This window comes from Sminthopsis crassicaudata, chromosome 4 (assembly GCF_048593235.1).
Source record: "Sminthopsis crassicaudata isolate SCR6 chromosome 4, ASM4859323v1, whole genome shotgun sequence".
Classification (NCBI taxonomy): domain Eukaryota; kingdom Metazoa; phylum Chordata; class Mammalia; order Dasyuromorphia; family Dasyuridae; genus Sminthopsis; species Sminthopsis crassicaudata.
Window position 1 is genome coordinate 434,905,052 of NC_133620.1, and position 111,754 is coordinate 435,016,805.

At 36.2% G+C, this 111,754-nt stretch overlaps 1 protein-coding gene across 4 annotated transcripts; it reads left to right on the forward strand.

The window, feature by feature from the left end:
- The first annotated feature begins 20,413 nt into the window (after positions 1-20,413).
- Positions 20,414-111,223, forward strand: SLC22A15 (solute carrier family 22 member 15). Of its 4 annotated transcripts, XR_012481394.1 has the most exons (13): positions 20,414-20,814; positions 37,565-37,777; positions 48,534-48,666; positions 50,376-50,540; positions 66,744-66,873; positions 82,737-82,952; positions 85,480-85,620; positions 91,486-91,571; positions 97,718-97,838; positions 100,736-100,808; positions 104,700-104,790; positions 105,260-105,448; positions 106,978-111,223. XR_012481394.1 is itself a non-coding variant. In XM_074263163.1 (12 exons), the coding sequence occupies exons 1-12, from the start codon at positions 20,728-20,730 to the stop codon at positions 107,062-107,064; spliced, it is 1,641 nt and encodes a 546-aa protein (XP_074119264.1). In that variant the 5' UTR covers positions 20,414-20,727; the 3' UTR covers positions 107,065-111,223. The 4 variants fall into 4 exon arrangements, 2 of the variants coding, with proteins under 2 accessions (XP_074119264.1, XP_074119265.1); XR_012481393.1 differs by lacking the exon at positions 104,700-104,790 and having other exon boundaries at positions 100,736-100,812; XM_074263163.1 differs by lacking the exon at positions 104,700-104,790.
- Positions 111,224-111,754: the final 531 nt, after the last annotated feature.

Sequence of the window (111,754 nt, forward strand, 5' to 3'; positions counted from 1 at the left end):
AAAAAAAACAAGTTGACTATATGAGCATTATAAACTGAAAATGACTCATCATTAGAAGCAAAATCATTTAACAGGCCAGACTATGAATACATCATTAACGAACTAGTCAGAAAATCATCATCCTCCATCATCATTTAAAATTAAAAAGTATCTCCAAAGGAATTGTTTACCGCTTTGTCTGCAAAAAGTACACCAAACAGTAAACCAGAGAGACAAAACAGCCTTTTGTGGGCTGTTAGAGCACTTAGGAGGTGTAAATTGTAATTAGCCATATGCTGGGCTTGCATAGTCCAATAAGAAATAAGCCTGCAACATCATGAGAGCAGCAGTCCAATTTCTCAGGTCAGAAGGAGAATTATGGTACAAGCAGGAATAACTTGCTGAGAGAAGCCTTGTGCCATATACACCATCATCAGGTTTCAAAGAGTACAGAAAAGTGATCTTTCTTATGCCTGAGTTAATAACAGGGCCTAAGTAATTATATATCTGATTAGGAAACCCTGGCATCTTGAGGGGTACAGGATGCCATATGTGATCAAAAAGGGGGAAAAAGCAAATCCTATACCTCCAATCATTGTAGATCAGAGGACATATACAATTTTGGCAGAATAGTGAGGAATTAAATACAATTAAGTTGTGGAAATATTATTGGCAAGTGGCCTGGGTTCTTATGAATTCTTAACTTGAGATCCATGATCTAATATGTGTGCATATATGTATATATACACATAGAGAGAGAGACTCAGAGACAGAAAGAAACAAAGAAAGGTGGAGAGAGAGGAGGTAAAAAAGGGAAAAAAGGGAAGGAGGCTAGAGGGAAGGAGAGAAGAAGGAGAGGGAAGGGGAAGAGAAGAAGGAAGGAAGGAAAAGAGGGAGGGAGAGGGAGAAGGAGGCAGCCAGCTGGCACAGTGGAGAGAGTCAGGACGATGTTCAAATCTGGCCTCAGAAACTTCACACTTACCTAGCTGTGTGATCCTAGGCAAGTCACTTAACCCTGATTGCCTCACAAAATAGAGAATTACATTTCAATATAATTACATTTCTTTGTAATCCCATGAAATGTTACACATTTCAAAACTATTCTGAGAAATTATGGGTTCAACAAACTGCTAAAGGTGTCCATCACGCAGAAAAACTAAGAACCTCTGATTCTAAGTGTTATACGCTGCAAATATTTTCAGATTTCTTCAATGTGTTGATTAGTCGTACTGACTTTTCCCCCTCCTTTTTGTCTTAAAACAGTATTTATTATATGGGAAAGTCTCTGGAAGGTGGAAAAAAGAGGAAGAAATTGGGGTGGGGACTTGTGGTGATTAAAAAGAGATATCAATAGTTATTTTTAAAAACAAAAAGTTTGCTAAAATAAAATCCCCAAATAAGAACCTAATATTATGGAATGAATAAGAGATTTAAAGTAAAAGATCTTGGGTCCAAATATCAATTGTCATTTTTGTTACTACCAATACAAGTCACTAAATTTCTCTAAGTCTCAGTTTTTTTGTTGTTCAGTCATTTTCATTCATGTCCTACTCTTCATGACCCCATTTGGGGTTTTCTTGGCAAAGATATTGGAGTGCTTTGCCATCTCCTTCCTTCTTGGAGAAGATGAAAAGACTGAGTCATACAGGGATAAATGACTTGATTGAGGCCACAGCTAGATTTAAAGCCAGATTTAAATTAAAGAAGATGAGTCTTGCTAATTCCATGCTCACTATTCTATCCACTATTTGCCACCCAGAGAAGACTTAGTTTGCTCCTATATAAAATGAAGGAGTTAGACTAGATGGCCTTTAAGGTCCCTTCCAAGTCTAAATTTATGATCTATTATTTCTATGCTGAGATAGGGGGAAAAGTGTTTGATGAAAACCTGAAGTTGGTCCTTCTGAGACTGAGAGTGATGGTGACCCCTTCCAGGAAAATTAGAGTCCTAACTTATAAGAATAAAAGGTAAACTCTAAGAGGAATTGGAGCTTTTTTAGAGACTGATTTTAAGAAGAAGGTAATAGGAAGGTAAAGGACAGAATTATCAGCCCATTAGGAAGGCAGGAAAAGAAAGAGAAAAAAGAAAAAAAGAACAAGAGTAGGAGCTGAGGGAGATCCCAGGACTGCAGACTTCATGGATGTTGGTTACTGGCAGCCACAATAGAGCATTTCTATAAACTATAGAAATAAACTATGAAGTTCTACAGACAAAACAATCAATTAGATTTGGGAATAATTGGTACATTAGTAACTGGAAAAATTTAGTTTCAGTCAGTGTCAGATAAACCAGATGATAGAGACATGAGCAGGTGCTGGAATGTGTAAAAAACAAGAATACATTATTTTTTTCCCAATAACTAGAATGAAGACAGCAAGGATAGGACAATAGCTTGAAGGGAAAGCAAATCACAGGAAAAAGATCCTGTTGTTTTAAACCTGAGTGTGTTTGTAGGCAGAGGGTAAACAGCCAGTTAGGTGAAAAAAAATTACATCCCTTTGCAGAGGGGATAATTGAAGATGCAAGATCTAAAAAGAGATGAAAGGGTATGGGATCAAGCTTGGCAAAGAGGAAATATGGTTCATCTTCAGAAGCAGAACAGATGGAGGACACAACATAGAAAGACAGCCTTTGAGGTGTGCAGCAAGATATGTGAAGGAGCAGCTCTCATCAAGTTACTATAGCTTGTCAATAACACCAGAGGGAAAGGTTACTATGGTCACTAAAATCAGGTGTCTAAAAGATAAAAATTAAAGGATTGTCATGTCATGGTGAGGAGCCAGTTGAGGTTTAATAACATGGATTTATCATGGCTTTAATAATTTTATTTTTATTATTATTTTTAGATTGCCTTTTTATTAAAGTTTTTATTTCTCAAACACATGCATGAACAATTCTTCAATATTAACATAGTGTTCCAATTCCCCTGCTTTCTCCATGCCCTCCCCTAGATGGCAAGTAGTCCAATATATGTTAAACATGGTAGAAATATATATTAAATCCAATATATGCATATATATTTTTACAATTATTTTGCTGCACAAGAAAAATCAAATCTAATCAGAAACCAAATGAGAAACAAAATAAAATGCAAGCAAACAACAACCAAAAAGGCTATGTTGTGAACCACCCAGTTCCCACAGTCCTCTCTCTGGGTGTAGATGGCTTTCTTTCATCACTGAACAATTGGAACTGGTTGAATTGTCTCATTTGAGGAGAGCCCCGTCCGTCAGAATTGATCATCTTATAGTCTTGCTGTTGCTGTGTACAATGATCTCCTGGTTCTGCTCATTTCACTCAGCATCAGTTCATGTAAGTCTCTCCAGGCCTCTCTGAAATTATCCTGCTGGTCGTTTCTTACAGAACAATAATATTCCATAACATTCAGATACCAAAACTTATTCAGCCATTCACCAACTAATGGGCATCCACTCAGTTTCCAAGGTTTAGTAATAAAACCAAAAATTCCTCCAGTGCTGCTCCAACACTTTTTAGCTGTGTCTGGAATATGACCACAACATGAATCAAGTTTGGATGGAAATATGGTCCAGGCATGAAGGAATTAGTATCTGCCACTGGCATCCGAATACCCACCTTACTGAGCAATTACCTCATGGTCACAACTGCACTAATTCAAGAGCAAGAGCTATAGTTATTATGTAAGTGAAACTGAAAAGTTTAACTATCGTACTTGTCACAGTCTGTTGTCTTGACCTATTGACCAATGGAGGCAGCTGGGTAGGATAGGACATGATTGAAAAATGACTGAATATCAACATAGGGCAATAAGTTAAAGATTAATCTAGATCTGAAAAAAATCATCTAATAAACTTGGTATTATGGTAAATAGATAGCAGATAGAGTGGCTGGGCTGGGACCTCAAACATTTACTAACTGAATAAGCTAGACAAATCATTTAATTTCTGATTGTCTTATTTTTCTCAACTATAAAACAAGAATTATAATAGTATCCACTTGAGAAGGTTGTGAAGATTAAATGGGATAATTTTTTAAGTGTTTAGTGCACCACCTAGTACATATTAGGCACCATGTAATTGCTTACTTCTTTCTTTTTCTTGTGTTAATTTCTTTGTACAGAACTTGAGAGTAAAGAGAAGACAGTACATTTCATGCAAAATTTAAGAAATTCTAAAAATAAGTCATGTGATTTTGTTTGTTTGCGGTTGACCTGCATGATCAAGAAATCATACCTCTAGTTCTACAATTATATGATTAGAAAGCACAATGAGACTATTCCACTTTCAGCAGCCTCTTTTTTTATCCCATTATCATCCCACATCCTCCTACCCAATGAATAGTAAAAAGTAAGAGTACAAAGTACAAAAGCAATTCAAACTTGTGCCCCCTCCCCTCTAATTGTCGGCATCTTGCTAACAATTTGTTCCAAATGCAGTCCAGGCAGAAGCTAGGGGAGAATGGCAGAGCAGAAGGCTTTGGTGATAGTGGGGGTGGAGGTGGTGGTGGCTAACAGAGCTTCCTCAGGTTGGGGGTAGCAGCTGGGTGATTCTGTGATCCAGCCAGACACAGGTGTTCTTCGAAAGGAGCATATGGGAAGTGCCTGGAATGAGGCCCTTCTCTCTCTTATACAAAAAGGTATACACAAAAAGAAGGAAAAACAAGCTTAGTGAATGTTGACTGATGATTTAAAAAAAAAAACCAGCCCTATTATTAAACCAACTTAGCCAAATCATGTCTGCATTTCCATCTGAAACTCAACAGGTCCAAAACAACTCAGTATCATTTCCCCTAAAGCCTCCCCACATGCTACCGTCCCTGTTACTATAAAGGGCAACACCCTCTATCTTCCCAGGCCCTCAGGTTCAAAACTTAGATGTCATCTTCAACTCCTTACCAGCCCCTTTCCAGTCTCTTGCCAAGACCTATCAAATTCCCCCCTTGCAATGATTTCAAATTTACCTCCTTCATTTCTTTAGCAAGGCTGGGTGCAGGTAGGTCCTCATCACCTCATCCTCATCCCAATACTCCCTCTGTTCAGCTGTCAAAGTAATTTTCCTAAAGCAAAACTCTGACTTATCACCTTTCCTATTCAATAAACCCCATTAGTTCCCTATCTCCTGTAGAGTCAAATATAAATCTTCTGTTTGACATTCAACGTTCTTTATAAACACCCCTGCCCCATTTTCCCAGTCTTCTTACACCTTAAACCCATTGCCATGTATTCTGGAATCTAACACTGCCTCTTTGCTGTTCCTCAAACCAGTTACTCCATCTCCCTATTCCCTGCCTGTTGTCAGTCTGTTCCCCATGTCTGCAATACTCTCCCTCCTATATTCTCCTTTTGATAGAAAGCCTCCTTAAATCTAGTACCTTCCTTATGGGGATTATTTCCAATAATCTGTTTGCATGTTGTCTCTTCCATTAGACTGTAAGCTCTTTGAGTACTTCTTTGTATCCCAGCACTTAGCACAGTGGCTGTCATATTGTAAGTACTTAAAAAACATTTATTGAATTGAATATAGTCTTCAAAAGAGCAGAACTTTTTCCAAGTGAACCTTGCAGTTCTTGAATGTATACAGAAACACATGCCTTTTGAGCTTATATGGAATTAATGTCCTAATTAATGTCCTATCTCCTCTGGGGTTGATGTATGGAGTAGCAGGAGCCTACTCTTCCCTATTGAAATGTACTAAAATGTAAGCTCCTTGAGGAAAGAATCAGCCTTATTCATATTTGTATCCTACATGATACCTAGTATGTTTTCTTGCACATAGTTGATCCTTAATGAATATTCATTTAATTCAACTAAATGAACTGGATGGCACTTAATCTTTGCAATCTGTCCTGTCTTCCAGTTCACCTTTTGAGCAATTCAAACCATTGTTTTTAATTTTTAAAGCCCAGCTTGGTTTTGGATCTGATCATTACAAATGTTATCACTTCCCCTTGTCTAATAGCAAAACAGTCAAAGTCATGCAGACAGTTTAATCAAAGGTATTGAGATTTTTCTTTGGAAGACAAAGATTTTTCTTGAAGATATTTGCTATTGGATGGGGAATTTTTCCTGAAAATTTCTTTCCCCATTCTTCTAAATTTGATGACCTTTTGAATATACCCCATTCATCCTGACAACCTCTTTTCCCTAGTTAATTGAATTATCAAATGAAATAATATCTGTAAAGTGTTTAGCTCAGCCCTGGCCCATAATAAGTGCTATATAACCCCATCTATTTTTCAAATCCCAACCCCATCCATTTTTTAAAAGGCAAAAATAAAATAAAATCAAGAACAGAAATCTGAGGGACTATCAGACACTCAATAAATACTTGCTAGATTAATTGGATCATGATTTGCATATTGAAATAGTGCCCAGTAATTCCAAGGCCAATGAATGCAATGGAAACATAGCAAATACAGCTAAATCCTGCCCATCTAAACCCTGTCACGACTACTCTGCTCATTCTGTCATCTCCTTATCCTGTTACAAGTCAGGTCTCTACCTTCTTCCCCTCCCTCAACCCTCCCAATCTCATCTTAACTCAACCTTCCTCTGTGCCATGGATTTTTACTCATTTTCATGTATACTATAAGTTCAGAACACTGTGACTTCAGGTCCTAGTCTATCCCAAATATGGTATTTTTTGAACATCCAGGCAATGTATATCATATATTATCCCCTGATTTCTGAATTGGTATCCCTTCTTACTAAGAGTAGACTAGGCAAATATTAATGAAGAGGGGTGCCTCTAAGCAATGAATAGAAGTAAAACCTCAGAGGATATAGCTTAAAGGTAATAAAATGTCTAGGGAGCAAGATTTTAAAGAAATTCCTTCCTGTGAAATTAAAACCCTTTCAGAGTAATCTGCTCACCAGAAGCCTATCTAACAATAACAACCATTTGGAGAAGATGTGGGTAGAAAAAGATACACATCCATCTTACTGCTAATTGCCATCTTCTCTGTTGTTTCTGCTTCTGTTTTTATTAACCACATTCCGGATAAATCTGCCAATTCTCTCCCTTAGAGTCTACTATGTAGCACAGAGGATAGATCAATGGGGATCAACAAGAACTGAATTCAAATTCAGACTTAGCCATTTACTAGTTTGTATCTCTAAATGAGTCACTTAATCCCTGTCAACTCAGAGTTCTCTACCATAAAATGGGACTAATAAATAATAGCACCTTATCTCCCAATGTTGTGAAAATCAAATGAAACAATATCTGTAAAGTGTTTAGAATAATGATTAATAAATGCTTGGTTCTTTCTTTCCTCTCTCTCTTTTTCTCTCTCCTTTCCTCCTCTCTCTCTCTCTCTCTCTCTCTCTCTCTCTCTCTCTCTCTCTCTCTCTCTCTCTCTCTCACATGTTCATTTCATACATATTAGCAATAGGATAAGAGCTGACTTCAGGAGCCATGAAAACTGAATTCAAGTCTTGTTAGAAATAGCAATCGAGTATTTATATGCTTACTATCTTTCAAGTACTATTCTAAGAGAAGGAAGTGGAGGAGGAGAAGGAGAAGGAGGAGGAGGAGGAGGAGGAAGAGGAGGCAACTATCCCCAAATATAATAAATTTATATTCTAATGAAAAACAAGTACATTTAAAAATAAGTACAGCATAAATGGGTGGTTTTGTATATAGAGTACCTAATTAAGTACATGATAGGGAGGAAGAGAACTAGCAGCTTGAGGAACAGATAATCAGGAAAGGCTTCATGCAGAAAGAAGATGGGGTCTGAACAGCATTTGAAAGGAAGAGAGAGAGATCCTATGAAGTGGAAGTAAGAAGGGAGTGTTTTCTGGCGCAAAAGCATAGAGGGCCTTGAGTGAGGAACAGAGGGAAGCCCAGTTTGACTGGATCATAGGGTGTACGTGGGGAGGAGAAATATCCAGTGATTCAGAAAGAGCAGTTGGAACCTTATTGTTTAGGGATTTAAAGTCTAATCATCATAGTTTATATTTTATTCCAGAGGTAATAGGAAGCCACTAGAATTAGTTGAGAAGAAGATTCAATTGGTAGTATCGGCACTTAAGGATGATCACTTTTGACAGAAGTGTGTATAATGGAGATGAGAGACTTGCAGCAGGGAGACCAATTAGGAAGACATTACAATAATTTAGGAGAAATGTGATGAAAGTTTGAACTAAGGTGGTAGCCTTTTAAATAGAAAAAGAGAGTCATATGTGAGCAGTAGTATGCTGGATCCAGGTTGAATCTGCTCTTGAGACAGCCTTCATTTATAGTGTGAGAAATTTCACATTGGAAATCAGCAAACATTGCAAACAAGAGTTTGATTTCTTGTTTTGTTGATTATCAAGACTTCATAAAGTGATGGAGAAAAATGTGAATAATATAGATTAAACATAAAATTGTATCCTATGTGCATTCCCCTCCCACAGAAAGCCAATTGTTCAACATTTAGTAGTTCACCACTGGATGCGAGAAGTTGTGAACACAGGAAAGGCAAGATTTGGCAATGGATTTGATGGATGGCATGAAACTGGGCAGAGCATTAACAGTGATGTCAAGATTATAAATGCAAGACATTGAAAGATGGTGATGAGCTTCACAGAAATAAGGAAGTTTAGAAGAGTAGAAGGTTTAGAAGAAAAGATGATTTTTAAATGTTTTAATTTTAGAGCTGAAGATGTCTCTAGACATTGTTTGACATGTCCAATAGGTAATTAGTGATAGGGGAGTGAAGCTAGAGAGAAAGAGGAGATGGATATCTAGATCTAGAGTCATCTGCACAGAGATAATAATTAAACCCATATGAACTACCGAGATTACTCTGAGAATGGGGGACAAAAGAAGAGTCACTTCAATCTGAACTTTTTCAAGATCCCATTTGGGGTGTTCATGGCAAAGATATTGAAATGGTTTGCCATTTCCTTCTCAGTTCATTACCCAAATGAAAAAACTGAGGCAAAGAGGATTAACTGATTTGCTCAGAGTTACACAGCTAGTAAATGTGTGAGACTAGAGTTGAAATCAGAAGATGAGTGTTCCTGACTCCAGGACTGGTACTCCACCAACTTAACCACCTAACTAGAGTATAGGACAAAATTTTGATGGGAAATCAAAAGTTAGGGGGCATGATATGAATGATGAGCCATCAAAAGATACCAAGGACCATCAGATAGATAAGAGGCAAACCACATGAGAGTAATGTCACAAAAACTTAGGGAAGAAGGAGTATCTAAGAGGAGAGGGTATTCTAGCAGTGTCAAATGTAGCAGATAGGACAAGAAGAATAATGTTCATTTTAAAATATGAGTACAGCTTAAATTGAGCAATTAGGGATAAATCCAGATTATAAAGGGTTGAAGAATGAATGAGATGAGAGGAAGTAGAGGCAGTAAATATAGATACTTTTTCAAGTAATTTGTCTGAGAAAGAGAAGTTAGAACAATAGCTTTGAGGGGATGGTAGGGGCCTCATGAAGATTTTTTTTTTAAATATAAGGCACACTGGAGAGTTTTATATGAACTGATGCTGAGTGAAATGAGCAGGACCAGGAAATCTTTGTATACTTCAACAACAATACCATATGATGATCAATTCTGATGGACGTGGCCCTCTCCAACAATGAGATGAACCAAATCAATTCCAATAGAGCAGTAATGAACTGAACCAGCTACACTCAGCGAAAGAACTCTGGGAGATGACTATGAATCACTACATAGAATTCCCAATCCCTCTATTTTTGTCCGCCTGCATTCTGGATTTCCTTCACAGGCTAATTGTACACTATTTCAAAGTCTGATTCTTTTTGTACAGCAAAATAACTGTCTGGACATGTATACATATATTGTATTTAATTTATACTTTAACATATTAACATGTATTGGTCAACCTGCCATCTCGGGGCGGGGAGGGGAAGAGGGGAAAAATTAGAACAAAAGGTTTAGCAATTGTTAATGTTATAAAATTACCCATGCATTTATCTGATAAATAAAAACTATTAAAATATAAATATATATTATATATATCAATATATATCAGACTTAGAAATGTTTGGAAGCAGTTAGAAGGAACTGGTTGGTAGAGGGGGGTTTAAGAATCATAAAGAAGAGATCATTGTGGAAACAACTGATGGAAGAAACAAGGAGAAAAGAAAGTGAACTCGGAGAAGGGTTGGCCTTGGCAAGGAGAAGGGGCACTTATTTGTCAGGAACTGGGAGAAAAAAAGGAAAGAATGAGAAATGATGGCAAGAAGTTTTGACAGAGACCTGGAGGGGGAACTCACATCAAAACACTTCAATTTTTTGATCCAAGTAACAGGCAAAGTACTCAGTTGAGAGAGAAGGGAGAGGAGGGGGTATAGGAAGCTTAAAGAGGGAAGAAAGATGATTTGGAATACCGTGCATGGTGAATAGAATAGGAAATCAATTAGAGAGAAATAAAAGGACTTCTTTGCTACTGTGAGGATCTATTTGAACTTGTATGACATAAATTCATCTAGAAAGCAAGGCTCTGAGATTTCCTCCAGTTTCATTCAGTGGCTGGTAAGTAGGCGTGGAATAGGTAGCTGTTGGAAATAATCCAGGGTAGAGATTTGGCAAGAGAAAAGCTGCAAAGCAACAAGGGGGCAAGCAATTCCAAAGATCAGAGTATAGTATGAATTAAAATGGCTAACTATTGGGTTGAAGTTGGAGAGTGGGATGTAGCAGTTTAATAAAGAAATAAGTAGTACAGGGAATGGAAGTCTCAATGAGGGTTAAAGAACAAGTATAGGAAGAATGAAGGATAGGAAGAAATGGAATACCAGAAAGTTATGTTCAGATAAGGGAAATGTGTCAGAATGGGGAAGTAGAATACTTGTGGATAATGGAAAGATCTCATTTGTGAACATTCCTCTCTCTCTCTCTCTCTCTCTCTCTCTCTCTCTCTCTCTCTCTCTCTCTCTCTCTCTCTCTCTTTATATATATATATATATATATATACATATATATATATATAGCTTATGGATAAAAGTAATGGAGAGGGAATAGAATATTCATTGCAGATGTATGAATATTAAAGAACCTTAATATAAAGGCAGGAGTTGGAGAGAACAGGGAAATAGCGAGCTAGACACTGAACTACTTGAGAAAGGAGGGAGGGTGATCTAGCTGTGTGACCCTAAGAGAGTCATTTAACCTTTAAGGATAGGCAACGCTTTAACACTACTAGTTGAAGAGAAGCTTCTAATATGCACTGATAAAAGTAATTTTTCATTTGAAGTTCCTTATGCCCATAAAATTACAGCCCCACTCACCATCCCAATCTCAATCCCAATTCAATGATTTTCCTGCTAAATACATTTTTTTTTGTCATCTCAGTCCATTACATATCTAATATACACATATACACACACCTACACATACACCAAATTGTCTTTTACTCCCACTATTCACATGTATTACAGATAAGTAAATCATTGAAATACTCTCTTAAAGCTAATAAGTAAGTACCTTAGAGATCATTATCAACCTGTCTAAAATAGAGTCCATTACTTTTCCCCTTAACATCCACCCCTTCTCAAAACTTGCCAATGTCCATGAGGAAATCTCCATTCTTTCAATTACTAAGTTTTTCAATCTAAGAATCATCCAGAATGCTTCATTCTCTCTCTCCACGCTGCTCATTCCCATGCATCCACTTAGTCTTCGAACATAGTTGATTACACCTTCACAACTCTAATTTTCCTTCCTTTTTCTTTATTCATACCACAACTATAGTATTTGGGCTTCTATCACCTTTTACTGGATGACTGTAATAGCTTTCTAATGAATGGGTACCCCTGTACCTAGCATTTTGTCTTCCCAAACCGTCCTCAACCAAGCAGCCAAACTAATATTCCTGAAATGGGTCTTACAGGTATTTGTTTCCTATCCAATAGATCTCTGAGGCTTGTTCCCCTTTGTTTTTAGAATAAATACAAATTTCTTTCATTGACACTTAGTGTCCCTTCCAATTTGGTTACTGCCTGTCTTTCCAAGATGATTACACATCATTCTTCCTGACACACTCTATGCTTCAAACTGTCCTATTTGCTACTCCTTATATATAATATTCCCTTTCCTATCTTTTTTCCTTTGTACAAGTTGTCATTTATGCCCTGAACATCCTCCTTTTTCACTCTTGCCTCTTAGTACACTTTTCTCTACTTAGCATTCAGCTCAAGAAGCATCTCTTAAAAAACAAACAAACAAACACTCTGCTGTTTCCCCTAATTGTTAAAGCCCCTTCTCCCATTACTTTGTATTAATTATATATAGATTTTATATTTATATATCTGTGAACATTTCCCTACCATTTACCCAACCAATAGAATTTAAACTCTTTGAAAGCAGGAACTTTTTTGTTTATAATCCCATTGTTTAAACTGGTGCATAGTAGTCATTTCATAAATAGTTTTTGATTGATTATTCTAGCGTAATCTCCTCCACTATGAAGGAATTCGGCTATATCCTTTTGTTTGAATGTATCCAGTGATAAGGAACACTCTACTTACCAAGGCAGTGCATTCCATTCCTGTATCTTTCTAATTGGTAAATTTCTCACTTGAATATGATGCCAAATGCCAACTTAATGATAGAGCATGACTGTATTCTGTGTTTGCTCAATAACTTTTTATGGAGTTCTCATCTATCATTTTTCTAAGCTCTTCTTGAACTGAGGTCTATTTTCATTCTTTATGTGTTTACTTCCTGTGGCATGTGGACATTTATCATGATATGTGTAGCTTGTTTTGTAATGAAAAAGAACTCTACAAACATGAGTTATTGCACTATTAGTTTTGAAACTGGAATAAACTAAAGGGTTCACCATTCAACCCTGAAATAATTTACAAAGCAGATGATCTTACTTTTGTCAACCCAATCACCAAGTTCATGCTCCACAAAAATTCTTCCCACTTTTGAGTGACTGCTTTTGAGGGAAAGGATACACACTCATCATGTGTAATAAAAGAAAGGTAAATCTACTATATAACTATTGTGGAAGACTAAAGAGGGAGAAGATGAGGAATGGGATCTGATGCTCTCTTTAAATGAACTCTTTTCTAGGAAGAGCTACAGGTGTGATACCTTGCACCATAATAGTAGTACTGCAGCCTTAGAGACATGAACTAAGCTTCTCTTGGCAGGCTATAAATTGAGAGATAAAACTAGCTCAGGGACAATAGAGATTATGATGGAAGGCAAAATATCTTCAAAGTGCAAAACCACTACATAGTTAAGGCCATTATCATCAAATAATAGCCTTTTGTTCAATTCTACACATATTTATTTAACCTTTGAGGCACTCTATTAGGTGAGTGAGGAGATACATACTTTAGCTTTATATCTAACCAAGTCAGTGGCCTAGCATATGGCAAGTATCTTACATTTGTTGATTAATTAATGAAAAAACACAGTTCTGGACACATAACAATAGCTAGCATTCATATAGTGGTTAAGGTTTACAAAATGCTTTAAAATATTATTTCAAAAATAAATAAAATATCCTAATTGATCGTTACAGCATCCAAATCCCAAACTCTCTCCATTTTACCATCTCACTTCATAGAATTTGTAGTTTATTAAGAGGATAAGATACCTAAATGGCACAGTGAAAATTGCTAGGAAGACGAGTTCAAATACAGCCTCAGGCACTTACTAGCTGTGTGACCCTGAGCAAGTCTCTTATCCACTTTCTGTCTCAGTATCCTCAACTGTAAAATGGTGGTGATAATGGCGCCTACCTCTCAGGGTTGTCATGAAGACCAAATGAGATAAGAATATAAAGTTCTTAGTACAGTGCCTGGCCAATAGTAAATGCTATATAAATATTAGTTATTGTTATGAAACAACAAAAATAATTTATTAAGTGCCTACAGGTATCCATGTTAGCTCCAGGGGAGACAAAAAGTTTAAATAAGATTCTTATCCAGCTCATAGTCTAGGAGGGAAATATGTCCTATTTTTGTATAAAAATACATATAGTAAAAATAATACATGATAAATGTCAAAACACAATAATGTTCCAGAGGAAGAAAAGTCATCACCAACTAAGAGATGAAGGCTTCCTAGAAAAAATGATCTTTGATTTGAATTTATAGGACAGTTAGAAATTTCACTGGAAGAGAGAAGCTAAAAGAGAGAAATCACAGGGTGACCAAAGGAAGAGATGAAAGAAAGTGGAGGATCTTAAGCAAGTAAGATGGCAAGTAATCTACTTCAACAGGAATGAAGTTTTTATAGAGAGTAAATCTGTGTGATTGATCTGCCTCCTAGAATTCCTAACTCCCCTTTAAGGCTCTGTTTCAGAGTTATTTCCTGATTGTCCCAGTTGACTCCATTCTCAAAATTACTTTATATTTTTTATTTTGGATGTGGTGGGGATTGAGCCAATTAATTGATTCTGCTCAATCCACTTTACCTCTGAAATCCTTATCAGATAAGAATACAGTAAAATGAGTGAATCCAAGATACTAAGAAATTAGGAACAAGGTGTGAATGAGAGTTGGACATTTCCCATTGAATCAGTTAATGACATTTTAGCTAGGTAAAACTGGAAGTCTGCTCCTTCAGTAACCTAAACTTGGTCATGCTTTATGGAGCTTGTAAAAAAAAAAAAAAAATCAAACATATAACTGATTTGGACTTGGGATTTGACAGTATGACATCCTGATATCCTCAAGCCAAGCCTTGAGAAGGAACCACTTGGGAGGGAAGAAAAAAACTTCAGCTTGGTCTTGGTCTCTTTCTTATCTATTGACTGGAGAAAACATTTAGAGAGTTGAAATCAATATCCATTGGGAATAGCTGGGTGTCGTTTCTCCATCAGGAGCTGAGAATATGTTAGATATACTGAGAAAAGGCAGTTTTGTGACCATAACAATTCAGTTTAAAATCTTCAACATTCCTAATGGAAATATCTTGAGGAATCTAGAAAAAAGACTTTGAAATCCACGTGTTACCCTTTGTCAAATGTAGTTTTTAAACTTGAACCCACTTTCCTAAGACTCTGTATTTTCTGGTAGGGGAGTGATTTACAGTTTATAAATGTTTTTAAAGTTATCAACTAATAATCATAAGGGAAAACACACAATGGGAACTTGTGAACTCTAGCATTAAAAACATACTCTATCCCTCAGGGGCTATCTTTCAGATTTCAAACCTTCAAACAAGAGCTTTCCTCTAGAGATCTAACTTTCTAGGGTGAGCAGAGGATTGGAATATTAGCCTCAGAACCTGTCCTGAATTTTATATGCAGGGTATCCCAAATGACTTAGTGCAGTCTTCTGCTATAACATGCATGAAGACTTTTGAAACAATTTGTACTTAATTATCCTTGCACATATCCTACCCTCCCAATAGGATTTAATCTCCTTGAGGGCAGAAACTCTCATTTTTGTATTATTAGCACAATGCCTAGCAAATAAATAGTAGATACTTAATAAATGTTTATTGAATTAAAATAGAAGAACATGATCAGATCTGTGTATAATGAATATTAGGGATTAAGTAAGGTGAAGTATAACTTAAAGGGAGTCAGAAAATTAAGTCTAAATTACTTTTTAAGGAGACTATCGAAGTAACTCAGACTGTGCTAGATAGGGTGATCACAGCAGGAAGTGAAAGGAGGGAGCAGATAAAAGAGCTATATATTGTGCAGTCTATCAACTGATAATTAATTGATATATAAGTTGGGTGAAGGATATGGAAGAGCTAAATAATAATAATAATTATAGTAGCATTTATATAGTGCTTTAAGGTTTGCAAAATGCTTCATAAATATTTCATTTTATCCTCACAATAACCTTGAGGGATAGGTGCTATCTTTATCCTAATTTTGCAGATAAAGGTTAAGTGATTTGCCCAGGATCACACAACTAGTTAAGTATGTGGGGCTAGATTTGGACTCAGATCTTTCTTTTGGGCTCTAGGTTCAATGTTCTCTCTACTTGCCATCCAGCAACCTATTTGGAGATTAGTGATTTATCTACTACTAAAATTGAGGAGGGAAATGAGTTGGGGTTGAGTAGGAAAAAAGTTTCAGTTTTAGATGAGTGTAGTTTGAGTCTCTAATAATGCCATCAAGTAGTTCATTATTTCCTGTAGGCAGGATGATTGTTTAAGAAGTTGGAGAAGCTAGGGAGCAAAATCAAGATGACTAATAGCAGAGATTTAGAAATTTGGAAGTCTCCCATGTAGAGGTGACAGTAAATACCAATGGAAAACATCGAGATAATCGAGAAAGGAGATGTAGAGAGTGGAATAGAAAAGAATCCAAGAGAGAATCTTAGCAAACACCCACCTCCAAAGGACAAAAGGAGGAGGATATCTACCAGCCAAACAAGCAGAAATTAAAAGAACAGGAGAACAAGGAAAACTTTTTTTTAATAGACTTTTTTTTCTTATAGCTTTTTATTTATAAGATATATGCATGGGTAATTTTTTAGCATTGACAATTGCAAAATCTTTTGTTCCAATTTTTTTCCCTCCTTCCCTCACCCCCTCCCCTAGATGGCAGGTTGACTAATACATGTTAAATATGTTAAAATATATTAACTACAACACATGTATACATATCCATAGTTATTTTTCTGTCCAAATATTGGACTTTGAAATAGTGTATAATTAGCCTGCGAAGGAAATAAAAAATGCAGGCAGAAAAAAATAGGGGGATTGGAAATTCTATGTAGTGGTTCAGTCATCTCCCAGAGTTCTTTCTCTGGGTGTAGCTGGTTCAGTTTATTACTGATCTCTTGGGATTGATTTGGCTCATCTCAATGTTGAAGATGGCCACGTCCATCAGAAATGATAATCATGTTGTATTGTTGTTGAAGTGTATAATGATCTCCTGGTCCTGCTCATTTCACTCAGCATCAGTTCATGTCAGTCTCTCCAGGCTTTTCTGAAATCATCCTGTTGGTCATTTTTTACAGAACAATAATATTCCATAACATTCATATACTACAATTTATTCAGCCATTCTCCAATTGATGGGCATTCACTCAGTTTCCAGTTTCTGGCCACTACAAAGAGGGCTGCCACAAACATTCTTGCACATACAGGTCCCTTTCCAAACTATTTGTCTTTCAAGATGGCAATATTTGGAACAGAGTCCATGGATAACCAAAGTGTCTGCGGATAGATTTCAGAGAGTCTGTGAACTTGAATTATTTTCAATAAGTTCTAATTTTTTTTTTTTTTGAGCTTGGGGTTAAGTGACTTGCCCAGGGTCACACAGCTAGGAAGTGTTAAGGGTCTGAGATCAGATTTGAACTCGGATCCTCCTGAATTCAAGGCTGGTACTCTATCCACTGCTCCATCTAGCTGCCCCTAAGTTCTAAAATTTAACAATTCCTTCAATTGTGAATCTAGACAACAAATATGATTCTGAGAAGTACATAGTCTTCACCAGATTTTCAAAGAAATTCCATGACACAAAAAGGAGAAAGTGGTAAAGAATAACACTTTTAAAGTAAAGATCAAGAAAAATGAAGATAGGGAAAACTATCATTTAACTGATGATTAAAAGGTCATGCTTTGTAAGAAGTAAAAGGGACCCTAGAGGTAAATTGACCCAATCTGCATTTGAGCAGGAACCCATCTCCAAGCTTACCAACAAATATTCATCAACCTTTCTCCACTTGAAGATGTTCAAAGATGATGGATTCACTATCTCTGGAAGTAGCCCATTCTATGTTCAAACAGCTCTGTTAGAAAGTTGTTTGTTTGTTTGTTTGTTTTTCTCTTGACATCAAATCAAAATATGCCTCTGTAACTCTAGACTGATGTCATCATTAATGACAACTCTCAAGAATTGGGGAAGGATCTTTCATCCTTGTCACCCAATCAACCAATTGTGACTGATAAGGCAAGCATATCAGCCTTGCAGCTGGCAAAGTTAACTTAAAGGACAGACAGAAAGCAGGATATTATAGGCAAGTCAAACCAACAGCACCATTGTCCTCAGACTTCAATAGAGAAAATCCTGGACCTTTTGCCTAAAATCTCAGGAATAGCAGTACCTCCCAGACCATAAACCCTGTTTGCAACATTGCTGATGGCCTGGTTCAAAGGAATGATGGAATGAAACTTGTGGAAATATGGCCTGGCAACTGAGTCTATGGGTATGGCCATATTAGGAGCCATAACTAAAACAAGAAAAGAATATTTTGACAACCAAAGTCTCTGATTTTATCATGTAATTTAATCTAGAAATGGATGTGGGTTTTTCAGTGGAAATGACACAGAATTAATTCTTTCTGCTTTGCTGCTGTATTCTAAGTTTCTAAGTCCCACTGGGCCTTTCCATCCACCTTTAGAATATAAGTTCTTTAAAAATAGGTATTCCCTTGCTTACCAATTTTTATATACTGTACAGTTCTTTGCACAGTTCCCAATACTGATTAAATGCTTGTACACTACCTGAAGAAGAATGAATTTCTAGTGAATAGTTCTAGCTACTTGATCACATTTTTTTCTAGATATCTGGTAAGTATTAAAATTAAAAATTTTGTAATTTTAGCCATGTGTTGCAGCGTAAAACATTTCCTTGCAGAATTTGCATGGGTCAATAAGTCCAGGTTTCTTAACAATGAACTTTCTGTAGCTCTTAGTTGTAATGACTTGCTCCAGTTATCAATATTCTGAACCCCCCCCTACCTCACTCCCCGCAGTGAACTCAAGACATTTATTTGAGGCTTCTTTGGTTGACATATTGTTAATTGAGTTCATGTGGAACATCTATTGCCTTTCTTGCATCTTAGCTGTTTCATAGGCTCCATCCAGTGGTAAACTACTATCATTAACATTTGCTAGGTACAATGGTATCTGTCTCTAGAAAAAAATTCTGTAAATTGTTATTTTTACCACTATTATTACTAATACTAGTTGCTATTTTCCTAAAATTGGAGAATTATCACAAAGTAGGCCGGAAAAATCTCTTTATTGTGATTGTGTTATTTCAGTCAGGTGTCACTCTCCATGATCCCATTTGAGGTTTGGCAAACTTATAGGACTGGTTTGCCATTCCTTCTCTAGTTCATTTTACAGATGAGGAACTGAAGCAAACGGAGTTAAGTGACTTCCCAGGGTCACACAGCTAGGAAATGACTGAGATCAGATGGAACTCCTGATTCCAGGCTTGTGCTCTAATCTGTCTCACCCAGCCCCTGAAGAGAGATCTCTATTTGTGCCAAATAGCTGTTGCCTGACTTCTTTCATGTTTATGCATTACTGCAGGCAGTATACTATGCTTGGAATATATTTCACCCTCATCTTTTCTTTGGTGAAATCCTTTTCTTTCTTCAAAGCCGGGCTCAACTGCTGCTCTTTCATCAATTTTTTTCTCCTATCTAGTCTCAAAGCCCAGCTCTCTCCCTTCCCATATTGGCCTGGAGCAATTTCTCCAGCTCTCTCCTTTAACCCAATCCTATTCTACCTTGTAGTACCTCGTGTAGGAGGCTGTCAAGCTTAGGAAACTATTAATTCCCATGAGTAAGGGTTGGATTCTTAAAATCATAGATGCAGAGCTAAAAGATACCTTAGAGAGGATTGAGTCCAACCCCCTTTTTACAGGGGGGAAACTGAGGCTTTGAGAAAGTTCTTTGCCATCTGTTTCTCGGCTAGGTCGGTGTTCCATCTATATATGTGTGTGTGTGTGTATGTACATATGGATGTTCCGAATGTTTGTTCAGTGTTCATCTATATGTATATGTATGTGTGTATATATGCCCCTAATATAGCAAGTGATGTTCTTTGTTCAGTGTTGTATATATGGATGTGTGTATATGTCCCGAATATAGTGATTTTGTTCAGTCTTCCATATACATATATGTATGTGTGTACATGTTCCGAATGTACTAAGTGATGTTTGTTGGATTGTTGCATTCCTTAAAAATGTGGATACAGTATCTCTCTCCGCTAGTGCCTTTCCTCTAAAATTGCCTTCCATATATATTTTGTATGTAGTTATTTTTATGTCGTCTCTCCCTTTAGGAAGTGAGCCCCTTAAAGTCAGAGACCATTTCCCCCCTTTTCTTTCTTATCTCCTGATATAGTTCATGGACGCGCACTTAGCGAGCGCTCACTGTTTGTGCCTGGACTTCTCTGACTGTCACTGCCCATCTGCGCTGCTGCCTTACTGGCATTCTGACCTGACTCTACGAAGCTGGGCCGGATGCCCGGGGAAAAGGGAGCTCCTGTGCGGTGGGATGGAAGAAAGCAGGAAGCCATTCCACTTCTTGCAGGATTCTTCAAACTATTAAGCCTTCCCAAAGGACAAAGCATCCTACCCGGAGTATCCTAAGTCCTTTCTCCTCTCCGGGCTCCAAGAACTGCAGGAACGCCCCAGCCCCAGGCCCTCGTTGGCCCCCACCCTTCACACCCAGCGCACCCCCGCCCTGCCCGAACTCCCACCCGCTCCCGCTGTGGCCCCGCCCCTGCGCACATTCCTTGTTCCGTTTTCCTCCAATGATGGTCAGCAGGCGGAACGCCGTCTGCAGCCGGGGCCCGAGTCTACGCTATCCCTCGGTCCCCGGTTCTCCGCCCCGCATCACGCAGACGCTGCACTCTCCGGCCCCGCTGGCCCCCCTCCCTCCTCGCCCGCGACCGCTTCTGAATGAGCCGAGCGCCGCGCAGGGGGTCGCGGGCCCGGGGGCACTGGCGCTGCGGCCCGGGGGGCTGCGCTGGCAAAGTTGTGCGTCCTTAAAGGCTGGGGTGCGGCCTGGGTCTGTGCCTCCGGGCCCCTCCTGGGGGCCGGACGGAGCGCGCGGGGAGCCGGACCATGGAGGTGGAGGAAGCGTTCCAGGTGGTGGGGGAGATGGGCATCTACCAGATGTACCTGTGCTTCCTGCTGGCCGTGCTGCTGCAGGTGAGTGCCAGCCCATCCCACGGCCCTCTTCTGCTGCCGAGCGGCTTGTTGGGGTTCGGGGGACCGGAGTCCCGGCCCTGCGCGATCCTCCTCTACGCGTCCGAGAGAAGGGAGACTATGGTTCCCGGAACTCCGGCCGAGTATCACCCCTCCCTCTTCTCCAGGTGGGGGGCTACGCTGAGGTTTGGGCTCAGTGCCCGAAGAATGCTAGGGCTCTGGTGGCCCGGGGCCTTGCAGCCCCAGATCCATTCATTGGTCTCACTGTATCCTTACCTTGCTTTCTACCATCTAGCTGCTCACGCTCCTTTTCATCCATCTGAAGGACGAGATGTGCCTTTCCCCGGATGCAAGGGCTGTTTTCTAGATGCTGAACGTAATTTAGTTCATCCATCCTGGCTGAACCCAGGACGGCACAGTAAATAAGTGATCTGTGTCCTTTCCAATGTAATCTGGCCCTCCGTGTATCAGAGCATCCTCTGGAGGGTTTAAGGGTTTTGTTTTCTTTTCATGTTTCAGTGCATTTTATAGAATAAGATGTTCAGACTCTTTAATCTGCGGTTAGCACTGGGGGATATACCAATAGACTGGAAGATATTCAGATAAACCCAGAGAGATTAAGTGACCCTGGAATTGAGACCTAGATGTCCATCTTCCCCACATGAAGGGAACCTGAGGCCCAGAAGGAAGCTGTGGCTTGTCCCTCAAGGAAGTTGTACATATTACCATAGAGCTGTAACTAGAATTTGAATCCTACTAACTTAAATGGCCTTCTGAAATTATCCCGAGGAGGCTCTTTTAGATTCTGATTCTTCCTACCATAGTTTTAAAATCTATCAGAAATTCTCATCAAAAGTTCTTTTATCATGACCATACTCTGCCATGATATTAAAATGTAGATATTAATTTTTATTTTATAGAAATCATTTAAAACTCAGAGAATTCTGGGAATTGAATGAATTTGAAAAGAGGAGCCTGAGCAACTTGAATTTAGGACCTAAAATTGATCCTAAAGACCAACACTGTTCCACTTTCCTAAGTGGAGGGAGTTAGGAAGGAAGTCCCAGCACACTTAAAAAAGTATGTGATACACTGTGAGACAGTGGAAAAACACAGCCATTCTCATGCATTTCAGATTTGGAAATTATTACAAGAATTTCAAAGCTGATCAAAAATGAGATTAAGTAATATGTGGTGCAGGCCTATGGGTATTCTTCAGCTTTTTAAAGTGCCACCTAACATGTTTAGGCATTGAGGTATAACCACAAGATTGTTAGACTTGCATAAGTGGATGAGGCAGCAGGAAAGTTTGAAAAAAATAGGAACTAGCTTTAATGGTTAGTTCTCTTTTCTTTTCATGTATTGTTTGAAGTGTAAACTGCTTTCAGTGCCCATCAGGAAAAAGGCAGTTTGGCAAATTCCATTTTATTTTCACATAAGGGAAATTCCCAATATTCTAATGAAGTGTTTGAAAAAGTTTCCTCTAAGTTTGTTGTTTGACTACTTTGTACACACATCTTGCTCATTAAGCAATTACTCTATGGAAAATCACTGTGCCCCAAAGCACTTTACTTGAGGCAGAAGGTTTTGGAGGAAGTTTCCCTCTAGGAGTCTGCAATGCATTCAGAAAATATCTTTTGATAATCCATGAAAATTAATTTACATGCAGGTGCCCCCTCAAAAAAAAAGACACAAAAACAATCTATAAAAACTAGTGCTATTAAAAGAGGAGTTGTCTTGCAAAGTGTGCTAAGTCTGGAGAAAAAGGAAGGTTGTAGTCACTTGGGGACTTTGGACAAGACTCAGTTTCTCTTTCAGTAAAAATGGTATATTTCTGTCATCCGATTGTAACTTCATTATTTTGCCTAATAAATTAATTCCAGAACACCAAAGTGACAAAAAATACATTCCAGACCAACTACCTCTGATTCCTGGATTTACCACCTTCTTCAGTTACCATCACTACCTAATATGAATCAGCCAAAGTTGGCAGATTTTCCATTTTCTTATTGATCAGATGACTTTTCTCCATATTTTAGCATGACTGTCGCCATCTTGTGCTTAAATAATAATAGTACTTGATATTTATATGAAACTTTTAAGATTTGCAAAGCATTTCAAATAGTGTCTCATTTGATTTTTACAATCATGAGACACGTATTGTCATTATTCCTATTAAAGAAAATACTCAAATTAATTAAATAACTTGTCAATGATCACACAGTAATAAGGCCCTGAGACAATATTTATTAAGCACCTATTATGTGCTGGGTACTATGCTAATTGTTGGGGATGCCAAGTTGGATGAAAGAAAATACGCTCAAGGAATTCCCAGTCTAAAGGAGAAATCAAACTCAGGTGTTTGGGACTTCCAGTCTAATTTAGATCAAGCTGCTTTCGTATGTATTGTAGTGAGTATAGGTTCACTGTTAAGAGTTTTGTTGTTCGCTCATGTCTAACTTTTAGCGACCTCATGGACCATGGATCTTCTCCTTCCCATCTTTCAAAGTCTGTTCAAGTTCATGTTCCCATAACATTATGTCTCCATCTCAACCTCTGCTCTGGCCTTTTCTTTTTGCCTTCAATCTTTCCCAACATCAGGGGCTTTTCCAATGACTCCTATCTTCTTATTATGTGGCCAAAATATTTAAGCTTCAGCTTCAGTATTTGACCTTCCAGTGAATAGTCTGAATTAATTTCTTTAAGTACTGGCTAGTTGATCTCCTTACTGTCCAAGGAAGTCTCAAAAGTCTTTTCCAGCACCACAGTTCAAAAGCATGGATTCTGCCAAGCCCAGACTTCCATATAGTCCACCTCTCATAGCCATGTGTTACAACTGGAAAAAAACATAGCTTTGGACCTTAGTCAACAAAGTGAAATTTCTGCTTTTTAGTGTGCTATCCAGATTTGGTATAGCTTTCCTTCCAAGGAGCAAGCATCTTTTAATTTCATGACTGCAATCATTGCAGTGATTGTTGAACCCAAGAATGTAAAATGTGACACTGCTAATAGTATCATATGCTGCTAAAGAGAGTAAGAAAGAAGCTGCCATTTTGGGAAAAACTGTATTTTTATATACAGTTTGCTACTTTGGGAACTACCTGTGATGTCAAAGTCAGTGGAAACTGGCATCAGTAAAGTATACTTAAGAATCTCCATGGGGGAGGAAAGGGAACTTATTGACTTAGAAAAACCACTTGTTAACATTATCTATGTTCTGTTACAGGACTTTTTAAACTTTTCCCACTCATGACTCCTTTTTGCTTAGAAATTTTTAGGTGACCCAAGATATACAGATGCATAAAAATAGATATACGAATCAAACATTTACTGATAACAAATCATAAAGAAATTTATTTTAAAACAATTATTTGAGATACATGTGATTTTAGCATTTATTTAAGATGGAAACAAATTTACATACTAAAGAAATGATTGTGCTTGTTTATTTTTACATAAAGAATTAAATCGTGGCAGAATATTTGATACTGCAGGAATTTTTCACTAGAGCATTCAGAAACTTTTTACTGTTGCCACATTTTTCATGACCCCATGTTCAATTATGGGACTCACAGTTAAAGAATTTTATTCTATTGTATTTTCTTCATTTGATTAAATATTTCCAATTACATTTTAATCTGGTTTCTGTTGCACTTGGGTATGTTGGGGCTGGCAAGGTACTTTTGGTATAGAGAATTTGCTTTAATGTGCCTAGAACTAACTTCTCTAGCCTCAGTTTTCTTACATGTAAAATTGGTTGGACTTCTGAAATCCATCCTTTCTCCTTCCATGTATATGATTCTGTGATCTTTTCTAATTCTCAATCTATGATCCTATGAACTGTTTCATATTTATAAATTATTTTTAAGTGGGAGCAGCATTCATATGCAAGTTGTTCCCTTTTCCTATCTATGCAATATTTATACTTTAAACAAAAACAAACTATGTATCTAAAATGAAAGGAGCTCAGCCTTGTTCATAGCCAAAACTAAAATTTGATTCAATTCAGGATACCTTCATTAAGAGCTCTTTTTTTTTAATGATGAGCTTAATGCTAAGTTTAATTGATAAGAGTTCCTTCCCCCATAAATCACACTGGGGAATATGATTGACATTCAAGAGATAATAGTAAAAACAGTATATGGAATCAGTGTATGTAACATTTTTTGGGGGAAAGTTAACTAGAGCAGAGGTGTTAATTTCATTGACTGGGTGGATCAGAATTCAGAATTTCTGAGTATGGCCTGACCCAGATTAAAATGTAATTGGGAAATGTTGAACAAAGTAGTTAAAAATATAATACAGCATTGGTAATATTAATTTGTGGTTTTCTAAGTCAATATGGGGGTCATTGGGATCTGCTTCTATTTGAATTTGACTCCTCTGAGGAATCAAGAAAAACTTCTTGGAAAAAGTGACAAAAATTGGGCTTCAAGAGTGGGAATTCAGTAGGAAAAGAGTTAGGAGGAGATAACATTCCAGGCCCAGAAACGGGCAAATCATAGGGCATGTTTGAGAACCAGAAAGGAGGCTGGTTTGGCAGGAAGCTGGTTTGCCTTTGGACCTGATGCCCAAGATAGGTATAGGATACTTTTCTGGGTGTCTTTTTAAAAACAAAACAAAACAAAGCAGGCAAATTAACTCTCAAGTGATTACTGAACCGGCTAAAAGTAGATTATAATGTTTAACGTGTGAGTCATTTTGTTTACTTTTCATTTTTTGCCTCTGTTTCCTGATAGCAATTGTGAGTTGGAATGCTAGTCAGTTAATTAGCATTTAATTAAGTGCCAACTGTGTGCCAGGCACTGTTCACACTCACAGAGGCAGGAAAATAATAAGTCTAGTTGGACTATGCACAATTCCTGCATACATGAATGTGGAAAAAAATGGAACACAGGACATACTCCTTTGTTTTAAATTCCATTAGGTAGTGGAATATTAGTGTACCCTAAGAAACGATTGACTGAAAAATATAGATACATAAAAATACTTATATAGGCTAATGCCAGAAACTAGTCACGTAGTCAGGGATGTGACATGGACAAACTGTGTTGAGTCATTGCCATTTCATATGGAGAAGAGAGTGTCGGCCAAGGTGTGTGTGTGTTTTGCAAACATTTTCTGCCCCTGGTCCTTCTGGAAGAGCCACAGTCTCAGCAAACATTTTGTGAGCATGTTGGGCTTATTCCCCAAATTTCTGGGGCTTTTATTTATTTCTTCCCACTTTGGACTTGTCAAATTAAATTCGAGGAAAAATTCAAGAAAGTGGGTGGTTAGCTATTTATGTGGCATTAGTTTGTCATCCTGGTATCCAAGTCTCACAGGTAATAAGTAACCCAGCTTCTCTGATTCAAGTGATATGGCTTCTGCTGTATCAACCTCTAATGATATCTGAGTTTTTATTAATCTATTTTATTTTCTTATGACTACAGTGTAGGAAGATCATCAGGGCAATTAGTTTTCTTTCTGTTAATGGGTTTCATTCATTTAAATTTTTTTCTTTTTAAAAATAATAATAGCTTTTTAGTTTTCAAAATACATACGAAGTTAGTTTTCAGCACTCAACCTTGCAAAATCTTGTGTTCCAATTTTTTCTCCCTTCCTCTTCTTCTCCCCCTGCTCTAGATAGCAATTAATCGAATATAGGTTAAACATGAACAGTTTTCAGAAACATATTTCCATATTTATCATGCTACACAAGAAAAATCAGATGAAAAGGAGAAAAAATGAGAATGAAAAAAACTATCAAGCAAGCAACAAAAATACTATGTTGTGATCCATATTCAGTCCCCATAGTCCTCTCTCTGGATGCAGTTGGGTCTCTCCACCATAAATCTCTTGGAATTGGTCTGACTCATCTCATTGTTGAAAAGAACCAAGTCCATCACAGTTGTTCATGTTGATGGGTATTAAAGGAAGGGCAGACCAATGGCAATCTGGAGAGAGAGGACCCAAGTTCAAATTCTGAATTTACCACTTACTATTTTTGTGATCTTCACAATTCATTTAGCTTTCCCAGGCCTCGAATTACTCAACTGTAAAATGAGAGGGTAAAGGAGATTGGACTAGATGATATTGAAAATCCTCGAAATATGTGATGTTATAGAGATGTCTGAAGACCCAGATCGCAAGTTGGTAGGGAGAAAAGTGAGGAAGGCTTCTCTTGACAGGAAGAAGATTATCAGGATTGGAATTTTGTGAAGTTTTTGATCTCAAGTTTGGAGCAATCCTCCAGATTGAGGGAGGAATCATGGTAGCTTTGTGGTGATAAACGTTGATAGGATTCAGAATTGAAAGTAGTTTTTGAGTTTATCATCTCATGTTCTTATTTTACAGCCGAGAGATTTGCCACCTAGAAAGGTAGAACTATTTGCACACACATACTCAGGTAGTAAGGTATTCAAATCATATATTTGTAGTGCTGAGAAATTTACAAAATACTTTTCTCCCTACAGGCTTGTGAGGTAGATTAAATAGATGTTATTTTCACTGTTTTGTAAATAAATGAAGTAATACCCAGAGGGGTAAAATGCTTGTTAAGTGATCAAAATGACTTAACCCATATGGCTATGGAGTGTTTTGGAGGTGGCAGCCTTTTTCTATTATTACCCACAGTCCCATTTTTCATCTGTAGAGATGGGGAGGCGACCTAACCATCTCTTAACCCATATAACTGTTCAAGATCTCTGCAAATATGAGCTAAATTAAAGATGGAGACTGTGGTTGAGTACTCATGCAGTGACCCACCATGCCCTATTTATGTCATCATTTAACCAAGATTAATTAAGATGTTGGTCCTGCTGATTAATTTTGGGTCATGCTGTACTTGGCATCCTTCATGAGTAATTTAGAAAATGTCATTAGCTGAACTGGTAAAGAAAGTAAAAAAAAAAAAATGCTGGATAATATATTTCACCAAGTTTAGAAAAAGAGAATAGTAATGTGCATGAATATTGTCTTATCTTTTGGTGGTGTTTTTAAGTTTTAAAAAAGCTTGCCTCTTGTATTCTATTACTTTTTATTTAATTTTCATGATATGTGTTGTTTTGCATGAAATCTTTAGGTGTATCTGAAGACTGGGGTTATGATCAGTAGTAATGGGTATTCTTTTAACCAAGTGTAAGTGGCAGTTAGAACAAGTAAAGAGTAAAGACACTTTTAAAAAATGTTTTTATTTATGTATTTTGTTTTTATTTGTTACAATGTCTCCCTATATCTCTCTCCCTCTTCTATCCCAAAGAACTCAACAAATATTAAAACCCTGAAGAAAATGTGATAATGTATATAACATTCCATATCCATAGGATCCCCCCTCTTCCTCCATGTACACATATCTATGCAAAGGAATTAGGGAAAGTATCTCATTTTTATTATTTTTTGTAATTTTGAAACATTAATTTTTAAGGAACAAGCATTTATTAAGTAAACAGTACTATGCTTCCATTGTCTCATGATGGTTATTTTCAGTTACATTGTTATAGTTATGTTTTCTTGATTTTCTTTACTTCATTTTACATTAGTTAATCAGTAAATTTCTCCATTGCTTTTCTGAATTCGTCATATTCTTTGTTTCTTGTAACATGGTACAATTTTATTCCACTCAAGTACCACAGTTTATTTCGTCTTTCTTCAATCAATGAGGATCCCTTTGCTATCATAAAAGGTCTACTATAAATGTTTTAGTGTACATAGAGCTATTCTTTTTATCAGCATACTCCTTAGGTAGATTCTTAGGATTATTCAGGTCCAAGAGCATGAAAATTTTAGTTATTTTATTTATATAATTACAAATTGCTTTCCAGAATGCCATAGTAATTCATAGCTCCACCAACAATACGATAGTATACCTGTCTTTCGATAACCTTTCCAATATTGATTATTCCCATTCTTTGTTATCTTTAACAATCTTCTGGATGTTAGGGAAAACCTAGGGTAGTTTTGATTTTCATTTCTTCTATAATTAATGATCTGGAGGATTCTTTCATAGAGTCATCAATAGTTTGCAGTTCTTTCAAGAACTGATTTTATTCATAGCTGTTCACTTATCTACTGTGGACACTGGCTTTAATATTGTATATTTGCTAGCTGTCTATATAATGTAGCTTAGATATTTAAACTTTATCTGAAAATCTGATATAAAATTTTCCCATATGAAATTTTTAAGTTTTAACTTTTAATAAATGATAACTTTTTATTTTTCAAAATATATGCAAAGATAGTTTTTAATATTCACACTTACAAAACCTTATGCTCCAAATTTTTTTCCCTCCCTCTCTCTTTTCCTCCTCCTCTGTACAGCAAGTGATTCAATGTAGGTTAAATATGTGCAATTATCCTAAACATATTTCCACAGTTATGCTGCATAAGAAAAATCAGGTCAAAAGGGGAAAAAGTGAGAAAAAAACAAGCAAACAACAAAGGTGAAAATATTATATTGTGATTCACATTCAGTCCTCCTGGATATAGATGGCTCTTTCCCTCACAAGTCTATCAGAATTGGCTTGAATCACTCCATTGTTGAAAAGAGCTAAGTCTATCACATCATATAATCTTGTTGCTGTGTACAATGTTTTCTTGATTCCATTCGCTTCACTTAGCATTGGTTCATGTAAGCCTTTCCAGGCCTTTCTGAAATCATTTTGCTGATTGTTTTTTATAGAACAATAATATTCCATTACATTCATGTACCATAACATTTTTGCACACCATACATACATATATATATTTTGCTGAGGCAATTGGGGTCACACAACTAAGAAGTGTTAAGTATCTAAGACCAAATTTGAACTCAGGTCCTCCTGACTTCAGGGCTGGTGCTCTATCTACTGGACCACCTAGTTGCCTCCCCGCAGAATATTTTTAATGTATATATAAAAGTAACCTAGATGTCCTGATAGTAGCAATATGCTTTATTTATTTTTTTCCTGAACCAACCAGATTTGTTATTATATTGGCATGAGGAGAAACTCCCTTTGGCAATGCAGATCAGAACCTGTTCTGTAAGATATCATTATAATCATAGAGTGTGGTCTAGGGTATTGAAACATTGAGGGCTAAAGATAGAAACTCCTGACTCTAAATTCTGCTCTCTTCTCTCTTCCCACTTCCCAGTGTTGCCTTTAATTTCTTAAAGTATTTTTTTATTTAAAATAGTAACTTTCTGATACTGGAATCTCCCTAATGTTGGCAAAATGGCAGCCTGGGCAAAACATACGAATGGTTAAGAGAGGTGAGATGGGGATATGGTCTGGTATTTTAAAACACTATGATTAACAATAGTTGCTAGAAGAGAAAGCCTAATGTTATAAAGAAAATTACTAGACTGACAGTTTAAAATCTTTTTTTTTTTTTTTTTTTTTTTTTTTTGTTGATTCGTGGCTCTGCCTTAATAGCTACAGGACTCCCATCAAGTCACTTCATCACTTTGTACTTCAGCTTAATCACTGAGAAAATGAAGGAGCTAGACTTAATAATTTCTCCTCTCTTCTGAACTAAAAAAAAAAAAAAAGAATTAGATAATTGTATGTGAATTACCCAAACAAATTCAAAAATAAGAAAGGAAAGACAGCACCATCCATATAGTATGTGCTCACAGGTCTTTCTATCCACGGGGTTTCTGAAGTTATACATTATTTTAAACCCAAAGGCTCTAGTTTCATCATCTATAAAATTAGGGAACTGGACTACATGGCTCCTTAAGTCCCTTTGTTCACTTTAAGTCTATAATATTAAAGTCAATCATTGAAGTCTTAATGGATCCCCATAGTATTCACAGGTTTGGAACTTTTCTTCTCTCTTTTCTATCCCTTACCCTCACAGGACTTCCCTCTGCTTCTGTAGTTTGGAAAGAATGGAGATACCTAAACTTCACTAAATCTATAAATGTAACTTGAGGTAGAGAACAGCAAATTAAGACTTAAGTGTGTGGGGCTTTGAGATATTCCCATTAGCCTTTTTCTGTGTCACAAGGACAAATAACCTTTTCCCTATCTAGTTAGCATTACAGAGAAAATGGGTAACTAGTAAGTAATTCATTTCCTGGGCACATGAAGTCAGACTGTAAGTTCCGTGACAACAAAGACTAACTTTTCTTTTTCTTACTATCTTCAGTGTTTGTGAGGGCTCTTAATCAATTGAACTGAATTTGAAAGAGGGAACCCCTTAAATACCCTTTTTTGGGATTCAAACCTTCCTGTCTCCTTTAAAGGAACGTGGAATTGTGGTTTTGCAGCTCAAAAGGACCTCAGAGACCATCTAGTCCAACTCTTTTGGGCTTTCTATCTCTCTCTTCCTCTGTTTCTCAAGTGTACATATCTTTCTCTGTTTCTCTGTCTCTATCTCTCTATCTTTCTCTCTCTCCACCTCTTTGCCCCTCTGTCTTTCCCCTTCTTTCCCCCTCCCTCTCTCTCTTTCCCTCTGTCTCTGTCTCTATCTCTCTGTCTCTGTCTGCCTTTGACTGTCCGGCTCTTTCTCTGTCTCTATCTCTGTCTTTCTCTCTCCCCCTTTCTCCCTCTCTGTCCCTCTGTCTTCCCCTATCTCCTACTTTCCCTCTCTCACTCCCTCTCTTTGCCCCCTTTCTCCTTTCTCCTCTTTCTGTCTCCCTCCCCCTCCTTCCCCCCCTTTCTCTGTATCCTTCCTTTTCTCTCTCCCTCCCTTTCTCTCTCCCATCTCTCTCTCCCTCTTTCCCCCCTCCCTCCCTTTTCCCCCTCCCTCTCTCTGTTCCACTACTCCCATATTGCTAGATGCCTTTGGACATTTCAAACTCAACAACAGAGTTCATTAGCTTTTCCCCTATTGTCTTTACTTCTGAACTTTCCTATTGCTGTCAAACATACCACTCTCCTTCCAGTCACCAGGTTCATGACCTCAGAGCCATATTCATCTCTTCATTCTTGCTCACTTTGCTGCTCCTCATTCCCAGTCAGTCACTAATTCCTATCAGTTCTGTTTCTATACATAGATTATTCTCTCAGATCTTTTTCTCCATTCATAGAACTGCTGGCTTGCTTAGGTCCATCTTTTAATACATCTTGCCTTGACTATCGAAATAACCTTTTAATTGGTGTCCCTTCCTCAAATTCCCTCTCTAACTGCACACATCCTACGTACAACTGCCAGAGTAATATCCTAAAGCACAGACAGAACCATGTCATTCTCCCTGTTCAGTCAACTCTAGTAGCTTCCTGTTACCAATAGGAGCAAATATTAATTCTGCTGCTGAACATTTTCAGTCCAATCCAATAAGCATTTATTAACTACCTACTACATTCCAAGTATTGTGCTACTATTCAATTAATAAAAAGATAGTCCCTTCCCCCAAGGAGCTTACAATCTAAAATCTTTTGCATTTAAAACCCTTTACTTTGGGCTCCAACTTAGATTTCTAGTCTTATGAATGTTGGTTCTTCCCCTTTATATATTATTGAACTCAATCAAACTAGCCTTGCTTTTTGCCACACACTACAGCATATCTCCTGTCTCTTTGCATTTGCAACAACATATTTTTCCTCTTGTCTAGAGTGCATTCCTGTCCCATCTTGTCTTCTAAAATCCATGATTTGGAGCCAGCTATATGGTACAATGAATAGAGTACTGGCTCTGGAGTCAGAAGGATAGCAGTTCAAATATGGCCTTAGACACTTAACATTTCCTACCTGTGTCACCCTGGGCAAGTCACTTAACCTCAAATGCCTTGAAAACAAATAAACAAATAAAATCCTTAGTTTTCTTCAAAGCTAATCTCAAGCCACTTTCTCCACGAAGTCTTTCCTGATTCCTCCAGCATCTCCCTGCCAAAAGTCACATTGCATTTATTTTGTACATCCTGATTTTGTGTCTATCTCCATATGTACATATTTCTGATTATATAATGTAATCTCTTTGAGGAAAGACATGGTCTAATTTTTAACTTTGCATCTTCAATATTGACACATAGTGGATATTTAACAAATATTTTTGAGTGATTATTTGTGATCTTGCTGTACTTGTAATTTTAAATTCTTGAATATTTCAATGAAATGGCCCCTTCCTATGTTGTAGCTTTTTATAGATTCCTGAATCAGTATGGAGAGAAGCCGTTTTCTTTTCTTTTTCCTTTGTAATAAATTGCTTCCATAGACTGACCTATATAAGCTTTTCATTCTTTTAAATTTACTGCTAAATATGAAAATACTTCTTACATTAGCCTTATGTTATGCTATTTATAACATCATGACTTTTTTCCAGTCCAGTTTCATTCTCTTTACATGACAAACAACTCTTCCTTTGCCTTAAAAAAAAAATTCACTTAACAGTTGGATCATTGCCCCATAAAATAGACTTTTTATTCTTCAGATAGCAGAACACATGGTAAATTTCAGATGTGCTCAGATCTTATCAAGGGGGCCATCTGATCAAAAAGTTATATTGTACAAGCTACATGAATTTTCATTTTATCTGTTTCATGAAAAAAAATGTCTTTTCTTAGAGCCAAGTGAACTCAAACATTGTCCAGAATTTGGTATTATTAGCTTAATAGTTCATGTGTACTGGTTAAGCTTAAAAATAAACTAAACTAAATATAGCTTATATGCCTGCTTTGTGGAAAGTATTTAGAGCAGGGGTCCTGAAGCCTCATTTTTTAATCCTGACCCTGCTACTGGCATCACTTTTCTGTACCTCTCTTCTCATCACTTAAACTGGGATAATATTTACAGTGCAGAAATCTCATTATAATTCTTTGTAAAGCAAGGATTCTTAACTTGGTTTCCCTAGATAGATTTCAGGAGGTCTGTGACCTTGGATGAGGAAAAAAAAAAAAAAAAAAAAAAAAAAATATATATATATATATATATATATATATATATATATATATATATATATATATATATATATATTTCCACTAACCTCTAATTGAAATTTAAATTTCCTTCAATTATTTAAAAATATATATTCTGAAAAAGTTAAAAGGTTTCATCAATCAATGAATATTAATCATTATTGATAATTAATATTATTAAGTATTTACCGTATGGCAGGTACTATGCTAAGTACTGGACTTTCAAAAAGTGGTGAGAAATACCCTACCCTCAAAAAGTTTACAATTACTGGGGGAGATAATATGCAAACAGTATATTCGAAATGAATTATATTTAGGATAAATAGCAAATAATTAAAAGAGGGAAGATACTGGAATTAAGAAGATTTGGAGCTTCCTATAGAAAATGGGATTTTCATTAGAATTCAAAAGGTAGCCAAGGAGGATTGTAGTCAGAGCAAAGAAAAGAATGGAGGACAGCCAGAAAAAATGCTGGAGTTAAGAGTTGGAGTGTTTTGTAGATACCCAAAGGAGTCCATGATAGAATACAGTCACTGTTTTAAAATTTCCATAGCATCACAGGATTTTTAGGTGTCAAAGACCTCAAAAATCATGTATCCCCCCCACCTCCCATTTTAAACAAGAGATAACTGAGGATCAAGGAGAAGAAGGTGTACTTATTATGGTAGCCCATTGCAGTAGTACCAGAGATACCATATTTTTTGACTCCAAATTAATTCTCCTCTAGACTGTACACTCAGTTCTTCTTCTTTTCTCTACCATGTCTCAGAAACCTCTTCTCCCTGAAAATTCACTACACCTCTGGAATTCTCACAATGAAAAATACCCTCTTTTTCTGTAGCCTCTTCCTCCAATAAGTCTTTAGCAAGCCTATCACATAGTAGGTGCTTAATAAATAATGTTCTTTTGCACATGTTTAATATATGCTGAATTACTTGCTATCTAAGGGAGAGTGTGAGGGGAAGAGAGGGAAAAATTTTGGAACATAAGATTTTGCAAGGGTGAATGTTGAAAACTACCCATTTTGAAAATAGAAAGCTTTATATTAAAAAAAGAAATAAAAATAGGGTTAAAAATAAATAAAATAAACAAATAAATTATATTCTTTTCCTATTACTTGTCCTCTGATTAACTGGTCCCTTTCCATTTGAAGAAGGATGCCCAGTTCTGCCCTGTCATCATTCTTCTCCAGGTTTCACCTCTGGTTCTCCAATATTTCTCTACCATGTGCATGTGGGTGTTTCCATCATTCTTTTGTGTTTTGTCTTCTACCAATAGAATGTAAGCTCCTTGAGGACAGGGACTATCTTTCTGCTTATATTTATATTCTCAGGTCTGCACGGGGTCTTGGCCATGTAGTAAATGCTTTATAAATGCTTTTTAATGTGTTGGTTCTACTGTGTCTCAAAATATTCAATTGTGCCATTGAAAAATGTTTGAAAAAGATAAGTTTTGTGATTAAAAACATGGCTCCATTCCCAATAGGGAAGGTTCCTTACAGTCCAAGTCTATGTGTGCTGAGAACCCTCTGATAAAACCATTGATGGCAGGAATAATTGGATGTATACTTCCAGAGAAATTATTTAAAGGCATTTCTTAGTAAGGCAGTAGCAGCAACACACCCTGTTTTGATCGGAACACTTTTTGATAGGAGTAAGGTGAACACTGTGTATTCACAATTGCTGCTTGGTAGTTTCCTTCTCTACAGCCCACAGGGAGGAAAATCCATCAACAAGCATTTATTAATGCTAAAGCACACCTGGTGTGCCAAGTACTGTGTTAGGAAAGCTTAGGTGGCACAGAAGACAAGCGTATTGGATCTAGAGTAGGGAAGACTTGAATTCAACTTCAGTTTAAGACAACAGCTGCGTGATCCTGGTCAAGTCACTTTAACTTCTGTCTGCCTCTTATCTCTCATCTGTAAATGGGAATAATAATAGCACTTACATCTCAGAATCCTTTTAAGGATCATATAGTATGATAATTGTAAAGAACTTAGCACAGTACCTGGCACAAAGTAAGTTCTATATAAATGTCATCTATTATGGTTATTATTATTATTGTTAGGGATACAAAGACAAGACCCGAGCTGTCTCTTTCTTCAGGGAACTTCCTTATAAAGAGGGAGATAAATATACATATGTAGATATATGCACAATATATACAAGGCAAATTTTGGAGGGGGATGTACTAAGAGATAGGATGATGAGCAAAATTTTCATGTAGAAGGTAGAATTGCCTTGAGTCTTAAAAGGAAGGAAGGAAAAGGGAATAGACAATTATAGACTGCATATTATATGCCAAGTACTGTGCTAAATGCTTTACAATTATTATCCCATTTGATCCTCACAATTCTGCAAAGGTAGGTGCTATTAATACCCCCCTTTTACAGTTGAAGAAACTGAGGCAGACAGATTAAGCAACTTGCCCAGAGACACATAGCTAGTAAGCATGAGAGGCGAAGTTACACTCAGATATTTCCAACTCTAGGCCCAGTGTTTTGCCTACTGTACCAAATAAGTGCTCCATTGCATAGGAAAGATAGGGAAAGAAAAATATACTTATAAGTTCATTAGTTTAATTAGCTCCTCAACAAAGAAACTCTCCCTTGATTCAGGTCAGCATTTTCACTGCCATTTCTGTCCTAGAAGGTTGTCTAAGATAGATACTAAGAAATCAAGTGACTTGCTGAGAGTCAGCATAAGTTAGGTAATATTTGAGCCTGCTTTTTCCTGCCTCCGAAGCCAGCTCTATGCCATCCTGCTTGTCTTGAAGGTAACCAGAAATTTGAAGCAAAGGCAGTAAGGTTGGCATCTCAGGTATGAGGGACAATAAAACAAAATTGGGAGATGGAGAACAGTGTTAAATTTCTGTTAGAAGCCCCAGGCAGTTGGACTATGTTGTTTGTGATGAGGAATGATGGGACCAACTTGTCAAGAATGGATAGAAAACAGAAAATTACAAGACTTTCTCCCTTGATAAAGAAGAAATAGGATCTTCCTGCTATAATGAAAAAGAAATTGGCAGCAGAAAAAAGTAGGGGTGGAATTTGGCAAAACTGACATAAGGATGTTGGAATTGAGGATAAGCTCTAGCAAGACTGAGAGAATTCAGGAAAGATCTAAGGTAAATTAACTCTTTCTGAGATAAGAGGGAAACAAGGAATACATTAAGCAGTAATTCATAACGAACAGTTAAAAGTTAAACATTTACTTAGGTATTTGAGTTTCTGAAATCTTACTGTAAATATTACACAGTTTATTTAAATATGATAATGGAGAAATCTAATAAGTGTTATATTTAGTTCTATTTAACAAAGTTATAGGGGGTTTTATTTTTTTAAGATGAACAGGAAAGTACTCTTTGAGACTTAACCATTCATACAAGAAACATAATTGTTTGAACTTTGAGACTGAAGCCCAATTGAAAGTGTCCACCTAGTGGCATTTGATTTAAATTTGGAGTGTCTTGATTTTGGGCAAAGTATCTAAAAAGAAGTAACAACCTTGGAAATGTGAACATATGTTTAGAAACATGTTTAATCTATATTGGATTACCTACTGTCTAGAGGAGAGTGAATGTTGAAAACTATCTTTGTATATATTTTGAAAAATAAAGACTTATTAAAAAAGGGAAGTGATAATTTTGCAAGTTCAGACTTCTAAAGTGATAGCTGGTATCACACCCATCTTTTTCACTTTCCTGGCCTTCTAGGAAGCTCAAATAAAGCAGTATTTCCTTGAAACCCTTTGAAAAAACTATAAAATGCAAGATCCACAAGGTGGTAATGGTGTTGGTATAATTATACAGCATCATTAACTGCAGTGACCAGAAAAATGCATCCAGTGGAAGAGTGTAAATTTGTGAGAGTGAGATTTTTAAGGTGGATGGCAATTTTCCGTGGAATGTTTTAATTTTGTGCATCTGTATTGCTAGCTTTATGTTGCCACGGAAGCGATCCTTATTGCACTGGTCGGAGCAACTCCTTCCTACCACTGGGACCTGGCAGAGCTTTTGCCTAATCAGAGCCATAGCAACCAGTCAAGGACCGAAGACCAAGCCTTTGGGGAATGGTTCCTGACAGCCAATGGAAGCGAGATGCACAAGCACGTCCATTTCAGCGGCACCTTCACCTCCATTGCTTCAGAGGTAAATGAGGAAATGAGGAAGAAATAAAGTTGTTGGGTCACTTTAATAAATTGGCTTCTTTGTCCATAGTCGGCTACTGTTTGTTATTTGCCTGATTTAGGGATACCTCAAAAGATCATCCTAATCATCATCAATAATAGTCAAAATAATAATCATCCTAATCATCATCAATAATAGTCAAAATAATAATCATCCTAATCATCATCAATAATAGTCAAAATAATAATCATCCTAATCATCATCAACAATAGTCAAAATAATAATCATCCTAATCATCATCAATAATAGTCAAAAAATACCAATAGCAGCATGGCCTTCTATAAACTGGCCCAATTCAATGAGGAATGGGAAAATACTATCTAAAAACTTGTTCTTTGATCTCCTCACTATTAAGAAAAGGGCAAACAGACAAAAGCTGAATTGTAGTTTGCCAGCCCTTTAACAAGATTAGAAGCTCCTTGACGGTGGATACTGGAAACCTTACATTGTTTATTTTGTCACTATATGCAGAATAAGGAGGTCAAGAAACATTTATTGACTGAAGAAAAATAAATAAATAAAAGGAAATACAGAAATCCTGTAGAAGAAGTTGACATGAAAAAATACTGAAGTTGCCATACGGCCTGACAGATTCTTTATTTTTAATTTGTTTTTGTCTCCTTGGATATACTTTTCATATGTAACAATTTACTCCACATATTGCTATGACAACTATTTTTCTTGCATATATTTATCATAACAACTGGCATTTATGTACCACTTTAAGATTTGCAAATTGCTTTATAAATATATTTTGATCCTCCAGAGAACCAAGGGAGGCAGGTGCTGTTATTATTTTCACTTTACAGATAGGATTGAGACAAACAAGGTTAAGTGACTTGCCAAGGAGAATACAGTTAGTAAGCATCTGAAACAGAATTTGAACTCAGGTTTTCCTGATTTGTGTTAACCTGTCTCAAATTAGAAATAGAACACAATTTTTTCAGCCTCAATTCCTTATCAACTATAGCTGTGGTCCCACAGAGCTGCTCAGCTCAATCCCCTAACATACCTATTATAAGGGATATGGCCTTCCAGCTTGGCGTGTAGCCTGGGAGGAGGATTTAACCAGCATACTGATGGTAGAACATTTGCCACATAGGCAGTGTTTGCGGTATTAGAAATGATTCGATTGTTTGAATGGCAATAGAAAGTACAGAGGAACAGTGGTCAGACTACCATGAAGCCCCAAGGAATGGGTGTCACTGTAGACTCTTCAGAAGGTTTTTGGATTTAAGTGGGTCCTATTTAAGAAAGTGGCAGCTAGAGTCCTGGACCTAGAGTTAGGAAGATTCTTCTTCCTGAATTCATATTTGGCTTCAGACACTTACTAGCTGTGTGACCCTAGGCAAATCGCTTAACTCTGTTTGCCTCCGTTTCCTCATTTGTAAAATAAGCTGTAAAAGGAAATATCAAATCACTCTAATATGTTTGCCAAGAAAACCCCAAATGGGGTCATGACGTCAGACACGATTGAACAACTCTTGAAAGTAATGAAAACCAGTAATCAGAAACTCAAAACTACCCTTCTTCACGCTATGTCTATGTCAGACCTTGAACGCATTTTTCTTAAGGAATGTTTTAGGAAGGAGCAAAGGAAAAAGGGATGCAGATGTGATTAACTTGATACTGTATGCTGGAGAGACTATAAACTGGCAGGCTTGACTATTCTGAAATGAGCTTCTAATAGCCATTGGGGTGAATTTATGTAGCAAATTGCTGTCTGCTGTATTCAAATTATTCCCTGAGCTATGACTCATTCAGAAAGTACCAAGCATCGATGAGACACACAATTATCATGCTTAATTAATGTTTGCAACCAAAAAAGAGTAAGGTTGGATTCTTTAATATCATTGTGGATAATGTGGAACTGAAATGGACTGATTATTATCTTGAGATTAATATATTTTCCCTAAGCCATACCCCAGGGTCAAAAGAGAGAGTATAAAAACTATTTGAAAAATCCACTGCAATAATTGCTTTGGAAGCTCATTTTTTTTAATGCCTTGCTTCCTTATGCCTGTGTTACTGATTGTAATAGCCTGCACACTTCACCCATTAAGTGGTAATTCAGAATGACAACTACACAGAGATGGAGCAAGTTAGTTAATCACCATGAAACTGTTCCTGAAATACCCTGTCCAACGACTCCCTCAACACAGAAGGCCCCCGATTGCCCAATTTTCTCTTTTAGCAAGATCCTCCCATAGTGAGTCGGTTTCAGATATCCTTACAGGAAGTACAGTATAGGGTGAAGGAGCCACAATTCAGCCAAGATATTCTGAATTTTTCTGTTTCTGCAACAGAGCCAGTATCCAATACACTAGTGAGAAAATGTCAGCAGGGAATAACCCAGAGTTGTTTGTGAGAAGCTACTAGTCATGTAGCTTAGCATCCTGAAGAGTTAAATAAATTCTGACTGGGTTGTGCATTTGTTGAATGTGGCACCAATTTGGGATTTCACCAGTTATTTTAAAAACAATACTTCCAGGGCCATAAGGCAGGAGGCTGAAATATTAAATGGATAACAACATCTGGGTATCCATCCTGTTCTTTACAATCAGGCTGTCCACATGTAATGCCCTAGAAGGAATTCTCTTTCTCCTTTTAAGACTTGTACTAAATAAACATCTCTCACCGGGCTTTTCCAACACTCTGGTCTTTTAGAAAAGATGGGTGGTCTAGCGCTCCATTGTCCTAACTGTCATCTGAAATCCAACAGGCTTATAAACTAGTTTTCTAGATTTCTGCTCATTTCAAATGTTAGGATGAGCTAAAGAACCAGGAAGGTTAATTTGCTTTTTTTTTTAAAAAAATCACTTTGATGTGTATTGAGAGGCTAAATATCAATAAAGTTGGGATTGTCCATAAATGAAACTATATACCACTTTCTGGTGATCCTAATTTCACTGTTATCATTCTGTACATTCTTTTAGTATTTTAAGGATTTAAGGATTTTCTCCCCTTCTGTAGTTTAATTTAATAGCCAAAACCATAAAAACCAAAACCCCAGTCATTTTCATTGCTTTGGGACCAAAACCCTCTGAAATTACCAGAGGTAATCCTTTATCACCATACCTACCATACATCACCGGACTGAATTTTGTGCCATTCTATCTTGGTCAGGTCTTATAGAAATGCCATAGGCTAGAACCCACACCATCACCCCCAGGTGAGGTGTCTAAATGATACTCCTCAGGAGATGTCTGTAATTCACCATCCTGTGATAGCAGGTAGCTGCCATAGTGGACAGAGGATTAGATTTGGAGTCAAGAAACTTTGAGTTCAAATCCTCCTGACTTAGACACTCACTAACTATGTGAATCTGGGTAATTAACCTCTCAGTCTTAGTTTCCTCATTTATAAAATGGAGTAATAATTCACAAGTTTGTTGGGAAGACCAAATAAGTTTGATAACTTAAAGTGCAGCATTATGTACAAAGAATTGTTCCAGAAGTTAGAAGACTTGTTTAGAATTTCTTCTTTCCTTCCTTCTTTTCCTCTTTTCTTTCTCCCTTCCTTCCTTCTTTCTTTTCTTTTCTTTCTCCCTTCCTTCCTTTCATCCATCCTTCTTTGCTTTTGTTCTTTTTTCATTTCTTCTTTTCTTCTTTCCTTTCTTTTCTTCATTCCTTTTTCCTTTCTTCCTTCTTCCCTCCATTCTTTTTTCCCTCCCCCTTTCTTCTCCTCCTTCTTCCCTCTCTTTTTTCTTTTCTTTTCTTTTCTTTTTTTTTCAGAGAGAGCCTTTATTTATTTATTTTCTGAGACTGGGGTTAAGTGACTTGCCCAGGATCACACAGCTAGTAAGTGTTAAGTGTCTGAGACCATATTTGAACTGGTCCTGAATTCAAGGCTGGTGCTCTATCCATTGCGCCATCTAGCTGCCCCCCTTCTCTTTTTTCATTTCCCTTTTCCCATCCCCTCCCTCTCTTCCTTCATCCTTCCTTTTTTTGTGAATTAGATAGATGGCAAATGGCTTATTAATTTATAGTCTTAGAACCTGCAACATTGAGCAATTAAGTCCAGGGTTTATACGCTTTAGAGCTGGAATAGCCTTATTGTGTAAATGAGAAAACTGAAGTTTAGAGAAGTGACTTGTCCAAAGTCACAGAGGTCTAGAGCTCAGAGATTGCCTAGTGCAATTGCCTGATTTTATGGATGAGAACATCAAAGCAAAGACAATGTAGGTGAATTGTTCAAGTTTGCACAGTTTCAGATGTCAGGGGTCAGATTTGAACTCAGATCCTATGATGTCACAGATGGAGATGTTTTCACTGTACTGCAGATCTGGGTTTCAAACATGTTTGTTCTTTCCATTCTCCCATTCTGTAATCAGAGACCCTCAATGAACACCTCTGGGTGCCTTTGACTTTCTCTAATGTCTAAGTGAAAAATAATCTATCCCTTTTCTATGGGTCTTTACTGGTTTCCATAGTTTTCCTTTCGACTTTGGGAGGTTAAGAGTACAGATATTATTTCTCCAATCTTATAAATTCAATTCATTTCAATGTAATTCAGTGCCCATTATGGATAGAGTATACTGGATTTTGATGATAGCAATAAAAGTACAGAAATGAAAGAAAATCCCTGCCTTTAAGAAGCATATATATATGTGTATATATATATATATATATATATATATATATATATAGACAAGCAAACAAAGAAATATATACAAGGGAAATTAAAGAGAGGGATTAGAAGCTTCCAATAAGAAGGAGCTCGTGCTTTTCAACGTAGGTGTTCTAGCCTGTGAGATTGGAGAAAGGAATTCTGAGTTCAGAGAACGGCAAGTGAGTCAATTTGGCTGGAACATAGTGTCCATGAAAGCATGTTCTGATGGGAATAATGAGGAAGCTAATTCTCACAGATTGATTGATTTACATAAACCAAACTGTAAATATGGAAGGTGGGATCCAATGATCGATCTCCTGACCCCACCACTGGATTGGCTACAAGGTGATGTCATTCACCTGAAGCAAACTCTCAAAAACCTCTCAAAGTACAGAGGTGCTAGAATCTGCATCAATTTGGGAATACCAATACTGATGGAATAACAGATTATTGGAATCCTCTGGTAAGAAACATGATTACACAAGGTGGGTTCGGCTCTCTAGGAACTGTTTAAGTATTTGTCAGTTGTTTGTGACTCTTTGTGATCCTTTTTGAGGTTTTCTTGGCAAAGATACTAGAGTGGTTTGCCATTTCCTTCTCCAACTCATTTTACAGATGGAGAAACTGAGGCAAATAGGGTTAAGTGACACTTGCCCAAGATCACCCAGCTAGTAAATGTCTGAGGTCAGATTTGAATCTAGGAAGATGAGTCTTCCTGACTTTGACTCCAGTGCTCTATCCAATGTCCTTAATGTCTCTAGGAATAGCCATCAAATATCATGCTTCATTTACAGTGTTGATATTGTTTCTCTGGGGAATTCCATTCTGACTTAACAAAAAGAACATTTGGAAGACAATCCATCCTTAAGTTGGAGGGTCCCTCGAGCAAAACTACTCTTAAAACCTCATTAGGATGTGAGCTCCATGCAGTGACTTTAAGGCAGCTAGATGGTGCAATGCAAAAAAGTGTTGGGCTTTGAGCCAGAGAGACGACTTCCAATTCTGCTTCAGATACATTCTAGCTGTAGAATGCCTCAGTTTCCTCATCTATTAATTAAGGATAATAATATCATCTTTCAGGATTTTTGCAAACTTTAAAGAACTATCTAAATGCTCAGTGGTGTTGTTATTGTTATTACTATTATTATTATTGTTATTGCCAAGAGGCTTGATTGGAATCCTAGCTCCAGTACTTACTGTTATTCAGTTCTTTGTCATATCTGACTCTTTCTGACCCCATTTGGGGTTTTCTTTGCACAATTATTAGTGTTTTGCCATTTCCTTCTCCAGCTACATTGACAAATGAGGAAACTGAGACTAGCAGAGTGAAATTATTTTCTTTGAATTTATATCTTCCTAACCCCAGGTCTGGTACCCTGTACATTAAATATGCTACCTTGCTGCCTGTTACTTGCCGTGTAACCACAGGCATTTCACTGACTCTCTCAGTCTTAGATAACAATTTATTCAGAGGGAAGCAACGGTAACAATATCCATGCCATCAAGATGGCAGAGTTGTTGTGAGAATAGCCTCTGCAAAACTTGTTGTTCAGTCATTCCCCACTCTTTGTGACTTCATGGACCAAACTGTCCATGGAGTGTTCTTGGTAGAGATATTGGAGTGGTTGGGGTATTTCCTTCTTCAGTAGATTAAGGCAGAGAGAGCTAAAGTGACTTGCCCAGAGTCACACAGCTAATAGTGTCTGAAGGTCTTGCTAACTCCAGCCCCAGTGCTCTATCCATTGAACTATCTAGCTGCCTCCTGCAAACTTCAGAGTGCAATAACAAAGAAGGTGGATTTCTTATATTTTAAAAGAGATAAGAGCATGAAGATTTTAATTCTAAAAAACAACTGTCAGCATCTGCCAAGCCAAGTCTTTGATTTGAGTCCAAAAGCACTAGGGGATCGTCAAACAAACATTAGGATCATTAAAAAAAAAAGTCCTGCACATTTGGTTTGGAGATCTTCAAAGGTAAAAACAACACCACCTCATTCCTCTGGCAAAGAGAACAATGATTGGTGTGTGTTTGGTTTTTTTTCAAAGTCAAAATCCATTCAGATTTTCCATACAACTGGAGTTATTCTTTCAAGGTCCATAGCTTTTAAAAAATACTAATGATTTTTATAGGTAGCTTTTCCTAAAATATATCACATACTTCCCTGCCCATAAATGTTGTCTTTCTTTTATAAACACATTGGTTTCCTTGCATCTTAAGGTCATCGTCATAACATGACCTTTTCTGATGATCCCATTATGAGCAGCATGGCTTAGTGGATAGAGACCTGGCTTTGGAGCCTGGAAAATCTGGGTTCAAATCCTCCTTGGGACACATAACTAATTGTGCCACCCTGGCAATGGTATCCTGATTTTAAAAAAAAGTTATGCAAAGTATATGCATAACACAGTTAATCTATTGTATTAATATTTTCTCCATGGCTTTCTTAATCCTAGATTACTTGTGTCAAACTCAAATCAAAAAGATCCCTCCTGGAGCATATTGATTTAGAAAACCCCAAAATAACATGATTATTTTATTTTTATTTGTTTTGTTAAACATTTCCCAATTATGTTGTAACTGTGGTTCCAGCCACAGGGAGTTTGGTGGAGCCTGTGGCACCTCTGGTCTAGAACACCAGCAAAACAAATCCTGATTTTTAGTGTTTGTTAATATCTTGGGTTTAAATTCTCATGTGGAAAATTGAACAATTGACTTTGTTAAGCTGGTTCAAGGTGGCACTGAACCTGTTAGTTTTCTATGCAATTTAAAACAATAAATTACAAAAAAGTTACAAACCTGCCCTGGGCAAAGCAGCTTCCAGAATGAAGGAGTTCTCTAAATCACTGAAATCTCAGGTCCATGCTCTCTTCCTCTTCTCTTCTGAGAAGCATCCTTTGTATTGAATCGTAATATTTTTTTTCCTTTTTACTTTCTATCCTTCTTCTCTTAAAAAGATTTCATCCTGTTTTGAGCAACATTCTCTCCATCTTTGTGTCATTTCTTATTTCTAATTTAGCAAATTAGGTAACCAATTTTTTAAAAATAGTATTTTATTTTTCCAAATACATGCAAAGATAGTTTTCAACATTAATCTTTGCAAAACCTTATGTTCCAATTTTTTCTCCCTCTCTCCTATCTCCCCCCAAGATAGAAAGCAATCTGATATAGGTTAAACATGGGCAAGGTAACAAATTTTTTTTTCCCTGAGGCAATCACATTTGAACTCAGGTCCTCCTGACTTCAGGGCTGATACACTATAACAAATCTTTTTGAGGGACCTTTTGTTAGTTCCATAAAAGAAAGAATATTGGACTGGTACCACTATGAAACATTGGACAAGTCACTTATTCTCTTTAGACCTCAGTTTACCCATATGTAGAACTGAAGACATTGAATCAAATCAGTTTTTCCTAGTAGTTGGCCCATAATCCAACACTAGTTAAAAACAAAGAAACCATTATTACCAAAGACATTTACTTTCTTAAATTTAATAAACTTAAACGAAGTTATTCCTTTTCCTTTTACCCCCCCCACTTTTTCCCTTTCTCCTGATCTTCCCATTTCCAGTTCTCCCTAATTACTTGTCTGAGATCCCAGGTTCCTGAACTCTTATACTCAGGTTATGGAGGATGAAAAAGTCCATGGTAGAAATTTTAGATATTTTCATAGTCCATAACACCAGTTGGAAAGTTCTCTACTTGGAAGGTATCCAGGTCCCTTCCAGCTTTGAAATTCTATGATCGGTGAGTTCCATTTGGGAGCCTCCATCTTGGGGATGGTGCCATCCTAGCCATGCTTCCTCTCCTTTCTGGCTGTGCATCTGACTCCCTAGACATGTCTATCAGGTATTTACTGGCTTTTTACCTTGAAATTTCCCTCAGTATTTGGGATCTTCTCATCCAAGAACAATCCTCTCTCCATCTTCTCCCAGTGATGAGTTTCACTTGGGGGATGGGCCCAAATCGAACATATTTCGTTCTCCTCCTGACTAAACTTCTCACTCTCCTCAATACCCCATAATACCTCTCTATAGATAACTTCTTTTTCCTCCTTCCCTTTCAACTCATCCACTAGACTATAAGTTCCCTGAAGGTAGGAATTGTCGTTCTTTTTGCTTATATTTACAATCCCAATGCTTAGCACAGTGCCTAGTGCAAAATAAGTATCTGATAAATATTTATTATCTTAATAAATGCCAATTTTCTCATATGAAATGTCTGAGAAGCAGCAAAGCATGGTGTTTAAAGGGGCCAGTCTTGAAATAATAGAAAACTGGGTTCATCTGTTGTCTCTGATCCATGCAGCCAGGTGGTGTAGTAGAGTGCTATATTTAGGTCTTAGATGCAGCCTCATCACATACTAGCTGTATGATCCCGAACAAGTCACTTAACCTGTCTGTATGAGTTTCTTTACCTGTAAAATGAAGGTAATAATAGCAACAAGCCTCAAAGTTCCATATAAATGTTGTTGTTATCATTGTTTTGTAACAATGGACAAGTCATTTGTTCCTAAGGAACTGCCCCAGACAACTCTCTGAAAGTTGAGTAGTTATGGTTGGGTAAATTATGGTATATGAATGTTGTGGAATATTATTGCTCTGTAAGAAATGACCAGCAGGAGGAATACAGAAAGGCTTGGAGAGACTTACATGAACTGATGCTGAGTGAAACGAGCAGAACTAGGAGATCATTATACACTTCAACAACAATACTATATGAAGACGTATTCTGATGGAAGTGGAAATCTTCAACATAGAGAAGATCCAACTCACTTCCAGCTGATAAAGTGATGGACAGAAACAACTACACCCAGAGAAGGAACACTGGGAAGTGAATGTAAATTGTTAGCACTACTGTCTGTCTACCCAGGTTACTTATACCTTCAGAATCCAATACTTAATGTGCAACAAGAAAATTGGATTTACACACAAATATTGTATCTAGGTTATACTGTAACACATGTAATATGTATGGGGATTGCCTGTCCTCTAGGGGAGGGAGTAGAGGAAGGGAGGGGATAATTTGGAAAAATGAATACAAGGGATAATGTTATAAAAAAATTACTCATGCATATATACTGTCCAAAAAAAATTATAATTATACAATTCGTTAAAAAAAAGAAAAGAAATTTGAGTAGTTAACAGATGATACGCTACTCTGCATTAGTAGAAAAAGTTTTCTTTATAGAAGAAATTGTAAATCTCTTAACTCTGCTCCAACAATTTCTTTTTTCAAATGAGCAATAAAATGTGTGGTTTTAATTAAGGGAATTTGTGACAACTGTTTCAAGAATGCAGATCTTTTCTGGCTGGAGATTGCCAGAAGTCTGACTTCCAAAAGACTGATCTCTAGTATAGAGGCACGTAACTTAAAATCTTGTTGATCTCCTTTCTTAATTTATGACAATTCAAAGTTCAGAAAAGAACCAGGGCCACAAAAATTATTGTGACAGCCCAACTGTCCATCTGTCTAGAAGGAAGTAAGGAAATAGACACTTAAGTGCCTACTGTGTGCTAAGGCTATAAGCCGATATTATAAGCCACAGAAAACACAGAGAGAGAATGCTTGCTGAGCTTCAGCCAGATGGAAAGAACTCAACTGGGAAAATAGAAGCTTTCAAAAAGAAAAGGGTCAACTTTCTCAACCAATTTGGCTGCTTTCAGGAAGGGCAATAGGAGGAATTTAACTCTCTGCTCACCCTTGAGACTACTCACCCCAGTTCTTTAGGAAGTGTAGTCTTAGATAATGATGGCTCTCTGAGAATAGGGATTTCTCTCTTCCCTTTCATTTTTTTATGGTCCAAAAGTAGATGAGAGCTGTAAAAGCCATTAGCTTACTGAAGAAATGGGCCAACCATATTATATGGGATTGAATGACTATAAAATTCTTATAATAGCTTTATTTAAAAAAAAAACTTTTGAATATTTTGTTGACTGAATCTTGAATAGCATCTGAGATGTATTCGTTATTCTACAGTCTAGTTAATTAGTAAGCTATGTATGAGGGGAAATTGGTGTATATATCACTGTACATGCAGCTTTTTAATGACTGATTCAATGCAACCATTTTTCCCTTGGCCTAAAGGCCTCTTTTTCCCCTTTTTTTAGTGGTTCTTAATTGCCAACAAGTCATACAAAGTGAGTGTAGCCAGCTCATTTTTCTTCAGTGGTGTGTTTGTGGGAGTGATAACATTTGGCCAACTTTCGGATCGTTTGGGAAGGAAAAAGGTCTACCTAACAGGTAAGTTATTGCAATCCTGATAAAACCCAAGTTTCATGGCAGTGCTATGTTGCTTTTTCATTGTGCTGCTTAAAGTTCTTTGGGTAACTGTTTAGAAAGTGTAAAATTTTGTATTGGTTGTATCTGACAAGCAAACTACAAGCAAACCCGATTTTTGCCAGATGTTTATAACTTGACTTACCAAGACCAAATATCTTAATTTTCAACATTATCTTTGTCCTCCGCCTCTAAATTCTAGTGTAAGAATCTCATATAATTTCAGAGTTGTATTGTGTCTCTCATTTCACGGATGAGGAAAATTGGGTTCAAGAAAGATGAAATGACTCTCCCAAATTAGTTTCCATAGTCCCAGTGGAATAATGAGATATTCTACATTCAGCTGGATTTCTGCCTCCTTTGTAGGTTGCCTTTGTCTAAATAGACTACAAAGAATTCTGCCAAGTTTTCTTGCTATATGGTAACCAATGGAATAAACACCAGAATTCTAAGATCATAGAATTTAGAACTGGAAAGTACCTTAGAGATCACTTACTCCACACACCTCATTTTGTAGTTAAGGCGACTGAGACCCAACAAAAGTAAGGTGACTTTCTCCCTTCTCCCTCTCCCCTCTCTTTCTCTTTTCTCTCTCTCTCTGTATGTATGTGTGTGTGTGTATATATATATAGATAGATAGATAATGTTTTCCCCCAGTTACATGTAAAATAATTTTTTATATTTGTTTTTAAAACTTTGAGTTTCACATTCTCTCCCTTACTCCTTCCCCACCCCCCTACTTTCTATGCCTTCTCAGGCATTTGTGAAGTTATAACAAAACATTTTTATACAAGTAATGCTTTGAAAGAAAACATAGATTCCTCCCCCAAAATAAAACTTTGAAAAAATAAAGTTTTTAAAAAGTATACTTCAGTCTGTATTCAAATACAAACAGTTCTTTCTCTGGGTGTGGATAGTATTTTTCATCATAAATTCTTCAGAGTAGTTTTGGATCATTGTGTTGCTGAGTATAGCAAAGTCATTCCCAGCTGATCATCCCACAACACTGCTATTAATTTGTACATAATACATTTCATTTTACACGAGCTCACAGAGGACTTCCCAGGTTTTTTTCTGAGTACATCCTGCTCATAATTTCTTATAGAACAATAGTATTCTATCATAATCATATAACACAGTTTATTCAGCCATTCTCCAATTGATGGGCACCCCCTCAATTTCTAATTCTTTGCCCTGAGAAATGAGCTGCTATAAGTATTTTTGTACTTTTTTCCTTTTTAAAAAAATTTCTTTTGGGATTCATGCCAATAGTAGTATTGTTAGGTCAAAGGATCTGCATGATTTTATAGCTGTTTGGGCATAGTTCATATCATAAAGTGGCTCACTTAAGAGATGCAGGTAATAAATGAAAGTTAAGGATTTGAATTAGGTCTCCTGATTCCAAATATAATACTCTCTTCATTATAAAGACTAAAATTAATCTGGTATAGATCATTTAGAATTTACTGGTACTACCCTCTGCTCTCTAATAGTTAAAATGTCAGTTTTTGTTCTTCCTAGGAGTATTTTCTTAGTGTATAAAAAGGATATAACTTAAAAGACTATAGCTTAATTTCAAGGACTCTTTTCATAAAGCAGCAGATAAAATAAATGATTATCATGTTTTGTTGTACCTTTTTTAGTAACTGAATATTATTCCTTGCTTTTTTTAGGTTTTGCCCTTGACATCCTGTTTGCCATTGCAAATGGATTTTCCCCCTCATATGAGTTCTTTGCCATATCTCGATTTCTCGTGGGGGTGATGAATGGAGGGATGTCGCTGGTATCTTTTGTTTTATTGAATGAATGTCTGGGCACTGCCTACTGGGCTCTAGCAGGTAAACATTTAAATTCATTTATAAACAAAATAGATTTTGATAGACACTATTATGGACACCATGAGAAGTAGTTTAACTCCAAAGTCTTTGAAAAACAAGTTCAGAAGTTCATAGTATTATGGAAACAGCACTGACCTAGATGTAAAATGCCGAAGTTTCGATCCTGGCTCGCTCTCTTTTATGAAAATGGGCAGGTCAGTTAACTTCTGAGGCTCACTTTGCTCATATTTAAGATGAGGGGATTCAATTGGATGATCTGAAAGAACTCTCACAACTCTAGTGATTTGGGAGTATAAATGTTGTTTAATAATTTTTCTCTCCTGACTTTAGTTCCAAATTTTTTTTCCATGTGACCTTGTACAGGTAATTTATTAACATGTCCTAGAATCATGGAAGACCAGGTGTGGAAAGGACCTTAGAAGTCACTGAATCCAGTTCTTGAATTTATTGTTTTTCAAGAAACTTTATTGATGCTTCTTTTCTTTACAGCCTGTTTCAAAAGCAGGTCCCTCCCTCCACTGGAACCTTTCTTCAGGACAAATCAGCCAACAAGCATTAAGCACCGATTCTCTGCCAAGTACTATACTAGTCTCTAGGGCCAGGAAGGCAGAAATAAACCAATCCCTGCTCCGAAGAAGTTCTATCAAAGAAAAAAAAAATCACACAAAATAGATAAGACAGTGAAGGCTTCTGTAGTATAGTCAATTTTCTTTCCTAATAGCCCTCTCTTTCTGCCATGGGGGTAGAAGGACATTTGTCATTTGTTCTCACAGGATCTTCATTACCTTTTCAGCTACTAAAAGCTGGCTGTTCTAGTGGGACCTTCCCTTAAATCATAGAAGTCACTATGTATGTAGATATATATATGTAGGCTATATTTAGAAGTAGCTAGGTGGTGAAGGAGTCTGGAGCCAGGAGGATTTGAGTTTAAAATTAGGCTCCTACACTTTCTCATTTAATCTCAATTTACCTCAGTTTCTTCATCTGTGAAATGAGTATAATGATATCATCCATCTCTAGTGGTTGTTCTGAGGATCAAATGAGATGAAATCTGTAAAGTATAGTATATATCTGACACATTATAGACACTGTATAATTGCTGTTATTGTTATAATTATATTTTTCTTTTAGTTCTATGTATTCATTTTGTATCAGTTCAAAAAGACCTTCCCATGTTTCTCTGAATTCCTCATAGTTATCATTTTTAGTGCATAGTAATGTTCCATTATGTTCATACATTTTTTCAGCCTTTTTCTCAATTAATGGGTATTCACTTGTTTCCATTTCTTCTCTATTCCCAATTAGTGCTTCTATTAATATTATTTCATATAGTGGACCATTGTTTCTATTTTTTACTTCCTTGGGGCATATGCTGAGTAATGGGATTGCTGGATTAAAGGATTTGGACAATTTAATCACTTCCCCCCTCTCAGGCTAAATTGTTTTTCAGAATTATTAGCATTCTGCATTTCCATTAACAATGCATTAGCCTTCCTCTCTTGTTAGTTCCTCTCAAATGCTTCCTGTTCCCATATTTTGTCACTTTTCCCAATAGGCCTGGTAGGAGGAGAAATCTCAGAATTTACTTTGTTGTTAGTGATTTGGCACATATAATCACTTAGAGTTTTCAAAATTTCTTTTGAATTTTGTTGTCATTTTCAGCCCTTTTGAGAAATAATTCTTCCTTTTATATATTTGTGTTTATTCATTCTATATTTTCAAAATTAGATTTTTATAAGTGATATATATTGCAATACTATTTCTATCCTTACTTACCTCATTGACTTTATTTGTACACAAGTTATAGAATTTTATGCAATCATAATTATCTTTTGTGATTTCTCTCTCATTTAAAATTCTCCCCATATATACATTATATACATATATTATATACATATACATATATATATTATGTCTGCATAATTTGAAGAGATTTTCTCTTGATCCCTTTAATTTTTTATGGTATATCATTTTATATTTAAATTACATACACATTTTTAGACTACTGTGGTATATAGTGTAAATTATTGCTCTACACTTAATTTCTGCCAAAATGGTTTTCAGTTTTCCATGTAGCTTTTGGGGGGTGAGGGTGGGGGCAAGAAGTTAGTCATTCCCTTACTTATTTAGGGTTTGTGTTTATTAAACATGGAGCTCCTATTTTCATTTATTTGTTTTTTAGTCATTTCACTTTTCTCGTAGTTTTGATTGAGTTTTCTTTTTTTAAGTTAATAGTATTTTATTTTCCCAAATATATGTGAAGGTAGTTTTCAACATTCACCTTCACAAAATTTTGCACTCCAGATTTTTTTTCACTCTCTCCTCCCCCCTCGTCCAGATAGCAAGCAATTTGATATAGGTTATCATGTCCAGTTCTTCTAAACATATTTCCATATTCATCATATTTTGCAAGAAATATATCAAAAGGGGGAAAAAAAGCAAACAAACAATAACCAAAAAAAAGTGAAAATACTATACTTTGATCCACATTCAGTTTCCATAGTTCTCTCTCTGGATGCAGATGGTTCTCTCCATCACAAATGTATTAGAATTCAACTCTGGTACCATGACACACTTCTCAGATTGGCTAAAATGACAGAAAAAGATAAATGATGAATGCTGGAGGGTATGTGGGAAAACTAAGACAATAATACATTGTTGTAGAGTTGTGAACTGATTCAATCATTCTGGATAGCAATTTGGAACTATGCCCAAAGGGCTATCAAACTGTGCATGTCCTTTGATCCAGCAGTGTTTCTACTGGGCTTGTGTCCTAAAGATTTTTTAAAGGAGGGAAAGGGACCCACGTGGGCAAAAATGTTTGTGGCAGCCCTCGTTGTAATGGCAAGAAAATGGAAACTGAGCAGATGCCCATCAGTTGGAGAATGGCTGAACAAGTTATGGTATATGAATGTTATGGAATATTATTGTTCTTTAAGAAATAATCATCAGGATGATTTCAGAGAGGCCTGGAGAGACTTACATGAACTGATGTTAAATGAAATGAGTAGAACCAGGAGATCATTGTACATGGCAACAGCAAGATTATGTGATGACCAGTTCTAATGGACATGGCTCTCATCAACAGTGAGTGTGACCAGTTACAGTGCTCTTGTGAGAGGACAGTGGGAACTGAATATGGACCACAACATAGAATTTTCACTCTTTTTATTGTTGTTTGCTTGCATTTTGTTTTTTTCTCATTTTTTTTTCTTTTTGATCTGACTTTTCTTGTGCAGCATAATATTTGTGGAAATATGTATAGAGGAATTACACATGTTTAACATATATTGGATCATTTGCTGACTGGGGGAGGGAATGGGGGAAAGGGAGGGAAAAAATTAGAACACAGGATTTTGTAGAGCTGAATGTCGAAAATTATCCATGGATATATATTTTGAAAATAAAAAGCTTTAATTTTTAAAAAAAGGAAAAGAAAAAAAAGAAACAAAAAAAACAAGTCTATTGGAATTGCCTTGAATTACCCCATTGTTGAAAAGAGCCAAATCCATCGCAGTTGATCATCACATATTGATCCACATTAGTGGATTATGTCTATGCCACTATTTAGTTTCACTATCAAGTGCTAGAATCAAATTCTCCTTGCCAATGTTTACATCTTTAATATTATTCTCTTTTCTCATTGCTATAGTTACTATTTCCTCTAGTGTATCTATTCAGAAAGAGAAGAAAGGACATCCTTGGTACTTTAACCTCATTTTTACTTGGGATAATTTCTGGTGTTTTTCCATTACAAACAATGCTAGCTCTTGGTTTGAAGTATATGCTTTTGACAAACTTTCATTTTACAAATGAGAATTGAGGCCCGGGAAAATGAAGTAATTAACCCCAGTTACACAGTGAATTAGTGCTATAACAAAGGTTAGAACCTAGGCATTCTATCTCCCTCTTCTTTGCTAGCACTTAAGACTCCCATACTCATACCAAAAAGATGAAAGACCTCAGCGATATCCAATCTTACCATCTTATTTACAGATGCAGATACAGGGGCTCAGAGAACAGAGATCTTTATTCTTTATTTTATTGGCATAAGATGTTGCCCTAGGAGAAAGCCTTTGCAAATCTCATTGTCCATCCAGGCACATCTTCTCATATTGCAAAAAGGAGGATTTTTCTATTGTGGAATGTGGCCCAGGAAACTTGTGATCCACCTGATGAATCCAAGTTCTAATGAATAAAAACTATCTAAGGGATGAATGCATATGTACCATGCTGATTTACTCCCATATGTAGTTTTGCACTTCTCTTTTTTGAGCCCCATAACAACTTCATGAAGTAGGTGCCATAACTCTTAATTATCTTCATTTTACAGTTAAGGAATTGAGGTCCAGAAAGGTAAAAATACTATTAATATTTATTTTCCTCATTTTACAAATGAGGAAACCGAGACCCAGGGAGAGATTAAGCGACTTGCTCATAATTGGATGGGCACGCAGGTCTTCTTGATTCCCTCTCCAACACTTTGTCTACTATTCCACCATAAGGAGTTGAGTGGAAAAGGAAAGGATTTGACAGAAATAGATCCCTGTTCCTCCCATAGACCAGCTAAATCAGCTGTCAGATGCTAGAGGAGAAATAAATTAAACTGGAAATCAGCTCTAACTTCTCTGGCCATACCTCCTGGTTTTGCTGCCTTCATGAAGAAGTGAGTTTGCTTGAGCAAAAAAATTGATGGTCCTTCCAAACTCTGCCCATTCTGCCATTTATAACTGGTAAGAGAGACATAGTTTAATCTTACACTTGGAAACAGAAGAGAACATTTTTTTCCCAAAAGGAATCAAATAGTACCTTGTTTCTGGTACTATGCTGGGCAGTGGTAATGCATCACTTTCCCTTCTTTTTTAGAGATAAGAGGCTATGGATGTGAAACATTGAATATTTCTCTACTGAAAAGTTGGTTAATTTTGTTGAATTGCTTTTTCTCCCTCTTTTGTTATTCTTTATTCCAAGGGTAGATCTCACTGTACAGTAGAAAGGTGGCTATATTAGGAAATTAAGACTACATAAAAACAAAAGTATATTAATGATTTTAAAAGAAAATCAGTAAGTGAACATTTTAAAATATATTTTCCAGTTGCAATAGTGTAATCGAACTATAATTAACAAGGAAATTAGCAACAGTTTTGTTTCTGTTATTAAATTGAAATAGAAAAGACTCTAGGACAGTTTTTAAATCACTACTAAAATCTTAACCATCATTCAATTAAGAATTTTCTATATTTTTCATGAGCTTGTCACTTTCCTACAAAATTCCACTTTTCCATAGTGATTTATATATGGATTTAATTTATCTTTGTTTACTTAATCTTTTGCAAAAAGTTAGTGAGAAGTAACTCATTCCCACTCAATTTGTAGTATCCTGTTCCTATCAAAATTTGCATTGGTCAGTAAATAAGGCCTCCTGATTTCTGTCCTTATTATTGTTCAACAGAAATAGAAAGGCCTAGGATAATACGTGTTTAAACATAAGAATTCCTCTTTCTCCTTTATCCCCTCCCTATTCATCCTTGAATCTGTTCATATCAAAGGTTAAAAATTTGGTAGTTGTAAAGCCAGTAAGATTGCTAAACTGGAAGGTTAAAACAGAGGGCTGAAAAAACTGCGATGATTCTGTTGTTGGAAGTATGGTGTAGGGCAAAAATTACTGCCTCAGGAATCAAATGATCTAAGTTCAGATTGTGACTGACACTTATTACCTGTGTAGCCATAGCCAAGACACTTGCCCTCCTTGGACCTAATTGTCCACATCTTTTAAATGAGTGGAGTAGACAAAATGACCTCTACATAATTCCAGTGGTACAGCAACTTTATCTTTTATGTCAAGGGCTGGAAAGGTGCTAGGAAGAAGTGATTCTGAAGAAGCTTTTCCTTTGTGCTCTGTATGTGTGTGTGTGTGTGGGGGGGGTATATTTGGCACTTAATCCATTTACCTTGGTATGGGTTAAAAGGAGTGCCAGAGATAATCATTCTTTCAGCTAAATTTTTTCATTTGTTATAAATAAATAGATTGATATGGAGCTAGATAAATGAATGGATAGATATATGTATAGCGATAGAGATAGATGAATGGATAGATATAGAGACAGGGAGAGAGAAACAGATGAATGGATGGATAGATATAGAGATAGACACATAGACAGGTAAAGATACAGATGGATAGATATATAGAGATAGGGATAATAGATAGATAGAAAGAAAGAAAGAAAGGATCTAGATGGATGGATAGATATAGGTATGTAGATGATAGACAGATAGATGGATGGACAAATAAATGGATGGATGGATGGACAAATGGATGGATGGGTGGACAAACAGATGGAGAGATGAATAGACAGATAGATAAACATATAGATGGATGCTTGGATAGAGACAGGCAGACAGATGGATGGATAGATAGATAGATGAATAGACAGATAAGCATATAGATGGATGCTTGGATAGAGATAGGCAGCCGGATGGATGGATGGATGGATGGATAGATAGATAGATAGATAGATGAATAGACAGATAAGCATATAGATGGATGCTTGGATAGAGATAGGCAGCCGGATGGATAGATGGATGGATGGATAGATAGATAGATGAATAGACAGATAAGCATATAGATGGATGCTTGGATAGAGATAGGCAGCCGGATGGATGGATGGATGGATGGATGGATGGATAGATAGATAGATAGATAGATAGATAGATAGATAGATAGATAGATAAGAATATAGATGGATGCTTGGATAGAGACAGGCAGACGGATGGATAGATAGATAAGAATATAGATGGTTGTTGAGAGAGAGAGAAACAAATGAATGGATGGAGAGATAAGGATATAGATGGTTGGTTGGAGAGAAAAAGGGGAGAGGGAAAGAGAAAGAGAAAGGTATGGAGATTAGTCCTCTGATTTATTAAGTTTGGGAAATTTCTTGTCTGGAAATTCCTTCCACATATACAAATTGACAATCTGTCTTAGAGAATTGACTAAGGTACTGAGAGATAATATTATTACTCCAAAAATACTTGACTAGTTTTATGCAGAGGCAAGGCTTGAACATACATCCTCTGGACTTCAAAGTCTATAGGTCATAAGCCTTAAGCAGGAAAGGGCCTGAGAGACTATTTAGTCTAACACCTGTCATTGTACAGATAAGGCTATTGCAAACCAAGCAGATTTGTCCAATGTCAGACTTGTCCAATGTTTCATACATGCTAAATATCAGAAGAAGGATTTGAACTTGGGGACTCTTAATTCTTTCCACAATATCATGCGTGCTGTCTTTCATTCTCACTATTTAAATAAAAATAAGAATTCTTTTCTGGTTGATCCAGAATGTCTTTCTATTAGCTCATGAAAATTTTATAAACTTTCAATTTAATGGGTTCTTTTTATCTCTTTAGTACTTCAAGATATGCACTTTGTCCCCATTTTAGCTTTTATTTTCCTTCCTTCAATGCTTCAGAGTATTCATTTTCTTCAGTATTCTCATCACTGATACAGATGATAACAATTCTTTGCATATATTGTTATTAAAAAAAATCTTTGCCTGGCATCCATCCTTCTGGGGATTTTGGACATCTTACAACATAGCTAGGCTGGTGGTCAGAATGTACACATACAAGCTCTGACTGGATTTTTTTTAAAGCACAGTTTTAAAAGAAAATAAAATCTATTTTTGGTGAACCAGTAGTATTCATGATCCAATTTTATTGACCAGGAGCAAGTAGAGAGGAAATTTTTAAAAAGCCAACTCGATTATCTAATTCATAGTAGCAGTGATGAGGATTAAATGTATGAATTTTATACAAGGACTACATGAATACCTAGAATAAGTGACACAAGAAATGAAAAAATGAAAAAGTCTCTGAAATAAAACAATTAAAAGAACAATAATAATCTTAGAAAACAATAAACTGTACCTAAAAAATGAACTACTTATAAACTAAAATAGACTAAAGAGAAATAAGTTATTTTATGAGACAGCAAAAAATATTGGGATAAAATCAAAATATTTAAATGTAGAAAAAAATAGAAAGTATATGATGTCAGAAACAACTGACTTTGATGATAACTCAAGGAGAAACAATGCAATACTATTCAACTCTCTGGAAATAGATTTTTTAAAAGCCAAAATATATATTTCAAAAGATCATAAATTAAAACTGACTAGATCTATTAGAACTAGAGGACAAAGCAAATCTAGAAAGAATCCACTTGATCATCAAACTAAAACTTCCACATCAAAAGAAAAAAAATTAATATATATATATATATATATATATATATATATACTGCAAATATCCTGAAAGAAGCATCTCAAGAATTGTAATCAGGATTATATAAGACCTTACAACTTTCACTTTTTTCTCAATAGTATCTTCTTTTTTCCAAATATATAAAAAGATAATTTTCACCATTTATTTTTTGTAAAACTTTGTGTTCCAAATTTTTTCTCCCTCCCCAAGACAACAGTAATCTGATATAGATTAAATCATGTACAATCTTTCTAAATGTATTTCTAAATTTATTTCTACATGTTTGTCATGTTGTGTAAGAAAAATCAGATCAAAAAGGGAAAAAATATGAAAAATAAAAAAGCATACAAACAAAAAAAAGGTGAAAATATATGCTTTGATTCATATTCAGGTTCCATAGGTCTTTCTCTGGAGGCAGATGGCATTTTCCATCCCAAGTCTGTTGGAATTGTCTTGGATCATCACATTGCTAAGAACCACCAAGTCCATTGCAGCAACTATCACTTTAAATGAGAAGATGTCTTATAAGATAATTTGATATTTTAAAAGTCAAAAGAAATAGGTTTACAAACAAAATTTACCTTTCAAAGCTGAGTGTTATCTTACAGGAAAAAATATAGACGTTTCTTAGAATAGTGGCTATATTTCTATTTTTTTTAAAAAGAATTTAATGTGAATTTGGAAATAAAAACGCATGAGTCCTGAGAAACCTAGGAAGATAAATTTACTTGACTAATTAGAAGGAGCACTTCTAACATTCTAAAAGAGAAGAAACAAGTGTCCTTTAGAACATTAATAACTTCAAAGGGAGTTGATGTTAAGGGAATCAAATAAGAAAATGGAAGTTTTGAGGCTGGGTGTACAGAGAAAATTGGTTTTTCTTTGAGGATTTAAAGAGGGGAAAAGAAGGGAGGATAAACAATACACTAATGTAGAAATGAGGAAGAAGGGACTAGAACTTTTTTTACAATAGTACATGAGAAGGATATATAGACATACAGGTGTGGGGAGAATAAGCATTAGATATATTGCACACTTATCTGAAAAAGAGGGGAATGTGGACCACATCCAATATAGTTTGATGTAGTAATATAACAAATTCAACAGGAAAACATGAGGTTGAAGAGTAAAATGGTGAGGGACGTTAATGCAGAGAGGGAATAGTCATAAGCAAAACAAAACTTCCTGGTCCTGAAGAGAGATTTAAAGGGGGAAAGGGGGAAGGGAATAGAGAGGAAGGAGAGAAGGAAGGAAGGAGGGGGACAAAAGGAACTTATAAGTGTATGGGACTTAGATTATTTCTTAGGTAACTGGCAAGTGAATGAACAAAATGAGGTATGCAAATGAAATGCGATATACTTATATTGTAAGAAATGATAAAAGAGATAATTTTAGAGGATTCTGGGTAGTATGAATTTATATCAAATGGAGTTGGCAGAACCAGGAGGCAGCATTAAACAGAGCAGCAACATTGAAAAGAAATTAAATTTTGAAAGATTTAAAAATATGTCTAATATGATTGTACATGTATAATCAATCCATATCAGATTGCATTCATCCCCATGGGAGGGAGGGGAAAATGGAAATCAAAATCTTATAAAAGTAAATGTTGAAAATTATATTTACATGTAATTGGAAAAAATAAAATGCTATTAAGTGAGGGAAGAAAAGGAAAGATTTAAGTACTTTACATTGTCTCCAGAGGACCTCTGATACAGTTTATTATCCTTCTGTTGACAGAGTAGTAATGGACACAAGGTAAAGAGAAAGACATGCATTTTTGGACATGAACACCATGTAAATTAATTGTATTAGACTGTTTGATTTTTCTTTTTTTTTCTTAGTTTTAATTTGGGGAAAGAGGTAGGGAAGTGGACAAGGTTACTACGGTGATAAAACAGAACCATTGTAATATTTTAAAAGTATACAGAAGACAGAAGGAAGTCCATTTGAACACACAGATGAAGGGGACAGTTTTGAAAATAATGTAGAATTTATCATATTTTTTTAAAAGCAGGTGATATGAAACACATATTTCCTGTTTTATATATTCACTACTTTTTCTTTTTTCTTAGTTCAGAATAAAAATAAATTTTAAAAAAAGGAACTCATTTGGCTGCTGCTAGGGGAGCAAATTTCACTAAGTACATAACCAGGTTCAAAATCCTGACATCACAACATTGATAAATATGGAAATATGTATGTTTAAGCTATATCGGATTGCTTGCTGTCTTGGCGAGGGAGGCTGCAGGGGAGGAAGAGAGGAAAAAATTTGGAAGACAAAAATCTTAAAAAAATGAATGTTGGAAACTATCTTTACATATAATTGGAAAAAGAAAATTAAGAGAGTTAAATAAGAAAATGAGAGATTCCGAGACTGGGGTGCAGAGAAAATTGGTTTTTCTTTGAGAACTTTAAAGAAGGGCAAAAGAAGGGAGGGTAAACAGAATACATTAATGTAGAAAGGAGGAAGAAAATAGAACATCAACTCTCCCATCTTTTAATCCCAGGATCATCTTAGTTTCACGTGTTTTTCTGTTTTATGCGTATCATCTATCTTTTATCTTCCTTCTTCTTTCTACTCCTACTGCTATCACCCTAAATTAGGTCATAATTACCTTTTATTTGATTTATTTTAATAAATTCCTCCTGAGTTCTCTATATTCGTTTTATGCTTTTTCCTCTGTACTCTTCATATAATTGCCTAAATTTTTTTAAATAAATGATTATTTTATTTTCCCTCTTAGAGTCTCAGTTATTTACCATTGCTTGTAGAATAAAATATTAGTTTTTCATTCTGGCATTCAAGGCCCTTTGTAATTTTTTTTCTATACTACCTTTCTAGCCTTAGTAAATTAGTAAATCAAAGCATTTATTAATTCCTTATGTGTTCCAGCCATTATTTTAAATTATAGGGATTCAAAAAGTACAAACAAGCTTTGTCCTCAAGAAACTCACTTCCTTAAAGTGGAAATAACATGCACATAATTAGTTAAATATAAAATATACAAAGTATAGATGGAAGGTAATTGAAAAAAGAAAGACATTAGCAGCTGTTGGGGAGGAAGATGGGGGCAGGAAGGGACTAGAAAAGACCTTTTGTAGTTGATTAGATTTGAACTGAGTCTTGAAGGAAGCCAAGGAGGATGGGAATAGAAATTGAGAGAAGGTGAAATCATTTCTCACATGAGGGACAGCCAGTGAGATCTAGGATCTAATGTTTAGCCTGTAGTAGAAATAACAAGTAGACCTGTGTAGCTAGACCATAGCATATATGAAGAAGAATGTTTAAGAAAAATTGGAAAGTAGGAAGAAACCAAGTTATGCAGAACTTTTTAAAAAAAACTTTTTTTCTTTTTTAAATAATAGGTTATTTTCAAACCATGCAAAGACAGCTTTCAACATTCACCCTTGCAATTTTTTCCCTCCCTTCCCCTTACCCTAAATGACAAGTAATCCAGTTTATGTTAAACATGTTCAATTCTTCTAGACATATTTCCACAATTATTTTGCATGAGAAAAATCAGATCAAAAAGGGGAAAAAAGGAAAAAGAAAATAAAATACAAGCAAACAACAAAAAAGTAAAAATGCAATGTTGTGATCCACACTCAGTCCCCATGGGCCTCTCTACATGTAGATGGCTCTCTTCATCACAAGACCATTGGAACTGGCCTGAATCCTCTCATTGTTGAAAAAACCACGTTTATGAGAAGATGTTGGGATTCTTACAAGGTACTTATGCACTTAGTTCACACCTTTAAAGGAGTTCAAACCCTTAAAGGAGTTTATACCTTTAAATGAGTTCACTCACCAGTTTCTCCTCCAACCTCCCACCCTGTTCTACAGAATGACTTGGTTATAGTCACCTAGGTGACAGTGATCTCAAAGACACCTGCTTCCATCTTACCATCACCACCAATCAGGGAGCATCTAGCTCTGGCCCAAGGTTTAGCCTCATGTCTCACACTTTATACCAGGGCACAGAGCACAGTAAACCCTGCCTAAGCTGAGCCATAGCTAGGAATATGTGTGGAAGGGCTGGAGAACATGAAGATGAATATAATACTTTATAATACTTAACGGGATTCTCAACAAAACTATTTCCTCACCTTTCCCCTCCTCAAAGCAGCACCTTCTCTGTTTTATTCTTTATCTGTTTCTTCAGTCTAGGAATCAGTGGAATCTTCCTGTTTTATGTTCTTTCATCATATAATCATCATATAATCTTGTTGTTGTGTACAATGTTCTCTTGATTCTACTCACTTCACTTAGCATCAGTTCCTGTAAGTCTCTCCAGGCTTCTCTGATATCATCCTGCTGATTGTTTCTTAGAGTACAATAATATTCCATAACATTCATATGCCATAATTTATTCAGCTCTTTCCCAACTGATGGGCAACCACTCAGTTTCCACTTTCTTGCCACTATAAAAAGGGCTGCCACAAACATTTTTGCTCAGATGAGTCCTTTCCCCTTTTTTTATGATCTCTTTATGCCAGATACTGCCAGATCAAAGGGTATGCAGTTTGATAACCCTTTGGGCATAGTTCCAATTTGCTCTCCAGAATGGTTGGATCACTTCATAACTCCACGAAGAATGTATTAATGTCCCAGTTTTCCCACATCTTCTCCAACATTTATCATTATATTTTCCTGTCATCATAGCCAATCTGAAAGATGTGTAGTGATCTCAAAGTTGTGTTAATTTACAATTCTTTGATCAATAGTAATTTAGAGCATTTTCTCGTAGGACTAGAAATAGTTTTAATTTCTTCATCTGGAAATTGTCTGTTGGCCATAAATTGGCTTATATTCTTGTAAATTTGAGTCAATTCTCTATGTATTTCAGAAATGATGACTTCATCAGAACCCTTGAATGTAAAATTTTTCCCCCAGTTATGTTTCCCTTCTAAACTTGTCTGCATTGGTTTTGTTTATACAAAGACTTTTAAACTTAATATAACCAAAATTATCCATTTTGCATTTCACAATAGTTCTTTGGCCACAAATTCCTTCTTTCCTTATTTATTTTGTAGTTCATTTTATCTAGTTGTGATAGAGCAAAGTTGAAATCTCCCACTAATACAGTTTTGCTGTCTATTTCTTCTAGCAACTCTCTTAACTTCCCCTCTAGGCAAGTTTGGATGCTATACTACTTGATGCAAATATATTTAATATTTATATTACTTCATTGTCACCTTTTAGCAAAATGCAATTTCCTTCCTTATCTCTTTTAATTAAATCTATTTTTGCTTTTGCTTGATCTGAGATCAGGATCATTTCCCTTCTTTTTTTTTTTTACTTCAACTGAAACATAATTAGTTTTGCTCTAGCAGAACCTTTACTCTTTATATCATTGTGCTTTAAATGTGTTTCTTGTCAACAACATAATGTAGGAAGGATTCTGGCTTTTAATGCAGTCTGATATACACTTCCATTTTCTGAGAAAATTCATCCAATTATGCAGAACTTTAAATGACAAACAGAAGATTTTATATTTAATCATAAATCTAATAGGGAGCCACTAGTATTTCTTGAGTAGTGGAGTGACATAGTCGGACTTATACTTTAAGGTCATTTCAGTAACTGAGTATAGGATATATTGAAGTAGGGAGAGGTTCAAGTCTATCATAATAGTGTAGGCAGGGACAACTAGGTGGTACAGTGGATAGAGCACCAGCCCTGAAGTCAGGAGAACCCGAGTTCAAATGTGGTCTCAGACACTTAACACTTCCTGGCAGGGTGACCCTGAGCAAGTTTACTTAATCCCAAATGCCTTAGCCAAAATAAAATAAAATAAAATAAAAAAATAGTGTAGGTAAGATGTAATTATTAAATAAAGCTCCCAAAATTAATAGCTCATATTTTTTATTAAATTACTTATTTCTGCTGTGGATAACCATTTATTACAATTATTGAATATATATTTTGTTAACAAATTAAATCAATAATAAAGCATGATTTATAATATTTTGGCTATGAGAAAGACTATACCTAAATTTATCTCAAAACCTCAGGATAATAGCAGTTGTCTTTTCTTTACATCTAGAAATACAATTTTGGCATTCAGTCCACTACAAATGCTAATTAAAGTCTGTCAAGTATTTTCTTCATATTTCTTAAAATGAGTTAATTCAATGTCTCAGGAAATTAATTGTTAATTCTTTTTCTTCACCCGTTCTTTAGGCATCAAAAGAAACACATTCTAAACATATCTGCATATAGCCACTTCCTGATGATACTCGTGATAGACTTCTTTTTAAAATGTTTCTTCATAATATATCAATTAAAATAGTTTCAACAAGAAAGGACTTTCTCCTTTCTTTTTCTCTGTATTCTCCACAGTTTATCTCATAATTCTTCACAGTTAAAAAAAAAAAAAAAGATAAAACACATTGCCCTTGATTCTATTAGAAGCATATTAAAGGTAGAATTACAGAAAGTACTCCCAACTATCTTTTCTGCAGTGTTCCATTTGCCCCCTAAAGGTACTATAATGATGGTTATAGTCTCTCTGGAAAAGTTTAAGAAAATAGATATCACACTATGTTTAAGAAATACCAAGCAAACCAGTTTGTCTAGAATATAAGATGCGTGAAAGGCAATATGGGACGTAATATTGGAAGGATAGGATGAGGTCTCATTGTGAAGAGTTTCAAATGCCAAACTGAAGAGTTTATATTTTTGTTACTCAAAGTTCTGTTATTTAGGGACACACAGTGAAACCTAGAGGGCAACTAGGTGACTTAGTGAATAGAGTACTAAGCCTAGAGAATTCAACTCTGGATTTGGACACTAACTAGATGTGTGACTCTGGGCAGATAATGTCATCCTGTTTGCCTCAGTTTCCTCATCTGTAAAATGAGCTGGAAAAGGAAATGGCAAACTGCTCCAATATCTCTGCCAAGAAAACTCAAATGGCATCATGAAGAGTTGAATACAACTGAAAAATGTCTCAACAACAATGAAACCTAAAAGAGCTTTGTTATAATAGAATCCATCTTTGTGAAAATACTTGTTGTCATGGGGGGAAAGGAAGGAGGCAGAGTAATGTATAGGAGATGCATATATTGTGTATTGGAAAGAATTTAATTCAGTGCCCTTCCTATTATTTCAAGTTCAGAATCCGGTTTGTGAATGATTACAGTAATATGTTTGTGCTTTGGCTTAATTTTTTTTTTTTTTTTTTGGCGGCATGGTAATTAGGGTTAATTAAGGTTAACAACTAGTAAGTGTTAAGTGTCTAAGGTGGAATTTGAACTCAGATCCTCCTGAGTCCTAGGCCGGTGTGCTATTTACTGCATTGATCTAATCTTTCAAAAGAGACATGGTATTTTAATATAGGTCAAAGCCAATATGAAAGTAAAAATAAATGAAACAAAAAACTTCCAAACATCCACTTAAGTCATTTTCCCCCTTTCTTTTCTTTTCTTTCTTTTTTTTTTTTTTTTTTTTTTTTGTTATTGGAACAATAGAGATTAAGTGCCTTGCTTAGAGTCATATAACTAGTAAGTATCTGAATCCAGATGTAAACTCAGGCTTCCCTCAGTCCCAAATGATTTCCATTGCACCACCTAGCTGCCCCCGATTTCTAAGGTCCAGCCATTGGCCTATTGATTTTCGTCATTATTCAATCCAACAATATTCTAGTATAACAAAATAATTTGGATGCTTCTTAAAAAGTCATTGTTACACTGCCTGTACTCTTATGGTTTCCATATTTACTTCTTCTATCCCAATAATTTATTCTTTTCCCCACTTTAAGTTATAGCTCTCATTGCTTGATTTTGCATATCATTCTATTTTTAAATTGTCCTTTAATTGTCAGTTTCATTGACAACTTTACAACTGTAAAGGATTTCTCACACTGTCTGCTATCTGAAATGATCTTGTGGAATGTTTTTTCTCTAGTAACAATTGTCTTCTCCATGAACTAGGATCCATCGGTGGGCTGTTTTTTGCGGTAGGAATTGCCCAGTATGCCCTGCTAGGATACTTCATTCGCTCCTGGAGAACGCTTGCAGTTGTGGTTAACCTGCAGGGAACAGTGGTCTTTCTCTTGTCATTGTAAGTTTTTTTTTCTTTATTTTTAATTTAACCATTGCAGGAGTACCTTAAGAAAATGAATAGAGGGCCCTTGCTTGCTTGATTAAGTAATTATTTATCACTTCTCTAATACTTTTTAGCTTTTGGATAGATGACTGATGTATACATTTTACAAATGTTAGTTGTTTGAAATGAGCTCTTGATATAAAGAAATTTAAAGAGGTGGATGGATAGATGGATGGATAGATACATAGCTAGAGAGATAGATGATAGAGAGTTAGATACATAGATAGATGTAAAGCTCTTGATATAAAGTTAATATTACAGGATGGTGAAAGTAGAGAACTAATTTTTTTTTTAAATATAACTTGAGACCAAAAGATGCAATATGCTATATAGTAGGCAAGGGGTTGATTGGGAATCAGGGAAGCCTGGGCTGATGTACTGCCTTAGGCACACACTAAAAAGGTCATTTAAGTGCTCGATATCCTAGGCAATTTTCCATCCTTATAAGCTTCTACAGAGCTTCCAGTCTGCATCTGTGGAGGGAGGCTTATGGGACTATTGACACTGATAAGATTCTGTTCCTCAAAAACATGTTTCACTAAAAGAAACCATAACAGCTTCTGTATACTAGGCTGTGTTTTTAATAACCTTAATAAATTTCTTGATATATTTATTTTTATTTGTAGGTAATTTTTAAATAGAAAATTAAAATATAACCCCTTAACTATTATGAAATTTTCAAGTTTTTCAGTGTATTTTTGTCTTAATCCAATTGTGGTCACCTTTGATCTTATTAAGAATTCTTAGCCTAAGAAAACTATATTTTATTGTTTTAGCTGTGGTATCTCTAAGGACCAACCTAGCACAGAAGAGCTCATCACTGTTAGGTTGACCACTAAATGGTAAATTCTTTGGCCATTGCAACCCAGAAAATAAAGAAAATAAAAATTTTCCCTGGCTGTGCTTTCAAGTTGTAGAAAAGTGCTAAGAATCACATTTTTAGATAATTTACATAATCGTTTACTTAATATAATCTTTGTTCATTGACCCAAAAAATAAACATTATTTTAAAGAAACTGAATCTTATCAATGTCAATAATCCCATAGTAGACATCATCAGAAGATAAAAGGAAGTTCCAGGTAAATGGAAGGATGGCACTTAGAGACACTTTTTGGAAAGGCAAACAAAGGAACTGGTGGAGTTGTGTTTTATCACTCATCACCTATGCAATATGGAACATAATTTCATGAAATACTTGGATATCTCATCTTGCATAGTTCATGAAGAGCAGAAGTAAAAATAATAATTAGGGTTTATATAGCACTTTAAGCTTTGCAAAGCACTTTAGATACAATATTTCATTTGGTCCTCACAACAGCCCTTTGAGGTAGATACCATAATTACTGTTAACATCCCCATTTTACAATAGAGAAATTGAAACTTAGTTTAAATCATTTGATGATGATCACATAGTAATTGTTACAAGTGTCACCCATTTCTTCTTGATTCCAATTCTGGTACCTTTTCCATTATTCCACATTAATTCAGTTCTTTTTAAAGATAATTTCTACTGATCATCTCTTACAAAGGATTAGCAATTAGAGAAATTCTAAGAACCTGATAACATTTTTTAAACTAGAAGTTCTTCATATATTTTAACATGTATAACATATATTGGATTGCTTGCTGTTTTGGGGAGGGGATAGTGAGAAGAAGGGAAAAATTTGGAACATAAGGCTATGCAAGGGTCAGTGTTGAAAAATTATCTGTGCATATATTTTGAAAATAAAAAGCTTTAATACTGTATGAAAAATAAATAAACTAGGAGTTCTTAACCTGGAGTCATGAACAACCCCATATATTTTATATTATGCATTTTCAAACTTATTTTTATTAAAGCTTTTTTATTTTCAAAACATGCATAGTTTTCAACATTAACCTTTGCAAAACCTGTGTTCCAAATTTTTTTTTTCTCCCCACCCTAGACAGCAATTAATCCAGTATATGTTAAACATGTGCAATTCTTCCATATGTATTTGCATAATTATCATGCTGAACAAGTAAAATCAGATCAAAAATAAAAAACATGGGAAAGAAAACAAAATACAAGTATACAATAGAAAAAGTGAAAATACTCTGTTGTGATCCACACTCAGTCCCATAGTCCTCTCTCTGGGTACAGATGCTCTCTCCATTACAAAAGCATGGAACTAGCCTGAATCACCTTGCTGTTGAAAAGAGCCACATCTATCAGAATTGATCATTGTAAATCTTGTTGTTGTGTACAATGTTCTCTTAGATCTATTCACTTCACTCAGCATCAGTTCATGTAAGCCTTTCCAGGCCTTTCTGAAATCATTCTGCTGATCGTTTCTGATAGAACAATAATATTCATACCAATATGCTGCATTTTTAAAGTACTCTAAGAAGGGGGTACATAGACTCCCCTAGAATTGTCAGGTCCTGACACATAAAAAGTTAAGAATTTCTAGTTCTAAACCAAGTCAGCACACACTTTGATATTCTAAGACTTCCATGGTCAGCAAAGGAGAGGAAAGTGAAAAATAAATTGGAAAATATGGCTCAGTTTTGAGAAACAAAAAATGTCAGAGTTTTTGAGACTATATAGAAGTCTCAAACCTTGAGATGATGAATAATTTCTTCTGGAAAGCAGTCAGAAGGAACAGGATACGATGAGCAGAAAACATCACCAAAAAGGAAATGTATTTTTTACCATTCTGTTACAGCCTGCTGTCTAGGCTCTAGATTGTCTTTGTTGAAATGTAGAACAGAGTTAGATTAAATGGTCTCAGAGATCTCCCCCAGTTTGGAATCTCCATCTTTGTCATTTCCTGGTCCAGTTGATTCAATGTCCCAATCCGTCAAAATCTTTTTTGAGTTTCAGTTCTGGTCTCCATTATGCTAACTGCTCCCTTTCGATTGTGCATCATTCGCAAATTTAGAAGCATCCCATCTATGTCATCATCCGTGATATTGATAAAAATATTGAGTGGCATAAAACAAGTACAGATCTATGGAATATTTTATTGGAGGTCTTTCAAGTTGATATAAAATCATTATACAGCTATCCTTGGCTCTAGCCATTCAACCACTTCTAAATCCACCATCACTTAACCCATATTTCTCTTTGGCTAAATGCTTTCCTAAAAATCTAGGTAAAGTCAAATCAGCAAGTAACTATTAAACGTCTACTATGTGGCAGGCATTGTGGTAAGCTCTAGGGATACAAAGACAAAAAATAGTATCTGCTGTCAATAGGATCTAATACGAGAGATAATATGTCAATAGCTAGGTGCAAATAAGCTATATATGGAATAATTTGAAGTTAATCTCTATAGAGACGTCATTAACATTAAGGGGATTCTACAATATCATCTGCAGCAGCTAGGTGGTGCCATAGTGTAGAAAGCACTGAGTCTGAAGCCAGGAATACTCATCTTTATGAGTTCAAATCTGACCTCAGACCTTTACTAGCTTAGCTGTATGGCCCTAGACAAGTCACTTAAGCCTATTTGCCTCAGTTTCCTCATCTGTAAAGTGAACTGGAAGAAGGAAATAGCAAACTACTCTCCATTATCTTTGCCAAGAAACCCCAAATGGGTTCATGAAGTGTCAGACATGACTGAAATAACTGAACAACAAAGAAAGGTTTCTTGCAGAAGGTAAGATTTGATCTGGATCTTAAATGGAAGCAAGGAGATTTGAGATGAAGAGTAAGAGAATTCCATGCATGAGAGACAGCCAGTAAAAATATCTGCAAATGGGAAATGGAGTATCTTGTGCCAGGAGCAACAAGGAGGCTAGTGTCCCTGGGTTCTATAGGTTAGAATCAGGTGAGGAAATATTTGAAAATTGAGGGGCCAGGTGATTAAGGACATTGAATGGCAAGAGAGGCTTGTATATCTGATCCGCAAAGTAATAGGAAACTTCTGAAGTTTGTGATCTATAAGGATAACATAGTGAGACCTATGCTTTTAAGGAGATCAGTTTGATAGCCTAGTAGAAAATAGAATGAAGTAAAGAGAGACTTCAGTCAGAAAGACCACTCAGCCAGCTGATATGGGAGGTGAGAAGGACCTACAGTAGGATAGTAATGGAGTCAGAGGAAAGAAGGAGTTATGTACTAGAGATACTATAAAAGTAGAATGATAGAACTAGCAATGATTGGAAATAGGAGGTAACCGTGAGTGGGGAGTCAAGGATGGCTGAACTGACACATTGATTGTGTTAACTTTTTATTTTTATTTTCAAAGCATATGCAAGGATAATTTTTCTTTTTTTTTTTCTTTTTTTCCCCCTGAGGCAATTGGGGTTAAGTCATACATCTAGTAAAGGTCTGAGGTTAAGTATCTAAAACCAGATTTGAACTCAGGTCCTCCTGACTTCAGGGCTGGTGCTCTATCCATTATACCACCTAGCTGCCCCCACAAGGATAATTTTTCAACATTGACCCTTGAAAAACCTTGTGTTCCAGTTTATCCCTCCTTCTCCCTACCTCCTCTCCTAGATGGCATACAACCCAATATATATTAAACATGGTAAAAAATATATATTAAATTCAATATAGGTATACATATTAACTTGTTGTGCAAGAAAAATCAGATCAAAAAAAATTTTAATGAGAAAAAATAAAATTCATGCAAAAAAAGAATGAAAATTCTATGTTGTGATCCACCCCCAGTTCCCACAGCAGAACTCTGGATATAGGTGGCTCTCTCTATCACAAGCCTATTGGAACTGCCTGAATCACCTCTTTTTTGAGAAGAGTCAAGTCCATCAGAATTGACCATCATATAATCTTGTTGCCATGTATAATGATCTCCTGGTCTTGCTCATTTCACTCAGCATCAGTTCATGTAAGTCTCTCCAGGCCTTTCTGAAATCATCCTGCTGGTCATTTCTTACAGAGCAATAATATTCCATAACATTCATATACCATAATTTATTCAGCCATTCTCCAATGGATGGACATCCACTCAGTTTCCAGTTTCTTTCCACTACAAAAATGGCTATTTTATTTAATTTTTTAAATTGGTCTAAATTGATTGATGTAGATTGTGCATCTCCATTAGATTCTAGAGCCAAAGCTACATTATTTTTTCCACTCACAACCCCTTTTTGCCCCAGAAATTTTTGTGACCCTGGTTTATAGATATATAAAATAGGTATACAAGTCAAATTTACTAATAATCACAATTTTGCGACCCTCACATTCAGTTATACAACCCTATATGGGGTTGCAAACTATAATTTAAGAAGCTGGGTTCTAGATGACTTTCCCTTTTTTTCTTCCTCAACATTGTTTCCAGAATTTTACTCTGGGACTTTCTTTCCCTGGACTTTTCCTGTAGAATTTTAGGCCATGGGAGTCTATCCTTCCTTTCTATGAACACTTTGAAATCTATTCATCTAAGATCTTGGTATATGTCATGCTTTTACCTGGCTTTCCTTTCCTTTTCTACCACAAAGTCTCTGGTGGGATGCTTACTTCCTACCAAGAATCTGATTGTTTTCACCCCAGCTAATCATCAACTTTATCCAGCAGACTGAAACTCTGAAAGACTTCTGGGTCAGACTAAATTATTTCTTTCTTAAATAGCCAAAGGGTATTTAGAACCAATGCTTTTGGATAAGGTGTATGGTACTATTTGGGGTCCAAAATAAAGACTGAATAAATTAGTAAGACCTCCTCATAAACAAAGTATGAATGCAAATACCAAGTTAAGAGCTTTTTAAAAAAATTGTAACCAGGGGTAGTATTTTTGAAATGTGTGTCGCTTCCCCAAATCACTGCAATTATACTTTGTTCTTTTTATTATTGTTATTTTAATTTTGAAACTTGGTTCCCCCATTTTGCCCAGATCAGAAATACAGCAGCCACTATGGACCAAATCCTACTTTCGATCAACTCTGTCTCTGACTTGGGCCTGTTTGCCCTCCTGTAGGCAGCATGGCAACACTCTTCCTGGAAACAGTATTTGTATGAGTTTAGATTTAGTGCAGACATCTAATTGTCTTAACTTAGTGCAACTCAGAACTCCAGAACTTAAGAAATCCACCATCCTCAGCAATCTGGTAGTAGTGATTATAGGCTATGTCACCATGCCAGCTAGTTATATGTACTTTGAAAGGAAAACCACACATTTGTTTGTGTTCTGGCTTGTTTGCTTTTTTAAAGTAACAAATTACATTCTAGTCATACTATATATGTGTGTGTGTATATATGTATATGATGTTTTTATATGTGGGTAGGTACATATGTATACTTGAATATTTATGTGTATCTGCATATAATGCATGCATATGTGCCTCTGTGTCTGTGTGCATACATACAAATGTTATAGCCTATCCAACAAACACTTATTAAGTCCTTGCTTGTGTGGAGCACTCTCCTACTCTTGTCCAAGATCAGCTCTAGAAAGAACATAATCTCTGCCTTAGTGAAGTTCAGGCAGGGACCGCATAAACCTACATATATATTCACTGACAAGAACCACATATATCCATAGAAAGCAAAGATATAAATATGGATAAATATAATGTACTCTACTTCAGGAATCTGTAATAACAAACATTTATTAAGTATTTATCAAGTACAGTCTTTCCCCTTAAATATCTCCCATCTTTTTGGGGGAAGATATATACATAAATTGGTTATTAGATAAAATATAAAATAGATAAGAATCCAGATCACCAATTCTCAGAAGAGAATTGTTTTTCATCATTCTTTACCTGGAAATGAACATCTCCAAATATAGCCAGGCCAGTCTTTGAAGAGACATAGGTGTAATTGCTGGATTTTTTGCTCTGGAGAATTGCTCCATATTTGGAGCCTTCCCATGCTTGAAAGGATCTTTTGAAGTTTATCCTCCCCTAGCACAGTATTTGAGATCCCAAGATTACCTCCAGGCCAGGAGAAGACATTAAAACTGGGTTTTAGCAGAAGTACATATGACAGGAAAGTATCGAATAATAAATGTGCATGAGCATTTCTAAAATGAAGATCTTCAAGATGCAAGGTGGAAGGTCATTAGCAACAGGAGGAAATCATTTAAGACCTTAAAGAGGAGGTTGATTTGAGCTGAACTTTAAAGGCAAAGTTGGGAGAGTGATTTGTAGTATAATGAACACCATTCATTCAGAGTATATTCAGAGAAAAAAATAGTTTTGTTTGGCTAGATTATATTATATATGGCTCTAGATGATATGAGAGTGGACTGGAAAGATAGAAAAGCCCCAGATTATAAAAGCCTTTAATGTCAGGATAAGGAATTTTCATTTCAATCAGTGGGCACTAAGGAGCCCCTGAAGATTTTTCAGCAGAGTAGTATGACTAGATTTAAGCAGAAAGGTTATCCTGGCAATAAATATGAAGTATAGATTGGAGGAAGAAGAGGATAGAAGCAGCTAGGCTTCTTAGGAACTATTATAATAGTCCAAGATGGTGGTCATTCTATAGCTAGAATGGATTTGAAACCAGGCCACTTGCATATAGGAGAATTGAGCTTTGCCCAGATATAGAAAAAAAAAACAACCCAAAAAACATTGAGGATTATGTGATTCATTTCAAATAATTAAACATTTTAAGTACCTACTTTATATAAGGCACTACCCTAAGGGTTAAGGATGCAAGTATAAAGACAATTGGTAAGCTATCTATCTACAATACCAGTCTGTTGTGCTCCTAGTTATATATCTGATCCAGAATATAAGAATTAATTAGAAGAAAGAGTATTAGAAACTGTGAGGCATTTGGAAAGGTTTCATAAAACAAATGACACCTTTACAAAGAAAGGAAGCCAAGTTTTAATGGTATTTTTACCATATAGTCATTTTACACTTCACACCCTAGGCTAACACACCTCACACTTCCTTCATGATAAAAACAAACAAAAAACAATAAAGCAAAAATATCTAATACCAAAGTTTTGTCTTCCAATTGTACAGTAGTCTATCCTCAGTCTCCTCCCTCTCTGATGAAGAAGGGGTTATGTTTTATTCTCTTCTCTAGGACTCATTGGTTTTTGGTGCCCAGTGCAAAGAGAGCTGGGCCTGGAGTCAGAAAGAATCTGAATTCAAATGTGATCTCATTTACCAGGCAAATCTCTTAACCTCTGTTTCCCTTAGTTTCCTCAATTATAAAATGGGGGATAATGCACCAACCTTCCAGGTTTGTTGTAAGCATCCAATGAGTTAATATTTATAGAGTTTTAAACACGGTGTCTAGTTCATAGCAGGTACTTAACAAATGCTTGTTTCCTTCTCTTTCCTAGGAGTAATAGAAGCCTTCTTTTATTGATCTTTTTATTTATATTGTGGCAGTTCTCAGTATATTTGTTCTTTTAGATCTGCTTACTTAGCTCTGTATCAAAAGGAAGATGATGAAAGCTCTGAAAGTTAGAGATGAAAAAGTACTTTAATGAAGGCATGAGGGATGATCTGGTCAATAATAATCAACATTTTTATAGCTCTTACAGTGCACCAGACACTGTACTAAGTGCTTTATAATTATCTTCTATTTTGATCCTCACAACAACCCTGGGAGGTCGCTGCTATTGTTATCCCCATTTCACAGATGAGGAAACTAAGGTAGACAGAGGTTAATTGACTGCTTGCCTAGTCAGTCTATAAAGCAGGATTAGAATTCGGGTTTTCCTGACTCTAGTCTGGAGCTCTATCTGCCCCCAACCTTCACTGGGCTAACTGGTAGAGATAAAAAGAAAGTAAAAAACCATCCTTGAGCGCAGCTGTTCAGAGGTAGAAGATAAGCAGTTGAAAACTGTGTGATGATCCATTATTATAGACTTAAATCTTCTCAGCAATATGATGATCCAAATCAGTTCCAATACACTTGTAATGGAAAATACCAACCATGTCCAGAGAAAGAACTGTGGAGACAATGCAGATCAAAACCTACTATTTTCACTTTGTTGTTGTTTTTTCTTTCTCATTATTTTTCTCTTTTGTTCTGATTTTTCTTTTACAATGTGACAAATATGGAATTATGTTTGACATTATTGTACATGTATAATCTACATCATTGCCTGCTGTCTTGAGGAGGGGAGAGGAGAAGAGAGAGGGGGAAAAAATTTGGAACACAAAATCATACAACAATGAATGTTGATTATCAAATTGTGCATACCCTTTGACCCAGCAGTGTTTCCACTGGGCTTTATATCCTAAAGAGATTTTAAAAGAGGGAAAGGGACCCACATGTACAAAAATGTTTGTGGCAGCCCTTTTTGTAATGGCAAGAAACTAGAAACTAAATGGCTGCCCATCAATTGGAGAATGGCTGAATAAATTGTGGTATATGAATATTATGGAATATTATTGTTCTGTAAGAAATGACCAGAAGGATGATTTCAGAGAGGCCTGGAGAGACTTACATGAACTGATGCTGAGTGAAATGAGCAGAACCAGGAGATCATTATATACTTCAACAACAATACCGTATGATGATCAATTCTGATGGACATGGCCATGAGATGATTCAAACTAGTTCTAGTTGTTTAGTAATGAAGAGAATCAGCTATACCCAAAGAGAGAACAATGGGAAATGAGTGTGGAACACAACATAGCATTACCACTCTTTCTGTTATTGTCTGCTTTTATTTTTGTTTTCCTTCTCAGGTTTTTTAATTTCTAGATCTGATTTTTCTTGTGCAGCAAGCTATGTATAAATATGTATACATACATTGGATTTAACATATACTTTAACATATTTAAATGTATTGGTCTACCTGCCATCTAGGGGAGGGGGTGAGAAGAAGGAGGAGAAAAGTTGAAACAGAAGGTTTTGCAAGGGACAATGTTGAAAAATTACCCATGCATATATCTTGTAAATGAAAATCTATAATAAAAAATGAATGTTGAAAACAGTCTTCACATGTAATTTGAAAAATAAAATACTATTGATTGAGGGGGAAAAGAAGATAATTCTGTTGAATAGAAGCCACCAAAAGTCTACTTTGTCTAGACAGGATTTCTTTTTTAAACTTTTCCCCTTTTTATCCAAGAAATTTTATGTGATCCCAGTATGTAAATATATAAAATAGGGATACAAATCTAACACTTGTAATAAATCATAATTTCACAACTCCCAAATTCAGTTGTAAGACCTTATATGGAGTCATGAACTAAGGTTTACAAAGTTGAGACTTTGTGAATGGCCGTGTCATAAGATAAGGTATGTGGAATTTATATAGAATTTAAACAAAGGCAGAGGAATTTGTATTTTACCGGAGGTGATAGGGAGCCTTGGAAGATTTTTTTTTTTTTAGCAGGAGAGTAAAATTGACTAACCTGTAATTTAGAAGGAAATTATTTTGGAAATTGTGGAGATTACATATGTGAGAAACTAGGAGTGAGACTAATTAGGGGGCTGTTTCAGTAGCTCAGAGGAGCAGATAATATGAACTTGAACTAGGGACTTAGCATGATGGCTATTTGGATGTAAATAAGGGAATGGATGTGAAATAAGCTAAGGAAGTAAACTGGAGGACAAAAAAAAGGGATGTCATAGAATAGTTTCTAATGTACTTGGTCTAGTCAGTTCTTACTGCCTCCACACTCCCATTTTCTTCTACTCACAATTCTCACATCTTGACCCCCCGAGTCCCTGTCTTGGTTGTTACCGCCACCACCTTTTCTCTAATCTTGAAATCCCTTTTCTTGACTTCTTGTGGGAGAGGACACAGATGGGTAGCCCAGTAGTTAGAGCACCAGGGTTACAGTCAGAAGACCTGAGTTCAAATCTGTCCTCAGATGCTGACTAGCTATGTGATTTTAGGCAAGACATTTAATTTCTTCTTGTCTCTATTTCTTCATTTTAAAATGGTCTAACACCTACCTCCCAGGGTTGTTGTGAGGATCAAATGAGTAGAGTATTGAACACAGTGACTGGCACATGATAAGCACTCTATGAATGTTAGTTATCATTATAATTATTATGCATTATTCCCCACTTTTCCTCTATCTTGCTTTCACTAAGGTATATTAAGGAATTGTATGTGTGGTTTTTTAATCCTTTCATAAACTATGGAGGAAGTGATTAAAGTTATAAAAGCCTTAAAAGCTAACCCTTTTCTCTTGTATTAAGTACATGTGAGTAGAACAAAAGCTAGTTTTATTTTCTAGTCATCTCCTCTATCCCAGTCTCCAGTCCATTGAATAGGTTCTACTTTTCCTCTGAGACATTAATCTAGGCTCTTTCCTTGCTTAAATTAGTTTGATTTGGTAAAGCTGCTAGGTATCTCAGGGCTTCTGGAACTTATCTCCTAGTCTTTTCTCTGGAACTGAGCCTTCTAGTTCTGTAGACAATTTCCTCTGGTGCCTCTAAAACGTCTTTCTTTGGATGTTAGATTATGTTATCAGGACCTTTCTGACAGCCAAGTCCTTTGACTCCAAATATGACTCCAAATCCCTTTGGAAGTTCCATCTTCATCTTGTATTATCTGGCCTCCAGGCTTGGTATAATAGAAAGAACCTTGGCTCTAGACCAAGAGGCCTGGGTTTACAACCCTCCAGTGATGGAACTGCCCACCAGAAAGGCCAGTCACTTAACTTCAAGCCTCAATTTTCTCATCTGTAAAAATATCAGGCTTGGATTTAGCCTATGAAATTTCTTCCTATTCCAGATCTATGAGCCCAGATTTCAGAACTTCTCCCACTGATCCTTGCTTTTCTGGATTTTTGGATGGAATATTTTCAAGGAATTCTTCAAATTTTATCACTTACTCTTGACCCAGACCCAGATCTTATTCAGTTTGTCCGAAGAATATTTATTACACAGTTGATAGGCTTATTCTGCCAGTCTCTTTTGTCTCTTGTCCCAACCTAATAAGAATTGACATTTATATTGAGCTTTAAGGCTATAAAGCATTTTGTTATATTGGCTAAATTAATTACCCAAAACGGTTCTGCAAAAGATATAGTCCAAGTATTTGCCTTGTTCATGAAATGCCCAAGTGGTAGGCAGTGATGAAGCTGAGATATTGGAAGTCTAATAATGATGTAATTTAATGAGGTTGGGGAGATAGAGTCTATGGTTTATATCTAGGTCATCATACTCCAAATTTGGGGTTCTTTCTACCACACTAGGCAGTATTTGGGGTCAATTTCTTCTAGAATCTATATACATTCAGAAGATCTGTGCCAGTCTCCAATCTCCTTTCCCCATTGTCGTTCTCTGTTTTTCATCTCAGTACTTTTTGTAGTTCCATTATAAGATCAATAGGTCAATAAATGTTGATTTTCTTTTTTCTGGGTTCGGCTACCAATCCTTCCCACTTTTCTCCTTACAGACTCTCTTAGATGACTCAACACTCTGATCAATGCTTTGCTTCCCAAGTGGTTGGTTTTCCAGAATCCTGTAATTTCTTTTTATAAAAACAAAATTACTTAGTCATGACTCAGACAGACCTCTTGTGCAATCTAGTCCAACCTGCCCATTTTACAAATGAGGAAATAAGGTCCAGAGGGGTTTGGTGACGTGGCCCTAGGTCACACTTTTAACATGATAATATTTAGAGACCATTCCTTTCACCAATGTAGAAAACAATCATTTATTTCCTCCAAGCCATTAGAACTGTTGTCCCTGACAGGTGAAAAATGCTACGGCACAAGTGAAAACTCATTTGATCCTCTCAAACAAAATAGTCTCACTCAGATTTCTTCATAAATGTTTTCCGTATTTCATTGTTTTACTTATCGCTTTGTGGGAAGTGCAAATAACTATTTCATGAAGGAATGGCTGTTTTGATTAGTCTTGAATAACTTTTCATTTTAAAGTTATAAAGCACTTTGAATAAATATACTGGCTCATTTGGTTCTCCAAAACAATTCGACAAGATAGACAGTTCAAGTATTAGCCTTGTCTCAAGGAATGCCCCAGTTTAGGTAGGGATAGTTGGTCCACTTAAAGACAGGTAACTCCATCTACAAACAAGACAATATAATTGTAAGGGTCTTTTTTAGCATGACTTTTTTCTTCGGGTTGGCCTTGAGCAGCAATTATAATAAACAGTACTCATGGAACAATTAATGAGATCGCCAGTGCGATATAATTGAAATGGACCTTTGAAGTCATAGATTCTAACACCTTTATTTTTACCAGTGAGAAGACAGGACTACATAGGTGAAGTAATTTGTCTAGGAACACAAACTAGGAAGCTCTGAGGGATGGTCAATCAACAAGCATTTATTCAGTTTTAGACACCATGTTTTATGTCAGAGATACAGCAACAAAAAAAAACTTGTCCTTTGCATTCTAATAAAAGAAGCAACATGCAAATAATATATATGTGTATGTATATATACATGTGTGTATAAAGAAAGTATATACCAAGTAGATTCAGGGTCAACTTAAAGGAAAGGTACTAGCATCCAAAGCACTACAAAAGGCTTTTTTTTTTATTATAGTTTTTTATTTACCAGATATACACATGGGTAATTTTACAACATTGACAATTGCCAAACCTTTTGTTCTAATTTTTCCACTCCTTCCTCCCCCCCCAGATGGCAGGTTAACCAATTCTTGTTAAATATATTAAAGTATAAATTAAGTACAATATATGTATACATATCCATACAGTTGTTTTGCTGTTCAAAAAGAATCAGACTTTGAAATAGTGTACAATTAGCCTGTGAAGGAAATCCAAAATGCAGGCAGACAAAAATAGAGGGATTGGGAATTCTATGTAGTGGTTCATAGTCATCTCCCAGATGGCTCTAGGTCACACTTTTAACATGATAGAGACTATTCCTTTCATCGATGTAAGCCTTTACAAAAGGCTTTTTAAAGAAGTTGGTGCTCCATCTGAAACTTGAAGGAAATCAGGTATATCATTGATAGAATTGAAGAGAGTTGAATTCCAGGCATGGGGAAATGGCTAGTGTGAAGGTTATATATAGAACTGGAAGGTGAAATGAAACTATAAGTAATAGCTAGAAGGCCTTTTTGGCCCAACTGGAAGAATAAGGCAGAATACAGCAGGAAGGGATCAGTTTGAAGGTCCAATAGAAAATTTTCTGACTGTTCTTAGATAATAAGGAGCCACAATAGCTTATTGAATGGGGGAGTGAATGCATTTTAGGAAAGTCACTTAGGTGATTTGGTGGAAAATGGAATATAAAGAGACTTCAGGTAAGTAAGGAAGCTATTACAGTAGACCAGATAAGAAACAATGAGAGCTTGAACTGCATGGTGGCTCTGTGAGTATAAATTAATTCAATAGGATATCCTAGAGAAATGTAAGCTTTGAAGGGCAGTTTCAAAACTTCATAGATTAGGCGGGAAGAGATTAGGAATCTAGTTCAACTCCATCATTTTTGCAGTTGATAAACCTAAGGCTCAGAGAAATTAACACTATCACACAGTAAATAACTGTGAGTTGGGAGTTTGAACTAAGGTTTTCTTGACTCCAAACCCAGCACTCGATTTATTCCACCATCACTACTACCACCATTCCACCACCATCATTGCTGTCTTTATATCCCTACCATCTAACATGGTCCTTGGAAAATAGTAGGTGTTTGATGAATAAACAAACAAAAAAAAAAAACATTTAATATGCATTTACTATATTGCCATGCTCTTTGCCAAGCTATGGGATACAGAAACAGTCCCTACATTTAGGGAGCTTATGTTCTTATGAAAGAAACAACACAAGATGGGAGAGGGGGAAGTGGCCAGGGAGGCTTGGTAAGGGTTGCTTTCCAGTAGCAATATTTGTGATGATTTGATTATGGTTCCAGAACTGGAAAGTGGCAGGGGAATAGGGACAAGGAAGAGGGAGACAGCTGAAAATAAGATGGCCAGGGATTAAAGGATGACTGAGCCTATAATAATCTATAATCTATCTATCTATCTATCTATCTATCTATCTATCTATCTATCTATAATCTATATATAATAATCTATAATAATCTTTAATTTATTTATTTTTAATTGGTAATCTAACTCAAGTTTGTATATTTAAACATGTATTAATACAATATAATTATTACATATTTTAAATTGTTAATGTATTTTTACCTGGGTGCTATATAAACAAAATTATTTGTAAAAAGGCTTTTCATATAAATAAATAAACTTTAAAAACTTTTATACAAATAAATTTAATAAGATTTAAATAATTGGGGAGATATTAATTGTTCATGGGTGGGTAGGGCCAATATGATAAAAGGACAATTTTATCAAACTAATTTATTTGTTCAATGCCATCCCAATTAAACTACCAAAAAGTTACTTTACCGAATTAAGAAAAATAATAAAAATTTATATAGAAGAAAAAAAAGTCAAGAATAGAAAAGGAAATAATTTGTTAAAAATGTAAAGGAAGGTAGTTTAACAGTATCGAATTTTAAACTATATTATAAAGCAATGATTATCAAACTATCTGGTACTGGCTAAGAAATGGAAAGAGATCAGTGGAACAGAACAGACATAATTCATAGCAGCAAATAAACATAATAATTATGTGTTTGACAAATATAAATACCTAAGATTTGGGGATAAGAATTCATTATTTGGTTTAAAAAATTGTTAGCAAAATTAGAAAATAGTGTGGCAGAAACTGCCAAAAGTCAAAAATTATACATGCCCTAGATGTAAAGAGAGATATCACATGGAAATTAGGACATGGAACATATTACTTATGAAATTTATGGATAAGCAAACAATTTATGAATAAACAAGAGATAGAGAGCAAAGTTAGATATAATTAATGTAATGATTACATTAAATTAAAAAGATCTTGTACAGATATTTATTATATTATAATGTAATATAATATATAATATAACATATTGTATTATTACATATATACACATAGCTCTCAAAAATCTCTTCCAGATTCATTCCTGAGTCCCCCCGATGGTTATACTCCCAGGGCCGACTTCAAGAAGCAGAAGATGCCCTCTACCTCATTGCCAAGAGGAACCGGAAGCTCAAGTGCACTTTTTCCCTGATGCCCCCAGCAGAGGGGATCTCCAAAGAGACTGGCAGTTTCCTGGACCTCTTCCGCTACAGGATCCTCTTGGGGCACACTCTGATCATGATGTTCATCTGGTACTTGCATGTTTGGGGTATTGCCTTTAAAGAGCTGTTGACGCTCAACAACTCCAGTTGCTAGACGTCTGTTGGAAAAACTGTCCTGTCTGCATTATTTCTGAAAATGTTTAGCTCATTCATCAACACAGGAACGTTTGCATGAGAAACAAGTCTTGTCCCTTAGTTTCTGTTGCTCTGTCCTCTGCTTTTGGCATTTTTTTGTCTACAGTTGATGTTCAGATTACTGGGAGGCAGACAGCTCATGCATGGTGTTTATACACCTGTGCTAGTAGTGACTCAGGGCACAGTTAAATAAAGGTTTGCAACGCCCTTCCCTTTATTCTATTGAACTTCAGTAAGCTTCATCTGGTACAGTAAACAAACATGCCATTTCTAACTGTCTCACTTGGATTATTAGACTGGACTGGCTATGGCTCAAATGGGTTGCCATGGATGGCTTCATGGGGCCTCCATGTTCAACAGTGAAATGAGAATGGTAACTTTATCTGGATGTCATTTTATGAGTAATTCTAGATAGAAGAATAGATAATATGTCAAAATCACCAAAGAGTGCTTTGTACATTACCATAGATCTTTAATAAAGTTCTATTATTGGATTAAATAGCCACTCAAATATAGCCAAGTAGAAGAAACAAATCCAGATGCTCTACTAAGAATAAAGGTGACAACTGCTTCCTTTTTACAACAGCATTTATTGCCCAAAGAGCCCCTGTATCAGGGACTCTGGGGATAGGAGGGAAGGAGGAAACAACCACTTATTCAGGGTCATAACTTTAGAGTGGAAGCAACTTTAGAGGCCATTTAATTCATCTGCTAATTTTACAGATGAAAAATTGAGGTCTGTAAAGATCCCATGTCAAATAAATGTTAAATAGGAGAGACAAAATTTGAAATAAAGCAGTAATTCTAAATCCTGTAGCATATAAGAATCATGAAAATATATAATTTAATGAATTGAAAATTGGGATGCATGTCAGAAACAATCTAGCCCCCTCATTTAAAGGTGAGGAAATTGTGGCGTAGAGAGGTTACAGGAATTAATTTCTTGAGGTCACACACGTCCTAAATGTCAAAAGTAAAATTCAAAATAGGGTCTTCCAACTTCAATATTCTTTAATCTGTATCACCCTGTTAGCTGTGCCCTAAATTTTTTTTCTCTGAGGTGGAAATTTTAAAATATGTCATTGCTGTTATGAGATTTCATATCCTGAAAATCCCCTACTTTTATAATAGTAGGGGAGATTATTCCATGTATACTTATTTTTCCAAAAATAGAAAATCCTATTTGAAGTTTAGCTTATCGAGGTATTCTGGGTGGCTAGGTGTCATTTAAATGTGACAGTGGGATATAAAATTCAACCTGAATTTTTCATATCTGCTCATGCAAAATCTAATGAGATCATACCTTTAAACTTAGAGGACACTTTAGAGGCCATCTAAACTCACTACCTCATTTTACAGTTAAGAAACTGTGACCTAGAGGTTAAATGACTTTCCCATTATCACAAATCTAACAAGAGGCAGAGAGGATGACTTTTTAATAGGTCTATAGTAGCCTGAGAAAATAATACTAAAGGTTACAGAAAGATTCCGAGTTATATTTAGAATTCAGTGATGACTAAATTGGTTTTTATATGTAGATTTATGGCTACCAACAGCTTCAAAAAAAACTTGCTCCCTGGTACCTTGGGGGTTTAATTGCCACATCTTTTCTACCACATTTATTTCTACCGTTTCCCTTGATTATATTCCATTGAACTTTCAACTTGGCTCCCATGCAACTTTGAAATTAATCTGTTATAATCTTGACCCAACTCTCCAGATCTATATATTTCCTGAAGCAGAGCCAACATTATTTCCATAGACACATTTTCTTAAAATGCACAGTTCCCATACTTAAGAAAATGGAATCGAACAGAAGGTAGAAACAAGTGAATGTGTTTCTGTGTTGAGAGCTCTGGAGAAATTTAGGGTTTCACTGGCAATGGTTTGTCACACTGTTGATATCTGGAAGACTTTTCTCCTTGATTGCTTAATGAAGAATCACAGAGACTAGAGACAGAACTAAATAATGCATTAGTCCAAACCTTCCTTGAAATAAGGATTTTCTCTATAGCATTTATTTCATAAATGGTCAGTCATCCAGCTTCAACTTGACAACCTCTAAGAAGGGGGTGTTTGACCTGTGCCAGCTTAGACAGCTATTTTCCCTTGTTGTATTGAGCTCAGATCTTCTCTGCAATATCCGCCCAGGGGTATCAGATCTATCTTTATTCAAAAGAATATATTTTCTCCATCTCTACTTTGCTTCAAAATTGTACCCTAAGCAAATATGATTTCCCATAGGAATTATCTGTAGTTTGACTTATATGGGAGGAGAGTTAATATTCAGGGTCAAATTCATTCATGATTGAGGTGTGGATGTATTTGATTGATAAGCTGATGTGATATCACATGTCTGCTTGTATGTGTTTTTTCCTCCAGTTGCCCCTTTCCTCATTCCTTTATTTTTTCCTCTCTACAGGTTTGTGTGCAGCTTAGTTTATTATGGCCTAACCCTCAGTGCAGGAGATCTGGGTGGAAATATTTATGCCAACCTGGCCCTGTCGGGGCTAGTAGAGATTCCCTCCTATCCTATCTGTATCTATTTGATTAACCACAGATGGTGAGTATAAAAGAATCAGAGATCGGTCCACCTGGTTGTATATTTGTATGTGTGTTACCCAGTGTTTGCCAGTTTCACAGAATAGCCTCAATCTCTTTAATGGGAAAGTCTGAATTCATTTCTTGATAGTGTTTTTGCCTTTGTTGATATGTTCAAAGATTTTACTTGCATATATCTAGCCTAGTAACAAAAGTCATTATCTGACGACTTTTGGTTAAACATGGACTGAAGAGTTCTGCTAGATAGGCCTGGCATTCCACAATTGGAAGTATTTTTAAATTTTATAAAATAGTATTTTTATTTTTATATTTTATTTTATTTTGTTGAAGCAATTGGGGTTAAGTGACTTGCCCAGGGTCACACAGCTAGGAAGTGTTAAGCGTCTGAAGCCAGATCTGAACTCAGGTCCTCTTGATTTCAGGGCCGGTGCTCTATCCACTGTGCCACCTAGCTGCCCCTAAAATAGTATTTTTAAAAACTTTATAAAAAGGCACAAAATTAAAGGAATCAGAAACCTTTTTTAACTCCCAAAAAGGACCTGAGAAAGCTAGATTTCTCTTTAAGTGACAGCTCTTTGTTTTTCTATCACCTTCATTTCTAAATCTTTCTCTGCTTTCTTCTCTATTCATTGAGCCACCCCCTAATAAGAAAGAGGGGAATTAATTAACCAAATATAACCAAAACATCAGCTGTACCAGTAAAAAGTTCAGCGTTCCACATCCATGGTCTACCTTCTCTGCAAAGGAGGAGAAAAGGTACATTTTTCATCTCAAAAAGATTGTTGCCACCACTTGCCACAGTTTCATTTGAATTTTTATTACACCTTTCATCATAATTCACACAAGTATCACTTAAAAAGTCACTTAAAGTTAAAAGACTTTTCTCATTACAATCCTTTCAAGCAGGAAGTGTAGATATTATTATTCCCATTTTACATAGGAAGCAAGACCATCCAAGATCAAGTTTGGCAAATGGCCTGTGGTTGCAAAGTCAGTAAGTTGTAAAGCCTGTGCTCAAACCAAGTCTAATAATTTATGGTCCTATATTTGGTTACATGTCATGTTTCTTTTCCCCTCATCCCCCTCTCCAAGGGAGATGCCATTTAACTCTTTATCAGAAGCAGCCCCAAAATGTAAATTTTTTAGAGGGATTTGACCTCTAAGATAAAATGTAAATTTTTTAGAGGGATTTGACTTCTAAGATAAATAAAACCAAATTCAGATAGTTAATAAAAAAAAATTAAGTAGAACACCTTATTTCCAATAATAATAATAATAACTAAGAAGAAGAAGAAGTCTAATAATAAGAAGAATTAGCCTCCATCTGGCATTTTATGGCTTACAAAGCACTTTTGCCACGAGAATTCTAATAGCAGGCACACATTGTTTGATAAGTTGATTGCTTGAAAGAGTGTTTCCTCAATCATTTTATCTGTCACCTGCCACATCAGTAGATAGTGCAAGTTTTATCTGATCCCTCTTGTGTAAAAAAGAAAGAACTAGATTAGATGGCTATGAAGGCCCCTTCTAGTTTGAGATAGATGATCTAATCTCCATTTTACAGATGAGAGAGCTGAGTTTCAGAAACACTAGCTGCCTTGTCTAATGCCACATACCTAGTAATTGGTGGAACTGAACCTTCAATTTTTTTTTTTTTGCATTCTTCTGACTTGGGGCCCAGTGCTCTTTCCATTGCACTCCACCATTTCCATGGAATGGACTCTGAACTAGCAAGCATACTGTGTAGTCACAGTTCTTTCAGGCCAGAAAACACTTCAAAAATCAGGTACTTAACCAAGCTTGAACAGTAGCAGTAATAAGTAGGCAGAACATGGGGGCCTGGTTAGCTTCTGAGCCCTGGTGTTTTGTCAAAAGAGTTTAGTCTAAAGTAATAGTGGGGGAGACAGTCATGATACAGAAGCACTAGAGAGAAGAGACAAAAATTGGTCCCCCAAAGTGCCGAGTCAGGTCCAGAAAACACAGAGGAATTAGAGGAAGAGCAGAATGGGGTCTCAGCGGGGCTGGCTCCAAGTGTGGGATTATTTGTTCATTCTCTCCCTGCCAGATGTCTGTTTTTTAGGCAGGGCTTTAATGAGCTGGGGAATGGCAGTTGGCCAGGTACCCAGCACAGTAAAACAACCCACAAACCATTTAGCCCACCTCTTATACTTGCTTCCCACAGTCTTCACAAACCAACAAAATCCTCACTTGAATTACTGAGAAGAGTAGAGTTACATTGGCTCATTACCCAGAGAGGCATGAGATGAGCTTCCATGGGGCTCTTAAATCCCCTAGCTATTGAATCCTGAAATTTAGTTGAATTCAACAAATGTTTACTAAACACCTACTATGTACAGAATTTTTACTTTGAAGATATCAAGCATAGATAAAACATAAGTTGTAACTTCATGGAGTTTGTAGTCCATTTATTAGATGGCCCTGGAAGGTACCTCCGAAGGATGGACTACCTGTTGTCTTTATTAATGGTCTTTGAGCCAGGTTTTTAAGGTTGGACACTCACAGTCACCTTTGGTCAGTCCATAGTTGGTACTACATGCATTTGGACCCTAGAATCACCTGGTTTGGACTCAGAAGAATTATATTTAGAATTATTTTCAGAATTTACTAATTACTTGATCTGAGGCAAGTCAGGTAGTTAAAAAGCATTTATTAAAGTGCTCAATATGCACCAGGAATGGAATTAAATATTGGGGATACAAAGAAAGACAAAAATTAACTCATCCTCAATAAGGGAGACTTGTCAAGAAGTAGCCATGTATAAGGTGTATCCAGAATAGAGTGCAAGTAATCTGAAAGGGGAAAGCATGTATAACTGCAGAGGATTGAGAAAGGTTTCTGGCAGGAAGTAAAAATTTGAGTCAAATCTCAAAGGAAGTCAACAAATAGAGATGAGGGAACAAAGCTTTCCAGTTATGGGGGACAACCTACAGATACTGAGATGGGGGATAAAGAGTTGGGTTTGAGAAACTGAGGTAAGCTTATGGAACAGGATCATGAAGTGAATTGAAGGGAATGAGTATATAAAGCTTGAAAAAGTCACTCCATATCCCTTTGAGTGTCATTTGCCTTATCTGTAAAATGTAATAATACTTATACTGCTTTGTAAGCCTTCAAAAAATATATTATTACTCCTGAGGTACTAGACCTCAAATTTGGATTGTAGAATTTAGGGCTTAAAGAGGCTCTGATCCAATGTTCATATCCCACAAATTTAGGAAATAAGGTCAGAGAAACTCAGTGGTTTTTTCAAGACTATACAGACAGATAGTTTATGACAGAGCTGGAATAACAAAGCAAATTTTCTCACTTGAAGTCCTGTGCTACCACATGAGACTTATCTCGAGGATGTGCAATGTAGTTTAATATTTTCAGAAGCTTAGACAGCTAGGTCAATGAAAGTACCCATGGCTTGAGAGGTAGAATAGAGACATTGTAAGTGGATAGACAGACAAGAAAAGGTAAATACAAGAGAGTTCATAGATGAATTATAGTGATCGTGAGTAGGGAGGGCAAATATGAATGGAAGTGACCGCAGAATTGTAGGAACTACAAAGCTGTTATTTGAGATGGCTCTCTGGGAGGGTGAGGGAATCAGGGAGGAAATTCACATTATATAAAAACAAAAGATATCAATAAATAGGCATTTAAAAGGGAAAATATGGAGCTGTTTTCAATTCTTTAGACAGTACTTTTTTGTTCTTGGGTGATTTCATCCAAGTAGATACTTTCTTCACCTAATCCTGCTCTGCCTTATTCTTTGGTTTGTTGAGTTGATGTTACCCCCAAATCAAGAGTCATTGTACACTAGCCATAAAACCACTACCAGTAATGATGATTAGTAGTGATATGCTCTTATTTCCCCAGTGAATCTTAATTTAAGAACTCACATTGATACCTCACTTATCTGACATCTTTGAGAAAATAGGCCCTTCCAATGAAAGCAAATGTTCCACACAACCAAAGCTTTATCCTTTAAGAGGCAAAACTTGTTTTGTTTTGATTGTTTTTATGAAATTACAAACACATTTAAGAGGCAAAACTTGTTTTGTTTTGATTGTTTTTATGAAATTACAAACACATCTCTGTTAAAATGGAGCACACACTGACTGCCCCTGAACATAAGACTGACTAGAATATGGCTTTAGGAGCATTAATTGTATTGGGCTGATGCCCTCAGGGACTGTTGAGATGTGTACACCTGCTTACCCCTCTACTAAATGACCCCACACTGTTCAAATATTGGAGGTGGAGGACGACTCTGGTTTTTTTGTTATCTCTCTTTGCTGTCAGTTGTCATGTCTTGCTTTCTTCCATTGTGTACAATTTAAACAGTGTCTGCTTCTATTTTTTGCAGCTCATATTTATTATGGGCTTTGACAGCAGATAACTGGGTCCTTTTAATTGAGAGGAAAGCAAAACTCAATAGGTTCTGAGTGAGGATTTCTACAAGTAATGTGTCTGTGTGAGCAATAATGCAAATATGTTCTCTCTGCAAGATCTTTTTTTCTTCTAAGTTCTGTATGTCTGGGAAAGTTGAAATAAAAGATAAGCAAATTAGAATATTTAAATTTTTACTGAAGGAAGTTAGTTACATGAATCTTTTCTGAGTTTACTTTATTGTCAAATGAATTCCTAACTTAGGACTGTTTCACTTGTATATGAAGAACTTGTATGTAGGATAAATGTTTTATGTAATAATGATGATGATAATAATAATAACTGTGGGTTTTATAGTTTTACAAAATTCTTTACATACATTATCTCATTTGGACTTTACAATAATCCCACAGGTATTATTACCTCCATATTAGGGATGAAAAATCCATGGCTTACAAGGTTCATTGAAAGTCCCCTCATGTTTTTAATTTCTTTAAAAAAAAATTTAACAATAGATTTTTATGTTTAAAATACATGCAAAGATAGTTTTCAGCATTTATCCTCGCAAAACCTTGTTTTCCAATTTTTTCTCCCTCTCCTAGACAACAAGTGATCCAATATAAGTTAATGTTTTTAATTTCTTTATCAATTTTAACATGTTATATCCTTGGAGTACTTCTAATTAATGAAAATGTTCATAACATTTTGATGGGTCTAATGGAATCCTTTGGCAATCTGATGGCACCTATAGATGCTTCCACAGATCATACTTTTTAAGTGATTGAAAAAATGTTAATTTTATAGATGAGGTTAATGAAATATATATGTATATTTATGCACATATATGTATATATTTTTTCCATTCAAGTTCAGTGACCTGAAATTTATCCATGGAGCCCCTGAGGGGGCTCCCAAATTAAGAACACTTGGGGTAGTGTCACCACACTATCTGACAAAGTTTATCAAACAACAAACCATCCTTTGTTTGGGCAGAATCAGTTGATCCCACCACCAGCTAAGTAAACTAATCCTGTAATAGCTTTTTTGCTGCATGTTTAAGGATTTGTCCTGAAAACTTTGTGCTGTCCAATTTAATGGTGCACTCATGGGAAACTGGTGATTGACCATCTTAGCAGTATTGGCAGTGTGATACCTGTTGCCAAAATCAATATCAAAACAACATTTGTTCCAGATCCATCTTCTGCTGGCTCATTAATGTCCTGTACTTCATTTGTCAGCCAGCAAATGTTCCTTGACTTGACTTTTTTTTTTTTTAATATTGAATCCAAGTTATCGTCAGTTATCATCGTATTGAATAAGAAAGGCACATCTCTGTGCATTGTAGATATATGCATATATAATTATGTGTATGTGTATATGTACACATGCAGTGAAACCAAGGGAGGGGGGAACAGTTGGATTTGGGAGATAATTAATAAGAATGTCTCATTTATTTTGATTTCTTTAGGTTTGGTCGCAAGCGGACCTTAGCAGTTTTCCTGTGCCTTGGAGGACTGGCCTGTCTTATTGTCATGTTTCTTCCTGAAAAAAAAGGTGCATTGTTTTTATTTTTCTCGCCAGGTTTTTTGGTTAGCATTTGGATAATGGTGGATCTTAGCCTGGAAGAGTCTACCATATGTCACACTTCATTTCTGTGACAGGGTATTCTTTAGCAATTGTGTACAATATAATAGACCAGATCCTTCTCGGTGAGACAGCTGTTCTTTGGGTGAATAATGAACTTTGAGCAGAGCATTATTAATTCTTTCAGGCTATTAAGCTACCATCTGGGTGGCTAGCACATCATACTAGTGAGGCCAGATTTGCTAATTGGATCGTGATAAGTAACCGTTAACTTCCCACAGAGAAAATCTCTGTTTTGTGGCCATAGAATCATACTCCTAATCTGAAGCAGCCAGCTCTTGAGTGTATATAGTTTTGGCTATGAGAAGGCCCAGGCAAGCTCTCGATCAATAAGCATCTGTGGTACAGGAGAGTGTTGGACTGAGCCCACCTTAAACATCAGCTATGTCAGCCTGGTAAAGTCACTTAATCTGTCTGGAGCTCGCTGTAAAAATGAAGAGGTTGAATTTATTAATCTTTCCAATCCTCTGCTACTATTCTAGATACCAGACACGTGTTGGATTCCAGGAATCTGATTTAGAACAAAGCTGTAGCCACTATGGGAAAAACTATTTAAATGTCAGTACTAATCTTGGTTCTTTTTTCATGGGTGAAATAAAAATAAAAATAGTAATAAGTAACAATTATGTAGTGTTTACTATATGCCGGGCATATAAGTGTTTTTAACAAGCATCATCTCATTTTATCCTCACAACAACTCTAGAAGATAGTTGCTATTATTATTCCCATTTTACAAATGAGAAAACTAAGGTAAATGAGACTATTTGAACTCCTGGTTTCTTGATTCTGGACCCAGTTTTTCTGTGCACCATGGCGCCACCTAGCCGCAAAACAAAAAATGAAAGATGAAAATATATTCCTTCAGGGGGAAATAACTACTGACCCAGGTATGGTGGGATGTCTGAGTCCTAACTGAAAACTACTTGAGGTCAGAGATCACGTATTCTGTCTTTGCAGCTTCTAACATGAAATTATTCATTGGTTGTTTACCAAAATAATAGTGATTCTAAGGCTTTCCAATTTAAATCTCCAGAATAATTTTCTCATTGGATGGGATTTGTCATAGTTTTGTTATTATTAAATGATTTGCGTTTTTTTAAATTTTAGTTTAAAAAAATAACAGGACCCAAAGTCTATTCTAGAATTCAGCTGTTCAGGTGCTTTTCACACTTCCAATTCTTTGGCAGATTTTTAAGTTATAAAATGTAGATGTAAAAGAGGCATTTCTCATATCCTTGAGCTTTTGTTTCTCCTCCCAGGGCCTAGGAACTAGTAGAAAAAAGGGTAAACTATTAGAAGATGGCCCTTCTATCATTCTCATTTATCCTGCCCATGATCATTGATTTAAATTAATTTTGATTAAAAGGAGACTTTCCTAGACAGAGGCAGAATAAACCAGAATGCCTTAACCAGATTTCACCTCAGTTCCCCAGTACCAAGCATACAACAGGCACTTATGTTGTTTTTGAATTAAATATGTAATGAAAATGTTTATATAACCCTCCCAATATGATTGATTCTATCTAAGTCAAGTCAATAAATATTTATTAAACCTGTCAGCTGCCTGTTTAAATTCTTCTAAACCTAGGACCTTCCTATTCAAACCCCATAATTTTAAGCCTCCCTTTTCCCTCCTTATTCATTTATGTTCCCTTACTCTCTTATTAGCTACTGTTTACTTTATTAAATCTTTGTGATTCTAACCCCCTGGACCTTTATACAATGGTCCTTTCTGAACTCATCCATATTATGCCCCCAAAAGCAAGAGCAAAAACTCATTCAAATTCCTGCCCCCAAATCTAGACCTGTAATCGTTCACTTATCATTTTCTATTTATTTCAGAAGGGTTTCTTTTGAAACAGGAAACTCTTACCATGTTTCTCTCATGTGCACTCAGAACTGGATTTATCCGACAGTGATAGTTACCTTTGGCAAGTATACATCTCCCTGTTTTACGACGTAGTTCATAAACAATCAGGATTGTCAAAGTTCTTTATTACCTCATCTTTTAAGGAATAATATCTGATCTTAATATGTGTATAAGAGATTTTTTTTAGAGAGTACATTCTGTTCTATCAAATCTCTAGTCAGCCTTTTTTTTTTTAAGTCTACTTCCTCTCTGGCTACTTCCTAATGGTGACAGATCCAATAAGGTAATTCATTTCACACTGTCCATTATCCTTTCTTGGGTAATAAACCAATTTGGTTCTAATATTCCCACTCCTAAGGATTTTCTGCCTTTTTTTCCCCCTCCATCTTTCCCTCTTAACTCTTTCATCTAAAGCCACAGAAGATTTGAGCCACTGTAAAATACTCACTTTTGCCTTCCCTTGTTGAAAAATGTGTGAATCTTGCCTTTGTAATGAGTTTCACCTGATTTTTATCCAGTCTTACCATTAAGAACTTGCTTTTCCAAATTCCACTACCACTTAAAAAAAAACATAAAATGGTTCCTCAAAACAACAACAACAACAACAACAAAAAAAAAAAAAAATAAAAATAGCTTTATTGTCATGCCAGACCTTTCCCTACCCATCTGCCTTTCTGGGTCCTGACTCTTTCTGGTCACTTCAGAAACAGAAACCTCATACCTGCCATACTATGTGAAGGACAACTATAGAATTAACATTGTAATGCTTGCTAGACATCCAGACTTTGCCACCTTCAAAGTAATTTCTCTAAGAGCTTAAACACTTAATGCAGTGATTATAGCTCATTTTGCGAATTGCCTTCAGACCTTCAGCATGATTTTCTTTTGAATATTCTCACTGGTAACAAACCATCATGCTTTGAGAGTGGATTTTATATGTGTATATGATCAGAAACTATTTGACGTCAAGTCTAAGAAGTAAGGTAAAGAATCAACTTGAGTCAAGTGGTTCTGGTAAAAAGCAGTGAACTTTATTTTAGTGCTTGCTTTGTAAAGTGAACTCTGTTAACAGCTCCCAAAGAGAAGTTCTGAAAATACGAAGTTCTAGGTCACAATTTTAGAGCCACAAGTTACATGTCTAGAGAGAGCTGCTAACATCAAGGACTTCATTTACAGGTGAAAAATGAAGCTGAGAAATTAAAAGAAGCAAGCCGCGGGGGAAAGTACAAAATACTCCTAGCCCCTATATTGTGTTACCACCAAGCCCAGATTGTGAATGTAGATGGCAGGGAGAAAGTCGCACAAGATAATATTCATTCAAGAATGCCAGCAGATTGCCCTCCTTCTGCAAAATGAAGGGGATGGTTTTGATGGTCTCTGAGGTCCTTCCCTGCTGTAAATCTTTGTGATCATAATTCTAGTAGGCTGCTGCTGATTTCAGCTTACTGGTCCCAAATGTCACATGTAACAGACCTTTTCTCTATTTAGCTATTATGATGTGGGTCCTATTGGAGATATTTTGATGCTATTTTTAATAAGGATTTTGCTTAAGAGTCCACATGTTGCCAAAGATGTACAATTCCTCCTTCCTGATGTTGTCTGGAAGACTTCATAGCACATCGTTTCCAAAGATCATTTCCAGAACCCAGTAAGGAACACACCTATCTGGGCTACTCTGCTGCCCCAAATCATTGTACTGACTTAAAGTTTTTAGAAATAATGGATGAAGTTGATCTATTCTCTTTTTAGCTTAAGGAAAAACCAGTTTTAAGCCCAAATACCTTTGAGAACAGAGGCCAAAAAACATGAGCCATTCATTGCTTGTTTGATGAATTCCCCATAGTGGATTTTGTGGGGGGATTTTTTTTTCCACAAAGCATGCAAAGCAAGAGCTCGGATTCTTTTCCAGGTAATTTGGCAAGAGGAGAAGACATGGCCCCAGTTGGCAGAGTTTGGCCCATCTAAGCTTGAAAATAAATGAGGATTGATTTCAGAACCAAGCAGAGAAGGTGGCGCCTGATGAGATGCCATGGTGACTGATTCCTGGAAGCAAGCCTTTCTTTGTAGGCTTTGTCTTCCTTCCCAACTAGAAATCAGGAATCAGTGGAACCATGGCTTCTTTCCCTAAGATGACCCTCACTGGCATCCATTTCATTGGATGAATATTAGTGATGAGCATGTCCTGCAGACCAAGTATTGTGGAGGATACAGAAAAGTATAAGGCACTAATTATAAGTTCCTTGAGATCAAGAACAATTTTTGTCACTCTAATCTCAGATAATAAATAGTTGCTGAGGACCTCTTCCATGTGATACCTTCTATGTGCTCTTGAGAGATCCTTAAAAAAACAAAGGATATTATCCCAGCTCTCAAAGCCTGGAATTTAAGCTAAGAACCAAATTAAAATTTCATATAAGCAATAACCAAACAGAATATCAAAACTGATAATTTTCTGTAGTACAAATTGTTATATACAAGTTTATGGGATCATAAGTATATAGAAATTATCATAGTGAGCAGGATTAGTTAAAGAAGGCTTCAAGAGGAAGCATTAAAAATAACTAGGGCCACTAGGCAGTGCAGTGGTTAGAGTGTTGGCTTGGAGTCAGGAATACTCATCTTCATGAGTTCAGATATGGCCTCAGACACTTACTTGCTGTGTGATCCTGTTTGCCTCAGTTTCCTCATCTGTAAAATATGAAATGGCAAACCACTCCAGTATCTTTGCCAAGAAAACCCTAAAAGGGGTCACAAAGACACAGACATGACTGAAAATAATAGATCAGTAACAGTAGCATTTCCAAAACACCCACAGTGTGCCAGGCACTAGGCTAAGTAATGTGCCCAAGAAAGAAAAATAATATAATCTACTCCAAGGAATTCACATTTGACTCTGGGAGCCTCATCTACAAGAAAAATGAAAGGGTCCAATTTGTCCTTACATTAAAGGCAAGGCAGATGATAATGCATTTTCTTAAATGTCATTTCCACTGATAAAATTATATCTGTTTCTGACATTAAATCATTTGATACTGCCAAGGACTTTGCACTGAAAACTTTCTTTTTGGAGTTTTCCATAATGGTAGCTACTGAATGCATTAAAATAGACCCTTGAGGGAAATGATGTCTCCTCCATATCTCCTCCTAACCAAAGTCTTTTGTATGAAGCAAAAGTTGTGTAACGATTGGATGGGAGAGTTACAGGGAGATTTTTCTTGAGCAGGTAGATGTTGTACTAATCAGTCTAATGGTGAAGTATGGGACAGTAGGCCTAGGGTCAGGAAACCATTGAAATCCAGCCTTAGCTGTTTACTATCTGGATGACTCTGGGCAAATAACTTAGTCTCTTCTGCCTCATTTTCCTCATTTATAAAATGGAGATCATAAAATGAGTTCCTACATCTCAAGATTGTTGTGAAGATCAAATGAGATGTTAAAAGCTATTTTAAAGCACATGATTTAGCATATGTAGTAAGTGCTATATAAATTATAGCTGCTATTATGATTATTAACATCTCCTGAAATTTTATAGTCTCTATATAAGTACTATGCTGGGTCTGAATTCAAATTTAACCTCAAGCACTGTTTGCCTTCGTTTCCTCATCAGTAAAATGAACTGGAGAAGGAAATCACAAACCACTCCAGTTTCTTTTCCAGGAAAACCCCAAATGGGGTCAAAAAGAATTAGACAAAACTAAAAATGAACAACAAGATATTATATAGTGTTTTATAGATGTTATATAAATGTTTATCCTTCTCCCGCCTTTCTTTCCCTTCCCTTCCAAATGTGAGATTGCAATTCTTTTTAGCATTCTTAAATATATAGCAAGTATGAGGAAGGCACAAGTTAGTTCCTTCTCAGTTTAATATTTTTGTTATTCATGATCTTAACTGACAACTCCTAGGGAGGCTACAAATGATAATTGCTATTGGTCAGAAGTAACTGGAGCCTGAACACATTTAATAGCTGCTACTCTGGGCAAGCTGTAATGCATACAACTGGAAGGCAAGCAATGTCCATGGCTTAATTTGTGAGTCTTCTCCCTAAATTAAAGACTGCAACCATCCTCCTCCTTGATATTGACTTGAAAGCCTTCCATTCTTTTCCTAAATTATTGTGAACTTCAAAAGAGAATTTTTATCTTTACTAATAATCTCCTACATTGGGTTGCCTTTTCTTTTCCAGATACAGGAGTATTTGCAGTGGTGAACAGCCATTCTTTGTCTTTACTAGGAAAACTGACCATTAGTGCTGCTTTTAACATTGTTTACATCTATACATCAGAGCTTTATCCAACAGTCATCAGGTAAGTGTCCATCAAAGAATTATTGTCCAGGCATCCAGTGTTTATGTTGCAAGGTCTTCCTTCGAGATTCTTAGGCTTCAGGCGAATACCTACCTGCCATATAATTGGCAATCCAACATTTTTCAACCTGTAAAACTGGCTTTAAAATGTTGTCATGGGGGTGAGGAAACAAATTTGTTTGAACCCTGTAGGCACATTGTAGACTAAGTATCTAATGTAAATGGGGAAAAGGGAATGTTTTTTCTTTGTATTATCTGGCCTTTTCTATTGGAGATTCACTTCAACAAGCTTTATTTTGTACTTACTGTGTACAAAATACATAGGGCTAGGTTCTAGGAATACTGTGATGAAAAGCAAATGATCCTTGCTTTCAAGAGTCTGATGTCCTATCAGGACAAAAAAATTTTTTACACATATAACCGATGCAAAATACATTGAAAGTAATATAAATTTGTTGTTGGGGGCGGCTCTTGTAAATGGAGGATTCAAAAAAGACCTCATGTAAAAAGTGATGCTTGAGTTGAACCTTGAGGGAAGCTAGGGAGTAGAAGAGCAGAGGTGAGCAAGAAGTAAATTTCAAGCACTATTATGTTTGAATAATAGTTTCTTATGTCCCTCTTAAAATCCAGAGCTCTAATCTGAACTTAGTTTCAAAAATGAGATCCTAACCAGCACCTGAAGAGAAAACAGCTAGGTGGTTCAGTGGATAGAGCATCAGGAATATAAGAGCTCAAATCTAGCTTCATATACTTAACCAGCTATGTGATGAACAAATCACTTATTTAACCTTTGTTAAATTTTCTCATCTGTAAAAATGAGGATAATAACAGCACCTGCCTCCCAAGGTTGTTAAAATGAGATAATATTTGTCAAAGGTGTTTAGTACAGTGCCTGGCACATAGTAGGTGCTAGATAAATGTTAGCACTTGTTAATTAACAATTAAATTGTTAATATTTTCAGGAGTTAGTAATTGTAATAGCTCAAATATATTAATAACTTTTTAAGAAAAAATCATTTTTGGTATGTATTTTATTTGTAGTTCTTAACAGTAACCCACAGTTCTTTTCTATTCATGATAGTCTATGGCTAAGCTACTATTGGACAGCTAGGTGGGCAGAGTGCCAGGCCAGGAGTCAGGAAGGCCCATCTTCCTAAGTTCAAATCTGGCCTCAGACACTTAATAGCTGTATAACCCTGGACAAATCATTTAATTCATTTGCCTGTTTCCTCATCTGTAAAATGAGCTGGAGAAAGGTAGGGCAAACCATTCCATTATCTTTGCCAAGAAAACCCTAAATGGGGTCACAAAGAGACAAAAAAAAAGGTGAAAAACAGCTGAGCAACAGCATCTAGCTGCCACTGACTTCTTAGTTTTTTAAAATCAAGACTATTATTGGCAAACATACTGGTCTGCTCTCTTCAAGGTTAGCCTCTTAAAATTATATTGTCTGTTACAAATATGAATGGTATACTATTTTGCCTCTCTCAATCTTTTGTCAGGCATTTCTTTTGTCCCTTCATGTGGTTGATAAATAATAGCAGATATTTCCACCTTTCACAAAAGCACCTTCTGGGGTGATGTTAACCTCTAAAGTCCTAATAAGGGAAGTAATGTGATGGGGAAGAAATAGAATCAGACCAGAAGTTAGGAGATTCTCTGAATTCAAACCATCCTTTTAACATTTACTTACTATCTGTGTGACTATGGACAAATTATTGAATCTGTTCCACCTCTTAATTTTCCCATTTTTTAAATAAGGATAATAATATTCACATTATCTGTCTCTCAGAACTTTCGTGATGATCAAATGAGTGAAAATATATGCATTGCTTTGCCAATCTTACAGCCTTGCTATTATCCTCATTTTGAGAAATTTGGGTACAGGCCCAGAGACATTGTGTCAGTATCCAAGGATCTTAACAGCTCATAAACGGTTGTTGATTTTTTTTTTTTTTTTGAGTTTGAAAGGATTATAGGAAAACAATGCTTACATTGCTATTGATTAAAGAAATGCAAATTAAAACAACCCTGCCAGGTTAACTAATATGACAGAAAAGGTTAAAATGACATGTCGGAGGGGATGTGGGAAAAGGTCAGAAAAGCACAGTTGGTGGAGTTGTGAACTAACTGATCCTACTGCTCTGGAGAGCAATTTGGAACAATGCCCGAAGGGCTCTTTGACTTAGCAATACCACTCTGAAGGTCGGTCTCCCAAAGAGATCAAAGGAAAAGGAAAAGGACCTATAGTACAAAAGTATAACAGCTTTTTTGTGAATTTTTTATTTTTTCTTTCTGAAACTGAGATGATGCCCACAGTTGGGTGACTGAAAAAGTCATAGTAAATGATTGTGATGGAATATTATTGTGCTATAAGAAATGATGAGCAAGATGTTTTCAGAAAAACCTGAAAGACTTACTTGAATCGATACAAAGTGTATTGAACAGAACCAATATCATTGTACAAAGTAACAGCAATTTTCTATGATAATCAGCTATGAATGATTAGTTAGCAATATAATGATACAAGACAATTCTGTAGAACTTTATGATGCTATCTATCTCTAGAGAAAGAACTAATAGTATGAATTCAGATTGAAATATACTTTTTTTACTTCATTTTTTTTATTCCTTGAATCATTGAAAATCATGTCATCTTCCAGTTTATTAAAAAAATATTTTTTCCTGTTCAAGACTTTTATCTATCTTTTTTCCCCTTTTTCTACATATTTATTGATTATGAAAAAGATTTTCAATATATTATAGATGATAGTGCCTATAAAGTTGCAGGATTTGTGAACCCCATAGTCAGTGTAATTTTTAAGAAATTTTGTTTTGAATGCTTCTATGTATTTGTTGTTTTGCTTTTAAAAAGCAAACTCTTATCTTTCATTTCAGGAATGTTGGACTAGGTGTGTGTTCCATGTTTTCCCGAGTTGGTGGAATTATCGCTCCCTTCATTCCCTCACTGGTTGGTTTGTACCTTTTGGCTTTCTCTTTCCTAATTTTTTGCTTTTGAAGTAATTTTCTTTCTGCCTTGAACCTGAAGAAATATTTAAGAGATACTTTTAATCTACATATATGAGCATTGTTTTCCTCGGGCTTGGATTTTTAGTTGTGTTTTGGCTTTTTCCTTTTGGAGTATTGATTGTGTACTTGTTTTAAATCTCAATTCTAGTTTTGTGATGAGGATTAGTGAGCTCTGTGCTAAGGAGGGCATTAGCTAACTCCTCTCCTCAAGAATTCCATCTTTGTTCTGTTGAATGTCAAAAGGACCCCTGATTCCGACCTCCTTCAGAGGGAAAGAAGAATAACATTCTTGAAAAGAGCACTGAATTTATTTATTTATTTACTTATTTATTTATTTTTCTGAATTTTCTGTTTATTTCTTTTTTTAATTTTATTTCTAATTTTTGACAGTATATATGCATGAGTAAAAACATTATCCCTTGTATTCATTTTTCCAAATTTTCCCCTCCCTCCCTCTACTCCCTCCCCTTGATGACAGGCAATCCCATACATTTTATATGTGTTACAATATAACCTAGATACAATATATGTGTGTAAATACTATTTTCTTGTTGCACATTATTAGATTCCGAAGGTATAAATAACCTGGGTAGATAGGCAGTAGTAAGAGCACTGAATTTAGACATGCATTCAATTTAAATCCTGTCTCTCTTGTTTTCTACCTTATGACCTTAAAAAAATTCACTTTACTTTTCTAGACCTCATAAAAGGAGGTTGGACTAAATGATCTCTTAAAGCCCTTTCCAATTCTACAGCCTATTGTCCAAAGAGAATATTAGTGAATCCATGAAGAACAAAACATGTATGAATATACAAATGTATCCTATCAATGGTGGCTTGGTAGTATTTTCATTAAACCAAAGGTATTCTCTTAGGCTGCCATTTTATATTTGCTTCTGGATTTACCATTGAGATCACATCTATTTCAGGCCAATTCCTTCCTCCTGTGACCTCAGAATTACCTGTTTGACACTCTTATTTATTTAGTGGAGTAAATTGTTAGCAAATATCTTTGGCTCACTGGATAAATTATGCTCAGCTTTACCTGACTTTTCAGTTTCACAATTACACTTAAATATAATACTTCTTTTACAAAAAACAATAAAAAATAATGCTTCTTTTTCTAATCCTATAAAGTTTTTTTTCATTTTTTAAAAATTTCATTTTATGCATTTAAAACTATTCTGAGTAGGAGGCCCAGGGGTTTCATGATACATACACAAAAAGATTAAGAATCCTTGTTATAGGGGCAGCTAAATGACACAGTTGGATAGAACTCCAGCCCTGAAATCAGGAGGACCTGAGTTCAAATTCAGCCTTGACACTAACTGTGTGAGTTTGGCAAGTCACTTAATCCCAATTACCTTGCCAAAAACAAACAGAAGATTTTAGATTATGTGATGACCAACCATGATGGACTTGGCTCTTTTCAAGAATGAGGTGGTTCAGGCCAATTCCAATAGATCCGGGATGGAGAAGAGCTGTCTACATTCAGAGAGAGGACTCTGGGGACTGAATGTGGACCTCACTATAGTATTTTCACCTTTGTTGTTGTGGTTTGCTTGTTTTTTTCTTTCTCACTTTTTTCTCCTTTTGATCTGATTTTTCTTGTGTAGCATGATACATGTGGAAATACATTTAAAAGAATTGCACATGTTTAACCTATGTTGGATTATTTGCTATCTAGAGGAGGGGAGAGGTGAGGAGGGAGAGAGAAAAATTTGAAACACAAGATTTTGCAAGCGTGAATGTTGAAAAATATCTTTGTATGTATTTTGAAAAATAAAAAGCTATTATAAAATTTTTAACTAAAAACTATCATGAAATATAGGGAGAAAAAAGATCCCTTGTTATTAGAGGAAAGAAATCTAAATTGAGGGTATGGAAACCCAGATTCTGGCCCACTTTCTACCATTCACCAGCTAACAAAGTCTCCGGGTCTCATTTTTAAAATATAGAGATTGGATGAGGAACTTTATTTTCTAATTCCAAATTCTGTCTGTTTACAACCTGAATTTGATAGGGAAACCTCCTTGGGGATTTGGCTGAAATAGACCAAAAAACTATTCCTGTTCTTGTGGACCTAAGTGCCAGTTCAGCTAGGGCAAGTAGAAGTGAGTTCACAGCTTTGCTGTTAACATTTCCAAATTTCTAAACCATAATGAGTAAGTTAGGTTACAACTTTTAGATCCCTTTCAACTTTAAAAAGCCAGTGATTTCATATCAGGGCCTCCTCTTTTCTTACCCAGTTATGATTTTTTTTTAAACCAAGGGATTTATAGCAGGAAGTCTAGTGTTTTTCTCAGTGTTTTTCCTAATGGTGCTAACTGAGCCACCAGTGTGATTAATTGAATTCTAAGAATCCAGTTAATTCTAAAATAACTTCTTTGAACCACTCCCTTGTTTGGGCCTGTCAATAAAATAACAGGACACCTTTTGGTTTATTTGAGTTTTATTATGTCATCTTTCCCTAAGTACATATGAACTATGATTTAGAACTAGAAAGAATCTTAAAGGGCATTTTACAAATGAGGAAATTGGGATCCAGAAGTTTTAAGTGACTTGCTCAGGATCACACAACTCAGTAGGTGTTTGAGACATAATTTGAACTCCAAGGTCTTCCAGACTCCAAGTTTGTGACTCTGTCCTCTGCACTATGTGGTCTCAGCAAGATGTAATAGGGGCCCTGTGACAAAAGAAGCTCTGTTCATTCTGAGGATAAGTCAGACCTGACTCCAAAAAGAACAAGAAGCACTTGCTTTCTCTCTCTGTCCCTCTCTGTCTCTCTTTCAGTCTCTATGTATCTGTCTGTCTGTCTTGATTTCTGTTCAAGAACTAGCTCAAAGTAAAACTCCAGGGAAATGTCTCATATCTAAGATCTCTCCTACAAAAGAGTCACAGTGTTCCTGTTAAAAAATGTACTCAGTATACAACATGAACAAAGAAGTTTTAAAAACAATCACGCAAAGGGGACATTATATAGAAATAAAGGGGAAAAAAAACAAACATAAAATAAGTTCATGTCTCATTCATTAGATTCTTCTCCATTATGGATTTCTCTGTTTTATCCTTCCCTGTAAAAGAATCACGTGTAATTTAATTCATTTCAGAAAGGCATTTATTTATGTGCCTTATTGAGTATGGAGAAACATCTCTTATACACAAATAAATATGTCCAAAATTAGCACAAAATACCATATTTTGTTTGCTAAGCTGGACCAGACACTAGCTACCTATTAATTAATGATGCCTTTCTTTTTGGATGGATATCCTAGAATATTTTAATCTCTACCTATGTATTTCTATTTATTCCTTTTGATTTTAAAAGAAAGAAAATACTTGTTTAACACCTTTCTCTTGATCTGGCTGAGTAAGAATCAGTCTTTTGGCACAAGGGATTTAGTGCATTACAGAAGTGTGTGTACTGGCTGGGGGTGAAGGGAGGTTTTTTTTGTTTTTTATTCTTTGCTTTTTTTTTGGAAGGAGTAATATTTCAAATTGGAAACCAGCAGGAAACGTCATCACAGTAGAAGTCCTGAGTTAATAATGGTTAGATCTAAGGAGACACAAAGTTGTAAAGTTCCACGTAAGGGAAGTTTAGTCTGTTTACCAGAAAGAACCAGCAGAGACTCAGCTTCTATTGCTTTTTGACCTTTTAACTATTTTTTGGTTGATCAAATAAATTCCCCTCTCTCCCCCAGAGAAATGATTAGGACCTGAAGTACCCAGTTGGAGCCTCTAATTCAAGTTGTTTCCAGTTCCACATTAGTAGCCTCATCCATTTCCTAATATCACACTTTACTCCCTGTGTTACTTCCTGTGTCCTGCCTAGGGTCAGTGCTGAGATGACACTCTGCCCAGCCAGTGGGGCGTTGATCACCAGAGTGGTGTGGAGGACGTGACTGTGGCAGGACATGGTTAAGGTATATCCTTAGGTGGAATTAGTTGCCTAGGAGCCAGAAGTTAATAATTACTTAAGTACTTACCTTCTACCCAAAACAGTTCAGTAGAAAACACTTGAAAGCTCTTTTAGCTACTGAGTTTAAGACTCAACTCCTGCAATAGTCACCAAAATGTCAGGAGGACACTTAGGCCTCCATCCCAACCACAAACTCATAATTCCCAAACTGCACTCAGGTGTGTCAGAATTGCACCGAGCAGTCTCTCCTTTGTCTGACTAAATTCATTCACATCATCCTTCTGACTGAATAATACCTCCAGATAGCTCAAGAATTTTTACCCACAATGGACAGTTCCCATAGAAACGAAAAAAGCCCCACAAGTTTGATTGTGCTGGAGAGGAATGAAATAAAGGGTCATTAGTGTTAACAGTGCTCAGTAATAGTTTAAAAAGGAAATTCACCCTGGGTTTCTTCTCCTTCCCTGTCACAGAAATATGTTCAGTGGTCTTTACCTTTCATCGTATTTGGTGTAGCTGGCCTGTCTTCTGGACTTATGAGTTTATTGTTGCCAGAAACCCTAAACAGACCTTTGCTGGAAACACTATCTGATCTCCACATATACTCATATCGGAGGTTGGGGGATGAAGCTTTATCTTTACAAGTACTGGACCACGAACAGGTATATCAATATTTTCCTTAATAATTTTATTCCCTGGGGCAGCTAGTGCAGTGATAGAGCACCAGCTCTGAAGTGAGGAGGACCTGAGTTCAAATTTGGCCTCAGACACTTAACACTTCCTAGCTGTGTGACCCTGGGCAAGTCACTTAATCTCAGGGGGATTACTTCAGAAGGGAAAAATGGTCACTTCTTTTTTCAGGTTTTTTTTTTTCTCTCTCAGGTTTTTTTTTTTCCTTTCCCATGATTTTTCCCTTTTGTTCTGATTTTTCTCTCCCAATATTATTCATAAAAAAATGTGTATTTAAAAAGTTAATAAAAATATAAAAATTTCATTCCTCTTCTTACATGCAATTGTAGACTTTGAAAAAGGATTCTATAACCTTATTACATATAAACTGAGATAGATTATCTAGGAATACTATTTGGGTTCTCATTGCTACAAATTTTCAGGGAAATAAAGATGACAGATGATTTGTTAGCTTTCTCAAAGCCAATTCCAGGGATGGTGAATGAAAATGATCATTAAACATATTTATTTGTTAAATGGCTTGGATATTAATTTTCATTTTTGAAACTCCATTCTATTCCTTTACTACTCCTATCTCTGTGTCTTTCTCTATCTGTACTCTCTGTCTCTTCCTCCTTCCTTCTCTCCCCCCTCCCTCCTTTCCTTCTTCCCTTTCTCTCTCTCTGCCTCTGTCTCTCTGTCTCTTTTTCTCTCTTTCTCTCTATCCTTTCCTCCTTTCCTTCTTCCCTTTCTCTCTCTCTGCCTCTGTCTTTTGTCTCTTTTTCTCTCTTTCTCTCTACCCTTTCCTCCTTCCCTTTCTCTCTCTCTGCCTCTGTCTCTTGTCTCTTTTTCTCTCTTTCTCTCTACCCTTTCCTCCTTTCCTTCTTCCCTTTCTCTCTCTCTGCCTCTCTCTGTCTCTTTTTCTCTTTCTCTCTACCCTTTCCTCCTTTCCTTCTTCCCTTTCTCTCTCTCTGCCTCTCTCTGTCTCTTTTTCTCTTTCTCTCTACCCTTTCCTCCTTTCCTTCTTCCCTTTCTCTCTCTCTGCCTTTGTCTCTGTCTCTTTTTCTCTCTTTCTCTCTACCCTTTCCTCCTTTCCTTCTTCCCTTTCTCTCTCTCTGTCTCTTTTTCTATCTTTCTCTCTACCCTTTCCTCCTTTCCTTCTTCCCTTTCTCTCTCTCTGCCTCTGTCTCTGTCTCTTTTTCTCTCTTTCTCTCTACCCTTTCCTCCTTTCCTTCTTCCCTTTCTCTCTCTCTGCCTCTGTCTCTGTCTCTTTTTCTATCTTTCTCTCTACCCTTTCCTCCTTTCCTTCTTCCCTTTCTCTCTCTCTGCCTCTGTCTCTTGTCTCTTTTTCTCTCTTTCTCTCTACCCTTTCCTCCTTTCCTTCTTCCCTTTCTCTCTCTCTGCCTCTGTCTCTGTCTTTTTCTCTCTTTCTCTCTACCCTTTCCTCCTTTCCTTCTTCTCTTTCTCTCTTCCTCTCCCCCTCCCCCATCTCTCTCTGTCTCTCCCTCTCCCCCTTTTTTAGTCTGAAGACAAGGAGAGTACATTTGGAAGTGAAAGTAATGAAGATGAGTTCTATGATGCTGACGAAGAGACTCAGATGATAAAATGAGGAGAACTGAGGGCCTCCCCATGGTCCTCTTATTATCTTTCATGCCTCTGACTTCAGACAGATTTTCCCCATGAACCTGGAAAGCAGCAGTCAGTGGCGATGCAGTGGCAGGTAGACAGTGCTCCTCTTGAGCATGGAATCTTTGGGACAAGAAGAGAATTTGAGAGACACTCCCACAGGAAGGAAGACTCTGGTATTCTCGTTGGAGAAGCATCTGAAACATTTCTTGAATTTGAGATTAGCTCAGAACTGTGATGACCTTCAACCCCAACCCTAGCAGGTCCAGAGCCTCACCCTATCTGTATTCTCAAATGACAGAGGTCATTTCTGGAGGTTGAATCTTAGAGGGTGCCTTGAAGTAGATTTTGTTAAATATACCTGAATGTGATCTAAAAGTGGAAGGATGAATTTGTCTAATGATTTTGTGGGCTAATGAGTATATCCTTATTGTAATTTAATACTGAACAGTATTTAATGTTTATTCTTATTAGCATTCCTTCCTTGTGAGGCACATAAATGTTTCATTTCCATTCGATATCAGAGACAAAGTGCCGGGAGAGTAAATGATTTGGTGAAAGCTCATAATTTTTAGTGGTAAAGCTCAAATTCTGAGTTTCCAGCTGAGCCCAAAACTATTAGGGGTTCTTAACTTGGGGTCCATGGACCCTCCAAGGTGTCCTTGGATAGATTTCAGGAATCTGTGAACCTGGATGGAAAACAAATTTCATTGTTATTTTCATTAATCTCTAAATGAAATTTAGTATTTCCCTCCATTATGAATGTAGACAATAAAACATGATTCTGAGAAAGGGTCCAAAGGCTTCACCAGACTGCCAAAAGGGTCCATTCCCCCTAAAAGCTTTAGAACTCCTGCTGTAGATTTACCTTAGCTACACGTGCCTTTAATCTGAGAGATGTGGGTTTAATAAAAATTAACCCACTCAAAGAAGCTTTCTGAAATTTCCCACTGATAATGAGATTGTAAACCTTTTTTTTTTTTTGTTTTTTTGTTTTTGTTTTTTTTTAACATTCTTGCTATATAACTTTAAATAAGCCATTTGACATTTCTGGCCCTCAGTTTTTTGATTTGACAAATGAGGAGATTGGACCTTTAGAGAAGTTGTGTCAAACTCAAATTGGAAAGAGAATCAATCATACATAAGGATCCCTGAGGGCCACATATTGACTTAGAAAGCCACATGTTAATATTACCTATATAACACAGGAGGGTGGTGCATTGGGTGGCACACTGGGCCTATAATCAGGAAGACTCATCTTCATGAGTCCAGCTCCATCCTTAGATATTTCCTAGCTGTGTGATCCTGGACAAGTCACTTAATCCTGTTTGCCTCAGTTTCCTCATCTGTAAAATAAACTGGAGAGGGGAAAAAATGACAATCTACTTCTGTATCTTTGCCAAAAAAAACCCCAATGGAGTCGACAACAGCAAAAGTTCTATTACATTTTATTTTGTTAAATATTTCTCACTCTGAAGAGTGTTGTGGGTTGCTTATAGCCCTTAAACCATATTTTGACACCTCTGCTCTGAAAGAATATGTCCAGTGACTTTCTCTAGCTCTCCAAAATTGTTTTGATTCTATGGAATAATATTTCTCTTCTGAGTCTCTGATATTTGGATCAGCCAGAAACTCTTATTTGGATTGTATATAGGATCCCAGAAAGTATGCACAAAAAAAAAAAAAAAAAAAAAAAAAAAAGGAGCTAGGGAGTAGACCTTTTACCCCATGAAGGAGAGGATCTGGCTTTCTTTAGGATGAACTGTTCAAAAAAATAGATCCTGCTACCACATGGGTGTCCAGAGTGTGGGAATTGGTCCAGCAGATTTGTCAGCTTGTTTTGACCTTATTCTATGTGTCTCATCAGTAGGCTCAGACATTAATTACCTCCCTGACTTCTACTTCCCATAGTTCCTGGCCATTTTGCCAGATGGCTGAGAAGTTCATAGGAAATCAAAGTTCATAGATGGGACATCAGTGATGCTGCTGTGCTAGGAGCCTAGCTGAATGGTGCTTAGTTCCCCAAATGATTTCCCTTTGAAAATATCAGAATTGACCTGCACACCCTCACACACCCTGAGAGACACTGTGTTGACTCTTGCTACTTTAAAGTCTACAAGTACAGGATTGAGTTGACTTTCCTGAAGGAGAATATGCCGTCGTTTTTTTATGAAAACCATGGCCTTGCCAGAAATGAGGACAGAAATCTTTTGAAGCTGTACTTTTCATTTACCTTGTCCCCTAGGATGTACCCTAAGGATGTCCTAAAATGGGGTTCTTAATTTGGAAGATTTCAAGGGGTCATTGAGCTTCCATCTTCATTTCATTATACTTGATGTCTTTTATTTTGTTCATTTAAACATATGATTCTGAGAAGGGACCTATAGATTTCACTAAATGGAACACAGAAAAGGTGAAAAATGCATGTCCCCAAAATCCAGGTCTCCTGGGCCTTAGACCCACACTACCCACCACACTACCCAGCCCCTGTTTTGGGCCATCAACATAAAGCTCAGTTTGCACAAAATTAAGTTACACTTTTTCTGTATTTTTCTTAAACCCTTTTAGTGTAGTTTTGTTAATACTGCCAAGTATAGTTCAATTTAGGACCTTTTTTCTTCTCACCATGCCTGAAATCGTAGACCTATGGTGACTCAAGTCAAGAACGTGGACAGGCTGAGGGTTTCCTCCCATCTCTATCTCTAGCTCCCCAAAGAAAAAGCCATGGTAATCCTCAGTCATTTTTATTTTCTTAGCCCCTGCTACTACAGGTGTCTTGGATGCTCATGGCTCAGATTCCTAAATTAGAGTCCCAAGGGGTTTCCTTGGGGCTTGGAAATCTAAATAAGGTCCTTCTGCCATTGGAAAGAGAATGAGCCTACCCTTTTCTAGTTGCAATATGGCCTGATGTCCATGAGGGAGTATTAATGAAAGGTTTCTACTGTCCATAAAGGATGCCATTCCTATGAACTTCAGTTGTTGGGGCACAGTCCCAGTGCTTGTATCACTCACTTGCCAGGGAGCTTCTGCTGAGTAAAAAGTCCTTTACCCCAAAGGGGTACAGCTGTATTTTTCATCCATCTCATTCTCAAAGTCCCACATATGAGTATTTGTTCCATTAATGGTAACTAACTTTTAAGATTTATTATAAAGAAACTTTGATGTGTGATTTTATATGCACAAGTGCCCACAAATATATTTGGCTGATTTCAGGGTAAATGAAGTTTTTGTTCAGTCAGTGCAGTGCCTACTTGCAGTCTTTTGTATGAAGCATTTTTTTTTCTGGCTGTGTCTAAAATAAGTTCTCATTTCTCCTGAAAAGCAGCAATTAAAAAAAACACTCCAGGTATCCTAGTGTTCAGTGAGTGAAAGGCTCATGAATAAGTTGCCTGGGATCTTCAGATCGTGAAGATCCATTGAAGGGAGACTTGCGTTTAGGAAGACATAGCTTCCAATGTGTTGGGGCATTTTTGCTCCATTAAATTCAGCAAACATTCACTGAGCAACAACTATGTGTTAACCACTGTGCCAAATGACAGGGACACAAAACACGAAAAAAGGTGGTTTTATGTATACACATAGATACAATGAGAGAGGCAAAAAAGAGTGATCAAGAATTTGAACAGGGAAAGCTTGCTTTCCGTTAGGAAGCCTTTTTGATTGCTCCTAAGCAAATCAGGCATTTTTCAGTATTAAATAATAGACTGGGCCACAGTGGGTATGAATAAGTATCAATTGATCATAAGGTCTAATGCCAGCCAAACTGATTTGTGTTTGGGTTTTTTTTTCCTCCAGTGGATTTCTATTCTTGTTGAATACATGATTTTTTTTTTTTTGCTCTGTCGAGATAATTTTCAATATTATTCTAACTTATCCCTACACAGGTATTCCTCATGTAATCAAATTTAAAATTGAGAGACTATAAAGGATTGAGGAAGTTTTAATAAATTGTTATTGATCATTCAGTAAAGATCACAAAATGCAGAACTATTTTGTCATTATGTCAGGATGGTGTACTGGTGCCTTTTGGGATGTGGGCCTTGTCAAAGCTTGGTCAGAGTTGGGGTATGGAGCAAGAAAAGATAGAACCAAAAGTTATATCTTCACCACTCCCAGGAAAAAATAAAAATGATTTAAAAACATTTTTGTCAGTATTCTTTCATAGTAACAGAAGCTCTCACCCATATGATGCTTAGAAGCCCAGTAGGATTTGAAATCCTAGACTTTCAATTTCAAATTAAGTGGGGAGGGGAGGGAAACAGGATTAGAAATTCATAACTATGTAGGGTAGGCTCATGGTCTAAATTAGGATTTAGGGTTTCTAACAACCAGATTTCAATGTTTTTTTTCACAACATTGACTTTAGAAGATCACTGGGTTAGAACACTTGGCCTCAAGTCACAAAAGTCCTGTTCAAATCTAGCCTTATATACTTCCTAGTGGTGTACATCTGGGTAAGTCATTTAACCTTTGCCTCAGTTTCCCTTACTATAAAATGAGTATAATAAAGTCCTTATCTCAAAGAATTGTTGTAAGGATCAAACAAAATATAAAATAGCATATCTGGCAGATGATAGATATTTGTTGAATGTTTTTCCTTTCCCTACTTATATGCCCTTGATGGACCAAAAGAGAGAAATATAGTTGAGAGCCTGTGCTATTGTTCTGTGGTA

What these genes read in the sequence shown, in the direction of transcription:
- SLC22A15 (XM_074263163.1), top strand. Translation starts at nt 20,728, where the DNA reads ATGGAGGTGGAGGAAGCGTTCCAGGTGGTGGGGGAGATGGGCATCTAC. An exon ending in GAAAAAGGTCTACCTAACAG is followed by an intron (nt 48,667 to 50,375) that starts GTAAGTTATTGC and finishes TGCTTTTTTTAG; the next exon opens with GTTTTGCCCTTGACATCCTG. An exon ending in AAGTACTGGACCACGAACAG is followed by an intron (nt 105,449 to 106,977) that starts GTATATCAATAT and finishes CCCCTTTTTTAG; the next exon opens with TCTGAAGACAAGGAGAGTAC.